Genomic DNA, 131,321 nt, shown 5'->3' on the forward strand with positions numbered 1-131,321 from the left:
GGGAGCAGCAGTCCTGGGGCCAGTCAGACCTTTGGGGTCACACTCTTGTCACTGGGGGCACCCTGCCCCTAACCCCCACCGTCCCAGGGTCCAGATGCCAAGCTGCCTGCTGGAGTATTGAAGGATCATTTATTTTGAAAAAGTACCATCATGACTCTCATACTGAAATAAAATAAACATGTGTCAAAGATTGTGTTTAACTCATTAATTAGTGACGGGCCCCATGAGATGATACAACCTGTTCAAAGGAGAATTCAAAGTACCTCACGTAAAGAGTCAAAGAAGGCATCCTGAAATGAATTTATAAATAGATGCAAAACCTGGCAAATCTAGTCTGTAGCCGCAGAACAACAAGCAATGGCATTTGGCTGAAAACAATTTGCATTTCTATGGGCAAGAATTATTTGCATTATTATCAGTTGGGATGTGAATGACAGCAGGGCAAAGGTCGAAGGAAAAAGCTCAGAACAGGGGCCCTCCATTTTCATGTTTGCAAGGACAGCCTCGGCTGGTCTGGCTGGTCCAGCAGGGCATCACCTGCAGGGGCTGTGTGCCGCACACCTGTGCCCAATCCGGAAGTGGGCTGAAGCAAGCTAAGGATCTGAGACCTGTGTTTACCTGCCGGTGAGCACTGTACGTGGACTTGTAAATGATCCATGCAAAGGCTGAGGAAGGTGCCCTCTGCGTCATGGACAAAGACCACTAGAGCTGGCAGGGCAGTGAATGGAAGCCCAGATGCAGGAGGAGATGGAGAGAGGGGGAGCCCAGGGTGACAGGAGGTTAGGAGCTTCCATAGCTGGTGGGGTGGGGCAGGGAGGGAGGGAAGGGGTTTGCAGGGACTGAGGGAGATGGGGAGGGAAAAGGAGAAAGGAGGGGAGAAACAGAGAGGTAGCTTGCTATGGGAGCAAAAGACCTAGCCCGGAAATCTGGGTCTGGGGTCCCACACTCAGCTCTGGCTGCCAGGCCTTCCGGGTGGGGCCCACTGGGGACTCAGCCTCTCACTGGCTGGAGGTGGGGGTGACTCAAGAGGACCTGCATGGCCCCATTAATTCTGATTGCTTTTGGGTCTGGTATACTCAAGAGCTTGGTGTTCCCCAGACCTGTCGACTCTTGAGAGTCCCTTGGACTGCAAGGAAATCTAACCAGTCCATCCTAAAGGAAATCAGTCCTGAATATTCACTGGAAGGACGGATGCTGAAGCTGAAACTCCCATACTGTGGCCACCTGATATGAAGAACTGACCCATTGGAAAAGACCCTGATGCTGGAAAAGATTGAAGGCAGGAGGAGAAGGGGGCGACAGAGGATGAGATGGTTGGATGGCATCACCGACTCAATGGACATGAGTTTGAGTAAGCTCCGGGAGTTGGTGATGGACAGGGAAGCCTGGTGTGCTGCAGTCCATGGGGTCACAAAGAGTTAGACACAACTGAGCAACTGAACTGAACTGAACTGAGACCTGTCTTGCACCTCTGTGCCTTTGTGCATGCTGTTCTCTTTGCTTGGAATGCCCTTCTTTCCTTGGCTGCCTGGCAAAGTCCTGTTCATCTACCAAGGCCAATCCTGTTGGAACATCGTCTCCTTTCAGCATTCAAGATGCTCCTAGGCATAAGGAATGGCTCCTCTTCATTCAGCTGCATTATAATGTAGTAGATGAAGAGCAAGGGACTTAAAGTCAGGCAGGCTGAGTCTAAACTGGTTCTGCCACCTCTTTGCAGAGCAAGGACAGTCTCTCTGAACCTCAGTATTCATATCTCTAAAATTGCAATAGGGGACTTTCCTGGCGGTCCAGTGGTTAGGACTCTGTGCTTCCAATGCAGGGCGTGCGGGTTCGATCCCAGGTCAGGGAACTAAGATCCCACATGCTGCACGGTGTGGCCAAAAAATTAAAAAAAAAAAATTTAATGGCAATGGGACTGTTTAATTTAAGTAACGATACCCACCTCACTTTCACTTCTTTCACTTTCACCCACCTCACAGTGCTGTGATGTTCCCAGGGGATAATGCTTGTAAATCCCTCAGCCCTTCCCTGGAACCTGGATGTGCTCAATAAATGTTAGCTATTACTATGACCTATGAGATTATAGGTTATAATATAATAACCAGCTGGCCTGAGCCCCAAGAGTAAAGCCCCTGTCCATCGCATCACGAGGCTCCATCTGAGCTCTCAAACTCAACTTTCCTGGTGGCTCAGATGATGAAGAATCCGCCTGCAATGCAGGCAACCTGGGTTCTGTCCCTGGGTTGGGAAGATCCCCTGGAGGAGGAAATGGCAACCCATTCCAGTATTCTTGCCTAGAGAATCCCATGGACAGAGGAGCCAGGAGGGCTACAGTCCATGGGGTTGCAAAGCATCAGACATGACTGAGTGACTCATACACACACACACACACACACACACACACACACAGGAGACAGCATATCAGCCTCCATCACTGGGCTCAGTTTTGTCCAGATGCCCCACTGAGCAGGGCTGGGTCTCACCTCCTTTTGTGACACCCCTGCCTGGGGCAGTGCCTGGACCTCAGCGGGCCGGCCTTGAATCCCCGTTGGACGTAATGACTTTGGAAAAAAGACGACAGAAGTGGAAGGACAGGGAAGGACTGATAGAAACAGAGAGACTTAGCCAGGCCAGGTGCGGAGGTCTGAGCTGCCAAGCAGAGCTGCCAGGGATGGCGGTAATTGGCTTGTGAGGGAGGGAAGGACCGACCCAGCTAAGGCTGGCTGCTGAGAGGAGGGGCAAGCATCTGCTTGGGAGCTTATCTCTCAGGACAAGGAGCCCCTGGATTTCCTCTAGGACACGGGAACTCGCCCTGGAGATCTCTGAGGATGGCTGGAGATGGTGGGGGTATGTGAGATTCAAGCCTCAGCTTCCTCTAAGGGCAAAAAAGGAAACTTAGCCTTCCATCCAGGCAGCTGCTGCTAAGAGATGCTCTTCCCCTTTTCTGGAAGATGGAGATGTGGAGGGGAGGAAGCCCTATACTCATCTTGTCCAAGCGCTACCTCATAGAATGGAGGCACAGAGCAGGACGGCAGCTTGGTTAAGATCACACAGCGGGTGGACCCACATGTGAACGCATCCTCTCGCGCGGCCCCATTTCACAATCACAGAGCTGTGGGAGGTAGGGCGGCCAGAACGTATTCTTCCCATTTTATAGATGAGAAAGTGGACACAGAGAAGGGATGCTCAAGCCCAGGTCAGAGAATGAATCAGTGATGGAGCAGTGAGTTCAGGATCTAGACTCCCATCCAGCCTTCTCCCTCTGGGATGAGGGCTGTCCCTGGACCTGGGCTGGGGCCAGTAGCCTACTTGACTACAGGCCATAGTCAAGTCTGAGAGCCCAGACGCAGCCTGGTAATGGGATGGACAGGGGCTTTGCCCTTGGGGCTCAGGCCGGGGCACCTCAGCTCATGGTGGCTGTCATGGCAAGGTCCTGGGCTCCCAGGTTGCTCTGGAAACCAAGGGACCAGAGGCTGCCAGGCTTGTTGGTGGCATGGCTGCCACACTCCGGGAATGGGGATGAGGTGGGACTTGGGAAGTGGCGATGGGCGGTGCTCCAGCAGTATGGGCCTGCTCCTGGCACTCACTGTCCCCCTGGATCCCAGCTGCTCTGGGCCAGTCCTGCCACCACACAGGGTCCACCCTGGCGGCTTGGATGCTGCCGAGAGAAGCTGCCTCTTCCCTACCCTTAGCTACACGGAGATGGGAATCGATCCACTGAGTTCCTGGGCTCAGGACTCCTGAGCCTCCAGCTCCTCTCTCTGCCCTTCACTCCCTGCTTTAGCTACCTGTCTTCTCTGTCCGGCTGGTTGCAGAGGCTACAAGGTCAGGTGAGAGGGGTCAACTCCAGTTTTACGAGGATCCTGGACCTCCAAGCAAAGGTGGGAGGCATGGGGGGGTGGGGGTGGGGGTGTGTAGGGAGTAACATTTACTCAATCTATCTGTGCCAAAATTAATCATCACAAAACTCTACAAAGTAACTATCATTGTTCCCATTGAATTGACCAGGAAACTGAGGCTCAGACACAATCATCCAGCCGGGGAATGTCTTAGAGCTTCCAGGTGGTGGCACCAGGTCTCAAACGAAGCCCTCAAGTACACCACTCTTTCTCCATCCCCCTAACCCCCAGTGGTGGGAAGTACAGAGGCAGAGACAAATGACCCCCCAAAACATGATACCTGCAATGACAGAAATTCAGGGAAGGTGCGCTGGGAACTCAAGGGAAGGGGCTGAAAATTCAGATGGGAGACACCAAGGAAGATTTCACAAAGGGGAGGCGTTCGGAGCTGAGATTTGGGGAATGAGTCCAGGCTTCTGTAGTTGGAAGAAAGAGCCAGAAGGGCTTCTCTGGGGGGAGGGGGTGGCAGGAACAAAGGATTGAGTGCCTGTCTAGAAAGTCTGGGCTGGATTCTATAGGTTTTATCCCTTACGGGTGTGATTATTTGATTATCTTCTATCAATTACCAATAAGCTCCATGAGGGCAGAGGGGACGTCTTTTATTCACATTTTCTCCATCATCCACCTGAACCTGAGCACATTGAGGGCATACACCAGATGCTCAAGACGGATTTGTCAGTCAGATGAGCAGGGCTGGTTTAGCTCGCCATCTTGGGACCCTCTGCTTTGCTCCTCCCTTCATGGGTCTCCTGCACATCTTGGACTTTTCACCTTTGCACTCGACTCCTGTGTAAGGGATTTCTCCACTGGCCCTCAGACAGCTGCAGCAGCCTCTCCAAGGAAGCCCCGGAGGCTGAGTCCCACCGGCCAGACCAGCCTCCTGAACTATGGAAGGTGAAGGCTCCACTCCCCAGCAGCTCTGGCCCCTGCGTTCCCTCCCTCCTCAGCCAGCCCATGCCTAGCATTGGCAGAGCCCAGGGCAAGTGCAAATAATGCCCACATGCCTCATCTAAATACCAAAACGTCATTGATTCAGCTATCAGACAGGCAAATAAAATGTGTTTCCTTCCCCTCCTTTGGCAAACATACCCTTATAATGACAAAACTGAAAAGAATATACAGAACTATAGTGGCAAATCTCGAAGAGTTTTTTATTACCATTCATGTATGTCCTGGTGTCCTTTGAAGGAATGGGGCTGATGTTGGGGTGAGGAATACAATAAAGACACATCAAAGAAGCCAGACACCAAAGTGATAATGCATGATTCTGATGATGTGACATTCAAGAACAGGCAAAATGAATCTATGATGATAGAAATCAGAAAAAATCAGTTTCCTCGGGGATTGAAAGGGGTATGAATGACCTGTGTGGGCTGATGAAGTCCTTTTATATCTAGATTAGAGGGTTGGGAGTATGGGTGTTTACATGGATTCAAACACATCTAACTATATTCTTAAATGAGGGCATTTCACTGTATGTAAATTGCACCTCAAATGCAACCATAAAAGACTTGATAAGATCAGAATCATGAGAAAGTTAGAACAGATTAGTGTCAAAATCATGTAAAAAACAAGATGTGAGTAATGCTTAAATGATCACATATTTACTCCGTAAAATTTATCTTTCCTGCCATTATGTCAGCAAAATCACTTATATTGTTGTTATAATCAGGATTTCATATAATTTGTGTTCTCTTGACAGTAATGATCTCAAGCAGTCTTATTGGATAGAAATATGTGAGCCACAAATGTGAGCCACATATAGAATTTTCTAGTCTACATTTTAAAATACAAAAAATTAGCAGGTGAAATTAATTTTAATAGCACATTTATTCAATCCAAGATGTCCAAACTGTTATTTAAACAGGTGATCACTACAAAATATTATTAATGATATATTTTATGTTTCTTTTTTTCATATAAGTTCTCCTAGTGGTAAAGAACCTGCCTGCCAATGCAAAAAGCATAAGAGACATGGGTTCAATACCTTGATAAGGAAGATGCCCTGAGAAGGAAATGGCAGCCCACTCCAGTATTCGTGCCTGGAAAACCCCATGGATAGAGGAACCTGGCGGGCTACAGTGCATGGGGTCACAAAGAGTCAGATACAACTGCAGTGACTTAGCACTAGTGCATCCCAGAATTTATTATGCATTTTACACATACAGCACATTTCAATTCAAACTGGCCACATTTCAAGTACTCAATTGTAATCTGTAGAGAATAGCTACTCTATTTGACAGCTCAACTAAAGAATGAAAAGATAAAATGTAATTTTATTCAAACTATACAAAATTTGAATACATTTTCATTAAACACGTAAGTTCAAATGATAACAAAAATTTAAAAGCTATATATGTTTCAAAAAAGTATTAAAAATGATCTATTAAAATTAAAAGGTGTAATCCAGGTTGTAATCAATGAATATAAAAATTAATCAAAATTATTTAAAGAAAGCTGAAATTAAAAAAATTTTTTTGCAAAGGTATTGGCGTGTATGCATCCTCAGTCACTTCAGTTGCATCCAACTATTTGCGACCCTATGAACTGTAGCCCACCAAGCTCCTCTGTCCATGGGATTCTCCAGGCAAGAATACTGGAGTGGGTTGCCATGTCCTCCTCCAGGGGATCTTCCTGTCCCAGGGATCAAACCCAAGTCTCTTGCATCTCTTGCATTGCAGATGGATTTTTTACCACTGAGCCACCTGGGAAGCCCTGAAAAGGTATTTTAAGTATCATTAAATATTTTTATTAAAAAAATGTTCACAACTCTAGTGTTAAAAGTCCAATTTTTTTTCTTAATGTAATGAATTAGTACCATGCCTTTTACATCTAGACCTACATTTACACCATATGATTAATAAGAATTGTTGAAGGTAGCAAAATGTTCCTTAGCTGCCCTGTCAACTAGAGCAAAGACTACAAATAATAACTTGATAATTGTGAGTACTTCCAGAACCATTAATTGGAACAGTCAGACAGCTAGAAAAGGACACTCGGCATTACTTAGAAATGATACTTTGTTTTTTAAGAATCTTTGGCATTCATGCTATCTGAGAGCAAGGATTTGAAAAGCTAATTAACTCATCTCGTGGAAGGGCTTCTGTAGCTCTCATGGACCCTGTGTTCTCCATTCCACCCAGAGGAGTGTGAGGGCGGCCACACAGCAGGCCCCAGAAACCTTCTCAGCATTCTGATTCTCTGATTCTGCAAACCCGGAGCAAAAGTTGTGGAGACCCCCATTTCCCTGGAGCCTGAACAGTGTTAATTGTGAGAGCAGGGGTTTAGGGTTAGGGGCTGTACCATGCCAGCACTGAGCATACCAATCCTGAGCGACAAGAGGGGCCCATGCGCTCTTTAAGATGTGTGTCCGTGTGCATGCGTGTATGTGATATGGAAGTTCCCACGGACAGCCGCCTGGTTTTGTAAATAAGGTTGTATAGCTGCACGGCCATGCCCACTCATTCAGGCATTGTCTGTGGCTATTCTTGGGCTAAAAGATCGGGGTTGTTTTAACAGAGATCAGACCGTATAGTCTGAAAGCCTGAAATATTCGCTATCTGCCACTTTAAGACATTTGCCGACCAGGGTCTTGACTGGGTCTGAGTGGTTCCCCTCCTTGGGGCCTGTTGAATTGAGACCTTGGGTGCCATGGGGATTTGGTCTAGACTTCTTCTGTAGTTGCAAGCCCCTTAAAAGAGGAGATTCCCCAAAGGAGGCCCCCAAGTTCAGTTCTTAGGGCTTCGGTTGTCCCTGCAGTGAGTCCCCATGTCATTTGGGATAATGTTCTCTCACCAGTGAGACCAAAGTAACCAAGTGGTTAAGCAGACTGGGAGAATGGTCCTCTCCCCTTCCTTCCTTCTGCCAGCCCCTCCCCAGCCTTGGTAAGAACAGCCATGAGGGAATTTCCCACAGTCCTCCACTCTCCTTTCCAGGAGCGCATCTGGCACTAAGCTCTCTCTTCTGGCCCCAGTGTCCGGGGCAGAGGTGGTGATGGCTAAGAGATCTTGCTGAGCTGGGCACCTTGTCTGCTTGGGGGGCCTGAGTGTGTGCCAGTGTGGTTGGAGATGTAGGGTAAGTAGATAAAGGGCATAGTGTGGGTGTTGCCCCATCTCTGTGGCCTCACTGGTCACAGTGGCATTTTGTTTAACTTTGCACTTGTCACTTCTGCTAGATACATCGCTCTTGGTCAGCCCCTTTGTGACTACACAGTGCTGGGCACCTAGTGGACCCACCATTAAGAGATGCCATCTGTCGTCTTGGCACGTGTTCTATTCCAGGCACTGGTTGGGGTTAAAAAGAAGAATGAAAAGGGTCCAGCTCCTCAAGTAACTCACCCCCCACCCCAGGGAGAGGCAGAGAGGCCAGCAACTGGAGCCCTCACTCTAAGGACAGACCCCTCAATCAAACGCTCCTTCTGATGGTTCCAAGCAGGGCACATAATTCAGCTTGGCGGGATGAGGAGGCTTCTGCAAAGGGGTGACAAATTGAGCTACTTGTTAAACGAAAGCGTGAACAGATGAGAACGAGAGCCTGATGCTGGGGCCGTGGACTTTAAAAATGTGGAAAGGGATTGCTTCTGAAGTTTTAAATGGAATTCATTTAAAATGTCCCTCGGCTGAAAGGAGGGCAGGAGGAGAGGGTTGGAGGGACAGGGCTGCTGGGAGCAGGAGGACCAAGGCAAAGGAGATGGAGCCTCTTGTCCAGGCTCTCAGCGGGCAATCCCTGCCTCGAGCTGCTGGCCCGGGAACCCCTTGCTGTTGAGCGAGAGAGGGATGAGCCATTGCAGCTTGAGGACAGATCTCTTTCAATTTTGTTCTTCGGAGGAGGGGGTGGGCCAGTGTTGAGCGAGAGAGAGATTGGCTTGGTGAGGAATGGCTCTGCTGGCTCTACAAACACCCTAGGTGAGAGAGAAGGGAGAAACGCCCCCTCCCCTCCCTTTCCTGGGACTGGAGGCCTGGGGGCAGGAAGGGACTGCTCCCCTGGGCACACAGAAGTAATGCGCTTCAGAGAGTGAAGCTGTGGTCCTTAGGAACCATCTTTCACAGGCTTCTGACATAGCCTGCCTGGAGTTTTAAGGGGGAGTCTGTGGGAGGGTCCTGAGGGGTCCTCCGCCCTCCCTGAAAATTTGCATAAGTAGAAAAGCGTGGGCAGTGGACCCACGTTAAGATTTCAGGGGTCCTGCGCTCTTGTTTAACAAATGGAGAGGAGAGGGGCTCGTCTAATACCACGTGGCAGGTCTGTGGATCCGGGTGCGTGTCTGGGTGGTTACCTCCCCACCGTCTCTACGGTCCAATGCCTGCCTGGCTAAAGAGGGGCACTGAAGGGGAGAACCTGGTCCTCCCCCCTTGCTCTTTTTCCTGGTGATCCAGGGGGCAGAAGGCCCGGGGCGGGGGGCAAGAGGTGGGGGTAAGACTAGGGGGTTTAAGCAAAGCCTTGGTAGGTGTAGCTGTGTGGATGTACTGCCCTCCCACTTCCCCAGGACTGTTAGGTGGTCCTAACAGTGAGGAGGGGGATGCTGATGATCAAGGACCAGAAGCACCTACAAGGACCTCTCACCTGGGGCGGAGCCTTATCTCCCCTCTCCCCACTGCAAACAATGCCTACCTAGGGCAAGGAGAGGGGCGGAGGGCAGGTCAGATACAGGTTCGAGGTGATTCTGAAACCCAAGCCTGCAGTGGGGAGAGCTGGGCGGAGAGGCCAGGGAGGAGGGTGCCGTGGTGGACCTGGGGTAAAGGAGGGGCTGGGAATGCAGATAGAAAGAGCACTGGCATCAGCCTGGTCCCTGCTGGTGACAAAGGAGCCAGCAGGGGCCTCACGCTGGGGCTGGGAGCTTTAAAAATGCAGAAAGGAATTGCTTCTGCAGGTTCAGAATCAATCTAGCCCCAGTCCCTGCTCTGACTTCGTGTCACTCTGGGCCAGGGTGTTGGTCTCAGTTTTCCCGTCTATTACACGAGACGGGACATTTGGACCCCATCTGTTACATGAGCTAATCATAGCTGCTGCCCTTCTTAGCAAGTGAGGTTTGGAGACAGAAGTGTGGACACGAAAGCACTTTGGTGCTGAGAAGAGACAGGGACTCAGCAAGAAGGCTGGTGTGGAAAGAAATGATGGGGTGGGGGTAGGGGGGAGGGGAGGCAGGGCCGGGGCGGGCCGGGAGAAGGCAGTGTCAACCCCAGTCAAAGTGTCCAGGTGTTTTCCCGGAAGCACAATGTACTTGACATTGAGCCTTTGACAGAACATGCCAGGGGGTGGCCTCTCATCTCGGAGGGAAATGGGGAACTTTGGTTTTCTGAGTATTCCAGCCGAGACCTTGATTGCCCTAGAACGCAGGTAGCTCACTACAGGGGGAGCTGGGAGGAACAAGGCTCAGAAAAGATACGCCTATGTGGGGTGGAGGTGGATACAAGTTATTCAGCTACCAACAAGCCTACTTTAGAGAACCCCTGAGTTCTGGAAGATAAAGCTGGGAGGATCTGGGAAGGCCCCTCGGAGGAGGTGACGTGTGTGCTGGCTTATGGGTAGGCTCCCCAGAGTGACGTGCATTGGGGAGCAAGGCTTGGGGGAAGGCAGGGCTTCAGGAACATGGGAGAGCCCAGCCGTTGCCCCCTTGGATCCATCACAAAAGTGAGAACAATTATGAAGCAGAATTTATGGTCCATCTCACTTGGTAACTTTTGGTTTTTGAAGGTGCCATGTGACTCCACAGAGGGTTCCACCCAGTAGGTCTGCACCCAGGAGTCCTCCCAGACTTGGGCACCCAAGGAAATGAATCCTAGTGCTTCCTCCCAGCCTCCCAGCCCCTGCAGGAAGCCTGCTGAGCTGGGCTCAGCTCCAGGTTGCTCTCTGAGAGCTCGCCTGTTTACCACTTCGCTGCAGAGCGATGCATGACGTGGAGGCCACATTTTTCTCCCCTCGCAGCAGGGAAATGAATCTCACCAAGTGTTGCCGACACCATCCTACCAGGTTCCACATCCATCGTGGGCCAGGGCTGCTGACAGGGCACAGGCCCATCCCTCAACCCGGCTCAGAGCCTGGGGGAGACCGTGGAGACGAGATGAACATTTCGCATCCCCCCTTCCTCAGTGCTACTCTGCCTCTCCTTTCCCTCCACTGCTGCAGATCATCCACCCACTCGAGCAGGTGGTGCACCCCCGGAGGCAGCACCCCCGGCCTCGGTTCTGACTGCACTTGGCAGCAGACGTTCCATGACACAGAAGATGGGTGGTGATCAGGAGAGAGGCGACGAGAAGGCATTGGGTTCAGACCTGATAATCCAACACAGTCTGAAAGCATGATATGGGGCAGTCATGTCACTGAAACGCCTGGAGGTCAAGTCTGCCCAGGAGGGAGACAGCTGAGAAGATGGGAGAGGGGTCAGGAGACCCGGATCCCAATCCCAGTTCCTTTAATCGATGAAACTCTAGGAATTTGGGTGAATCAACCCATGGTTCTAGGTCTAGTTTTCTTCCAAAACTGGAATGGATTCCTTCCCGTGCTGGTAGTGGGTCCTGTGCTGGGGATTTAAAGTCATGATACTAATACTCACCCATCTGTCGAGCACTTACTATGTGACTTGCATGGTACGGAAAAGAGCATCGAGCCTTACATGAACCTTGTTAAGAAGCTAACTTCAGCCCCATTTTACAGATTAGGTACCTGAGATACTGACTTGAAGTCCCTTGTAGGAAGTAAATGGCTGAACCAAGATTCAAACCCACCCTGTTAACTCCTAAGTCCTTTCTTCTTACTAGATGATGTGATGGTCCTGGGGCAGAGAGACTCTTGGGAGCATGGACCGTAGGGAATCTAGTGAAAGTGTAAGTTGCTCAGTCGTGTCTGACTCTTTGCGACCTCATGGACTATACAGTCTATGAAATTCTCCGGGCCAGAATACTGAGCCTTTCTATTCTCTAGGGGATCGTCCCAACCCAGGGATTGAACCCAGGGAATCTGGAGGAATAAATAATTGAAAGGAAGCATTTGAAACCTCAGGAGAGCCGTTTGAGAAAGTATTTCCATTCTTGGCTTCAGTTAACACTTAGCATATCTCCATCTCTCACTGGGCCCCGGTCCATCCTCATCTCTCTGCATCATAACCATCTTTCCGAACCCTCATCTTCTTTTCTTTAAAAAAAATTTATTTATTTATTTATTTTTATTTATTTGGCCGCACCAGGTCTTAGTTGCACTGTGAGGGAACTTTTAGGTGCTGCATGTGGAAACTTTGGTTACGGCAAGTGGGATCTAGTTCCCCGACCAGGGATCGAACCTGGGAGCCCTGCCCTGGGAGTGTGGAGTCTTAGCCACTGGACCTTCAGGGAAGTCCTGGAAAATCCAAAGCCCAATCTTCCCGGACCACTCTGTACAAGTCTCCACTGAGGCACATCATGCCTGCCTTGCCAGTTTGCTCACGAGCTCATGGGGAGAAGTCCTGTGAGTTTCCAAAAATCCCAGGGCCCCCTGTTGCTTCCGAGTCTCTGCTCGATTCTGGGTCTCCCCCATTGCCAGCACAAGTCCTCCTTGTGCTGCTTCCAGAAGGAAGTTCTGACCTTCCTGGTACCTCTTCTGTTTGGCCAGTTGGACTTTGTTCGTTCTCATCCTTCCATCCTCACCCCGGCTCCTCGCTCCCCGGGGGGAATCCTCCAGGTGAGACCGCAGAGCCTCTTTTCACAGGAGACTGAGTCACAGGTAGGGGCAAGTCTGAGCAGCCCAGGGTAGGGTCCTTCCAACCCAGTCTTTGAACACAACTCCTGTCATGCCTGCCTGGTGGCTGTGGATTCCATTTCCACAGTGCGAGGGAGACAGTCCTGATAGTGGACACCAGCCTGAGACAGAGTCTCATCAGACCACCTCATAGACAGGGCACTGGATCAGGGAAGAGTCAATTCCACTGCCTTCCAAGCTGGGTCAGATTGGCCTTCACCCGGGGTGCCCCTATCTCCCAGCCAGCCTCTGCAGGGCTCGCTCCATCCATAGGTGTTTTCATAGTCTCTCAGGATCTCCATCTGATGTTTTCCTCCCAGAAGTCTTCTTGGCTTCTACACCAAGAATGTCAACCCAGGCTCCAGGGCACACCCTTTGTGTGAAGGCTTCTGGTTCTACCTCACCAGGCACAATCCCCAAATAAATCATTTCGTTAGGGTTAATAACAAAGTCCCTTTAACTGCAAAGTATTTCCAAATAGAAGGCCCTTCAGTCTTCTTTAATGAACAGATAAGAATCTTTGTAATTAACTCAGTGATGGCTTGTATGTAAGTATTCTTCTGAATGCTGTGAGACTATTTGGTTATTGTTTCAAGCATAGGGTAAACACACCCCTGATCCCTCTCTCCAACAAGCTCTTATACAAACAGCCACCCCCATAGGTTATTTACAGGATGGGCAGCCGCCCCTGTCTTCAGACACCCAGTGGGTACACTGGAACCTACAGCGCTGTCGGTCTTTATTCCAGCCTCTCTTTGTTCGGGCCACCCATCCATCCGTGGCTCACAGCTCTGGATCTGGCCCCCACTCCTGTGATCTCTGCCTGCCCTCCTGGCAGGGTAGAGGGGCTCTGAGGGTTCTGCCTCTTTGTGTGATCAAGCTCGCCTCTGGTGATCACCGCACTGGCGCTATGGGCTCCAGCTGCCAGTGTGCGTGCGTGGTGTGCGTGCAAGTGGGTGTGTAAGGGGCACACTCCCATCTATGTGGTTGAAGGGCGTGTGAATGAGCAGGGATGCTCAGAGAGTTTGCATTTGTGATGCGTGCTCTGTGTGCCGGTCGGGCGGGTGTGCACGCCTGCTCTAGGTGCCCTGCCCACAAGAGCCTGGTTCCTCGTCTTCTAACAACGGCAGCACTTTAATTGATGGATGCATCTGGTGCTTTGTCGTGTCTGTTCCTGGAGCAGGTTTGCTGGGGTGGAGGGTTGCCCTGTGGCTCTGGCATCTCTGGAGATTTCCTCGAGACACTGCAGCTCCTGGAATGTCCTTTCCTCCCACTTCTTCCCTTCTCTTCCCTCACTGGGAGATGTGGTCCCTGCTTGGTGCGCTAACCGTGGTCCAGCTTCCCTCCCCTGGGCCCGCCCTTTCCCTAGATAGAGAGCCATCTCACAGGAGATCTGAAATCTGGAATGGAGCCCAGATGGGGTGGGGAACAGACTGCGGAAGGAGCACCCCGTGGGCTAGTGTGTGTGAGGGAGGAGACCCTGGAACAGCATCTCAGCTTCTGTCAGTGCTGATGAATTGCGTCTCATCAGGCGAGGGCTGGGCTCCACTGTCTCTGCCCCTTGGAGGGGTGGACTCTGTGTCGAGGTGGCAGTAAAGAATAAATCAGAAGGGGCAGAGAGGGGGAGGCATGCCAGATGCTTCCCTTGCTACCTCCCACCGTTGGTATCCCCCCAGCCTCCCCCTTCCCTGATCTGTCTGGGCTGGGGGTCTGCAGGTGGAGGTGGAGTCCATTTCAGGACCAGGGCTCAGCTGCTGGCTTCACTAAAGAACGGAAGCACGGGGTCCACTCTCAGGACACTGCTCATTTTACCTGCACTCCCAGGCAACTCTCCTAACTGGCTGGACCCCTCCTAATGGGAGAAGCTGTAGGAAGCAACCCCAGAGACCCTGCCCCAGGACAAATCGCAGGAGGTCTGTTGGGAGCTGTGGCAATGGAGGAGAAAGAAAGTCATTCTAGAACTGTAGCAGGTTGGGAGGGTACTTCTGTGAAGCCCAAACAGAGCTGGGCAGGGAGCTGCCTGAGTGTTCACAGGAAGACGGCAGCAGACCTGGGGCTCAAGTCCTTCTGGCCTCAATCTTCGGGGGTCCCTACAGCAGCCTGCCCCAGGGAGCCGAGAGCTCCCCCAGGGTCTGAGGACCCCTCTGTGCCCCAGTGTGTGGGGGGGAGCTGGCAGGCACCGTGAGTCCTGTGTTTGAACCCACTTGACAGATGGGCTCACAGCTGGGCTCCAGACAAGGGCACAGAGGGACAGACCTCAGTCAGAATCTAGTCCAGATCCTTCCTCTCGCAGCAGAGGGCCAGAGGCTCATGCAAAGCCACACTGCAAGTGGTCAGGGCACCCAGGGGACTGGGACCCACACAGCTCCCTTCTCAGCAGTACAGGGTCACCCATGGCAGCATCCCTTCCTCACCTCCCCTGCCCGCGCCTCTCAGCCAGGCCCCTGCAGACTCCATCCCCCAGCTACCAGGGTAAATCCATCCCACCTCCTCATCTTCAAATGTCTGTTTCTGACTTCCCAGCCATCTGGTAGACCCTTCCTAATGCCTTCCCTCAATGCCACCTACAGCCTTGTCCAGGCTGCGTTTTTGGATAAAATCTCCCAGCTTCCACGTGCATTTGACCTCTGCTCTGTGGGCTAAGTGTATGTGTAGGTTACTTTGAGCTTATTTGCACATGTTCCTGTATTTTGCTGAATGCTTGATGGCATTTCTTCAAGTGTGTCAGTCTCTCCTCTCAGACTGGGAGCTGTTACAGCACAGGGCCTGTTCCTCTTCCATCAGACGGGGATCTCCCATGGAACAGACTATGGGGCCCTTCCATCAGGCTGAGCGCTCCCTGTGGGCAGGAGATTGACAACTTGAATGCTTAAGCTCTGTCTTAGCCCCAGGAGTTGCTGCCTCTCTGGCATACACAGGGATAGTTATCATTCCCTTCCCCCCAAGCTCCATCCCTATGGACCCCTCACCCACAATCTGGCAAATCCCAAACCCACAGAAGCAACTGCCAGCAGCAGCATCAAGCAGAGGATGGCAGAGACGGCAAAGCTTGGAGAGCCGCTGAGGACCATCAAAGCTGTTACCCCACCTCCTGCCCACAGCATCTCTAAGAGCGGGGGAGGGTAGATGGGGTGAACTGGCAGGGCTGGTTGGTGCTCCAGGCTTCACACGTCCAGATCTGAGGGCCATCACAATGGAAGGCACTAGAGGGACCATCAGCCTCTGGATTCTAGCTGAGGTCCTGGCTTGTTCCAGACACGGGCAGTGCCAGACTCATGGCCACATGACCAGTCAATAGCAAAGAGAGACCGCCCACCAAACTGCTGGACTCCCAGCCTCATGCTCTTGACACTGCATTGGAATGATTCTCTGAGCTCCTAGTCCCCACAGAGGAGGGCAGTGTAGGGCAGAGGAAAGATGGGAAGCTTGAACCAATGTAATCTGGGTTTAAATCTTTCTTTTTTTTTTTTTTTTTTTAAATTTTTTATTTCCAATTGAAGTATAGCAAGTAAGTGCAAGTGAAGTTGCTCAGTCATGTCCAACTGTTTGCAACCCCATGGACTGTAACCTACCAGGGTCCTCCATCCATGGGATTTTCCAGGCAAGAATACTGGAGTGGAGCCATTTCCCTCTCCAGGTTTAAATCTTTCTGCAGCTATTTGTTTGCTGTGTGGCGTGAGACAAGCCATAGAACTTCTGGGCCTCAGTTCTGTCATCTGTAAAATGAATATAATAATAACACCTACCTTACTTGGTTATTGTGAAGAGTCAATGGAATGATGACTATAAAGTGGTTAGCATGGAGCTCCAATAATTTGGCCACCTGATGCCAAAAGCTGAGTCACTAGAAAAGACCCTGATGCTGGGAAAGGCAGGAGGAGAAAGGGATGACAAAGGACGAGATGTTTGGATGGCATCACAGACTCAATGGACATGAGTTTGAGCAAACTCCAGGCGACAGTGAAGGACAGGGAAGCCTGGAGTCCTGCAGTCCATGGGGCTGCCAAGAGTTGGATAAGAATGAGTGACTGAACAACAAAACAATGACAAAGAATGGAGTAAGCTCTCAGGAAACGTTAGTGATAGCTATTTAATCCTCCTGCTTCCTCTGTGCTTGGCACTCCAACCGATCCATGACAAGGATTTAATAAACATCCACTGTGCTACTGTGCCCGGGGTGGGAACATAGGGGTTGACCTCAACTTCCCAGTGTCTCTTGCTTACGCTCCTCAGGCTGAAGGGATCACCAGTTCCCCAAGGGAAAGGGCAGGTACAACTCACACCCACTTCCTTGTCTGTGCGACCTGCTCTGCTAACAAGCCCAGCTCAGTGTCTTGCTCGGGAAAGCCCCGCTGGCTGTCTGCTCCTAGGGTGACCGAGAGAGCTGGATGGCAGTCTGTTGTGATGGTCAGCTGGGGGTCGAGCTCCCAGTAGGGGAGGGAGTGAGTCCCCTCTAACAATGGGAGAGGAACCATAGTGCTCAGCGTGTTCCATCTGTCCCCCAACAGTATCCACAATCTATACCTTAAATGGGGGTCCCACAGCCTTGCTCCCATCACATGCTGGCGCTTCAGTCATGTCCGACTCTTCGTGACCCCATGGACTGTAGCCCACCAGGCTCCTCTGTCAGTGGGATTCTCCAGGCAAGAATACTGGAGTGGGTTGCCATTTCCTCTTCCAGGGGAATCTTCCCAACCCAGGGAACTGAACCCCCGTTTCTTAAGTCTCCTGCATTGACAGGCGGATTCTTTACCACTGGCGCCACCTGCTTCCATCACCAAGCACATCAAATCCTACAGGGCCCTCTACCCTCCACCTTTTGGAGGCCCTTTCCACCTCCCAAACTCTCCAGCATCATCTCCCCTTCAATTGTTAATATCATCAGTTGCTTCACGTTGCAGCAGAAAGACAGTAGGTTTGTAGCAGCCTGCCAACCTACTTCTAAGCTGGAGGCCTTGGGCAAGTTACTTGCCTTCTCTGTGTACCCCTCTCCTCCCCTAGAAAATAGGAGTTAGTAGTTCCTATCTCACTGGATTTTTGCTTAGTACAGGCGCTGAGCCCCTGCAGAAAGAGCAGTGGACATTGTCTGGTAGTGGCAGCTTCCATGTTTGCATAGCTGGAGAAACGAAGGCCCAGAGCTGGCCATGTACTGGCTGAAGGTCACACAGCAAATGCACTATCAGACCCCAGGAGTCCTTCTCACTGGTCTGTGGAAGTTTTATCCGTTTAAATGAGAATTTCCTTTTCTGGCCCCTGTATTGTATTTCCCATGCTCTCATTTTGGTTCCAAGTCTCTCCCCCTTCTCTTAAGGGGGGGACATAGTACCTGGCACAGAGTAGGTGCTTGTTAATATTTATTGAAGACAGACTTGGAGGTGCATCCCAGGAGGTGATTCCCCTGTGTGCAGGGGGATCAGGCCGTGTGGGGGGTGGGCGACGGGGGAGAGCTCAGGATGTTTTCTCTGCACCCTGGCTCTGCCCTCACCCGCCCCCGGCTGTTGGCTGTCTGAGAAATCTCATTTGGCCCCCAAGCTGATTCACAGGCTGGGTTCCCCCGTGCTCCCTGAGCCGCTCTCTTGTCAATAACTGCTCTTTACAAGCTCCCTTGACTCGTTTTTGGGGTTGAAGACAAATTTTTAAAGCAGAGTTCGGTGCCCGGGCCATTCCAGAGGGGCTGTTAACTTAATGTCCCGCCTCGTTCCCTCCAAGCTTCCTGCCTCTTGATCCCTATGTGGGTCAGGACTTGCTGTTTCTGGCAATTGCTTCTCTGGGTCCTCGCCTTAGAACAGGGGGGTGATGAATGGAGAGGAAGGGACCCAAATGACAAGCCAGGATGGCAGGCAGGGCTCGGGCTCTGCTGCTAGGGTGGCTGTGTGACTGTCGGCTGAGCGCGCCCACTCTCTGGGTCCTCGTTTCCCCGTTTGTGAAAGCATGGATGCGGACAAGCACCATGACGATCGCTTCCGCGGGCTCCCCTGGAGTGGCCAGTTCTCTGAGGCTCGTTTGGGAAGGCAATCTCGGTGTCAGTAGCATCTCATGTGTCATCCCTTCATCCTCACGTGGGGTGATGCAGCTGGCAAATTCTTCACATTCAGGTCTTCGTGTTCAGGTAACACGTGAGCCAAATGCCACGGCGTCCACCGGCTGTCTGCTGCCACTGCCTTTCTGCTGCAGCCTCCTCCTAACTGGTCCCCTTGCCCCTCCAACCCTTCCTTCCTTCATCCAGCAAGAGGGAAATGATCTGAACCTCACGTCTAAGCCTGACTCCCCAGTCCATTTTGAACCCGTTGGCCTCCATTCCTTGGCATATATGTTTTGTGTGTTTCTCCATCACCCGAGACCCATAGTCCAGACGCAGGGAAAGTACGTGCAGAGACAAGACCACAAAAGAAAGCCCCTGGGGTGTCACATATGCAGCCTCTGGGCCCCCACACCCACTGCTCTCCCTTTCAGGAAAGCCCTTCGCCTTCTTTCCAGCAAACTCAGTTTGAGTATGTCTCCCCCTCCCTTCTTTGCGTCCGGCCAACCCAGGGCAAAGCTCTATCATCAATCATCCCAGGTGACCGTGGTCAGCTGACATGTCCATCGTCCCCGTGGGGCTGAGGCTCCTTGCGAACCAGCCCACTGTTTTGCCTCCTCTCCCTGGCAGGGCCCAGCGCACAGTAGGAGCTTGATGTGTCAAATAAACGAATTGGACCCTCATTCCAGATTCCACACCAGCACCTCCCATGCAGACACACCCCAGCTGAGATGTTCATCCTTCCTTGATGCACACCTATGTCCCTCTTGTTTCTCCCTGAAACTCTGCATGGATATGTGGTGAGGTGGCAGAGTGGATGGGGATTAATGGAAATAAAAATGGAAAGCCATAGAAATGGAAAGCCATTCATAGCTTGTGTCTGGACTTTAGTTACCAAATATTTGTTGAGCACTTGCCAATTCTGGGCACCATGGGTGAAAGAAACTGACAGAGAGCCCCCCTCCCCGCCCCTCTAGGACCTTCTAGGAGGCCACCGTCAGGGCACATTGGAACAGCGGGTACCTGATGTCCTGGACACTCCAGGGGCACCTTCACGCCCAGCCCAGCTATGGTTCTGCCCTACATGGCTTTCCGACAGCTCCCTGCTTCCCTGCCGCTGAGCCACACCTGTTCTTTGCTGCCAGCACATCTGGGGCAGAGCTAGCCTTCTTTCAGGCTCATGTGTTACCTGAACACGAAGAACTGAATGTGGCGATCTCCGTTTACTGACCATCTCCGCTTGCCGGGATCTGTGCCCGCAGCTTTGTCTGCTGGTGGGCACCGTGCAGAACACTTCACAGACATGATCTCATCCAGTCCTCACCCTAACCCCAGGGCTGCCCCGTCGGTTGAGCAGAGGATCCTGGCCGGCAGTCTTCCTTTGGTCATGGGCAACAGCCATTTGGGGCAGTTGCCAACACAGCACTCGTCCTGCCCCTGATCCTTTCTGGGACAGATGCAACCAGCTGGAGCCACCTGTTCAGGGTGCTGAAGGCTGGCCAGGGCGTCTTGGCTGGGCTCTTGCTCCCCCCAGGCTTCCTGTGGTCCCCAGGGCTGCAGCCTGCACTGGAGAGAGGTCTCGTAGGGCCAAGGGAGGCCATGACTAGGTGTGGGCCAGCTCGTGGTCCCCTTGGTAGGGAGGGGCTCACCCAACAGCCATTGCTCTGTCCCGCCTGGTTTTCTGACTCAGAGACCCCCAGATTGTCCCCATCAATCCCTGGAGAAGAGAGGCTTCCCTGGGAGAGGCTGATGGTGACAGGAGGGTCACCCTCTGAAAACTGGACTGAAGGCAGAGGAGGAAACTGGAGCGAGCTCAGCTGTGCACACAGCCCTCTCACCTCTCTCCTTATTTTTCTGCCCCCCACCTCTCTCCTAGAGGAGGTATCTCTTTATGAGGGCACACTTCTGGGTCTACGAGTCCTCCATCCCCGTGTGAGCATCCCTCCAGCACCCGGGGGTCTAAAGGGACCCGGATGTTGGAGAAGGAGGCACAGAACCGCAGGCGGCTCAGCCGTGTTTCCACCTCACGTCGTTTAGTGTGACCTTCGTGTGTGTGTGTGTGTACACGTGCGTGTGTGCACGCACCTGCACCGCAAGGAAGGGACACACAGCCAGCCACCACGTACTGTCTGTTCTCCGGGAGCTGTTGCCCCACCCCTAGTCTTGTTGCCTCCGTTTATTTAAGAAAAATCTGACACAGTGGTGGGTAGAACCCGAGAGAAGGGCGGCCGTGGGACGGGGTCAGGGAGCCGCGGCTCCCTCTGCCTTGCTCATCCCACAGTCCTTCCCAGCAGTTGCCTGGTGCCCTCGCCCCCTCCCACGGGACGCCGCCCAGTGGGGGAGTGGGTGGCCACCCCCGCAGAGAGGAAGGAGGGGTGGGCGGAGCGGGAGGGGCGGCTAAGGCGTGGTGTTGATCTTGCTGAGGGGTGGGCGGGAGGCACCCAGGGCTCCTGGGCGCCCAGACCACAGTGCTCTGGGGTGGACCCACGACTCCTCCCCCTGAGGGCCTGCCCACAGCCCTTGGGGGCAGAGGATGGAGTCCTGAGATCTCAGAGAGGCGCCTGGCTTGACCCCAGCCTTCTCTATAGAGTCAGCTCCCGGATCTTAGGGAGGGACTGGGGAGGGGGACACCCGGAAGCCAGCAGATGCTACAAATATTCCCTGCTCCCCCCCCAAATGTTTTATCCACAGCAAGATCCTTGGCAGGGCAGGCAGCCGCTGCCTCCCCACCCTGCAGGACAGAAATCCCTGAATAGTGGTTTGAGAAAAGTCTTTGTGCAGCTTGTAACACAAGGCTCCCCCCAGTACCGCGCCCCCCGCCCCGCCCCCCTGCATGGGGGAAGCAGGAGACAAGGGGGGCGGGGCCCTCGGCCCAAGCTTGACTTCCATGCCCCCCACTTGGGGCAGAGGGGTTGTCTAAGATGGGAGGAGGATTGGAAAGGGGAGAAGGAGGGCTGGGATTGCTTTCCTCGTAGCCAGCTCCAGGAGGAAGGCGCCTCCACCTTTGGGGGCAGAGGAGGGTGAGGATAAGGCGGGGAGGAAGGACCACCGCGGTGCGGGGGGCGGCCCCTCCCACCCCGGAGGAGCAAAGCTGCAGGGGCCGGACTATAAAATCCACTCGCTCCGGCCCACATCACATGTGAGCAGCGGCTGAGAATCACACAGAGCCCACCCTGCCCTGATGGGGCGGGGGGAGTCGGGACCGCACCTCTACGCAATCTCTTTGATTCTGCGCATGTAATTGTGCAGGTCAGGAGGCGGGGCGGGCCGCGTGGTGCCCGTCACATCCGGGCAGCCCCAGCCCAGGTCCTCTTCGTCTTCCTCGTCCTCTTCGCCGGCGGGCACCGAGTCATAGGCCAGCTCCTCCGAGGGCAGAGTGGTGAAGGTGGTGAACTTGACCCGCTTGCGCTTGGAGGTGGGCGAGCTGGCGGGGTCCTCGGCCTGGTCCCGGGCCGAGCCGCCCGAGGAGCCGTCGCCCCGCCCGTGCACCTGACTCTGGACGCTGGTCTGCGAGCTGCCGCTGCTGTGGTGGTCACCGTGGCAGCAGGCGGGCACGGTCTCCATCGGGTTGCTGGCGGGCGGCGACAGCTCCCCCTGCACCCGCAGCGGCTGCCCGTTGCCCAGGAACACCCAGTGGTGAGAGTGGTCCATGCTGGTCTGGCCCTCGGGCGGGATGCGCTTGTGCCGGTAGCGCAGCACGAAGACGATGCAGTTGATGAGGAAGACGAGGATGGCCAGGCAGAAGACGCCCAGCAGTGCGTACATGCCGATCTCCAGGTCCGTCAGCCCCCGGGGCATCTGCAGGAAGCCGGTGGGCAGCGGCAGGAAGTCTTCCGTGGGTGGCACAGCCGAGCTGGCAGTGCCAGGGCCCGCGGCCTCAGGTCGGGGTCCCGCCGTGCCTGGCGGGCCAGCTCCCCGGGCCTCGTCCTCGCCCCCGCCAGGCCCTGGCTGGCTGGGGCCCGGGTAGTCGTAGGTGGGATCCTCCTCGTCCCGCCCAAAGTGCACCCGCAGGCCCACGGGGGTCGTGGCCAGCACACTCTTGCGCTTGGTCTTCTGGCAGCTCTCGGCGATGGTGAGCTCCGCGCGGAGCAGCTCCCCGGCCCCCTCGGCTTCCGCCACCACCAGTGGAAAGGCCCGGTCCTGGGTCACCGTGGCCACGCGCTCGTCCAGACTGCTCACCAGCAGCCCGTAGTCCCGGGGGCTGTAGAGGGAGAGTGGGGCCGTGGTGCCATCGCTGTAGGAGAGCCAAAGGCTCAGGAGGGCTTCCTGGAGGTGGAGGAGCAGGAGAGGACGGGAGTCAGAGAACTCTTAGGGCTGGCTTCCCTGCTAGACCCTGAGCTCTCTGAGGGTGGGGCCAAGGTGCTCTGGCTCCCTGCTGTACTCCCAGCACTGGAACAGAGCCTGGCGGGTGACCAGTGCTCGGAACCATTATCTGCGTGGGAGTTCTTCTTTGGAGGTGGTGGAGAGGGTACATAGAAGTTTATAGACTCGTACTTCCCCGAGAATATCCTCACCCACTTCACCCTTCTCCCCTTCCTGCTCTAGGAGCCACACCCCATCTCCATGCCTGACTTTGGGATCACCCCCAGCAGACACGTGGACATCGAGAACACAACATACTCAACCTCAGCTTTGTCCTCTGTGTCTTAAACCTCCTGAGAACTGACCTCCTTGTGGATGAAGAAGCAGGGCCCAGAGACAAGCCACTGGCCTGGGGTCACAAAGCAAGTTGAAGCAGAGAACTCCTGAGTCCTGACTTCTGGCTTGGTGCTCAACACCCACCTTTGCCCTCCCTGTGACCCCACATGTAACTTTTCACCTTAGTCCCACGGCCAGTGTCCTGGTGTATCTGTGGGGAGGGGAGCTGTAGTTGAGGCAGGGAGGGGCAGTCCAGAGATGGGTGAGGGTAATTCCTGGGGGTGGAGGAAAAGTTAATGGGCCCTCTGAGAATCCAGGAGGGAACCCTCCACTGGAACGTCTCGTGGCAGCAGGTGCAGGAAGCGAGACCTTGGCCAGACTCCTATGCAGATGGCAGAGGGTGGGGTGGGGGTGGGGCAGGCTTGCTGGGCATGAAGAGTAAACGGATCTTCCATTATCAGAGCCCTAATCTGGGGGACCCACAGCCAGAACCTGCAGGTTCTCCTTCCACACTCCAAGCCCCGAGGCTGGCCAGTTGGGCATCCGGTTACCTGCTTGAGGAAGCTGAGGGTCTGCTGGGCGGCGGCGGTGGCCAGGATGGTGTGGCTGCTCCCAGGGCTGGGTCGCAGGGAGAGGGCGAGGCTGGCCACCACCTGGGCCTGCAGCTGTGTGATGCTGACCTTCTCCTCCGTCACTGTCAGCAGTGTCTCCCCGAGCACGGACTCCGTCAGGGGGGACACCACCTGCAGCAGAGTGGGGTGAGAGTGGGTGAGAGCCAAGAAAGCAGGACCGCCCCCCCAGATTCCCCAACCAGGGAGGAATCTGCAACCAGGAGGAGGGTCCAGAGGCAAAGTGAGGGTCAAGGGCTCACAGGAGCACAGATGAGAGGGGTGGGTTGAGTTTTAAAGAAAGCAACAGCCCTCCCCCCCACCCCCACAGTGGTAAATAGCAACTGGTGGTCAGCCTCAATGTCAGGGAGACAAAAGGGACTGGTGGGGATTGGGGCAAATGGGAGAATTCGTGCCCATGTCAAAAAGGCATCAGTACTGACTCCGGCTGATGACTGCAGGTTGGAATGCAGACCCAGTGTTGCCAGATACATACTTTGTAAAATCAGAAATTTATGTTAAAAAAAAAAAAGGGAAACCTCTCAGTTTTTAAATGGTGGATCCATTGGTTTATAAACCAAATATGTCTACAAGCATATTTCAGCCCATGGGTCACTATTTATAATCCTTTAGGTGGATGATATCTGCCCAGGCACCCAGTTATCAATGAGGAAGGTCAAAATTGAGTTCCTAGATCTCCATGATTCCCTTTCCTGGCCTCTGGGTTGACTGAGCCCTCCCCCCTGCCCCCTGCTCCTCATCCCCATCTACTCAGGGACCACACTGAGCCATGCGAGGTTGATGAGCCTGGGAGAGAGAACCTTCACCAAGGTGAAGTTGACCTTGACCTTCGATGATGGAATTTCCAGCAAAAGGGCAGGTGGGGAAGCAAGTGTGTCTTGGGGGCCATCTGAGGTTACTCCCTGAGGCTGAGGTCCCAGAAATCCTGTCTTGGGGATGTCTGTATCATGGCACACTCCCTGCCCTATGCCTACCTTGAAGGGAGTGGTGCCCGGCTCCAGCCCAGCCAGCGTGCTGCTGTCTACCATGCGTGCCACTCGGGGGTCACCCACCCGCATGAAGTCGCTGACCAGGTCGGTGACTTCCACCAGCCAGTCCGGGCCCAGCATGGTGACCACCTGGTCGGTGCCCTCCGATGACGTCGTGTGGAACTGGGTGAAAACCTGCAGGGTGGCGTGCTGGTACTGCAAGGTGCAGCCGCGACTCGCACTCTGGGGCCTCTCCTCCTCCTCCTCCTCATCCTCACTCTCCCGGGCTGACCTGGGTGGGAGAGGCCAGAGGTCAGGGCTCCCCACCTCGGCTTGGACCTGCACACGTCCCACTCTCTCCGTTGCCCCGCCGGCCCCTCCCCGGCTCCCGTGGGTGGAAGCCTGGGCTTGTCCCTTCTGTCTCTGCCAAGCTTGAAGCCCAGAGTCCCAGGCTTTGCTCTCCTAGATGGGTATCTTCTTGACCTTCCCCATCCACTCCAGGTCCCTTTCCACCCCTGCTTGGCTGAATCCACACCTGTGACTAGCTGGCATCAAATATCAGCAAATACTGTCTCTTTCTCAGCACTGAGCATGTGCTGGGGCCTGGGCTCAGCTCTAAATTGGAGCAAAGGCGATCCTTGCTCAAGCGCCAGCAGGCTTAGCTGCCTCGTGTCCGACAGCTGTGTGGCAGGCAGAATTTGGATGATTAGCTGATGAGATTTCCAAGCGGCATGTGGGAGGTGTGTCCTGGCTTCCTCTGACTGCTCACAGCGAAATGCAAGAGGAGAGGGATAAAGGGAGGGAGGAACTGGCAAACAAAAGGGAACCCAGACTTGACAACTGGGGAAATTCTCAAACTCTCCAGATTGCCAAAAAATGTGAAAATCAGGAGGTTCAGCCAGGAAAGCGGGCTTTGGAGAGACAGAAGGGTGTGGCTAGTGCTTCAGAAGGATCAAACCACTGGAATATTCATTCACATAGAGGGTTCTTTAACTTATGTTAACTAATTTAATCCTCACAGCGGTCCTCTGAGTTAAGTGTTAATGTGCCCATTTCAGAGATGAGGAAACTGAGGCACAGTCGCCTCAGGTTGCCCAGTAAGCAAATGGCAGCATCAGGATTTCAATCCAGGCCATCTGGCTTCAGAATTCTGGTTAATTCTGATAACGAATGAGAGTCTGGCATGCTAACTAGTTATGAAACCCAGGTGGCCAGTGCTCAAACTTTATAGGGTTAGGGTCCTCACTACTCAAAGCAGTTTCAGCATCACCCAGGAGCTGGCCTGAAATGCAGACTTACAAGCCACGTCCCAGGTTCACAGAATCAGAATCTGCATTTTAACAGCGTCCTCAGGTAATGTGCAAGTTTGAGAGGCTCTGGTCGACACCGCCTTGCTTTTCCAAATCTCTGCAGAACTGAGCTGAGCCCAGCTCTCGCTGTGCCACCCGCATCCCTCCCCAGCCCCACCGCTCCCGCGCTAAGCTGCCTGCCGTCCTGCCTCTCTTCTCTTCCCTGCTGGCTTTTCTCTCCAGCAGTGATGAGTGGGTGAGTGAGCATGCTGAGTACCCATGGGCCTGCCCCACAGATGGGCACACATCCAGGTGTGTGAGCCTGGATCCCAGTGAGGGGGCCTAGTGTAAAGTCACTGTGTACCTGGCTGACGTACTCACAAGTGTGCCCCTAGTGTGCCCAGGCTGGGGCACGCATGTACAGTTGTGGGTGTGCCTGTGTTGGTGTTTCTACTCCATTCTGTCTGCTCCTTGACTGCTACCAGGCCAACTCCTTTTTCACTTATCCTTTAAAACTTAGCTCCAGAGTCACCTCCTCTAGGAAGCCTGCTTTGATTTCTCCTGGAGGAAGAGATGGATTTTTGCTTGGTGCCACTTGACTCTCTGCACTCGGGGCTTCCCCCATCCACTGCTCAGCAGCATATATATGACGGCTTCCCTGATGGGCCCAGAGCTCTGCTGGGTCAGGCTCTGGCCACGCTGACCCCCTCCCCCGACCAGGGCCTGGCACACAGTAGCTGCTCCATAAAAGTTTGTTGATTGCATAACCGGCCTGCAGACTGTGTACACCTAGGGTCTTAACACACACATGCAGATGAGTCTCCCCAACATCCGTGGTGTGTGGCGGGGCCGTACCTCCGGTCGGGAAGGATAGGAACCCTCCAGCCCTTCACTTGGCTGAGGCGGGCATCCGACAGCTCGATGTGCAGGGGCAGCTTGGGCACCCAGACCGTCATTTCCAGGGGGGCGTTGAGGACGTCGTAGCGGAAGGTGACCCTGGCGTTCATGGACCCGCGGGATTCCTTTCCGCTAACAAACACATAGTCACAGCTGCTGGATACCTGGGGGTGGGGGGTGGGGAGAGAACCTGGTTGACCTATTTTGCCCTACAGGTCATCCTGCGGGGCAAAGCAGGGGAGGGACTTCATTCTAATCAGGAAAGTCAGCCAGAAGCCCATTGGACAGAGAAAGTGCCAGTCACAGGAGGCTGAAGGGGCGGGGCCGGGTGGGAGAAGGCTCCTAATTTTAATCCTCTGGGAGGAGGTGTCAGCTTTCACTCTGTATCCAGAGATCATCTCTTAGTGGCTCCTGTGGGAGGCTTTTTGCTCCCTGGCAAGAAGTCAATGTGCCATTCCTTTGAAAGGGGCTGCTTCTGATGTGCCAGGCCACACCAAGGGCAAGCTTGCAGGCTGAGGGTCCCCTGCACTGGCTCCCCTCCAGCATGACCGCCTGGGCTCTGGAGCAGGTGTCTGCCGGGCAGAGTCCTCCACAAGACAGAGGAGTGACCTGTCCTGAGCAGGACACTGGGGTGTGACTGGGTGGGGAGGAAGTCATGGAGGAGAGGGTGGCGGAAGGGCAGGCCCACAGCTCCTCCAAGGTGCCTCTGGCCCCAAGGCTCCGGGCAGATGGGCCAGCTGGTTCATTTCAGGAAGGGGGTGGTTCCAGCCAGAGGTGGAGGTGAGGGAAAGAGAGCGGGAATTTCAGGACCAGAGAACCCTAAGCACAGACAGGTGGATGACTGCCACCAATGGGAGGGGATTTTTTGCAAACGCATGCCCACCGGGACACCACCTTGCATTCCTAGAGGTTCCCCGGGTGAGCATATGCTCGCTGAACACATCTTGGCGGACAGCTGTGCCCACTCACCGAGGTGTCCATGCCAGTACTTCAGGGTAGATGCAATTGGTGTATGTGGAAGTGCCCATGCACACACCTGGCACGCCTGGAGAGAGTCCTGCGTGCAATGCATTTAGGTGCCTCTACCAGTGCACACCCAGGGGTGCCCATCCCTGCATTTGGAGGAGGGTCTATCAGGCAGCCTGTAGGCTGATGCCACCCCGAAGGCTCCGGTGGGGGTGGGGAGGGGGCTGGGACGGCGGCTCATCTGTGGAGAGGAGCCCCTGAGGTCCCAAGCTCCTTCAAGCTTTCTTAATCATCTGGGGGCGGGGGTGGGTGGAGGGGCGTGGGATGGCGACCCTGCCAGAAATGCTCATTTCCCACTTTGGAAGGCAGAGAATTCCAGCTGAAGGCTGGCAGATCCAATTTAGACTGTTGGCAAACTCCAGAAAGAACCTGGGCATATTTCGCTGAGATTGGAAACTAATTCCATTTAGAATCTTTGCTAATTCCCTTTGGTGTCTAAGCCACGGTGACCCTTCTGGTCCACTCTGGGGTGGGGCTGGGGGAGTCTGGCTGGCAGAGGAAGGGGCTGGGTGGGGGGGCAGGCCCACTTCTCCCCATCCCAGCCTGCCAGCAGTGGAGAGCCCCATGGGCCTGGGCAAGGCTTCTAGTCCTCAGGAGGCTGTGGGGGTGTGGTACCCAGCCATCTGCTCTGGCTCACTCTGGGGATGTTATTCCTGAATGCGGGGGAAGGAGGAGGTGTTCCACGGGCACCCCCATTCCTGGAGGGATCTAGTACAGAGTGTGGAGGGAGAGAGCACACATTCTCAGGGAGGGAGAAGGAAACTCACATCCCCAGTGCCCCTGCTGAAGGATTTACAGGAACAGAGACAGATCCTGCTGTCTGATCATTTGATTTTGACACCAGCTGGAGGCTGCCATGGCAAGCAGCTCGCCCACACCAGGTACCAGAGCTGGATGCCTCTTGCATCACTGCCCACTCCACTGCCTTCTCCCCACATCTCACCCATGACCACTGTCTAAAGCCAGGGGAAATCTGAAGGCCTTCCTGGGGGAGGTGGCAAACTGGGAGGGATGGCCTTCACTCCATGGAGGGTGTTTGGCCCAGAGGGGGTCTCTGGGGAGGAGCTCAGGGAGAGGTCTTTGGGAGTTGGAGGGATTGCAGTGGGTGTTCCCAGAGTGGGTCCTCTCATACGACCTTCACTCCTGGCCTAACTCATGAGCTGCTTCTTCTTAATTTTTATAATATTTTTAATATGTATTTATTTTTAATACTATTAAATTTAATATTTAAATAATAGAAAATATAAAATAAATTTATAAATAAATTTATTTATAAAAATAAATTATTATATTATTTTATTATCATATTATTATGTTAAAAATAAATTTATTATAAAATAAATTATAAAATAAAATATTATAAAATTTATAAAATAAATAAAATAAACTAATTTAAATAAATGTTTAACAATGTTATTAAATATTTTTAGTATTTATTTATTTATTTGTCCACATCGAGTCTTAGTTGCTGTGTGCAGGCTTCTCTAGTTACTATTCATGGGCATAGTTGCCCCACGGCACATGGGATCCTAGTTCCCCAACCAGGGATCAAAGCCACATCCCCGGCATTGCAAAGTGGATTTGTAACCAATGGACCACCAGGGAAATCCCCTAACTCATGTTCTCCTGGAGGCTTCCACCCTGGGCTGGATCTCCATCTGTTCACCAGCCCCCAGGTTTAGGGCCTGTCTCTGAGTACCCCCAGGCTCTCCTCCCCTATTGCCTTACCCAGTGTTTGCCAGACAGCAGGGCTCCATAACGACTTGGAGACTGAATTCAAGTTGTCAGTGCTGCCTTCTCCCATCGGCCTGCCAGAAGGTCTCTTCTAGGACCTCCTCTTGCTCAGACTGAACATGGGATGCTCTTCCTCCCCCATCCCCTACAACTTCCCTCCTCTTTTCTACCAAGGGAACCTGTTTGAGATGTGAATTCCCTTCTGGGTTGGTGTCCTACTCCCCCTGAAGGTCTAAGGCCTTTTTCCCAGGGGCCCCCACCTCCAGGAAGCCCACCTTGATGATGTCCTCATTATCAGATTCGCATTCCACCAGGGCAGAGACATCTAGAACAAGGCCAGTCACCTCGATGGCGATGACCTTGACAGGGATGGCCACTGTCCGGCCCGTCAGGATGGCTGTGTTGATGATCTCTGTGTCCTGCAGGGAGGAGAGGAGGGCGAGCTCTGTGAGTTGCCTGAGGTCCCCTGCTCTCCCAGGACCACCAGCCAAGGCCCCCAGCTCCTGGTTGCCCCCATCCTGCAGATGCATGTCCTTATTGGAAGGACACCGGTACACAGGCAGATGCATCCACCCAGCCTCAAGTGTCTTCTCTGATGCTCTGCTGACGTGGACTCCCATGGGTGCTTTCGGGGTCTACCCCACTCTGCTGCGAGAAAACAATGTTTCCCCAATCCCGCACCATCTTTTCAACATCTTCGATGCTCGTCCAGACTCAGAATAACATCCAGCACATTTTCCTGGCTCTTCCACATGCCCTTGGGCTGGCTCCATGTCCTCCTGGCCATTCCAGATGCCCCTGGGCTGGTCCCAGACAATCATTCCAGTGCACTCTCCCTAAAACCCATTGCTTCTTGGAACAAACTATTCCCTTTCCCATTGCGGCACATTTGTGCACACAATCCCCTGCCTAGAGCACCCTCAACATCTTCTCTGACTGGGTGAGCTTTTCCTCCATGAGCCCTTCAAAGCTCCACTGTATGGTCACCTCCTCCAGGAAGCCCCCCATGGCGACGTCTCACCTCCGTACCCCTCAGCAGCCGCTGTCCCACTCAAGCACCGGGCACAGAGCTTGCCTGCCTTCTGCGAGGACAACTCACCATGGCCAGGGGCAGGATGGCCTGCACGTCCCGCTGGATGACCGTCAGCTCAGTCACGGCCCGCTCCAGGTCCGGCAGGGCTCCGTGGCCCCGGTAGTCAATGTGCCACATGATCCTGCGCTTGACTGACTGGCTGGTGAAATTCTCCATCTCAAAGTCCAGCTGCAGAATCTCCAGGGGCCCCTGGCCCTCCCTGCATGGTGGGGGAAGGGACGAGAGCCCAGAAGGAAAGGCTGGGAGCAGCTCAGGAGCTTCAAAACCCTTGCTGGGGACTCTATCCCTCATTGACGGCCTGCCCCGGGGCCCTCTGAGCCTTCCCCAGCCTGGGGAGTCCCCAGAAACTAAGCCCCAGCCCTTCTGCCAGCTTGGCCTCCTCCATCAAGACTTCCCCTCCCGCTCCCCCGTGGTGTCCTGCAAAGAGCTGGACAGAGGAGCCCCCTGGCTCACCAGGGGGGCAGCGGTGTGCCCTGGGCCCAGGACACATCCACGGTGGCTGTTGAATGCTTGGCCCCAGTCAGCAGCTCTGAGGTCACGTGCCATTGGCCACTCCGTGACTTGGTTCCTAGAAGGGTCACACCCTTCTTGGCCTTCACCCTGGGACAAAGCAGGAAGAAGAGGCAGAGGGTCAGCCTGGGGTCCCAAGGCTGCCCACCTGGCTGCCACGCTTAGGCTGGGGCTGGGAGAAGGGGGAGTGGGTGAGTAACTTATCCCGAGTTCTAGACTCAAAGCTTGAAACTAATCTGGGGACTCTGGTATCACATAGCTGCAGCCTCTGGCCCTCAGTGGAAGCTGTAGTCCCTTCTATTATATCTCTCCCAGGTCTTGCCATACCTCTATTTGCATACCTTAGTGACAGGGGACTCACTACTTTGGCACACATCACATTGCATTTTCAGAAAGTCCCTAAAAGGAGAAACCTCTTCCCTATATTTAGCTGAAATAGAACAATCATGGGCTCTTGTTGGGGCAAGAACAATTCTCCTCCACCCAAATAGACACCTGGTGAGGTGAGCAGGTATTCTCTGAGTCTTCTTTTCTTCAGGCCTAAAATCTTCAGGGCCTCCAACTCTCAATTTTGGCCATAGTTTCAAGTCACCCATTGCCTAGTCACCCTCCTCTGGACACTGAGATATATCTAAAGTGTAGTGTCTTCAGCGGTGCTCTAATTAACACTAACGAAAGCAGAATGATTATCACCTCCCTAATTCTACATGCTCTACTCCTATTAATGTAGCCTAAGATCTCTGAGGACTGATTTAACTCACATTCACATTCAGGTATTAATCACTGAATTAGGTATCACCCTGGGCATGGCAACCCAGTCCAGTACTCCTGCCTAGAGAATCCCAAGGACAACGAAGCCTGGCAGGCTGCAGTCCATAGGTTCTCACAGCGTCGGACACAGCTGCAGCTCTCCAGGAATATCTGGACTTCAGGGTATTACATTTAGGAGAGAAGGCTGGATTAAGGGTGCTGTTTCGGGCCCCATGTATTGTGCTTGGGTTGGAGGGGAGCATTTTGGTGGGGCTTTTCTTATATCCTCAGAATCACTCAGTAAGGCTCAAACCACGGATTCTGCTTGTGAGACGTCATTATATTTTGTGGGGATGTGATATGATTGAAGGCAATACTGAATCTGTGAACTGTATCATTCTGAGGGTGTAGAAAAAGCTGGGACTCCCCCCAAATTTTCTCCCAACCCTAAGATTAACCAAATGTCCTGACACATGGACACTCTCCTGTTCTTATTTTGGCTTGCAGTCAAGGGGCTGCTCTCTGATGTCCATTTCTCCTCTTTGGCCTCAGTCTCATTATTTGTAAAATGGGGGAGTTGCACCCACTAATGTCTAAGGGCCCTTCCAGCCCCAGTTCTATCATTTTGCATGTCCTTGCTTGTGAAAATATGTGTTTCCTCTCTACCATGACACTAAAGAAGGCTGAGTGCTGAAGAATTGATGCTTTTGAACTGTGGTGTTGGGGAGGACTCTTGAGAGTCCCTTGGACTGCAAGGAGATCAAACCAGTCAATCATTCTAAAGGAAATCAATCCTGAATATTCATTGGAAGGACTGATGCTAAAGCTGAAGCTCCAATACTTTGGCCACCTGATGCAAAGAACTGACTCATTGGAAAAGACCCTGATGCTGGGAAAGATTGAAGGCAGGAGGAGAAGGGGATGACAGAGGATGAGATGGTTGGATGGCATCATGGGCTCAATGGACATGAGTTTGAGCAAGCTCCGGGAGTTGGTGATGGGCAGGGAAGCCTGGGGTGCTGCAGTCCATGGGGTCGCAAAGAGTCAGACATGACTGAGTGATGGAACTGACCAACCATGACTCTATGTCTGTGAGACAGGGAGGTCAGAGCTGATATTTTGTGGCCATTAGGCAGATGAGAACATTGAGGCTCAGATCAGTGAGTTGTCTTTCTGAAGTTGCTCAAGTGATAACAGGAAGAACTGAGACTAGGATATTTGAGGATCAGGTCTGGGCGCGTCCCCTACAAGGTTTTCAGGTGCACATCAGACCTTGAGAGGAGGCCAGCCAGCTCCCCTCCCGCCCCCCTCTGCCCCACACCCCACCTCCCAGCCATAGCTCCCTACCTCAGAGTGAAGTGCTCCAGGCCGGGGCTGGAGGGAGAGGAGGAGTTGGGGGCCAGGTAGAGGACGATGCTGAGCACCTCGCCCGGCTTGAGGGGCCGGTCCGGCAGCCGGATCATCAGGTTGCTGTCCAGCCTGTGCTCCTGAAGGGTCCTCCTGGGGGGCGGGCGGAACAGGCTGATGCTTCCGATGCGCAGCAGCGGGTGCTGGGTGGGGCTCTCGGCCCGCGCCCCCGCTCCGGGTCCGGCGCCCCGGCGGGTCCCCCCACACCCCCCCGATGCATCGGGGGCATGAAGCGTGTAGTAGAGCTCGGCTTGCTGACTCTCCCCGGTCGCCTCGGGCTCCAGCCCATCCGGAGACTTGCGGCGGGCGCTGGGCGGCGCGGCCGGAGCTGGGGGCCCGAACCAGGCCAGGGGCAGCTCGGCCCGCACGAGACAGGTGGCCAGACCCCCGCTGAGGCGGCAGGAGCTCTTGACCTCCCGGGCGTCGCGGAAGGCGTGCAGACGGACGCAGGGCAGCCGCTCGGTGACGCCGAAGTCATCCCAGTCGCGGCCGGCCACGTAGAACAGCACCTGGGCCACGGGCTGCGAGGCGGGCACGCGCGGGTGGACGATGAAGGCGCGCACCTTCCAGCTGACCGTCAGGCGCTCGGGGATGTCCAGAGTGCTGGACGGCTGCAGGAGCTCCCGGGCCACCACCTGGCTGGTGCTGAAGGGCCCCAGGGAGACGTTGAGGACGGGCAGCTCCTTGGTCTGGAACACCACGAAGGGCTCGGAGCGCTGCAGGGAGCCGTTGGCCACCGTGGGCGGCGGGGGCCGCGCCTCGCGCAGGAAGAAGGCCAGTCGCGTGTGCGACAGGCGGTAGCTGATCGGCAGCACCGGGCTGGCCTGGGGCCCTGGCGGACTGGGGCTGGCCGGGTGGGAGCGGCCAGAGGCTGGGGACAGACAGAAGAAGAGCCCAGAGTGGTCAGGGGAGCGGGCTCTCGGACCCCAGGGCGCCCCAGCCTCTCACCTTGACAGAGGGCTGTCCACTCCCCGCCACACCCTGCTCTCCATCCTTGAGGCTCCAAGCCTGGCCCCACCTTTACTGGTGTGTTAATTGCCCTCTTTGCTGATTCCTTCCTCCGCGAGGTAAGGGTAAAGCTAATCCCTGTATCAAGCGTTGGGAAGCTTTAAAGAGGCTTTCTCCTCAGGCATCCTCATTTGTAAAATGACTATAAAAATTGTTTCTGCCTCCAAGTGCTATCGTGAGGACTTACCAAAGTCATGTGTGTGGAGGGCCCAGAGCAGAGTGTGGTACTGAGGCAGTAAGTTTTCATTCTCACTGTTATTAATGGTACAGTGCAGTACTGGCTTTCCCAGTAGCCCAGCGGTAAAGAATCCGCCTACCATGCAGGAGCCTCAGGAAATGTGGCTTCAATCCCTGGGTCAGGAAGAGCCCCTGGAGGAGGGCATGGCAACCCACTCCAGTATTCTTGCCTGGAGAATCCCACGGACAGAGAAGCCAGGTGGGCCACAGTCCACAGGGTCGCAAAAAGTCGGACATGACTGAAGTCACTTAGCACGCATGCCCAGTACATATTTAATGGTTTAAAATTGTTTATTAAAATCAAATGATTGTTTGTACATTGTGATGACAGGCAGTGACTTATTTGATCCTCCGATCGAGCCTTTGAACCAAGTATTATTATGATCTCCATTGATTCAACCAGTTTTCTATTAGCAAGTTCTCTTTTTTGAGAGCCTATACTTATCTCTTACAAATGAAGATGCTAGAAGCTTAAATAACTTATCCAAGTCCACATGAGTGAAAGGGGCCTGCAGTAGGATTCGAACCTGGGGCCACCTGGCTTTCAGACCCAAGGCTTTATGGCTCCAGCTGCCTCAGGTGGTGCAGGGTCCCCAGGGATTCCACATGGCCCCCCCGCCACCTACTCCCTGTATGCTTACATGCATGCTCAGTTGCTAAGTCATGTCTGACTCTTTTGTGACCCCATGTACTGTATTTTTCTAGGCAATAATACATGAGTGGATTACCATTTCCTTCTCCAGAGGATCTTCTGGACCCAGGGATCAAATCCACATCTCCTGCATTGCAGGTGGATTCTTCACCACTGAACCACCTGGGAAGCCCTACCACCTCGCAAATACACACAGGGAAGTTGATCGCCACCCCCCAAACCCAAACATGGGTCTTGGGGTCTTGGGCTTGACTTTTCCCTCCTCTTGGCCCCTCTCTCCATTCTCGCAGGATTGCGCCAGGTTCTAGCAACTCCACTTCTTGGTGCTCTGTCTCTGCGTTTGAAAGCCAGGTGGGCGCGTCTTCAAATCCTACTGCTGGCCCCCTCCCCAGGTTCCTGCTCCAGCCTTGGCTTCACTCTTGTTGTTATGACAACATAACAGCATCTAACTGGGTCTGTCCTCTCTGCGGCTCTTCTCTCATCCCTTCCCTGCATCGCAGCCAGAGGGATTTGTTTCCTCCAGACACCAATTCTTGGCTCCTCATTCCCAGCTCAGCACCTGGTGGACACGTCAGGGGACAAGAAGGACCAATATGGGGAGGTTTGAGGTTTGAGAATCAGGTCTGGATCTTCCGATGGACCTCTGAGCTGTGTTCTTCACTTTTGATGTTGTGTTGTTATTTGTTTTTGAGAATCAAGAAATTCCCCTGTAATTCATGCAACACAATGCAAACGTTTGTACTATTAAAGACTCTCTGCTTACAGAATAAAATTCAAACTCACCTTGCACCTGAGCATGGCATTCAGGGCCCTCTAACAGGGGGCTCTAGGCTTCCCATTCCCCAGCATTCCTCTTCCCAAGCCCCTGCTGCTAGCATAACTAAACAACTTCTGGCTTTAGTGCTTGCTGATGCTGCCTTCCCCGGAGAAGGGCATGGCAACCCACTCCAATAGTCTTGCCTGGAGAATCCCATGGACAGAGGAGTCTGGCAGGCTGTCCATAGGGTTGCACAGAGCTGAACATGACTGAAGTGACTTAGCATGATGCTGCCTTACCACACCCTCTGCATTGGATTGTCTCCTTTCCTATCTGCCCACATCCAAATCCAAACCTTCCTCCAAGGCCCTGCTCGAGTGGCGCCTCCTCCACGAAGCCCTCCAAGATATGAGCTCTACTCCTGGGAATTTCTTTAGAGTTCTGCCCTTCTCTGTGGGGACCTCTCATCCTGCCTGGCGGGACAGTTATCTATGAGGCCTTGCACTCAGCAAGCCTTTAACAAATCACAATTGATTTATACTGAGTGATTCACAGAGACCTCGAGCCCAAGGAGGAGACTCCTAATTGATTATGCACTGGTTATTGCCACTTATGCATATTATTATTTTACTACCATCAATGAAACCTTGACAGTTCCACAAACATTCACACCCAATTCCTCATAAACTCAATGAACTAAAACTTCCCTGCTCTTGAAGATCTGATGTCCGTGTCTGATTTTTTATTTAAATCTGTGGTTTAATTTTCTAATTTAACAAATGAGGCAATTAGCTAGGGGCATGACAGAGGCTCTGGGTCAAATGTCCTAAGAAGAGTGGGACCTGGTGTATGTGACTCTTTAGGGCCCCTCCCAAGCAGCCCTTCAGATTACCTGGGAAACCTCTGGTCCCTGATCCTCTGGACAGCCTATACTTTAATCATCAGACTGCTCCCTCCATTTCCAAGAGAACTCTATTCTCAGGCCACCCTTCCCCACTAGACACTCTGTAGTGCTGCAAAGTAAGCCAGTTGCCAGTGATGGGGTGGAGTTGGGGGCCAGGTCCCATATGAGGATGGGAAGGTGTCTGGAGAGACGACAGAGCCTTCCTGGGTGGTGCCTGTAATCCCTGCTCCATGGTTACCACTGGAGTCTCTGAGTAGGTGTGTGTGGAGGGGCTGGTCCCAGGCACACAGGTGGGATCTGGGATGGTGACCTGGGCCAGAGCACACAGCCGACCAACTGCTTTGGAAGTAGCAGGAAGCAGGCAAACAGAAGCTTCGAGACTCAAATTCAAGGGTTATCCTCACCACACTCAAACGGCAACTTGCTTCCCATTCTCAGCCTCAGTTTCCATCTCTAAAATCGAGGTGGTAACATCAGGCCCCTCATGGAGATGTTGAGGGGAGCTGAAAGACCAAGGGGGAGAGGCGGGGCAGTGCTACACGTGATGGGATGTCCAGGGCCTGTGGGTACTGAGTCGAGATGGGGAGAGGCCACCGTGCCTGTCCTGCTGGGGTGGAGCAGGGCAGTGGCTGTCACGACTCTCATGAACTCTGCGTGCTCAGGGCGGGGACATGGATGTCAGAACCACCGGCCCTGCCTCGCTTATCATCCCCAGGAGACCCCGAAGGCTGCTAAGTGGCACTTAATCCCCTTTGACCCACTCACGGTCCCAACCTGAGGGCGGGCCATCTGGACCCCTTGGAGGCACAGTTGGGGCGGGACTGTCAGACGGGCATCAGACTCAGAGGAGCATGGAGGAAGGGACTGGAAAAACATGCTTGCCTGCCCTCCTCCACCCTCAACAGATTTTAGTGGGACCAATGCAGTACTCTGAATGAACCTCGCCGCACCAACTGGGAAACCTCAGGCTAATGAGAGCACCCTCAGTGGGGCTTCCAGGGGAGACCTGATGGCCAGTGGGCGGAGGGTTGCTGGCCCTAGGCTTGGGACTCCTGGTCCTTCCCAGCAACCCTGCAGATAAGGAGACTATGCTTCTGAAACAGGAAGCAACTTATCTTAAGAAACCAACTTGCATTTAAAAAAGGGAGCCAGGAAAGGTAGTGTTAGGTACCACAGTTTTGGTACTGATGGCATCATGACACACAAACATGGCCCCCCTCCCATCACCACCATGAATCATTCTATCCTCTGGGGCCCTGAGGACTTTCTGTGGGCCGAGCAGAGATGGAGGTGTCCCTGAGACCCCTGCACTAATCTCTGCTCTCCGGCTCACTGACTCTGGAGCCTAAAGAAGGTGTCTTGATCTCTCTGGGCCCCAGTTTTCCCAGGGAGGTGGGGAAGGCCCTGGAAGCAGTCTGGTGGGGCTGCAGGAAGGCGAGATTGGTGGAGCTGCCAACAGATCAAATTTTCAGGGACACAGTGTGTGAATGTGCATGCACACGCGCATGTGCCGACGTGCATGCTGGCCTCCATCGCGAGCTAGGTCCTGAGGTGGGGAGGGGTCCTGCAGAGGTGGATGAGCCGGCCTGGATTCACCCTGCCTTGGAAACAACTCAACTCCCTCCAGACTAGTGGGAAGTACACACACGTGCACGCGCGCGCGCACACACACACACACACACACACACACACACACACTCGTGCTCATAGAGAGCCAGGCACACACCTGTCTGTCAAGCCCCACAGCAGGCATCCCTTGACAGGTGGTTACGAACCCCTGCTGCTCTGGCCTCTCATCAGTTCCGCTCGACTTGCCAGACCCCAAACTCCACCTGCTGACTTCTGATTCGGCTCGGCTCGCCCTGTGAACCAGACAGTATTGTCTTCCTGTTGGTGGCCTCCCCTCCCCGAGCAGCATCACTTGAATTCTCCCCTGCCCACCCCACCATCTACACAGCCTTGGGCCTAAGGAATGATATGGGTCTGCCCCCAACCCCGTTTCTGTCTCCCTAGGAAGGCGGTTCTCCCTGTCTCATCATATCTCACGATCAGCGTTACGGGCTGTGTTGTGCTCGCTCCCAGATTCATAGGTCAAAGTCCTAACCCCCGGCACCTCCAAATGTGACTGTGTTCAGAGATGACAATCTTTGAAAGAGGTGATTAAATTACAATGAGGTCATAGGGGTGGGCCCTAATCTAATAGAACCGGTGCCCTTAAAGGAGGAGATTAAGATATAGCCATGGCTGATTCATGTCAATGTATGGCAAAAACCACTACAATATTGTAAAGTAATTAGCCTCCAACTAATAAAAATAAATGAAAAAAAATTAATTAATTAAAAAAGAAAAAGACACATGAGACGAAGACACATGGAGAAGGTGGATATCTACAGGCCACAGGGCGAGGCCTCAGAAGGAACCCACCCTGCCATCACCGTGATCCCAGACTTCCAGCCTCCCGAACTGCAAGAACATAAATTCCTGTTGCTTTCCACCCAGTTTCTGGCACCGTGTTATGGCAGCCCAAGCAGGTTAACAATAGGTGGGATGGGCTGTTTCCGCCCCTCACAGTCTCAGTTTCCCCACTGAGATGTGGAGACACTGTAAGGGGGTGGAGGAGGAAGACAGGCTGGAACCATGCAACTTTTTTTCTTGGCTGCTCGGTGTGTGTTCCCCAACCAGGGATCGAACCTGCAGCCCTTGCGTTGGAAGTGTGGAGTCTTAACCACCAGACCACCAGGCAAGTCCCTAGAATCATGCAGCTTTTGTCCTCGGGGATAATGATGGTACATTCCCAGCCCCCTCCCCTGACTGTGCCTGGCCTGGGACCCTTCCCAGCTAGGCTGAGCTCACTCCTCCCTCCCGCAGCCCCGGGAGGGTGCATCTAGGTCTTTACCATTTGGGAACTGAGGATGGGGCTTCCTTGGTGGCTCAGAACTAAGGATGGGGAGTCGGTGAATGTAAGAGGTCTGAACTCCCATCCCCTGACCTCCATCAATCTCCCACCCGCTCCCCTGGGTTCTGAACCTGCCCAGGCTTGGGGACCCTTGGGAGCACCATCCTTGGGGCCACTTCAGGACAATGCCCAGCTGGGAGGCAGCCGGCTTCACCCTTCCCCTCTTGTTCCAGAAAGAGACTAAGGCATCACTGGAGCGAGAAAGACACTGGACCCACCAGCATGGAAGAGAAGATTTGCACAGGGGTGGGGGTGGGGTAGTGAGGACCCCCTCATTCTGCCATGCCTGACTCAGGCATCACCTCTTCCCTGAAGCCTTCCTGGATATCTCCACTGCCACCACCTGGGTGGTAAATTGTTCTGTGCAGCTCCAGCTCCGGCTGATCTGGAGCTTGGCCCTGGTATGAGTGTGAGATGCAAAATCGATGTTGTGTCTCATTGGTCACCTCTGTGAGTGCTCCCTGGGAGGCGGGGTGGGCAGGATGCTGGTCCACGTGCCTCTTCATCTCTCAAGTCACCTCCAGCACCAGAGGGCAGGTACTTATTTATGCTTTCGCCTTTCTAGCTGGCTTGGGATCTGGGCAGACACTGGACTTGACCAGCTTCACACCGTGCACGGCATGGTACACACGCAGGTGTGTGTATGTGCTTAACGAATGTCAATTCTATCCTCCTCTAAGGGTTGGGGCACCTGCTTAGGGCCATTGGCTGGCACATACGCCCTCCCTTTTCACCTCAGCCTGGCCCTAGGTGTCTAGGAGGGCAGCAGGGGCCTTTGCTACCCCCCGATACACGTCATATCTTCTCCCCAGACACAGAGGCCACTTCCTTCCAAATCTATAAATGAATCTGTGTGGAGGCTAGGGCCAAGGGAGGGGGCATCTCTGGCCATCTCCCTGTCTCTAATCAAGATCAGATGCCTCCTGCCTCTATCTCTAATTGCCCCCAAATTAAAACTAATCACTTGCAAATCAGAAAAAAAAAATATTGTCGTTAGCTTTATGAGTTTGAGGCTGTGGGGTCATAGCAGGGCATGTCAGCAAGGCCAGAGGGTGCAGGTTTGTGCTGGGAGATGGCCTGCTCACGTGTGTTGTGTGTGTGTGTGTGTGTGTCTGTGTGTAAGCACCACACCCAATATCTGGTGCTTAGGGATCCTTCAGCACTTCCTGTTGAACTTGCCTGAATGTAAGACTCAGCCACAGAAAATCAAACAGCCACAGCAAATAGATTCTAGAAGGGCTGGACCCAGGATGACACAGTCACAATGTTCAGGGGAGAGACCTGGTCCCTTGCATGCTTATTAAGCCTCCCAGGCATTGCCATTATCATTGGAGTTTGGACCACACAGCACTAAGCAGGAGGGATTGGGAGATGCTGAAGGGTTGTGACCTGCAGGCCATCATGTGATGATGCTGACGGTGGATGAAGCATCCAGAGCCTAGAACAGTGCTGGGCACACACTGGTGCCAAATCTACAAATGGACGAATGACAGAAGAGAGGAAGCAAAAGGCGGGGTTGACGTAGGTGGTGAGGATGCTAGTGAAACTGAGCAGGACCCTGCGGCACCCTTCTGGATACAAAAGCCTTTCCCTGTCCCCTTGCCTCTTGTCTGTAGGAAAAAGGCTTCAGTCTCCTAGTTGGAACTCGGGGAAGTCTTCCCTGAGTTCTAAAGAGCAGGCACAAGCAGTTAATGATTCGGAGAATAGAGTCACAGGGCTCCTGGGTCCTCCTGCAAGGATGAAGATAACAGTCTGATGCATGACTTTGAATTGTTCTGCAGAAACTAAGACTCCCCTCCTGGCCCAGGTGACTATATGCTGACCACAAGCATGCAAACCCCAGAGTGGCTGGGACTAGAAGGTTGAGATTCCCAAAACATCACCCTATTACCTTACCACCAACCAATCAGAAGAAGGTCCGTGAGCTGATCACCCATCCTCCAAACCTCTCCCTTAACATCATCTTTAAAAACCCTCACCTGAAAGCCATTCAGGAATGTGGGTCTATTGAGCACAAGCCACCCATTCTCCTTTCTTGACCCTTGCAGTAAACCTTTCTCTGCCCCAAATGTCAATATTTCAGTTTGTTTGGCCTTACTGGGTATTGGGCACATGAGCTAGGGTTTGACAACACCGGAGGCCACGCGGTCCAGAATGAAGAGCCCATGGATGGGCTATATCCAGTGACCCCTCAACCCAGACCTCCAGGCCCACAGGAGGGCTATGACTTGCAGAGTACACTCCCCTGGCCCAGGAGTTGGCAGTGGAGGAAACTCTCCACTGAGACCCTGAAGATCTAGAAGAGAGAGGAGGGATGCCTGGCTGATGGGTGGATCTGATCCAGTGCAAGCGCGTCATTTCTGCATTCTGAGGCCCTATTTCCCCATCAGCAAAATGAGGATTTAGCAACCAATGTACTAGTTACTGGGCTTCCCTGTTGGCTCAGACGGTAAAGAATCTGCCTGCAATGAAGGAGATGTAGGTTTGATCCCTGGGTCGGGAAGATACCCTGGTGAAGGGATAGGCTTCCCACTCCAGTGTTCTTGCCTGGAGAATTGCATGGACAGAGGAGCCTGGTGGGCTACAGTCCATGGGGCTGCCAAGAGCTGGATATGACCGAGTGACTAAGACACACACACAGGTACTAGTTGCTCCAAAGTGAGTGCTGGAGTAGGAGAAACCTACATCTTGAGAAAGATTTTGTTTTTTAAATTAGTGGTATGCAGTGTCAGTAAGGGTTTATAAGATATTAGATGTTCACATGACCTACTATTGAGGGGTTAACTGGGCAAACTTTCTAGAAAGCAATTTCAAAATATGGTTTAAAGGCTTTGAAATCATTCATGCTCCTTGCCCCAGTAACTCTGCCTTTGGGAATCTAATAAGCAGAAACTGGTTCAAAGATTTATGCTGAAAGATATTCACCACAATGCTATGCTTATTAGTAAAAAAAATTAGAGACAACCTAAATGTCTAAAAGCAGGGTATTGTTCAATAAAAGCAAATGTCTAAGCATGGAGGTTTTAAAAAAATATTTACTCAGGTGGGAAAATGCTCCCCAAATAGTTTGAACTAAACAAAGGAGGATGCAAAACTGGCAATATGGCAGCATATCAATTTTTTACAAAAATATGTAGACACTGGGAGGAAATACATCAAAATGCTAATGGTAGTTATCTCTGGGGGGTGAGGATTATGCATGATTGTTATTTTTTACTTTATGCTTTTATGTATTTCTAGTTGTCTGCAAAGAACATGTATTGCTTGTAAAATTAGAAAGAAAACAATAAATGTCATTAAAAATGAAGGAAAGTGTTTGAAGCTGTTCCAAGAATTAAAAAAAAAAAAGGAAATTAAAAAATAAAAGGAAGAAGAATCTATGTGGTTTGGGAGCACACAAATTCACATACAAATTCCAGATCTGACACTTGTGAGCTGTGTAAACTCGAGTCAGTTATATACCCTCTCTGAGCCTGTATTACCACATTTGTAAAATGAGGATGTTCTGTGCTGCGCTTAGTCACTCAGTTCGACCCCATGGACTATAGCCCTCCAGGCTTCTCTGTCCATGGGGATTGTCCAGGCAAGAATACTGGAGTGGGTTGCCATGCCCTCCTTCAGGGGATCTTCCCTACCCAGGGATCGAACCTAGGTCTCCCGCATTACAGGCGTATTCTTTACCGTCTGAGCCACCAGGGAAGCCCAAGAATACTGGAGTGGGTAGCCATTTCCTTCTCCACGGGATCTTCCCGACCGAGGAATCAAACCAAGATTTCCTGCATTGCAGGTGGATACTTTACCAGCTGAGCTATCAGGGAAGCCCAAAATGAGGGTAATAGAATCTATTTCATAGAGTTGTCATGACTAAATAAGCAAATTACTTGGCGGAGTTTCTGGAACAGAGTCAGTGATCAGTGCTCATTCATTCATTCATTCATCACTTACTGGCTATTTGGTTCTGAAAGGAGGGAAGTGCTGACCTGCTTTTCCCCACCACTTGGTGCATTGTTTAGCTCCTGGCAGGTTCCCTGTCAACATCTGTTAAGTTAAACAGGACAAGTGCTGAGGTGACAGGCACATGGAGCAGAATGTCCCGAGGACCTGGAAAGTGGCATCGAGGCCGGAACAAGGGCTCGCTGTTGGGGTCCCTGGAACCCAGCCCAGGAACCTGACGCTCAGCACTTTCCTCCTCCCTCCGGGCCTCGGTGTCCTCACCTGGGAGAAGAGGCTAGTCCCTGTCCTGCCTGCCACGTGGGTGACCTCGGGCTGGGCAGGGGCCATGTGTGCAGGGAAATCCTGGTGGGTTCTCATCCAGGCAGGGATGGCCAGATAAAGGGGAGGTGACAGCTGGGCCCAGCAGGCCCCAAACACGGCCCCCTCTCCGCTAGGACAGGGCTCCTGTGTACTCTAGAGCAGTCTGGGTTTTGCAAAAAGATGTTAAAACCCAGCCCCACCTCTGCTCATCAAACCCAGTGCCTAGGGCGGGGCTGTTTCCGTCTCTTTTCAAGCTGACAAAGATGCTTTATAGGCTGGTCCATATAGGCAAGACCCCACCCGAGGTGGGACGGTGGTCATCCACCCCGAGCAGGAGGAGTCCAGCAGAGGAGAGGGAGGCCCCATGAGGCCTGGGGCCCGAGACAGATGTCCACCCCCGCTCCAAGCACCCCTGCACCTCTCTCCTCCACTTAGCTCTACCCCTACCCAAAGCAGCGCCCTTGGGGCAGGGCTGTGTGGCCCCCATCAACCTGGAGGCTCCCTGTCCTCTAGCCCCTGTGTCCCCAGCACTGAGGACCCCTGTGTGCCGGCAGCCTGGGCTGGGCTGGGAGCAGCAGGAGCTGGTGGGAAGGACTTCCATTCAGTGAGTATGCTAATAACTCACTGCAGGGGTGGGGGCAGGGGCAGGGTGGGCCCCTGAAGTCTCCAGTGGCCCCCCCCCGTAGCCCCCAGGGGCTCCTGCTGCCTCCTTGGAGGGTGCAAATCCTGGGGCAGCAGCTTCTTAATACTGTGCCAGCCCCATGGGCTGGGGCAGGGGCGAGTAGGAGGGGCCCCCATCCCCCACGTTGCCCTAAATCCCCTTGGCCTGCTTGGCCCCAACAGCACTGGGCGATTGGCCAGGTCATTTCCAGCCCTCTGCCTGGGAACTCCCCGAGTCTTAGCTGAAGGACGGCAGGGCCCCTTCCCCCATATTTTACAGATAAAGCAACTGAGGGTCAGACAGGCTCTGTCATTTATTAGCTGTGTGACCTTAGGCAAGAGGTCTAATATCCTTCTATTATATTTCCTGGCTTCCCTGGAGGCTCAGATGGTAAAGAATCCACCTGCAATGCAGGAGACCTGGGTTTGATCCCTGGGTTGGGAAGATCCGCTGGAGAAGGGAAGGGAAAGGCTACCCACGCCACGATTCTGGCCTGGAGAACTGTATACTTCATGGGGTTGCAAAGAGGTGGGCAAGACTGAGTGACTTTTACTTTTACATTGAAAAACTGCAAAATGAGATGATAGCGGTCTCTCTTCTTTAACTATTAAAAAAATACTTATTACTTTTTAGCTGTGCTGAGTCTTTGTTGCTATGCCCGGGCTTCCTCTATTTGCAGTGAGTGGGGTTACTCTCTAGCTGCGGTACTTGGGCTTCTTGTTGAGCTGGCTTCTCTTGTCACAGAGTTTGGGCTCTAGGGTGCATGGGCTTGGTAGTTGTCACCCATGGGCCTAGTTACCCCGTGGCATGTGTAATCTTCCCGGATCAGGGATTGAACCTGGGTCCCCTGCATAGGCAGGTGGATTCTTAACCACTGGACTATCAGGAAAGTCAGAGATGCCTCTTAGAGAGGGTTACTTTGATAATTAAATGCTAGTGTTATAAGAAGCAAAGCATTTCAACAGTGCCTGACAGCCAGCTGCTGTTTAGTTGCTAAGTCGTGTCTGACTCTTTTGCGACCCCATGGACTGTAGCCTGTCAGCTCCTCTGTCCATGGGATTTCCCAGGCAAGAAATACTGGAGTGGGTTGCCATTTCCTTCTCCAGGGGATCTTCCCGACCCAGGGATTGAATCTGCATCTTCTGCATTGCAGGTGGATTCTTTCCCGCTGTACCACCTGGGAAGCCTAACACCCAGTTAGCCCTCTTGAAATGTTAGCCATTGTTTGGGTGTTACTACCTTCATCATTAAATGGATGCCCACACAGCCTCCTGAGCCCGGGCCCGGAAACCCTTGGAAACCCAGTGACTGGCTCCCTTTCCCCATGCATGAACCCCTACCCTGATCGTCTCATGCTTTGACAGGTGGCTGACTTGCGTGCCACTAAGGGTGGGTGCCCTGTTGCTGTCTTACTCCCTGGCACCCTGCACAGAGCTATGAATGAATGAAACAATGGCTGGGGTGGCCCTATCCTGGGCCATCTCTCCTGACCTGGCCATCTCTCATCTCCTGACCTTTTGCTTTCACAGCCTAAAATCCGTCCTTCCACTGGGCCACATATTGCAGGAAATCAGAAAGACACAGGTGGAAAAGAGGAGGGAAGGAATAGATGCTGGTGGATGGAAGAAGGAACCAAACTCAGCTAAGGTGGGAGGTAGGGATGCTTCTGGAAGGTCAAAAGAGGACCAGGGCACCGGAAGATTAGGCAGCCACGGGCCCCCAAGCAGGTGTTCCTGGGACAGCCCCTGTGTGCTGGAAATGACTGTCTAGTCCTGCTCCTGGGCACGGGGGAGGGCACCTGAGGCTCCAGGATGGAAGGAAGACCTGCTGGGTACACAGCAAAGTAGGCCACAGGCCCAAGGAAACAGGGTTCTTATTGCCCTGCTTCTCCCAGGAGTGTCTTCTTACCGGCCCCAGAGCCTTGATGCTAGACAGAAGCAATCCCAACGGGAGACTGAGGAAATGTCTCCTGGTCCCGAGAGACTGGTTGGGCTGAGATCACTCCTTCCCCTCCACCTTCTGCTCTCACGGAATCCTGTAAGCTGCTTCCCTGATAGCTCAGTTGGTAAAGAATCCGCCTGCAACGCAGGAGACCCCGGTTTGATCGATCCCTGGGCGGGAGGATCCCCTGGAGAAGGGAACGGTTACCCACTCCAGTATTCTGGAGGACTTCATGGACTGCAAAGTCCATGGGGTTGCCAAGAGTCGGACATGACTGAGTGACTTTCCCTTTCATACATGACCCTGAGGTGCGGAGCCTTGGGACCTACGACACAGAGGGAGGGTGAGAAAGGGTAGCCCGGGGGGGTGAGGATGTGGTCCTGCTGGGGGGCGAAGACCTTGAGAAATGGACCACTCAGATTGTGAACCTGGGCTGCGGGTGGCCCCCTCCTAGTGCCTGCTCCGTGAGCCTGCCCTTGGGAGTTGTGAGCACGTGTCTGTCTCTTAGTCTGTCTGCATCTGTGACCTCATGATCAGGACCAGAGGCTCAAAACAGGCTCCTGCAGACAAGGAGGCCTGTATTTTCAGGCATCGCTCCCCCGTCCCTGCCCCAGGAACAGCTCTTTTATTTACTTCTGAAAATCTGGAGGGGCCCCATCCTCACCCCTGGCCCCGGTGACCACCGGCAAGGCCAGGGCATGACCTCGGCCCCAGACCTCAGTCTGCCCCACCTAGTGGGCCGGATGTGACGTCTTTTCAGTGCCGCAAAAGGCTGTATGGGGATTCAGCCCTCGGGGAGCCCCCGTTTCACCCCCAAACACACCTGCCTCTCCTGCAGCCCGATTTCCCCCACTTCAGGAAGACCCTCCCTGAGTGAGTGAGGAGCAGAGCCTCACTGATGTGGGAAGGGCCTTTTCGAGACAAAAGGGCTGCCTTTGCCAGCCCAGTCCTTGAGCCAGCAAGTACTAGGGGCCTCAGGCAGGGAAGAGGGGTGGACAGCCACGGGGCGGGGGCGGGGTACCCTCTAAGGGAGCAAGCCCGAGGGAGGTCACCCCACCCAGGAGGACCGGCCCCACCCCAAGGGCATGGAAACCCGGCCTTGACCTACTTACTGGTCAGGCTGCCAGGGAGGGCTCGGGGAAGGAGAAAGAACAGAAATAAGGCAAGGATGGCAGGAGGTGGGGGTACTGAGAGGTACAGAGGGAAAGGAAACAGTGGTGGGGGGAGAGTGGTGGGGGAGAGAGGAGGTAACTCCATCTGAGCGGGTGGCCAGGGGGTGGAGGAGGTGAGCAGCGGGCAGGTGATGAGGGCTGGGGGGTAGGACGGAGGCTGGGGCTGGTGGCCCAGGCCCAGGACACTGCCTCCCCGCGCCCCCCACCCCCCTCGACCCAGGAACCTGGGCAAACCTGCACAGCCCAGCTCGGGGGCTGTGGCAGGAGCGGTGGGGGAGGGGAGCCTGGGGAGGGGGCTGCTCTCCGAGTTACACTAAATGACTAATGTGCATTATCCTAATTATAGCGGAGCAAGCTGAGCCTTCCCACTGGCGCAGCCGCCTGCATCTCCTAATAAACAATTAGCCGCAAACAACAGAAAAAGAAAGTGTGTGTGTGTATGTGAGAGAGAGAGAGCATGTTCCTGAGTGCGCCTGCGGTGAGTGGGGGTGGGTTTGGAGCTGGGCCTCCCCCCCACCACACACACACACTCTCCTCCTCCTGCCGCTCCCATGGCAGGAGAACCACATCACTGTTCTAGCTCATTCCATCAGGTCAGGGGTCAGGGCTGCAGCCAACAGCAGCCCCCCCACCCCCTTGGAGGTGGAGGGTGGGTCCAGGGTTTATATGTAGAGGCTGCTTATGGAGAGCAGGCACTTGGACTGGGTCCCAGATTCCTCACTGATAACCCTGGGGACTAGCATCCTTGCTTTTGCCTGTGAAGGAACCCAGAGCTCCAAGAGGCTAAGGGGCTTGCCCAGGGGCACACAGCTGGGGTGAGGCCCCAGTGGCCCCTATGAGTTCTCTGAGCTCATTGAGAAGGAGCATTGGAGCCTGGAAGTTGGAGACAGTGTTCCCAGACTGGGACTGCAGGTGGGCATGACTGTTATGTTGTTCAGTTGCTAAGTCGTGTCTGACTCTTCGAGACCTCATGAACCACAGCACGCCTGGCTTCCCTGTCCTTCACTCTCTCCCAGTTTGCTCAAACCCATGTCAACTGAGTCGGTGATGCCATCCAACCATCTCATCCTCTGTCACCCCCTTCTCCTCCTGCCCTCAGTCTTTCCCAGCATCAGGGTCTTTCCCAATGAGTTGGCTCTTTTCATCAGGTGGCCAAAGTATTGGAGCTTCAGGCACGATTATGAAGGCAAGATTTTGTTGCTGGTCCACAGAACCATCCCTAATGTCTTGACAGCAGTCTGGAGATGGGAGCCTTTTCCCTTGCACATTAGGCTGTTGGGAAGGAGGAAAGTGTGTGGGTGTGTTGGAGATGGAAGAAACTCAAGGACCAGGGAACTGCCACCTGCAAGGAGAGACCTGGGCTCCCATTCACCTTCTGCAGAATGCACAGGGGTACCAGTCTGTCTTGGTTTGCTCAAGATTGTCATGGTATAATGGGCTTCCCTGATGGCTCAGTGGTAAAGAATCCGCCTGCCTACATCATGATGTACCTTTTTTCCCCTCTGTACTGTTCGTTTACAGATTTTGCTTTCTCTTATTTTTTCCTAAATAATTTATTTAGGCTGCACTGGGTCTTGGTTGCTGTGTGTGGGCTTCCTCTGGTTGCGGTGAGCAGGGGCTACTCTCCAGCTGCGGTGCATAGGATTCTCACTGAGGTGGTTTCTCTTGTTGAGCAGCATGGGCTCTAGGCACGCAGGCTTCAGTAGTCATGGCGTGGGGCTCAGTTGCTCCGCAGTGCTAACCCCTACACCATCAGGCAAGCCCTCTGCTTTCTCTTAGACTGAAGCCTTGCTGAGGGCAGAGAGCAGGCCCTTCACTCTGCAGCCTGACTGCCTAGTACCGTATCATAACCAACACTCAATAAAGATATTCAACAAATAAATATTTATTCAGCCCTTTCTCTGCTCAAGATCCTGCTGGGAACTTCCAGGGAGACAGAGATAAAGAAGATGGTTTCTGCCCTTAAGGAATTTGCTGGCTACCAGGGAGACCAGACAAGTACATAAATAACCACGCTACAAGGTAGGAAGTGCTGTAAGGCTTCCCAGAAGAGCAGAGCTCCCTGGGTGTGGGAAGAAGGGTCAGATGCCTACACAAGCAATGCAGGAAGGAGGAGAAGGAGGAGGGATGGGAGCGCAGGGTCTTGAAGAATAAGTGGGAATTCACCAGCTGCCCAGATGTGTTGGGGACCTTTCAGGTAGAGAGAAGAGGGTGGCAAAGGGGTCAGGGGGGCTAAAGGCTGCTTTGGATTGAGCAGCATGTCCCAGGGAGAGCTGAGACTGGTGGGCATCAGGGAGCAGAGGGTTTCAAATGCCAGGCAGAGGCATCTGTGGATTTCATCCTAGGGATTTTCAAACTGTATTCTGTGGAGCCCTGAGGCTCTATGGAAGCATCCAGGCCCAGAGTGCGGAGGATTCACAGCCATCACCATCAGCTTTGGTAGTCATGAATTTCCACCTAGGAAATAATGGCTCCTGTGCCTTTGAAAGCCTGCCCACATGCCGTGGGTGATAGGGGGCTGCTAGGGTTCTGGAGCGGCGGGGAGTGACGCCAGGAGGTGGTGCCTGGCCCTGTCTCCCTGTCCCCTTCCCTGCCACATACCCTCAAGACGGCAGAGCAAAAGCAGGGGAGATGGATAAAGCTGCTGCTGTGAGGGGCTGAGACACAGCCTGAGAAGCAAGCACTGTGATTCATTTCCTGAGCTTCTGTTATCTCAACAACCTGGTAGGCTGGCCTGGGCTCCCTGCCCCGGGCTCAACTCCTGACATCCTGAGGTGAAGGGGCAGAGACCCCGGGCAGGCACTATCCCCAGCTCACTCCCCTCTCACCTGATGACCATTTCTGCTCACAGTTGCTTTCCCCTTCCTCCTTCTCCCATCCCCATTTCACCCCCTTTAACCCGCCCCTCCTCTGTCCTTGCCCAGGACCTGTTATGAGGGTGCTGAGAGAGCAGAGTAGCCAAGAGGCTGGTCCTCCAGCCCACGTGCAGAACTGAACACAGGATGCTCCCTAGATATCCCCCCAGACTCCACGCCTAGGTCACGCTTTCCCCACTTCTGCTCACTGTGATTCGCCTGCCATTTTTAACAGATGCTGAAATCCCACCTCTTCCAGGAAGCCTGTCTGGGCTGCTATAACAGAATCTGAGCTGAGAATGGTTCAGAATCTGAGCCCTTACCCAGGGAAAAAGAGCGATAATCAATGAATGATGTCTGCTCTGAGTGCCGGATGGGAACAGCGGTTTCAGTGTCACATAGTCACTGTCTTCACCCTCCTGACTCTTGGCATCAGATGGGTGTACCCAACCAGACATTTTTGATGTCCCTGCAGCCCTGAGATTCCAGAAGAGGCTGTACAAGGACAGAGGACATCCTCTTCAATGCTGAGTCCATTTGTTCCTCTGTCGACCCCCTCTCCTCCTGCCCTCAGTTTTTCCCAAGAGGCAGAACCAAACCAGAACCCTGGGTATCCAGCTCTGCCTGGTGTCTGCTGTGTGACATGAGCACGTCCCATCCCCTCCCATGGCCTCAGCCTCTGTGCCTGTGACCTCTCAGGCCCTTTCCCCTTCTGACTCTGGACCACTCTCTCTCTGCATGGTAGACAGAATTATCATCTCTATTCTTCTGGGTTTTGCAATAATATGACACAGCCATGCCCCTGCCTCAGCCTATGGGGAGTGGATCTACTTCCCCCACTTCTGATTCGGGGCTTTGCCGTGGGATTTGTCTGAGCCAATGAGATTTTAGCAAATGACACACACAAAGAGTCTTGAAATGTGCTTGCACAATCGGGCCTCTTCATCAGAATAATAAGCCTCAAGTCGCACACAGTCCAAAGATGCAAGAAACATGGACAAAAGGAGTAACCATCAACTTGGAGTCCTGCCAGCCAATCCCAGTCCTCAACAGCCAAACTCCAGACACCAGAAGTCTTGCAAGAAACAAATGTGTAGTATTTTATGCCACTGAATTTTGGGGGCAGTCTGTTATGTGGCGTTATCATGGTCATAGCTGACTAATACATCTTTCCTAGGTGCATAGAATCCTGGTGCTGAGGAGGGGCTTTGAGGGGTTGTCTCAGCCCTTCTTCTGTCTGTAGACAAGGCCACAGCCTGTTGGAGGCACAGGGTGGTTCCCTGCCGCCCAAGGGGGACAGCAGGACAGGGCCAGCCTGCTCTGAGGCTGGGGGTGTCTTTGGGGAGCCTGACCCAATGGAGCCTGTTCTGGATAATGAAGAAGGGGCCGCTGACCCCACCACTGAGGCTGCTCTCATTCCAAAAGGAGGCATCTTTGCTGGGCTGAGCTTTGAGGAGCCACGTGGTTCTGGAGCTGTGTTGTCTCATCATACAGTTCATGCTCCGAGGGCCTCAATTGCCCGTGTGACAGTCAGGGACGAGGGACCTGAGTCTGCTCACTTAGGGCTTCGCGGCTGATTACATAAGGAAATGCAAGCAGCTCTTTAGGCAGCGGGGGACAGGCACATCTCTCTCAGTGCTGCCTAAGCATTCACTGGCTCTCTGCCTTGGGATTCTGGGCAGCTGAGTTGAGGCAGTGGAAGTCTGCAGCTTAGCTTCCAGGCTCAGATAAACCTGGCTTTGAATACCAGTCCTGCTTCTGTCCAGCTGTGTGACCCTGGGCAAGCAGCTCACCCTCGCTAAGCCTCTGCCATCTCTCCTCTAAAGGGCTCATGACAGTAGTAGACACTCCATGGGGTTGCCTTGAGGATGAATGCAAGTCCTTTGCATGATGCCGGGCACAGAAGTGCTCGGTGATACATGTGAGCAAGGGCTATTAATAATAAGCCAGGAACTTCTCTGGTGGTCCAGTGGTTAAGAATCCACCTTGCAACGCAGGGGTCACGGGTTCGATCCCTGGTTGGGGAACTAAGATCCCACATGCCATGGAGCAACTAGCTCATGCCGCAATTATACAGTCCAAGCGCCACAATGAAAGAACTTGAATCACGCAATGACGATCCCCTGTGCTGCATTAAGTCCTCATGCTGCCAAATAAATAAATAAACATTAAAAACAATAAGTCATCATTATTAAATAATTTTATAATAATTCAGTTCAGTTCAGTCACTCAGTCATGTCCGACTCTTTGCGACCCCATGGACTGCAGCACACCAGGCTTCCCTGTCCTTCACCATCTCCCAGAGCTTGCCCAGACTCATGTCCTTTGAGTTGGTGATGCCATCCAACCATCTCATCCTCTGTCATCCCCTTCTCCTCCTGGAGGAAGGAGGTTTCCTAATGAGTCAGCTCTTCGCATCAGGTGGCCAAAGTATTGGAGCTTCAGCTTTAGCATCAGTCCTTCTAATGAACACCCAGGCCTGATCTCCTTTAGGATTGACTGGTTGGATCTCCTTGCAGTCCAAGGGACTCTTGAGAGTCTTCTCCAACACCACAGTTCTAAAGCATCACTTCTTTGGCGCTCAGCTTTCTTTATGGTCCAACTCTCATATCCATACATGACTACTGGAAAAACCTTGACTAGAAGAAGCCTTGACTAGACGGACCTTTGTTGGCAAAGTAATGTCTCTGCTTTTTAATATGCTGTCTATGTTGGTCTTCGGAGAAGGCAATGGCACCCCACTCCAGTACTCTTGCCTGGAAAATCCCATGGGTGGAGGAGCCTGGTAGGCTGCAGTCCATGGGTGGTGGACAGTCAGACATGACTGAGCGACTTCACTTTCACTTTTCACTTTTATGCATTGGAGAAGGAAATGGCAACCCACTCCAGTGTTCTTGGCTGGAGAATCCCAGCGATGGGGTCGCACAGAGTCGGACGCGACTGAAGCGACTTAGCAGTAGTAGTAGCAGCATGTTGGTCATAGCTTTTCTTCCAAGGAGCAAGTGTTCTTTAATTTCATGGCTGCAGTCACCATCTGCAGTGATTTTGGAGCCCCCCCAAATAAAGTCTCTCACTGTTTCCATTGTTTCCCCATCTATTTGCCATGAAGTGATGGGACCGTCTAGTCAAGGCTATGGTTTTTCCAGTGGTCGTGTATGGATGTAAGAGTTGGACTATGAAGAAAGCTGAGCGCTGAAAAACTGATGCTTTTGAACTGTGGTGTTGGAGAAGACTCTTGAGAGTCCCTTGGACTGCAAGGAGATCCAACCAGTCCATCCTAAAGGAGATCAGTCCTGGGTGTTCATTAGAAGGACTGATGCTGAAGCTGAAACTCAATGCTTTGGCCACCTCATGCAAAGAGTTGACTCATTGGAAAAGCCCCTGATGCTGGGAGGGATTGGGGGCAGGAGGAGAAGGGGATGACAGAGGATGAGATGGCTGGATGGCATCACCAACTCAATGGACATGAGTTTGAGTAAACTCCGGGAGTTTGTGATGGACAGGGAGGCCTGGCGTGCTGTGATTCATGGGGTTGCAAAGAGTCGGACACGACTGAGCAACTGAACTGAACTGAACTGAACTGATGGGACCAGATGCTCTGATCTTAGTTCTTTGAGTGTTGAATTTTAAGTCAGCTTTTTCACCCTCCTCTTTCACTTTTATTAAGAGGCCCTTTAGTTCCTCTTCACTTTCTGCCATAAGGGTTGTGTCATCTGAATGTCTGAGGTTATTGATATTTCTCCTGGCAATCTTGATTCCAGTTTGTGCTTCACCCAGCCCAGCATTTCGCATGATATACTTACTCTGAATATAAGTTAAATAACTAGGGTGACAATATACAGCCTTGACATACTCCTTTCTCAATTTGAAACCAGTCCGTTGTGGCACGGAGTGGAGGCTTATGAAATATGATCAAGAAAGCAACACATGACTCAACCTTGGGTCATCCGCTGGCCTCCAGGGAGCACCTCTGTATGGTGTGACCTCAGACAGGCTGTGTACCATCTGGGCCTCAGTCTCCCCACCAGTAATGATAAGAGGGGGTTCCCTGAAAACCCATCCAGCCCTGACGACCTCTGCCCTCAGGCTCTGAGTGGTCTGTCACCCTGCAGCCTCTTGCCCTGGTGGCCCCCGTACCCATCGGCTGGGGACTCTGAGTTCACACACATTGGAGATGCAGCACTGGCTTATCCTCAAAGGGAATAAGGCAGGAGAAGATAAACAGGAGGGAACAGTCTCCTCCATGCGTCACCATCCTGCACCCTGACCCTCCCCCATCCCACTCTCTATCAGCTAAGATGCAGCCACAGAGATGAATTAATCATCTAAGGACTTAAACCCTCAGAAACTACCTCCGGGCCCTGCACAGACCATCTGATCCATCTCGGTCCCATCCATGCAAGCCGGGCCTTGGCCAGGGGGACAGATCTTGCAGGAGGAACCCCCTCCCCAGGAGACAGTACTCCCACCCTGCCTCCTGCAGCTTCTGCTGGTGTTTTGCACCAGCACTTCCAGGAAGATGTCCTGGGAGGTGGCTCTTTTCTCTCTCTGGACAGTTCGATTACTTCCATCCCGCTTAGACCTGCTTCCCCACCTTCTGCCCTTGATGTACATGGTTCTGGTCGCAAGATGGGTTAAAGGCAGCCAGCTGGTAGGGTCTGAAAGGGCAGCTTTGCTAATTCCATGGTGGACGCTGCCCTGCTAGTACACGGTTCCCAGACTCTCTTCCCCCGATGACCTCCCCAGAAACCACTGCCTGGGTCATGCCCTCCCTCTGCAATGAGAGTTAGGTTCTAACTGGTTCCATGGGGCTGAAACTTGAACTCAGGCTCCTGAAGGGGACACAGGAAAGCTCTGGATCTTCTTCATCCCTGCCGGTCTCCCAAGGTGACACGTGTGCCCCCTGCTCACACGTGTTGGGAATGGACATAGAGAGGGAGCACTTCACTTCCCAGCCACTTCTCCCTGCTCCCCACCACCTGATGGGGTGGGGGAGTGGTTCCCAACGTGTGTTCCTGGGAACCCCCTCCGGGGCCAGGACTCCCCAGGGACCCCAGACGGAGCACCTGGAGGTGATCGTGGAGCCCAAACGATGCAGCGAGAGGAGGACAGAGTGCTGGGCTCAGATCCTTTCTCTTCCACTAACTGAGAGCCACTTCCTCCCCTGAGGACACTCAATTGCTCATCTGCCCGAGGAGGGTTAACCCTGCCTGACCTGCCTTAGGGGGCGGTTGCAGGGAGGAGAGCTGTGGAGTCTCCCGGGCAGTGTCACAGGAGGGGTCACAGGTTCAGGAATGTCCCTGAACCTGGGGCTCTGGGACAGGAGCGGGGAGAGAGGCCGCCCTGGAGCCAGGGCACTGCCCTTCCTTCCTTCCTTCCTCGGAGGCCCCAGAGGGGACAGGGCCATTACAGAGGAGGGACTTCAAGTCGACAAAGACAAATTGGCTTAATTGACCCAAATTAGCAGCAGGGAGGGCCCCGATGGCCCAGCTGCCGGTACATTTAATCACTGTCACCCTGTGTGGTCAGGGCCGGCCCCCTCCCCCAAGGCCATTAGGGTCATCTCCCCTAATGAAAGCCGCCTCTCTGGAGTGTCCTCTGTCAGCAGGAAGTAGGGCTGCGACTTTGGGGACAAAGACAGCCTTAGTGGCCAGGGGTCGGCGCGCTCTGCAGAGCAGAGCCTGGTTTCAGGAGAAACAGCTTGATCTGAGACGGGGCAGCCCCGGGAGCTGGGGGTTCTTCCCAAGCCCCTCATTCTGGGCTCCATGGCCACCCCTTAGAGCGAGAGGGCTCCCCCTGGGGCTGGCTGACCAGCACGCCTTCTCCGAGATGCTGCCCAACACGTGCTCTTTACAGAGGCTCACGGAAGGGCAGGGGGCCTGGGCCTCCAGACCAGCTTCACTTCTCTTTCCACTTTCCACCATGATGGCTGGGGTGATGCTGGGGTGATGATCAAACCGGAGTCTCCTGCAAACCCTTAGAAGGTTTCAAGCCGCAGCCCTCCTTGGCCTCTGGTGACACCATCACCAGGATCACTGTTGGCTGTTACTGCCGAAGTCCTATACCACGAGATGGCTGGCAGGACACTCTTCCCCCCTAGCCCCCTCCTGGTGTCTATCTGCTGCTTGGTGGGGACTGTCCCTCCTCCCTTCCCCTCCCACAGCACCCACTGGGGGCTGGGCCTGGGCTCAGCTGGTCCCGTGACCGGGTCACTGGTCTTGAGACCTCAGGGCCTCCAGCTCATAGCTACCCTTCTCCAGCTGCACCTGTCTTTCTCTTGTTGGGAATCTTGATCTGCCAGGACCGTCCTTGCATCGCCGACAGAGGCTGTGTGGAAAGTGCCCCAACACTGTGCATCTCCCTCTGGCCGTGTTCCTCTCTTCCTTTCCATAAACACCCAATGTCGGGTGCCGGTATTACAAAGCACAGACCCCCAAGGGTGGAGTCCATGCTAGGTTCAATAAGGCCAGAACATTCTCTCTCCCACCCTCTCTCCAACTTGTCCATGGGCCACTTGAAAACTGGATATTAGAACTTGGAAACACATTTCCACCCCTTTCTCTATAGAGACAGTATTATCAATAGCAGTTACATCCCAGGGCAGTCCACCAAAGAGCTGTTACTTATCATACATCCCATAAATATTTATGGAGCCCCTACTATGGGTTACCATGAGACGGAACAGTGGTTCTAAGCTGGTCTGGGTCCTGGGACAGAGGACTAAGTGAGGGAGAGAAAGGGAAGGAGAGAGAAAGAAGTTTCCCTGCAAATCATTTAAAAATAGGACAAGTCCAATCATCAACACCTTTTTCACATGCCTCCTCCTTCCCAGGGCCCCTCTCCTCTGGGACTTCCGAGTCTCCCCTCCCCAGTGGAACCCCCAGCATTGGGATGGCTCCTCTAGGATCATCCCCGTTTCAGGGAGCTTTATAAAATGCAGGTTCCCAAGCTCCTCCCCAGCCAAACTAATTCAGAATTTCTGGGTGGGTCCTGAGAGGGGACTCCTACTCTATTTCCACTGCCTCTACCACGTTTAGAGAGTCTTGCTCTAGTTGCCGTTGCTGTCGCCAAGTCATGCCTGACTATTCGTGACCCCGTGAACTGCAGCACGCCAGGCTTCCCTGTCCTTCACCATCTCCCGGAGTTTGCCCAAGTTCCTGTCCTTTGGAACATTTCTAAAACTCTCATATTTAGGGAGAAAAAAAAAACACTGAATAACTTGCTAATACAGAGATTTTCCTTTGAAACACACTTTAGGATTTTTTTTTAAGATTAACTAATTTGGCTATAATGGCTCTCAGTTTTGTCACTCGGGTTCTTTGATCTTCGCTGTGGCATGGGACCTTTAGTTGAGGCGTGTGGGATCTAGTTCCCTGACTAGGGATCAAACCCGGGCCCCTTGCATTGGGAGTGCAGAGTCTTAGCCACTGGACCAGCAGGGAAGTCCCTAGGCCTTAGTTTTTAGACCAGCTTTAAGTTCACAGCAAAACCAAGTGGAAGGGAAGTCCATATACCCTCTGCCCCTACACTTGTTCAGCTCTAGTAGCGAGCCTCAATCATGGCTTCCCTTTAGAATCACCCGGGAGACCAGACCACAGCCCAGACTAGTGAATCCAGAATCTCTGGGGCTGGGATCCAAGACACACGCATTTATTAGAAAGAGAAAACCGAATGTTGCATATTGACACATGTGTGTGGAATCTAGAACAACAGTATGGATGAACCTAGTTCCAGGGCAGGAGCAGTGTGGACACATCGGGGGAAGGAGAGCGGGGGAAAAATTGGGAGATTAGGCTTGACATATACACACGACCACGTGTAAAGCAGCTTGTGGGAAGCCGCTGTGTAGCACGTGGAGCTCAGCCCAGTGCTCTGTGATGACCCAGAGCGGGGATGGGGGTGTGGGAGGGAGGCCAGGGGGAGCGGAATATGTATCACGTAGCTGATTCACTTCTTTGTACAGTTGTGCTAAAACAACTATGAAAAGTGAAGGTGTTAGTTGCTCAGTTGTGTCTGACTCTTTGCGACCCTACGGACTGTAGCCTGCCAGGCTCCTTGGCTCCTCCATCCATGGGATTCTCCAGGCAAGAATACAGGAGTGGGTTGCCATTCCCTTCTTCAGGGGATCTTCCTGACCCAGGGATCAAACCTGGGTCTCCTGCATTGCTGGAGGGTTCTTTGCCATCTGAGCCACCAGGGTAAGCCCAAAGCAACTATACTCCAATAAAAAGCAAAGCCTGACTGTGTAGGCAGCCCTGAGAATCACTGCTTGAGTTGTTCTATTTTTCACAGAAGCTTTCCCTTCCCTACCCCTGCATCCACAGATGACCAAAACTCATCCCTGCCCTCTCTCCCTACTGCCCTCCACCTCCCTGTTTCTCCTTGGGACTCAGGTCCGTGCCTCCACGATGACACTATTTCCATCTGCTGGGACCTGGGATGGCAGGTGCATATCTTGGGTCAATACTGTGTGGCTCAATGTGGTTAGCAGAGCCTGGGGGCCCGAGGCTGTGCTCCGGCTGCAGGGGCTGGACTGGATTGCTCTGAAGCTCTTCCCACGGGGTGGGGTGGTCAGGAGTTCTGTAGGTCATCCCGTGGAAACCCTCAACTGCTGGGCCAGGGCCGGGACCCAGCCTGGGTCACCCAGGCTCGCCCTGAGCATGGGCTTCCATCCTCAGGTGGCTGGCAGGTGATTTCACATTTGTAACAATTACTCACTTAATTGGGTTCCAATTACATCAGAGAGGGAGTGGAGGGCTGTGTCTGTGTTTGTTCCCCCCCTTCCTCCTTCTGCACATCAAAGAGAGCAGGAAGGATGACAAACTGGGTTTCGGTTTCGTGAATCTGGAATAGACCTGCCTTCTTTTGGGGTGAGCATGGCTGTCCTGGGCTGGGGGCCCTGCCCCTTGTTGAGCGACTCTCATGCCTGCATTTTTAACTGGTTGTTGGACTCATGCAACGGTTCTAGTGGGTGCTGGGGGCCCAGGCAAGAGCCGATTCTTCTTATGGGCTCCCCTGCCCCCCAAACTGAGTAGGGTCCTAAAGAATCAGTGGCCAAAGTGAAGGGACCTCCCTCTCCCCCCATCAAGCAGCACCATGCAGATTCCTTCAATGGCAGAGCATCAGGGCCCCAGGGACAGGTTACCGCTGGGCTCACCGTGGGTCTCCAGGGCGGCCACGGGGTGACAGCGGGGGACAGATAATAGGGAGACACTGCTGCTCTCCACCCAACCGGCGGTTCTGCTTTGATCTACATTATATGCCACCTGTACTCCACACAATAGGTGTGTCTGTACTAAGTCGCTTCAGTCGTGTCCAACGACCCTTTGCAACCCTGTGGACTGTAGACCTCCAGGCTTCTCGGCCCACGGGATTTTCCAGGCAAGAATACTGGAGTGGGTTGCTATGCCCTCCTTCAGGGGATCTTCCCGACCCAGGGATTGAACCCAAGTCTCCTGAGTCTCCTGCATTGCAGGTGGATTCTTTACTGCTGGGCCACCTGGCAAGACCAATATGTTGTATAGTATAATGTGTTATATGTTATATGTACTATGTATTTTTCTGTTTAAAAAAAAAGAAAATCAATGATTGAGTGCAATCCTATCATATCTCAGAAAGGGAAACAGACCCAGAGAGTGGAAGGGACTTGCTCATGGCCACACACCACCACCATTTTAGAGGTTAGGCTGCTTGGATCAAGGTCTGCTGGCCCTGATCTCACTCTCTGGTGGCCAGGAGATGGTGGAGCTCCAGGAGCAGGAAGTGAGGTGGGGATCAGATGGAAGGGTGAGCCAGGCTGGGGTCTTGTAGGAAGCACCTACCTCCCACCTCTGGCCTCTGCCCTCCAAGAGGGACCCCTCTCTGGTCCATCCTGAAAAGAGGTCAGGATGTCAAGGGTGGTGACCAGGGGCTGGGGCTGGGCTCATGTTCACGGGGCCCTTTGGCTGGATGCCCTACTCCATGGGGAACCAGGTCATGTCTGGGGGCTCTGGTGACAGGAGCACCTCAAAGGGGCCACATCTACAGAAGGACATATGTCTGATCAGTGTTTGGAACACAGCAAGTATTAAGGAAAGCTTTGTAGAATGAAGGAAGGAAGGAATAAACAAAGCCGATCTCAGTCTAGGAAGCAAGACCTAGATTTCTAGTCCAGGATGAAAGAAATGAGGCCCTGTTAGGGAGCAGGTTGCAGAACCAGGAAAGTTAGAATCAGAGGGGCTGCTGAATGCCCCCCGCAGCCCTGCCCAGAGAGAATCCCCTGGCAAGCAGTCTCTCCTGGGGAAGCCCCTAGTCTGATGAGAGAGGCACAGCATTCTCTGGAGGTGCCCCAGAGTGATGATGGAACCCAGCTGTCTCCTGGGAGAGTCTGCAGTTTGGTGGGGGCGAGGGAAAGGAAGGGAAAGATGCTGCTGCCTGGGGGGAGCTCCCCGACTAATGAGAGACGCACGTGGGCAGCCTCCTGCCTGAAGGAAGAGGCGAGGCTGGGGCTCGGAGGCCATGCGCCCCTTCCTGGGTTTGGAGCTGAGGAGCATGCATCTGGGTGCCTGGCAGCAAGGCGCTGGGAGCTGCGGCCAGGCAGGAGGGGAGCCATCAACATTCCGGTCAGGCAGCCAGTGGCTGAGTTATTATTATTTCTTTTTTTTTTTTGGAGCTACTTAGAGCAATTTACAGAAATCATTTAGGGGCCGTTTAGGGAGAAGAGAAAAGATGAAGACTTTTAAAGGCAGGGCCTGGGGATGGCTTTATGCAGATGGGCTTTGCAGGGATATGGAGAAGGAAGGAGAGTCTGGATTCTTAAAGGTGTGGGGAGGAGGGGAGGACTCCGGTCTGATAAATCTGGGTGGGAGCACCCCCACCCCCCTGCCCCAGGCAGCAGCCAGGGACCGAGGAAAAGGGATGGGTGGGGAAGGTGCCTTGAGCAGAAATGGCTGAGATGCAGGAGGAGGCGGGAAGCGGGGTCACGGGCTGGTGAGCCAGCCGCTCTGCCTCAGTTTCCTCTTCTGTAATCAGGACCCCTGCAGGGGTGAGCGAACCACACGGGGACCAAGCTGAACGGGAGTGTCACTTCTAGGATACTGGGGCCCGGAGGAGGGGCCCTGGGACCTAGAGCTGCAGACTCAGGAGATTAGGGCCCAGGGGGAGTCGGAGACACAGTCTCTCCACCTCCTCTCTTCTGAGACCCGAACCCGTCACTTCACCTCTTGAAGCCTCAGTTTCCTCATCCATCCATATGATGGGCATGTCAGCCTCACAGGTGAGGCTTTACCTGTGATGAGGTCATAAAGTGTAGCCATTTTTTTCAACTGCCAGTGGCTCCAGGAGCCTTGGTCATGGTGGAGATCAGGGGGAAACTTCAGGGCTGAGGACCTGACTTTCGAATACCCGCTCCTTGAGCCCACCCCCAAGATGGGGAACTCACACTTCTAGGGCTGGACTAGGACAAAACTGACCTTCCCTGAGCGGGGATCAGAGGCCTGATGGGATGCCTGGGGAATGCAGGTGCGTGCGTGCGTGCGTGTGTGTGTGTACATACGCATGAGATGTGGAAGAGGAGTGGGGATCCTAGGGAGGGAAATGGAGGGAAAAAGAGAAAACCTGCCATACATTTATCAAAATCATCCCCACAGTTTATATTTCAGGCTGTTTGTGATGTGATTATTGGGGATGGAATCTGGTTACGCCATGGAAACAGCATGCTGGCTGGCCCATCCCTCGGAAATGCCCCTAGGGAAGCTGAAGGTGGGGTGTGGGGTGCTCTGATCTGTGACCAATCAGCTTCCTCTCGTGGTGATTGGCCATGCTGACTCCCCCTCAACCTCAAACACCCTCGTGTGAAACCTCTGAAGACACAACAGCAAGCCCACTGGCCTGGGCGAAGAGACCTGGGTCTTGGGTCTGGCTCTGCCATTCCTGACTGCTGTGTGTGCTGGACTGAGATCGGTCCCCTCTCTGGACCTTAGTCTCCACCTTCCAGATAGGTGTGTTTCCAGGATGAGAGATGCCGGAAGCTCCCATCTATCTTCCCTGACTTTAAGTATCTCCCCCGCTACTGAGTGGCCCCTCTGTGCCACAGTCTAGAGAGGATTTCAGGGTGCAAACCAGCTTCCAGTGCATCCAAGAGGCGCTGATGGAGGGCCAGCTGCATGGAGGCACTGCCGTGGAGGTTCACACACTCTCCTCCCTTTGGCCAGTACTTCAGCAGGGAGGGGACAGATAGCATCTCTTGTCTATCCAGCCTCAAGGCAGTGCTGGGCACTCTATACACATTGGCTCATTGAATCCCCGTGATCTGAGATGCAGGTGGTACTTGCTCTTTTCCCACTTTACAGATAAGAAGCCTGAGGCTTAGGGGACAGAAGTAACTCCCTCCGGGTTGGTGGCAGAGTGGGGGTTCCTTGCTGCCATGCTGTGGACTTCTCACTTGTAGCAGGTGGGCAAAGGTCACCCCATGTGGCTGCTGGAACTCATCGCACCAGATCGCAGAGATTTGGGCACTGGTAGCATCTCTCTGAAGTCCAGGTTAGCCAGTCTCTGGTTGCCTTCACCTCTTCCCCCCTGCACTGAAATTTGCATCCTCTACCTACATCAGCCGGTAACCATATCTTCCTGCCACGTGACTGATATTTGTCACAGTGCTTGGCATGGAGCAGATATTCAAAAACCCACACTGAATCAACCTGTAGCTACTTTTTATTGAGCACTTACTACAAGCCAGGCTCTGCTCCAAGCACACTGCATGCATTAATTATTTATTCATTACTACAACCCTATGAGGAAGGTACTCTTATTATCCCACTTTATAGATGTGGCACCTAAGCCATGGCGTTGTAAAGTCATTTTTCCCGGGATTTCAAAGCCAGGACATGGCAGCTGAATGTTTGAACGAAGGCAGGCAGGCGGGGGACTTCCCAGGTGGTGCTAGTGATAAAGAATTTGTCTGCAATGCAGGAGACACAAGAGACGTGGGTTTGATCCCTGGGTCAGGAAGATCCCCTGTAATAGGGAATGGCAACCCACCCCAGTATTTTTGCCTGGAAAATTCCATGGACAGAAGAGCCTGGAGGGCTTCAGTTCATGGGATCCCAAAGTGCTGGACTGAGCACAAGTAGGCGGGAAGAAATAAACATCACCCCTCTGGTCCCTGTCATCCACTCAGCGCCCAGACGTTTCTTCCTGGTGGTGCCCTGGGAAGAAGCAGTGAGAGGAAGGAAAGGAGCAACCTTTGTGTTCATTCATTCCACACAGTACATGCTGAGCATCTCCTCTGGGTGAGGCGCCAGTCCAGGTGTTGGGAGTACAGCTGTGAACAGACATTGCCCTGTTCTTGGGGGCTTCCATTCCAAGGGGAGTGGGTGAGACATGACAAGCAGAGACATGACTATATAGTATGTCAGAAGGAGGAAAATGGAGCAGGGTCGGGGCAGAGGGAGGGGTGGCCAGGGAGAGCCATTCTGGTAAGATGCACTCGAGCACACACCTGAAAGAGGGAGGGGGTGGTGAGCCATGCTTCTGTGGGGCAAAAGGCCAGGCGGAGGGGTAGCGAGGACCTGAGGCTTGGTGCCAGGCATGGGTATGGACTGCAAAAAGGACAGTGCAGCTGGAGCTGAGTGGGGGAGAGGAAGATACGGTCAGAGAAGCATTGCCGGGAAAAGGGACAATCGAGTGGCCTCGTCCGCCCGGAAGGACTCAAACTTTCACTTTCGTGAGCTCAAGGGTTCCGAGCAGGAGGGTGACTTGATCAGACCTACAGTCTACAGGTCTACAGAATCTCCCAGTAGAAGGGGAAGGAGCTGCTGCCTGCCTGAATGGGAGCCCCCAGGGCCAGCAGGCACCATGCCAGGGCTGGGGAGGAGCTGAGTGAGCTCCAGGCTGGGCAGGGAACCTCCAAGAAGGACCGCAGAGAGTCCCCAGGGCTCACAGGTCCCCAGAGCACTGAATCCTCACCTTCAAAAATACTTCTCAAGGGAGAGAAGGTGGTAGGGCCCTTGGGGATCACCCAGGCCTGCACTTCCAGGAAGGCGGCCACTTGCCACATGTGGCTACTGAGCAGCTGAAACGGGGCCAGTTTGGAATTGCGATGAGCTGCTGACAGTGTAAAAGGCATGGGGGATTTCAAAGATGTAACACAAAGGGGAAAAAAAAAGAATGTAAAAATCTTTGCATATTGAAATGATCACCTTTTGAATATTTTGGTTGAAATACACTGTTAAAATTCATTTCACCTGTTTCTTTTTACTTTTTTATGTGATAACTAGAAAAATTGAAATTATATATGAGGCTCATGGTACATTTCTGTTGAACAGCACTGGCCCAGCATGGCAACCCTGGTCTCATGGGCAGGGAAGCTAAACTCCAAAAGGAGGAAAAGATTTGTTCAAAGGCAAGTAATTGGCTGAGAGAACACCCGAGGCAGAGGAAGAACCTGGTAGGACACTGGGGAGATGAGGGCCCACTGAGTGGATCGGGACATTTGAGGACTCCTAAGGGTTCATGGTGAATTATAAATGGTTATAGAGACCCCGCACTGAATTCTGACTATTTTCTGTTGTTGTTATTCAATAACTAAGTTGTGTCCAACTCTTTGCGACCCCATGGACTGCAGCAGGTCAGGCTCCTCTGTCCTTCACTATCTCCCAGAGTTTGCTCAAATTTATGTCCATTGAGTCAGTGTTGCCATCTAACCATCTCATCCTCTGTCGCCCCCTTCTCCTTTTGCCTTCAATCTTCTCCAGCATCAGCATCTTTTCCAATGAGTTGCCTCTTCGTATCAGCTGTCTAAAGTACTGGAGCTTCAGCTTCAGCATTAGTCCTTCTAATGAATATTCAGGGTTGATTTCTTTTGAGATTGATTGGTTGGCTCTCCTTGCAGTCGAAGGGACTCTCAAGAATCTTTAGCACCACAGTTCAAAAGCATCAATTCTTTGGCGCTCAGCCTTTTTTATGTTCCAACACTCACATCTGTACATGACTACTGGAAAACCATAGCTTTGACTAGATGGACCTTTGTTGGCAGATGACGTCTCTGCTTCCAGGTCCCAATAACCATCCAGGATGGTTTTGCTTTTCTTTCTGTTTGCAGATGAGGAATCTGAGACTGAAAAGCAGGAGGAGTCAGCTCTGGGATCGGGGTCTCCCACAAGCTTTCAGGCTGCAGGAGGAGACAGAGGAAGAATTTCAGGGACCCCTGGGCTCTGTCAGAAACTTCTTACACCCCTAGATCTTATTTCTGGTGATGGCACCAGCTGCCTGCCCTGATGGTATCCAGGCAGCTTTTATGCCCAGCTTGGGGGATGCCGCAGAGGAGATGCAAATATTGAGATGCCGTGGCCTTGAGGACTGGGTACCATCTTGGCATTGTGTGGGCTGGGGCTAGCTGCGTTCCCAGGAAGGCCTCCTCCACTCAGGGGTGCAGAGATCCTGAGAAGGCAGGGCGAGGCTTGAGACTGTTTTCCTAGGAAGGGAAGGAGGCGGGCAGGCAGGGAGAGGGCCGGGCACCTGGCCACTGCTGTTTCTAAAACATTTAAAACAAGCAGCATGTTGCTAGGAGGTATCAAGGGTTAAAAAAAAGACCCCCTAAAAAACCAAACCAAAAACCCAACCGCCAGAAAACAGCTCTCCGGGAACTCTTTGGCACTGTCTGAAACATGCTTTCTGGCAGCGGGGCCTGGCTCCATGCAAGAAAGGAAGGAGACAAACCCACGGACTGTTTCCTGAGCCCTTGGGGAAGGCACATGGCTTCTGTTCTGGGCACGTCCACGCACACTGGTGTCTTAGCCTTGTGGCAGCCCAGTGGAGAGAGGTGATGGTATTATTCCCATTTTGCAGATGGGAAAGCTGAGGCTCAGGGAGACAAAGCGGACAAGGGTTCCTGGGTAACCTGGCCACACAGTAGCAGGGCTGTGATTCCAATCTATGCTTGGTTTGGGGCAATGCGAAAACCCACCCCAGTCTGATGTGACTGACTTCTTCTGAGGCTTTCTTGGATCCAAACACTGAGAATGACCCTTGATGGGTTTGACCCCTCAGCTTCAGGCTGTCAGGGTGAGGGATGAGGAGGGGGGCTGGGCCTCTATTAAAAATCGTGAAGAAGATCCCATCTGTCTCAGTTCTCCCAGTGGGCCACCTTCCCCAAGACTCCGGAACCGACAGTAAACATTCCAGTCATCACCCAAGGGGGTCAGAACGGGCTGTGAACCACAGGGAAGTCCCTTCTGCTCTCTGGACTTTAACTGCTAAAATAATAATAATAAACAAAAAAGCTCCAACTACTGAGCCACATGCTACAGACTACCCATTTGCCATCCAGTGTTGTGCTAAGTCACTTCAGTCATGTCTGACTCTTTGTGATCCCAGGGATTGTGGCCCAGCAGGCTCCTCTGTCTGTGGGATTCTCCAGGCAAGAATACTGAAGCAGATTGCCATTTCCTTCTCCAGGGGATTGTCCCAATCCAGGGATCAACATCTCTCACTTTTCCTGCATTGGCAGGTGGATTCTTTACCACTTACAGTACCTGGGAAGCCCGCCATCCAGTCTTACAGAGGCAGAAACCAAGGAGTAGAAAAGAGAGGCCAGGCTGAAGCTAAGAGGCAGAGCCAGCTCTCAGATCCACCTCCCTGCTTCTCAGAGTGTGCCTTCTGCCATGTGCTGGCTCCTCTGATGATTTCCAGTGGTCATCCCCCATCCCAAGAGCCCTTACTCTCAGCCCCCGGGATCAGCTCCTGGAATACCTTCCTTAGCATTGCTACCATCTGCAAACTGCCCCTAAAAGTCACTGTTGTTTGATTCCTGCTTTGATCAAGCCACTCCCTCACTTCACAATGCTCCACAGCTCCCTAGTGCTCCACGGAACACAGGGTCAAAGTTCTGAGAAATCTTACGAGATCATCCAGGTAACCCTGCACTTGGCCCGCTAGCCTGCTGTTCCCTCACAGGCAGCTGTGGCTCTTCCCGTGCTGGTCAGAGCTGGTAAGCCAGGGACCACTTTTGTCCGATGTTTCTGTCTCCCTCAGGGTCTTGAACACACAGTGGATGCTGACCGATTAGCCTTGAGAGGCAGGATTCCTGAGCTTGTTAAAGCCATCTGCAGTGGCATCTCCTCCATGAAGCCTCCCCTGATTTCTCCAGCAGATTCACGATTTCTCCCTTCACAGGATTCTGTATCCCTTCCAGCACATCCATGGCTGAATTTCATCACGGTTCTGTGCAGAAATGGCTCATCTCCCCGGGACACCACCTTAGAAGTTCCTCGTGGGACAGGCCTTGTATTGTCTTCATTTTCACATTTAACACAGTGCCTGGCATGCGCTGATAATATCGATAACAATAATACTGAGAACTATCATTTTCAGACACTCTGTGCCAAGCACTATTCTAAATATTTGACTTGGACTAATGGCTCAATCATCACAACAGTCCTCTAAGCTGGATGTTTTGATAATCATTTTCAGATGAGGAAACAGGCATAGTGGTTAAGCAACTGGCCCAGAAACCACAAGGGGATGGACAAAGCCAGGCAGTTTGGTGTTAGAACTCAGTACAGGAGAGGGTGGGGGTGGAAAAAGAGAATTTTGAGCGTTGGGAGAAACCAGACAGTTGACTGCTGGCTCCAAGGGTGTCCAGCACAGGCCATGGCACGTGTTAGGTGCTCTGTTAGTAGTAATGACTGTTAAGATAACTAGATAGTCCAATAGCTGCTCAGACCCATGTGCGTGGTCAGCGGGGCTGGGTGGGGAAGGGCTTCCCAGACAGGAGGGCTGCAGCCAAGTGGTGAGCCCAGTCCTTTGTGGCAAGCCAGCCCGGCCCCCACCCCTGCTTCTCATCGGACCACCCCCTCTAGTTCCAGCCCCCTTTCCCCAGCATCAGGCCTCATGCAAGGGGCTCGCGGCTAGCAGTTTTTCTCCCGCAGAGAACAGTCACAGAAAATTGAGATCATTTCTCTGCTGTGTTGGCAGCTGAGAAAATGGCAAATTTTCCTATTTCCTATCCAAGAATCCTTCCTATTGGACAAAGGCCCCACATGCTTCTCTCTTCCCAGGGCAGGCAGGTCAGGGGAGAGTGTGGGTTAGCCCGGGGGCAGTTCGCCATGTTGGCTAAGAGGTGTGGGCTACTGCAGTCTTGCGGCGGCAGGGGGCTGGACGTGGGAGTAGGAGGTGACTGACTGAACCCCGGCAGACATGCAACAGGGTCAGGCGGGGCGGGGGAGGGGGGAGGTCAAAGCAACAGGTAATCTGGAGCCACCCGTGGGACTTCTCAGAGATCCAGGCTGACTGGGTTTGGCTGTAGCCCCATTTTACAGACAGGAGGCCTGAGCCCACGGAATAGGCTGCTAATTTGGCCGGACGCGTCTGGAAGCCAGCCTTGCCAATCGTTGGGCGGTCTCTGCAGCAGCCTGCCCCCTGCACACCGTGGTCCTGCTGACGGGATGGCCACAGGAAGGCAGGAAAGACAGTCACAGCCAGGATGGTGAGGGGCAAGGGGCTATAAAGAGAGCTGAGGAAGGTACCCCTCTGTGGCGCCTGGGGTGGGGTCTCTACCCCCACAGGTCTGGGGCTCTGCAAGCTTGCAGCTCCCAGCAGCTCAGGTCACTCCTGCTCCAAAGCCTGCTATGGCTCCCCATTTCACTCAGCTTACCAGTTCATCTTCTCCCAAGGGCCTCCCCGCTCCCTTAGCCTCCCTGCACCCTCCCCAGCCCACAACGCCTCCCCTGTGCTCAGCCCCTCTGGCCTCCTTGCTGTCTGGAATGGTACTCAGCCCTGCCCTAGGACTGGTCCCAGTGTGATATTCAGGCGTTCGCTTAGTTTGTTCTCTTGCCTCATTCATGTCTGCTTAATGACACTTAATCAAGTGATCATTTGTTTAAATACTGCACAACCTCTTCCCACAGACTCACACACATGCGCACACACACATTGGAATCCCCAATTCCCATACCCTACCTTTTTCTTATTTTCCTTGGTTCTCATTGTCTTCTAACACATCATATAATTTATTTATCGTATGTATTTATTACTTGGGTTTCCCTAGTGGCTCAGCTGGTAAAGAATCTGCCTGCAATGCGGGAGACCTGGGTTCAGTCTCTGGGTTGGCAAGATCCCCTGGAGGAGGGAAAGGCTACCCACTCCAGTATTCTGGCCTGGAGAATTCCATGGACTGTACAGTCGATGGGGTCACAAAGATTCAGACATGACTGAGAGACTTGCACTTTCACATTTATTACTTACTATCTGCCTCTCTTCCACCTGCCTAGGAATAAAGGCTCCAGGAGTACGGGACTCTTTGCCATATTCATGGATTAAGTCCAAGTACCTAGAACAGTAGTCACTAGCTGAATACTTGCTGAGAGACAAGGAAGAGGTCTCTGCCACATGTATTTGAGTGACTGTATGATCACTGACTCATCTGACCAAACGTTAAATGCCTACTTTATTCCTAACAGCTTGATAGCCCCCAGGGGACACAGCAGCAGGCAAGTGGTCCATACCTTCCAGGTCCATTCAAGTTTGCAGCCATCAGGGAGGCCAGGCAATGCAGTTTACAAAGAAGGCAAAATGAAAGGGTGGCAGGGTTGGTGGGTCTGTGTTCAACTCAGAATCTGGTGGGCTTCCAGGAGGAAGTGTGGATACACTTGAGCCTGAAGGCTGAGTAGGAGATGGGGTGGGAGAGTGTTCTGGTCAGAGGGAACAGGATGTACAAAGGCTGTGACGTGAAAAAGAATGTGACTCATTTAAAGGACTGGAGAGCTGAGTTGGGTCAAGTACATGGGCATGTGGCCGTCAGTCCGTCTGGGCTGATTCCCGTATGCATGAAACAGGGGGGTAGGGCAAGAAGACCTCCATATTCAGGGTCAGAAAACCTGATGGCAAGAGTTGGTGTGGCCAGGACTCCGTTGAGCATCAGCTTTGCCCTCTGTAAAATGGGATCATGGTTGTTGTCTTTACCTGGCGGCTGCTAGGAGAATCAAATGAGATCGCGAAGCTAAACTTCAAAGAACTGTTGGGACCCTCAAGCGTCCGGGTGAGTGCCCATGACCGTGTGGGCGTGCGTTTGAGTGCACTGCACTGCCAGCTCCCACCAACACCGTTCTCCTGCCGTGACAAGTCTGCAGCATCATCTGTCCCAAGATGCCAAAAATACACTTGCTTCTGGCCCTGAGCCAGGCTCCTCAACAGCCTTGGAGGCTGGGGGGAAGAAGGGAGGCCTGAAAAGTGGTGTCCTACAACTGCTGGGCCAACGAGGTCATCTTGTTTCTCACCATTGGACCCTCAACGTGCAGGAGGACAAAGGTCATCCTTGAGGGCTGGGGCAGTGCCTCTCCCATCAGACAGGGGCCTCCCTCATCAGATTGGTGCCTTCCTCATCAGACTGGGACCTCTCTGAAGATGAGACTGTCTCCCTTGCCATAGGAGGCACTGCCTGTGAGCAGGAATCATCTCCCCTCTTTCCCCCGAATAGCAGTGAGGTTGTCACTCTGGCTGATTCTGTTTAAGAGCTGACCACCTCCGGGGCAGTGTCCGTGGGAAGGGGGTCAGGCTTAAGGGTGCCCTGGCTGCCTGTTCTCTCCCAGAGTGAGAGGCCCGTCCTATAGGGTCTGATGATGTTCAGACCTGGATCCTTGGATGAGATGCCTCTGAGAACCTGGACCATTTTGAGCATCATCCTCTATCCAGGTGACTCTCCTAGCCCCAAGGATCGTAAATGGCGGGCTCAGGAAACAGACACAAGCTGAGAAATTCCTCCAGCAAGCCACAGCCTGCCCACTTCCCTACAGCTTGTACGGACCAGGATGTCACACAAGAGAAGAGAGTAACCAGTTGTTCACCCTCATGGGCCAAAAAAAGTGTGGGCAAGAATGAAGCAGAAAGGACTCAAGTTTGATAAAAAGCAGAACTTTGCAAAGGCAGATAATTATCTAGATAATTTGGACAAAAAATTTTTTTTCTTCAATTACCTTTTTTTTTTTTTTTTGCACTGAATTATTCATTCTTGCATTCATTCATTTGGGCAACAAGCATTGAATATCCAGGTAATTGCTTCCATTTTCCACTTCATCCTGCTGGGTTGTCTGCCAGCCAGCAGGGCCTGGGGCGGAGGTGTGGGAAGGCGGAGCTGGGGAGGTGGTGGTGGATCAGAAAGGGGTGAACACAGCAGAGGAAAGGAGATAATGACTTCTGGACCCTCAGCCTGCCTCCCACGAGGCCACACCTGTCTTAGGGCATCCTTCCCTACCCTGGCAGCCTCTTGGTCCTCTGGAGATGGATGCAGTAGCTGGCTGAGTGTTGACGCTCCCTGATACACTGCCCCATCCTTGGGGACCTCTGGAGTATGGCATCGCCAGCTGAATTGATGATAAGAAGGCCCACTTTTCATTTAAAAAAACAGAGCAGGAAAGTAGAAAAAAATTTTTTTTCAAAAAAAAAAAAAAAACAACAAACCCACAACTGGTTCATTAATCTCTTATTAAAATTCTGTGCTGAGCACTGGCAAGGAAGAAGTAAAGAAGACCTGGGGAGGGGACAGAGAGGAAGAATCATATCCAGTTGTTAGCATCTGTGGCTGGTCTCCAAGGACGGGAAGACCAGGGAGGTGACCAGAGGCTTTTCTGTGGCACAGCCAGTGAACTGGAAGGGGGCAGGGTGGGCATCACCTGCTCTCACTCGGCAGAGAAAAAAACCAGACTTGGAGTGGGAGTGACTGTCCTGTGGCTACACAGCAGGTGGATGACCAAGTCCGGATTTGAAGCCTTATCTGTTGGATCCTGGGGACTCTGATTCCAGACTGCCTCGAATGTCAGAATCAGAGTCTTTTTTCTCCTCTCCCCAACTGGACTTCAAGTTCATGAAAAGGAGTTGACGACTAGGTTTTGAGACCATCCATGTGCCCTCTGGAGTACTTGGCAAGGTTTATTAACACTACTGGTGATTGATTATCTTGACTGTGTGGGACCCGAGGCTAGCTTGAGGCTGGAAGTGTATCTTTGCATGAAGCCAAAGCCACAGACAGAGGGTATGACAGAGGAGATGGAACTTCTGCCGAGGGGTCAGGAGCAGACTGCCAGTCTCGAAAGCTGGACTCCGGTGCTGGTTCTGCTTCCAGAATGAACTGGCAGGATGACCTTGGCTGGTCCTTCCCCGAGTGTCCATTTCCACCTCCACACGAGGGCTGGACTGCAGTTTCTGTGATCTCTTTTAGTTTCAGGGCTGTGAATGGACATCATTGTGGGCAGGGCAACAGAGAGAGACCCCCTCCCCTGGCCACTCCATCCCTCTGCCCTGGTGCCTCTCTAGGTCTCAGAGTCTGCAGCATCACAAGTACTTACAACTGATCTCAGGCTTGGGGGTCTATCGGTTTCAGACAGGCCCCCACTGAGGACCTAGGAGGTGCCGAGGTCCCGCCCTGGTATTCCAAAGTGGCCTTACCTCCTGCAGCCAAGCACTGAGCTATCTTCAGAATGGATTCCAATAAAGCTCATTTTCTGCCACCAAGTTTATAACACATCCCCACCTACTGGTCTTAAACATTAACTAAGGCTGTGTTGTGTAGGGCTCCATGTGGCCTGGAAGATGGGTGTGTGTGCTGGGGGGTGCAGGGGAGCACCATGTCTCACTTCCAGCAGCGAGGGAGCCTCCCAAGGCCAGCAGTGACCCTGTCCTCCTGCCATGTCCTTCCTGCATCTCCAAAGGGGCCCAGAGCTTGGGTGATCAGTGGGGTGGGGAGAGCACAGGCACAGACCGAGGAGAAGCTGGGCTGGTGACCACAAAGGTGATTGAGATCACGTATTCAGAGCATCATGAGACATTACCTTCACATCTGTGTTATATAATGTCACCCCAGACATGTGTATCCTGTATGTGCCACTTAAGGGGTGTGGCACAGTCCTGCCCCACCCCCTGACTCTCTTCTTGGAGTCTCTGTCTCTTCCCTCTGCCCTCTTATGCTCCACACCCCAGAGCTCCAGGTGCAATTAATACTGTGAGGGCCCCACAATAGAGTTGTCTTCCCACCACTGGAGAGTGGGGCCAAAACAAGACATGGCTCCTGCCCTAAATGCAAGTATGTGGGGATGCGGAGGGGTACACATATAAATATGACCATAAATATGTCCACACATACCCTTCACACACACACTGCTGTCCCTGAGGAGTGCTGGGAAGGTGGCATGAGGGGCCAAAGCAGCACCAGAAAGAGACCAGTTATTTCTGTTGGGGGTTTGATGCTGCTGATGAGAAGCCAAGGAGTAACCTAGGCAGACTCCCTGGAGGAGGTGACATTTCAGTTGGGCTTTGAAGGCAAGGTAAGGCTTTCTGAAGGCAAGGTATTCCAGATAGAGAGGGGCTGGTGGGTGCAAAAGCAGAAAGGCAGTAAGGTGAGAAGAATGATACCTCATAAGATGCATGGAGGATGAAGAGAGGACAGTACCACAGAAGTGAAGATGTAAATTGAGACATGAACAGAAAACGCTTTGTATGTTAAGAAAGCAAAGAGTGTATCCTTGATCATACAGGCAGTGGGGAACCAGTGAGGGCTACTGAGAGGGAAGCTGACATAATCAGTCCTTGAATAGGTTAAACCACCACCATGCCTCACTAAACTCCTATCCAAACTAAAAACGGAGCAGAAGGCCTCCCCAGGGACCAGATGCAGGGAAGTGGCCTTCTCAGATGGCTTCTGGCAGAAGGCTTGACGGTGACAGCAGTGTAGGGACTGCCACCCCTGGGGCTGAGCTGGGCCCTGAAAGGTGGCAGGACGCTGTTCACAGACGTCACTGGCCCGGGAGTCTTGACAGACAGTGAGGAGGGGAGGGATGGGTCAGAGGCCACACTGCTTGGGAAAGATGGGGGACATGAGGGAGGCAGCCCAAGGTCACCCCACCCGATGGTGCCAGAGTCAGAAACCCAGGCTGTTTGGCTCCCAGTCTGGCTGTGTGGTCAGAGCCCTGTGGCCTCAGGAGCCTGCCAGGCATGAAATCTGCCATTGCACCCCCACCTCCACCCCAGCATCTTCAAAGAGCCCCGAACTCAACCAAGAGTGAGTTTGAAATGAGACTAAATCCATGTACCCGTTTCCTGATAGAGGCATGCTTCTGGTGGGCAGGTGTTAGGTATTCCTGAAGGAGGAAGGCCCAGGGGAGATGATATTACGGGGGGAGGAACTTCTTTGGCCTTATCCATCTGGGGGTGGTTCCCAAACTTTGAGTATCTGCTGGTACCCTCCCCTAAGGAAGCGAAGACTGAGGCATGGGATGGGGATTCAGGGAAGAAACTTGGAAAGGGAGACAGAAAACCAGGAGGGGGAAATGCCTGCTCCATGTGGGGACCCTGCTCCATCTCCTCAAATTGCTTCCTTCTAACCACCTGTCTAGGGTTTCCCTGGTGGCAGTGGGAAAGAACCCTCCTGCCAAGGCAGGATGCTAGGGTTTGATCCCTGGGTTAGGAAGATGCCCTGGAGAAGGAATTGGCAACCCACTGCAGTATTCTTTTCTTAGCAAAATGTGTCCACATTGTTTTTCTCTTTTTTAAAATCTATTTTTAGTTGAAGGATAATTACAATATTGTGATAGTTTATGCCATACATCAACACGGATCAACCTCAGGTATACACATGTCCCCTCCCTCTGGAGCCTCGCGCCCCACCTCCCACTCCATCCCACCCCTCTAGGTAGTCACAAAGCCCCAGTTTGAGTTCCCTGAGTGGTATAGCAAGTTTCCACTGGCTACCTATTTTACATATGTTAGTGTATATGTTTCCACTCCAGTATTCTTGCCTGGAGAATCCCAAGGGCAAAGGAGCCTGGCAGGCTACAGTCCATGGGGTTGCGAAGAGTCGGACACGACTTAGTGACTGGTCAACAACAAATCACCTGTCCACCCAGGGCCCTGAGTGTCCCGGGCACTGTGCTAAACCCTGGCAGTGTGGGGGACAAGGCAGAAAAAGCCCACCACCTGCCTCCACTACTCCATAACGAGCTGAGCACAGAGAAGACACCGATATCTAAGGAGAAGCTAAGGTAGATAGATTTACTCCAAGAGAAGCAAAGCCAGGACACCGAGGCCCTACTGGAGCTGGGTTTTAGGAAGCAGGTGAGATTCTGGCAGGTGAGGGAGGCCAAAGAATCTTTAATAGGAGGCTCAGGGGTGAGGAGGGTGCACATGGGAACCTACTGAGAGTGTCTGAGCTGCCTGGAGGTAAGACCCTCGCTGGGCTTTTGGAGGAGAATTCTGGTAGTAAGACACAGAGGGTGGGGGCAGAACCATGCCTAGACCCAGCCTTGAGCTGTGTTTCCTTTCTACTGCAACCCCAAATTCCCTGGGATCAGGTCACAAGCACAACCCCCGTGGTTCCAGTGCTCAGACATCCAGAGGTCTCCTCCCCATCTGCACCCCCCCCCCCAATCTTGCACGCAAAGCCCGAGAGATTTCTGGTTCTCAGCTGCGTTCCCCCAGCCCATTCTTCTGTTAAAGCACCGAGGTTGGCTGTTCTTGGTGAAATGAACGCAAAATAGCCCCCCACCCCGAGCCACCCCCGTCCCCTGAAGCCGGGGAGGATCAATCTACTAGTAGAGGGAAGTCAGACCGTTCCCCACCCACTCCTAGCCTCAGGACCCTAGATTCCCAGAGCCTATTCCTCTTATTCTTTCAGGGTAAGAGAGGCCGCTGGTTAGAGACCTTGACCGCGCTCACGGCCAGTCTGGTCAGGTTCCTAAGAACCGCGTCGACGTCGGCAAAAGCTGAGCGCTGCACACGAATGGTCCTCCGCCCTTGCGGATGGTCCTCCGCCCCCTCTATCCTAGCCCCTCTCCAGGCTGGCCAGGCTCACCCCTCCGCGAGGCGAGGGGCAATCAGGTCCCCCACCCCCTCGCCGGTTGGCTAAGTGTGTCCCAGCTCCGCTCGTCTCCCGTTGGGAGGGGTCGGAGCCTCTCTTTCTTCATTCTTCCTCCCCACCTCCAGCTCTCTCCCTCCCCGCTTGGTCAGCGCCCCTGACCTCCTGGAGCGCCTCCAGCTTGCGTAAGGCCCGCTGCAGCCTCCTTCCGTCGGATCTGAGCTCCCACTCCGGGGGTAGGGGTACTCTTCCGCGACCCTCGGGCCCCCATCCGTATCCCTGCTGTCCCACTGCCAAAGCGCGCCAACCCCGGCTCCTCCCTCTCCCACCCCCTTTACCGCGGAGCCCGAGGCGAGCCTGGGGAGCAGACGCAACAGATTGCAGAACCCGAGCGAGAGCGAGCGAGCACGGAGCCGGCTTCCTCCGCCCGCCGGCCCGGCCTGCGCCCGCGGCCCAGACCCCCGCCCTCCGGCTGGGCTCAGCCGGCCATTTAGATGCAGCTCACAGGACGGCGGGCGGGCGAGTCCCCGCGGCTCCCCGGGCCCCTGTCAGTCCACTCCCCTTCTCCAACACCGCCGCAGGGAGCGAGGCAGTGGGCGGCGCGGCCCCGCACCCGGCTGCGCGCCAGTGGAGGGGTAGACACGATCCCCGTGGACCCCAGCAGCCCCCCGGGGCCCCGCCGGCTGCCAGGTTGGGAGCGACAGGAGGGGTGGCCCGGACGCGATCCGGCGGATCCCTCGGGTCCCTTTAGATTTCCGTGGGTGGACACGCCCCCAAGACTCCCGGGTTTGGACCTTTCTTTCTAATCCGGAGAGGGTTGGAGGGATACACCCCCCACCCTCCCGCCCTTTTCCGGGGCCGGATTCGGCCCCCAGGGCGGGGCTCGCAGCCTCCGCTCCCGCCAAAGGGTTTGCGGGGGCTAGAGGTAACTCGAGCTGCAGCCCGAGATGCTAAGCTGGGAGCCGCGGCTGCGAGTCCAGGGGGTGGGGGTTCGTCTTCTCCAGGCTCCTGTCTGCCGGCTCCAGCGGTCCCCGCCGCATCTTCACTCCCGAGTCCGCGCCGCGACACTTACCGTGGGCGAGCAGCGCCGAGAGGCAGAGCAGGGCGGCGCCGCCGCGGCCCGGCATCCCTGGGGCCATGGCCGGCCGAGGAGGGGGCGGCAGGGGGCAGCGGTCGACGACGACTTGGTCCCAGGCTGGGCTTGGTCACATCCAACTTCAGGTGGCCGTGGGCGTCCGGCTGTTTCTGCTGAGGCTCCCGGGGCCAGGGAGTGCAATTCGGGGGCACTTTGAGGGGAGGGGGCGTCCCAGGCGCCGCCGGCTACACCCTCGGAACTGGTGGGGGCGCCGCTCGGGGCGGGAGGAGCCTCTAACTCCCCCCGTCTGGTGCCCCCTGCAGGATCAGTGCGGCTAGTAGGGGGGGAGTCGCACGTGCGGTCCCCGGGCCGGGTGGCCACTAGCGTCTCGCAGGCTTGCCGAGAGCCCAGTGTCCGTTTCCCCAGCCCCGCGGCCCAGCTCGAATCCGAACTAGCTGGAGGGTGTAGATTTCCAAAGCAAGTCCCAGTTTCCTCGGCTTCGGTAGTAACCCCACATGGATAGCGCGGCTTTCTTCCTCCCGAACAGCCTGCAACAGCAGCAGCAGCTCCAGCATAAAAATCCCAGGTTAGGCGCAAATGAATAATTTCTTTCGCAATGAAAGAGAAAATCCAAGCAACTTTAATCCATCTAGAGAAGGAAAAGTTTCCGTGCAGTGCTGAGACCGGCAGCGCGGGTCGCCACGACCCTAGACAACGCCCGCACCGAGGACCCCGGGGTGGGCGGCCAGCGGCTGGTCCCCTCGCCGAGCTCCCTTGCTTGGCGCTCCCTCCAGTCTCGACCAGGGCCCGGGCTCCACACAGGCAGGCTCAGCGCCGCCTGCCCGGGCAGCGGCACCGCGGCTGGGGCGAGGGTGGGGCAGCCGGAACGAGCTGCCCCATGGAGATGGGGTTTGGAGAAGCTACGGAGCAGGAAGGCGGGCTACAGTGCCCGAGCCCAGCCTTTCCTGCCTCGGGCGCCGACTCCAGCCTCTTGGCCGCGAGCGTAGTGGGATGGAGAGGGGCTCGGCCAACCCGCGGCAACCCCGGGTCGCCTCCCTCTCCTCCCGGGTCTCGCTGTCTCAGCCGAGGGGCGCGCTGCTCCGCCGCGCTCCTCGCCTTCCCCGGGGGAGCCTGCACAAACCTTGAACTTTTCCGGGGTTCAGAGTCTCCGACGCCTCCTTCTCCCCGCCGCCCCCGCCCTGCCCCCGGACGCGCGAGGTCTCGGTGCAGCCGGGCATCCGCTCGCGCTCTCTCTCCCTCTCGCCGAGTCAGTTTGGGTGAGCTGAGCGCCGCGCCAGGCTGGGCTGCGGGCGGCGAGACTCGGGCGCCACGCCAGGGGCCAGGGCATCGGGCGCCGGCGCAGCCCGCGGCCGGGGAGGCGGCAGCTGGTGCCTACCGGGCCAAGCGGAGAGGAGGTGCCGGCAGGAGGGCCGGCTCCCCATGGACGAATGTTGGGGGGGCGGGGGGAGAAGAAAAATCAAGGAGCAAAAAGGAAGAGGAGGTGGGGCGGAGTGGGGGAGCCACAGTTGCACGAAGCAGCCGCCGCCGCCTCCTCGGCGATCGCGCCGGCTGCTCCGCCGTAAATGACTCGAGAGAGACACACACACTAGCGCTCGCCCGCCCTCCTCCCCCGTCCGGGATCGAGCGCCCACCCGGGCGGCGGCAGCGGGCGCCGAGCCGGGCGCGCTCGCTCCGCTCCCCTCCCCTCCCAGATTCCCCGTGGTCACGTGGCCTCGGAGCGCGCGGCCCACGACTCGCGCGCCACGGAGACCCCCCCACCTCCGCCCGAACTCCCCCTCCCTGGTCCACGTGTCCATTCCGCATTCCCAGCCTGGGGGCGCGCGCGGCTCCTTAATGAGACTTGGGCGAGGGCCGACCTCGCGATTCCGCGATCCCCTGTTTTAGGTTTTATTTTTTTCCTCCCCAGTGTAGGCTAGCGCTGGGACCCGAGTGGGGCCCCCCGGCCGGCTGCGGCGGCCGCATTTCGCCCCCGGTAGACGCCAACCGCAGCCGCCCGCTGTCCCTTTTCAAAGGATGCTCGCTCTTCGCCGGGCGCCAGAGCTGTTTTGCAGCCTCTCGGCCAGAGGCGCGGGGCGAGGGTACCCTATCTGCACCCGCAGAGTCTGGGCGTGGGGTCTCTCCGGAGCCCCGGGTGGGAATCAGCCGGGCCGCGGCGCCCAGCTTCGTTTGGGGATGGTGTCCGGGGCACCGGTCCCGGAAAACCTCTACGGTGCTGGGGTTGGAGGGGGCGCGGAGAGGAGGGAACGTGCCTTCCCACAACTTGTTTTGCAAACCTTTAAAGGGACGTGGGGTGGGGGTGGGAAACTGCCCTTCTGCACACTCGCCCAGGCACCTGCTGATGGGGGTGGGGAGGGGGGCTGGGATGGCGTTCTCTCTCACCATCAAGCTGGTTCCATTAGAGCGCAACCCAGATCAGACCAGACAAGTCAACCGTCAGCTGTCAGCCAGGCATCCGATCAATAGAAATGATTTTATAGTCTCGCTGGGAATCAAACCCCAACCCTCCAAGGGCTGGGTCTCAGTCCCACTCTACTCTGGAGGAAGAGGGTCTTCAGTCCTATGGACATAGCTCTTTCCGGGAGGGAGCGGTGGTGTATGGACCTTTAGGGTCACCCCCCCCCCCCAAACTTCTTCACCCATCCTGACTGAGGGTGTGGGTAGAGGCAGGCAGAGCAAGTCCCCCTGGGGTGCTTCCCCTCTGTCCCTCAATCTGCTCGACTGGTCCTAGACCTCGGACACGGTGAGTGTCCTTTTCATCTAGAAAAGTGACATCTCCTGTCTGGAAAATGGGCTCGAACAGTTCTTAGAAGCCTCCCTCCTCCCCGCCTGCTGGCTGTGGCTCCTCAGCTCAGTACTGGGGCCTGCGGGGGGCCCCCACAGCCGCCCCCCCATCTGTCTGGAGCTCCGGGGGTGCAGCGTGGGGCGGGCTGGACTGGCCCTCGGAGGCCCTGGGGATGGAAGGTGCTGGAGTCGTCAAGGCAGGCGATTCTCATTAGGCCCCTAATGCCTGCTAGCAATTAATGTCACCCAAGGGCTTATTAACCATCCCACTGAGAGGCGAGCCAGCAATCAAGATTTGTGCGGGAGAAAGGGGGAAACAAACTACCTCCTGAGACCCTGCTGGGGTAGAGGAATGGGGGGTGGGGGCAGGGAGGTCTCCCACCTCTGCCCACCTCCCCCCCAAGGAAAGGCCCCAGAGCTTGGAAAGAGGAGTCCAGAGGACAAACACAAGTTTGCTTTTCTGAGCTGAGGACCCACTGTCCCCAAGATGTGGATCAGCAATCTCAACCCACTCTCCTGGCCTCCTCTGGAGACTGGGCATGGTATTCTGGTTCTTCTCTCCACCCCCTGCCACCTACAGCCCTTCGGTAATAAGAATCTAGTCTCCCTTGGCCCACTCAGTTTCCCCTCCTCCCTCCTTCCCTCCCTCTGTCCCTACAAGAGATGGTGCATATTTCTGATGTCAAGCCACTGCTCAAAACAGTGAGCAAGACAGACCTAGCCTGTCCTCATGGAACTTCCGTTCTGGGGGTGGGGGGAAGGCAGACACTAAGCTTGTAATTGATTACAGCTGTGATAAGATATGCTGCATAAAAACGTAGGCATTTTTTGCTCATCTTATGGAGAAGACAGACCCAGAGTCAGGAAGGGTCGTGGGGAGGCAACTTGCTGTCATCAGAGAATGTAACTTCAGCCTCAGATTGTTCCAGTTACCATCTATGGGCCTTCCAGTTACCCTTCATGGGCCCTGGAACAGTCCCAGCCTCCTGCCAAGTAGCTGGGCAGAGGTTGGGCCCAGTTCCCTGCACAGATGCCCACCAGGAGCCCACACAGAATCTGGCCCCCTCTTCCTCTTCTGCCAGACCTGCCACCAAGGTGGACCTAGTGACATCCGCCCATGTTTTTCAGGACCCCTGCCCATAGAAGAGGACTTCCCAGGTGGCACTAGTGGGAAAGCACCTGCCTACCAATGCAGGTAGACAGACGTGGGTCCCATCCCTGGGTTGGTAAGATCCCCTGGAGGAGGGCACAACAACCCACTCCAGTATTCTTGCCTGGAGAATCCCCATGGACAGAGGAGCCTGGTGGGCTAAAGTCCATAGGGTCACAAAGAGTCGGAAGGCGTGCATGCACGCCCATAGAGGAAGATAGGATGGCCCAGTGTGGGCCTGGGAGAGCTCACCATTTGCGTGGGGCTCCTGGGATCCCCCTGGAATCCTAGTCTGGCTCAGCTGGGGAGGAGCTCGGGGATTTTCTAAGCTAGCTGTTTCATTTTACAGCTGCAAATACTTTCATTTTCTTAAATACCTTGACTTTTTTTTATTGAGCTCTAAATTGTGTGTGCAGCACTGTGCTAGGTAGCAGAATACATAGGTTGAATAGACAGACAAGACCCCGGTGGGGAAGTTCAAGGGCTTAGTTCCACAAACCGATATTGAGCTCCGATTCCTATTAATAGCTAACATTTACTGAGTGCTTTTTACGTGTCTGGTGGCTCAGATAGTAAAGAATCTGCTTGCAGTGCAGGAGACCTGGGTTCAATCCCTGGGTGGGGAAGATTCCCTGGAGAAGTGAATGGCTACCCACTCCAGTATTCTTGCCTGGAGAATTCTATGGACAGAGGAGCCTGGTGGGCTACAGTCCATAGGGTCCCAAAGAGCTGGACATGACTGAAGGGCTAACGCTTTCACTTTCACTTTTTACTTGCCAGGCACTGTGCTGGGCATTTTGCATGCATTATCTGGACCCTGTTAGGTAGATACTACTACTATTACTATTCTTACTGCTGTTTTTCAGATGAGAAAGCTGAGGTTCGGAACAGGTAGGTTTCTTGCCTAAGGTCACACAGCTGGAAAGTAGCTGAGCCACAGCTCAGGTATGTAACCCACTGAATCACTTTACTATGAAGTATAAGATCCCAGGATTACATAGATGACAAAGCTACCATTCCTGGCTGAAGGGGCTACAGTGAGTAGCCCTCCTTTGTGACTCAAGTTGTTCAGTGTAGGGAGGGGGCAGTGCTGTGGAGGCCAGCACAGGGGTCTGGGGGCACAGGAGCCTGCAGTGAAAGGATTGCGCTCTCTCTGCAGCCTCTCCTTCCTCAGCACCCAGACTCAAACCTACATGCTGTTAGATATGCACCCAGTTGGGACTTCCCTGGAGGTCCAATGGTTAAAACTCCACACTTTGAATGCAGGAGGTTTGGGTTTGATCCCTGGTCGGGAAGCTAAGATCCCACATGCCACACAGTGTGGCTAACAATTAATTTTAAAAAAGATATACACCGGTTAATGCAGTCTTGCATGTGTGTAGCTATTACAATAATCCCTTGCCTCAACCCTGCAGGCTGATCTCCCAGCTCAGATTCCAGGACCAGTACCAATCCTCAAGGGCTTCCCAGGTGGCACTAGGGGTAAAGAACTGCCTGCTAGTGCAAGAGATATAAGAGACATGGGTTCAATCCTTGCATCGGGAAGATCCCCTGGAGGAGGGCATGGCAACCCACTCCAGTATTCTTGCCTGGAGAATCCCATGGACAGAGGAGCCCAGTGGGCTACAGTCCATAGGGTTGCAGAGAGTTGGACATGACTAAAGCAACTTTGCACACACACATGCATGCACTGATCCTCAAGCCGGGAGACTGGAAAACTGTCAGCAACTAAGAGCAAATGCTCAGGGCCTCACATCTCCAAGCCTTAGTTTGTTTCTTCATTGGTTAAATGTGGATAATCATAGCAAGCCCTAGTCACTTAGCAGCTAATGCATACTGATTGCCCAGTAGTACTGGGCAAAACGCGTGCTCTGCAACGTTGACTGTTACTGTTATTGAAATCACACAACTCACTATGGTCTACGAAGCCCTAGATAATTTGACCCCTAGCTGCTTTCCCAAACTCATTTTACGATTCTCCTTCTATTTTATTACACTGGAGCCACAAAGGCCTCCCTGCAGTAATATGAAACATATCCCAGCCTCAGGGTCTTCCGGCTTCCCGTTAGCTGCACCTGGCATGCCTTACCCCTGGAACTTGTGCCTTGCTCTTTTGCTTCATTCAGGTACTGCTCAACTATCACCTCCTCTGAGACACCTCCCCTGGCCACTTGATTTAAAATAACACAACTCTCACTCTGCCTCATTGCGCTATCTTCATGCCCTGCTCTAGTTTTGTTTTGGCCATACCTCGTGGCATGTGGGACTCCAAGAACCGAACCCACATCACCTGCATTGGAATCGCAGAGTCTTAACCACTGGACCACCCGGGAAGTCCCACCCTGTTATAGTTTGATCCAACAGCAGTTGACATTTAATTTAATTTTATTATTTTTTTGGCATTTAATTTTATAATTTGTTTAATCTGTCTCCTGTGATAGAATGTAAGCTCTTATGAACTGTTCACCAGTGTACCCGGGTGCCTAGAATGCCTGGCATATTCATTCAAAAAAATAGATGGGATTATTTATCCGTATTCATTGATTTCTGTACTCGGATCATTGATCATACCCAGTCTTTATAATCAGGTTTGGGGCTGAGTTCACTTAAGGGCTCTGCCTGGAACCTCACTCCCCAGACTTTCCAGAGCCTAGGAGACCACTGCCCTGGTCGCCTTTGTCTCTGACGCTCCTTGTGGCTGTCCCAGATCCTGCTGTGTCCCAGTCCCTGCTGAGGCTGGAGTTCCTTCAGCTGTCATGCCAACCTCACCCTGACCAGTGGGGGCCTGGGCTATGACACAAGAACCATCTTCGTCTCCTACTATTCCCCAGCCTGAATCCTCTGCCCCAGCCAGGCCAGGCCGGCCACCAGCACCACTAGGCATGTCCCTCTTCCTGCCAGACTCATTCCCTCCCCACACTACTCCTTGTGCTTACTCTCTGCTTCACTGATGCTCTTCTCCACCAATTGAAATCCTGCCCATCTTAACTTTCCAGCTCAAGAGTCTTCCCAGACTCAGTGTGATAGCGTTACATGACCTCATGGGGAAAAGGGATGAACAGAGTCTAGGGAATCAGTCAGGGTCCAAGTCTAGATCTCGTTGCCCTCTGCTCCAGCTTTCTCTGCATCTTGAGCACCCAGTCATCGGTTCAGTTCAGTCACTCTGTTGTGTTCCACTGTTTTCGACCCCATGGACTGCAGCATGCCAGGCCTCCCTGTCCATCACCAACTCCTCGAGCTTGCTGAAATGCATGTCCATCAAGTCAGTGATGCCATCCAACCATCTCATCCTCTGTCGTCCCCTTCTCCTTTTGCCTTCAGTCTTTCCCAGGGTCAGGGTCTTTTCAAATGAGTCAGTTCTTTGCATCAGGTGGCCAAAGTATTGAAGCTTCGGCTTCAGCATCAGTCCTTTGAATGAATATTCAGGACTGATTTCCTTTAGGATTGACCCAGTCATCACTACACAGAAAATCCCCTCTGGGATGAGGTCATGTTCTCGATTAGGACTGTAGGTCAGAATTTACCCTCCTCCTATTTGATACATTGAAAAAACACAGGGCCCAGAGAAAGCTAGTGACTGGCCCAAGGACACGGACAGGAGTATACCCCCAGGTAAGGCCGGGCCTGGCTCCCTCCCCACAGTGTTCCCATCCCCAAAGTTTCGATACCTGGCTCAGTTCCACCATGGACTTGGGAACCAGTCTTCCATTTGATGGGAGGGGGTGAGGCTCCCCAGGTCATTATTTTGGGAGTTCAATCCTGATTCAGTGTGGCTGCTGCGTTAGCTCAAATCCTGGACTCCAGTTTTAGTCATTGCCTTACATCCTCATTCACTCATTCCATTTCACTTTGGACATTTCTTCTCTGAAGCCTTGCTCGACACTGCCCACATCCCATCCCTATTCTGTGCGCCTCTAAGGCCCCGATTCCTGCATCTGAGCACATGTCAGAGTGTGTTGCTTTGTCTGTCTCTTTTAAAGAGCGTCCCTATGGTGTGCCCTCACCTAACATCAGTTTGTTGTTCTTGTTCAGTCGCTAAGTCATATCTGACTCTTTGCAACCCCATGGATTGCAGCACGCCAGGGTCCTCTGTCCTTCACTATTTCCCAGAGTTTGCTCAAATTCATGTCCATTGAGTCAGTGATGCTATCTAACCATCTCATCCTCTTTTGCCTTCACTCTTTCCCAGTATCAGTCTTTTCCAATGAGTCGGCTCTTTGCATCAGCTGTCCAAAGTACTGGAGCTTCAGCTTTAGCATCAGTCCTTCCAATGAATGTTCAGGGTTGATTTCCTTTAGGATGGACTAGTTTGATCTCCAAAGGACTCTCAAGACATCAGTTAATGGTTATTGAATAAATAAATTATTAACCAGCTACTATGTATCTGGAGCTATGCTAGCTAAATAAAATGGTCTCTGTCTTCAAGGAGCTCACCCTGTGTGAAAGAGGTAAGTGGGCAGACACATGAGAGTATGACACAAAGGTGGCTCTGAGGGATGCCGTAGAGGGAAGCCTAGGCACTACGGGGGCTGAAAAGAGGGGCATCTAGCCTAGGTCGTGGGTGTTGCAGGAAAAGGAAGGACTTCCTGGAGGAGGTGAGCTTTGAGCTGCATTAAAGGAAAGACAAGTTGGTGTGGGCCAGGGAGATGGGGAGGAGAGAGAAGAGAAGAGGCTGTTGTAGGAAGAGGGAGCAGATTATTTATAAAGTGCTAAAGTGGAGGGGGGAATACAGCGTGATCAGGAAACAGAATCTGGACTGTGGAGAGCTGGGGGTCAGGCGCTGGGGAGGGAGGCTGGGAGATGAGCAGGCGCACAGCTTCTGCACACAAAGGTATGCGCCTGTGATGACACGTGCCCCTGGGTTATTATGTTCAGTTGCACCAAACTTCACATGTTCACTGGTCAAAGACTCAGAGATGCTTGTAAGGCATCTTAGCGCCTACGTGCGCGCACACACACACACTCACACACACATCCCAACTCTTTACAAAATGAGTTGCCCCCTGAACTGTTTACAGTTTTTCTACTCTCGTTTCCCTGGAGCACCCCACCTTGAGTTCTTCGGCAGGCAGTGCATCTGTCCCACCCCCACCCCCTACCAAACCCTGATCTAGCCGTCCATCCTCCTTCCCTCCTCCCTCTGGCACACGAGGACTGTAAGCTAGCACCACCCCCCAGGCGCCCAGCCAAGGGAGGATTTGGACTCAGGCCATGCGGGCTGGGCTGTGTTCTCCCGTCTTTTCCTCCCCACCCCCACACAGCTCCGCTTAATTCCAGGGCAGAGCTCTGATCAAATGTGAAGCGGAGACGTACAGAGCCAGAGCCACAGGGAGAGAGAGAGAAAGATACAGATTGAGCAAGCACGCTCTCTCTGCCACAGCCCAGCAGCTAAATGGCAGTCAACTTGTGATGTTCCTACAACTTACTCAGCTTCTCTTTCATTCACCAACTGGGCTGCCAGATGCAGGGGGAAGAGGAAGGACCCAGGGACCCAACTTCTCCCCAGAGCCTCCCCAGCCATTGTCTGCACCCCCACAGAATTGTCGAACCAGCTCTGCCCGGCTCCTGGGGTCGGCAGTGCCCAGGATTCTTGCTTTGGGTAGAGATCGCCGGGCTGGGCTGCTGGGGAAGATGAGAGGGGAGCCACGACTGGGTAGGAAGTCCTTGCACCGCGGATGTGTGTGATTGTTAGAGGCCATCCGGGAAACCCAAGAGTGTTTCAGGCGGGAAGGAGAGCAGTGATCCCTCTGCTGGACAGAGGGAACTCATTTCAGGGTTTGGATCAAAATCCAGGTTCTGCTTCCTGTTCCCTTAAGATGGGAATCTTCGCTTTAACTTCCCACCCCACCTCTCAAATCTGATTCTCAATTTCCTCCTGTCTCATTCTTGTTACCAAAACATTTATGGGGACCTCCCCGGTGGTCCAGTGGTTAAGCATCTGTCTGCCATTGCAGGGGGTCACTGCTTTGATCCCTGGTCTGGGAAGACCCCACATGCCTTGGAGCAACTTAGCTCATCTGTTGAGTCTGAGGAATGAGAGCCTATGTTCTACAACAAGAGAAGGCACTGTGACGAGAAGCCCTCGCAGTGCAATGAAGAGTAGCCCCTGCTCGCCACAACCAGAGAAAGCCTGTGCCCAACACTGAAGACCCAGTGCAGTCAAATAAAAAGAAAAATTAAATTACAAAATATCTATGGCACCCCACTGCCTGGAGGATTGATTTCCAGTTCTTCAGATGTGCATTTAGTGCTTGATTCACACCTTCTCCCTCTTTGACCATACTCATGCTATATTGCTTGGTCGTGTCCAACTCTTTGTGACCCCGTGGACTGTAGCCCACCAGGCTCCTCTGTCCATGGAGTTCTGCAGGCAAGAATACTGGAGTGGGTTGCCGTGGCCTTCTGCAGCGGATCTTCCCGACCCAGGGACTGAACCCTTGTCTCCCGCGTCTACTGTATTGCAGACAGATTCTTTATAGCTCAGCCATTGGAGAAGCTCCCGACTCCCCGCCCGCCTTTGACCATTTTACCCTAAATAGGCTGTATGCTTCTCTGCCTTGGTGCCGTTTGCCTGCCATAATCTCTGCTCGGAATACCTGTTCCTCCTTTCCAAGCTCCTTGTGGAGCCTTTTCTGCAAAGCCTTATTCATCACTCCAGACGGAATCAATCACTGTCTACCTTGTAGTTGGAATTCACCTGCTCGCTTAGCTTCTGCTTATAAAATCCTTAAGGACAAAGCTTATATCTTATTCATCCTTCAATCTCCCATGACACTGAATGCAGTCCCATACATTAAACAAGTGTTTAATAAATCTCTACTGAATGAACGAATGAATGAATGAAGGGCAACAGAGGCAATAGTCTGGACACCAGTGTCCTGCAATGTCTCAGGTACTTCCTATCTGTTACCTTTTTGAATGTTCAGTATAATTCTGACCAGTATGTAAATATTATCCCCCTTGAGGGATGAGGAAGCTGAGGATCAGAGAGACAAAGCAACTTGTTCAGAGACACACAGCTTGAAAGTGAGAGAGCTGGGATTCAGTTCTTTCAGCCCCAAAGCCTGTGTTCTTTTCACCTGTTCAGAGCACATAGGATTATAAATACCCTCCCAAGATGGTCTCCCCAGGACTCCTCAAGCCCACCTTGGAAACCAGCAGCAGGGGAATCCCAGAGAGAGTCTGAAGTGACTACAACGTTTTCCTTGGAGATTGCCCCCATCCTCAGGCTAACTGGAAGGCATCTTGGTTTCCACCTCACCACCTGTCTCTCAGAAACTCGTGGGCAGTTACCAGGGGCTGTCTGGTGGGGAAAGTGAAAGTGTTAGTCGTTCAGTCGTGTCCGTCTCTTTGTAGTCCCATGGACTATAGCCCACGGGGCTCCTCTGTCCCTGCAGTTCTCCAGGGAAGGGCACTGCAGTGGGCTTCCATCCCCTCCTCCGGGGGATCTTCCCGGCCCAGGGATCGAACCCGGGTCTCCTGCATTGCAAGCGGATCCTTCACTGTCTGAGCAGGTCTAGAGGTGGTTTGGGTCTGGTTCCTGGAGTCAGACGGCCCAGGCTCCGACGTCTACTATCTATGTGACCTTGGGCAACTGCCTTACCGTCTCTGTGTCCAGTTCCCCGCCTGTAAAATGAGGACGGCGGTAGTGCCCGCCGGGGAGTGTGGCCGCGCAGCTGGGAGCAGTAACTGGCAAACACTCTGCGTGTTTTATGTCATTGTTAGCAGTTTCATGCTCCTCCCTGAGAGGCAAACCCCAGAGGCTTTGCCTTCTCCTTTCTCTTTCTGTAAAGAGTGGTGTTCGTTTTTTTTTTTTTTTTTTCTGTGTGTTCTTGACAGACCCCCAAACTCCCTAGGTGTCCTGTGTAAAATAAGCAAGCAAAATTGGGCAGGGAGGGCAGCTCCAAAGAAAACCAAGTCAAAGTGACTTTTGTGGTGACAAATGCTTAATAATAACTTTACAAATCCAGTTGAATTACTATGAATAAAAAACCCCCTCTCTCTCTCTTTTTTTTTTGTATGGATACTGCTCTCCCAGAAAGCATGCAGCCACAACCCTGAAATCCACCCAAAAGGATCATTACTGGGAAAACAAGCTAAAAATAACCCCAAGGGAAGCGGTGCCAGCCCCGAAGCTGTTCCTTGGAGGAGGGGGCGTCCAAGAAGCCTCTGCTATTGCTCCTAGGGTGATAGACTCTAATTTAAAATCTGGAGTTGCTTTGGGTGGTGGGTCCTGGCTCCCTGCCCCCAGACTCTAAGCCGCTGGGTCATCTTCAGTATACTCGTGGGCATCTGGCCTTGTGACATCTTCTGATGCCCCAGGAGGGCTGTTGGGGCCCCATTGCTGGTCCCACTGCTGGCTCAGTTACTACCTCGTGGGACGTGGGCTCCTTTCCCCTCTCTCGAGGTCCGGGGTTCCTGAGCTGGCCAGGCTGCCTCTCTGCCTGGTCCTCTGAGTTGACCTGTCGTGGAGGCCATCGCCCTCCACTGAGGGTCCCTGTGTGCCGGACACTCTGTTGGGTGCCTCACATACACAGCCTTCCCACCTCCTCCTCAAGGCAGGTCCCCTGTTCCAGGTTCGAGATCGGAGGCTCAGAGAGGCTGAGTCACTGGTTCAAGGACACACAGGAAGGAAAGCAGAGAGTTGGCATTTTAATTCTGGTCAAGCCTGCCTGATGCCAAGGGTCTTTTGGGAAGCCCTGCATTAGGAGCTCTCCATCCCCAGGGCCCACGAGGTGGGCGTGCAGGACACGTGTTCATGAGCAGAGACCAGGTTTAGCCATTAGATGATGTTTCCCCAGGTGGGTGTTTTGTCTGCCTTTTTACGCCTGGGGTGGGGTGGTAGGTCCCCTGGGCAGGGACTGTCTCTCAGACTGGGCTTTCCACAAGGCAGGGTTATGACTCCCCCTTCAGAAAGGGGGATCCCCAGGGCAGACCTTCCTCCTAATCTGGGACTCCCCTAAAACAAGGCTGTCATCAGTCTGGAAGAGGCTCTGGGGTAGAACCACATCTGCCCCTCTCAGATTGGGGGCTGCCTTATGGAGAGACTGAAGCTGCCTCATTAGAGAAGGGCACCCTGCCCTCCCCCAAAGAGGTCCCATCAGACCCTGTCCTAGGTCTCCCTTCCCGCTGCTTGCCCCTTCCCTGGGATTTCAGAGTTCAAGCCTGGCCCAGCTGGCTGGTGACAGCCCGACTAATGGGAAGGGCAGAGGCATAAACACGGGGCTCCCCTTGGCAGGGACCAAGGCTGTTTTTCTCCCCCTGCAGAGATGAATGCCTGTCCCTGGGAAGGCTGACGGCTTTTCTTCCTGAAAGTGCTGCTGTTCCCCCTGATTGAAATGTGTCCCTGTCGTGCTGAGGCCAGCTCTGGTGGGGAGAGGGTGGGAAACTTCTGGTCCCCCGTGCCTGGCCTGTAGGCTCCGTCCGTCTGGGGAAGATAGATGACGTTATTCCAAGCCGAGATGATGCAACCAAGGTCAGAGTGAAGTGTTTAATTGGAATGTCAGGGGCCTGGGCCTGGCTCTGCTGGGGTGATTGATTTCCCAGTGGTTCTTGTCAAAGGTGCAGCCACAGCAGGGTTACGGGGTGGGGAGTCTGTGAGTGACCCTGGGGAGGCCAGGGTGGTGGGAGGCTGCCAGGCCCTGACTGCTTCTTCAGGGAGGGTACCCGATGGTCTTCTGCCTCCTGCAGAGGGGAAACTGAGGCACAAGAAGAGAGGGTGACATGACGGAAAATGTTATTGGTATTGGGATGTAGATGCCAGAGCTTCAAAGCTCTGCCTTCTTTGCTTTTTTGGAAAAAGTTTTATTTATTTATTTGTGGTTGTGCCGGGTCTTCACTGCTGTCCAGGGTTCTCTCTAGTTGGGGCGATCGGGGGCTCCTCATGGGTTTCTCACTGCAATGGCTTCTCTTGCTGATGAGCACGGGCTCTAGGGTGCATGGGCTTCGGTAGTTGTGGCTCCTGGGCTCTATAGCACAGGCTCGGTAGCTGTGGTACACAGGCTTGGTTGCTCCAAGGCGTGTGGGATCTTCCCAGATCAGGGATCGAACCTGTGTCTCCTGCATTGTCAGCTGGAGTCTTTACCACTGAGCCACCAGAGAAACCCTCTGCCTTCGTTTCTGGCCAATAGCTCTGTTTCCCCCCTTCTCTCCATCCCTTTTGGTCCCCGGCCAGTCCCAACTCTTCCCGGTGCTGAGAGCAGGGCTGTAGAAGAGGGCATGGCTACCCCAGGACACAGACAAGACCCAACCCATCCTTCAGCCTCCCGTCACTCTGCTGGCTCCCGTCTGCTGAGGACTGGCCAGGGCGACGACGGAGTTGGGAAGCCCCTGACCCTCACCTGTGCCGGGCTCTTCTCACTGTCTCCGGAGACTAACAGGTCACTTCTCTGTGGGGAAACTGAGGCAGGGGGCTGGACCTGGTGGTGTCACCATGTGAGCATCCAGCAGTGGTCCCAGGGGGTGAAGGGAGAGCAGGGTGGTGGGGGGCTGGTGAGGGGTAGCGGACAGGGCCCTGCGCACCTTACCTCCCATCTTAGAAAGCTGCCTGCAGGCCGCTGGGGAATGGAAGGAGGCCAAGGCAGGAGAAATGTGAGGTGTTCCTGGGTATAAATAGCTACGGTGAGCGTGCGCCTTTTCCTTGCCTGGGCGTAGGAGTGAGTCGAGGGAAAGAACAGGCTGGGAAGGTGGCTGGGGAAGGGGAGCTGAGGCTGCAGAGAGAGACGTGACACGCGGGCTCCGGCTAGTGTGGCATCTGCCGGGGAGGAGCTGGCGGAGACAGGAAGGCTGGAGGCCTGGATCTACAGTTTGGGGTGACTTAAAGGGGAAGGCGGAATTGGAGGGGGTGCTCTTGCACCAGAGAATACTTGCTGTTTTATATCTCAGCCTCAGAAGGCTGAATCCAAGACATTACAAGATGATCACCATCAACACCTCTGTGACCACCAGGGTCACTCTCATCACAGCCCTCATCATCGTCACCACCGTCACCGTCATTACTACCATCAGCGTCATCTCCATCATCATTCCCACGACCATCACCCCTCTCACCATCACCAACATCACGGCTGTCGTCAGCGCCATCCCCACCATCCCAATACGCAGCACCATCTCCATCACCACCACTACCATCGCGCTCACGACCATCATCACTGTCACCACTCTCCCTGCCACTAATACCGTCACCACCATCATCGTCACCACCACCGTCAAGGCCATTGCCACCACTTTCATCGTCACCACCATCACCGTCACCACCACCGTCAAGGCCATTGCCACCACTTTCACCGTCACCATCATCACCGTCACCATCATCACCGTCACCATCCACATCAAGGGTTGTCCTTATCACTGTCATCAGTACTTGTCCTTGTCCCACCCTCCATTCCTGCCTGATGCTTTACAGTTTCAAAGCACTTCTGTATCCTCCGTCTAATTAAAAATTAATCACAGGCTGGTGAAACAGGCAGCCTTCTTCTGATCATCTCCATTTCACAGCAGAGAAAACTGAGGCTTAGTGATGGTAAGTGACATGCCCAAGGTTCAACAGCAAGCTCACCGACCAGCTATTACCAGAACTGGGCTCTGGCCACTGGCTCAAAGCTCTTCCTGCCCCCACCTCGCTGCTGTAGAATCACCATTGTCCTCTCTCCCGTGCTTCCTCCTCCTACTTGGCATCAGCATGAACTGGTGAGGAAGGTTCTAGCTTTGATACAACAAGAGAGCTTTGGCCATAATAGTACAAGCCCAGGTGTCTGCCCAGGGGCACTTGCCTTCCCCTTGTTGGGCTCCAGTTTTCTCATTTCCACAAGTACATTTGGGACCTGACGAAGTCTGAGGGCTCTTTCTACCCTGCTAGGCTGTGATGGTGCTGCAGAAAAAAAGCCGTCAGAAGAGAGGAAGCGATAGAAAAAGACAGTGAAATGGAGACATAGACACATATAGACCAAGACAGAGATCCAGAGAGACCAAAGAAGACATAGCTGAAAGCCTCATTAAGATCCAGGAAGATACAGAAATAGAGACAGAGACAGAAAGCCAGAAAGCAACCAAGAACATGTCAGAGGAGATTTCAGAGGCCAAAGCCCAGGAGGAAAAGCAGGACGGATCGGCTGCCGCTGTGTGCGGTGGTCTCTTCACTCGGCTCCTGTCCGGTCTCAGAGTGAGGATTGCCTAAGGAAGGGACAGGTGGCTTCCCAGGTGACTCAGCGATAAAGAATCTGCCTGCCAAGAGGGAGATGCAGGTTCAACCCCTCGGTCAGAAAGATCCCCTGGAGAAGGAAATGGCAACCCACTCCAGTATTCTTGCCTGAGGAATCCCATGGACAGAAGAGCCTGACTTGAGTTACAGTCCATGGACTTGCATAAGTGTCAGACATGACCTAGCAACTAAATAACAAACAACAAAGACGGGACAGCCTGTGCTGCCTTGAGGTGCTTCTGAAGGGCTGTGACTGTGAGCCCAACTCCAGGGTGTTCGTGTGCTCATGCATGCATCCCCATGTGTTGAGTCGCAGCTTGTGGGAATCTTCTGTTTGGACAAGAGGAAGGATGCTGGGATGCCCATCCTGGCTTTCTACCTCTCTCTAGCCCTGCCCTCTTGGCAGCCAGCGAGTGGTGTTGATCTGGCACCCCTCGCCTTTGTCATGTTAAATCCAGAAAAATGGGGACGTGGAAGCAATCAGGTGGCAGGTTCAGGCTGCGTTCATAAGGGAGCTGGGGTGGGGCCTGTGGGGGCTCCCTGCGCCCTTGCAGGGGGTCGTGAACGGCTTCTTCTCTCCCACGAGGCCCCCTGTTGGTTCTCGGCCACAGAGGCTCTGCTATCTTGGACTGGAGACTGGGCGCCAGCTTAGTTCACGTACCAGCTCACACAGTGACCTTGAGCTTCTGATGGACATGAAGAGGTGGGAATGGGCGAGCCCTGCCGCCCGCAGAGAAGGAAACTGACTTCTTTCAAGTCTGGCTCTCATCAGTGCCCTCTGTGCTGTGAAACCCTGGCTTTATGGGCAGACGGGCCGGGGATGCCCCCCTGCTGAGCGGCCCAGCAGGCTCTTCTCAGCCACTCAGTGGGGCCATCACTTACATCTTCCCATCATCTGTTTAATTCACAGATCCAGCACGGTCATGTCCCTCTTTAGAACCTCTCTATGGCTTCCCATCACCCTCAAATTAGAGTCCAAGTTCTTCCTTGGATTTTCCCCAGCATGAGACCTGGAGGTGGCTGGGCTGCTCACTCCCACCCCCACCCACATGAGGCAGCCACAGGACCCCTCCCTAGATCTCACCCAGCTGGACCTGGGGAGGACCTAACTCAGGGGCAGGGAACCCAAGGCAGGAGGGGACTAGAAAAAGGTAGAGGCAACACGCATGCTCAGTCGTTTCTGACTCTTTGGGACCCCATAGACTGTGGTTTGCCAGGCTCCTCTGTCCATGGGATTCTCCAGGCAAAAACACTTGCTGCTGCTGCTGCTGCTAAGTCACTTCAGTCGTGTCTGACTCTGCGCGACCCCATAGACAGCAGCCCAGCAGGCTCCCCCGTCCCTGGGATTCTCCAGGCAAGAACACTGGAGTGGGCTATTTCCTTCTCCAATGCGTGAAAGTGAAGTCACTCAGTCGTGTCCGACTCTTGGCGACCCTGCGGACTGCAGCCTACCAGGCTCCTCTGTCCACGGGATTTTCCAGGCAAGAGTACTGGAGTGGGTCGCCATTCCCTCCTCCAGGGGATCTTCCAAACCCAGGGATCAAACTTACATCTCTTGGGTCTCCTGCATTCCTAGGTGGATTATTTACCACCGTATCACCTGGGAAGCCAGGGGACTAGAGAGTGTGAAAGAGGCCAGAAAAATGAGGCAGAATCAGAGTCTGAAGGGGTCACGTGAGCACAGGTGAGGAGGAAGCAGAGTGTAGGTCGGAGGCTAGGGTGGCCCAGGGCTCTGCTAGGGGATCCCCAGAGAGCTCCAGCTCCCCAGCGAGACCACCTGTCTCTCGTGTTTCCTACCAACAAAGCCCCTATCGGTGGAGGGAGAGACCCAACAAGGCAACACTGAAATATGTGACCCCACTTGTTTGCACCCTTCTTTCCCCCACTCACTCCTTTTGTGCAGGCCTGCATCTGAAGTCACTTCAGTTGTGTCTGACTCTCTATGACCCTATGGACTTTAGCCCGCCAGGTTCCTGTGTTCATGGGATTTTCTAGGCAAGAATACGGGAGTGGGTTGCCATGCCCTCCTCCAGGGGATCTTCCTGACCCAGGGATGGAACCGCATCTCTTTAGTCTCCCTCATTGGCTGGCAGGTTCTATACCACTAGTGCCACCTGGGAAGCCGTCCTTTCATCCAGTTTTGCCCTAATGCTTTTGCCATGGAGGACTGTGTTCTTTGAACACACCATGCTGTTTAGCGTTGTTCCCTTTGCCTGGAACGCTCCCTCCCAGCTGTTCCCAGGACACTCATCCCTCAGATGACCTCTGCTGGAAGTTTCCTGACCACCCCCTGCCTCATCTGCAAAGTCAGTCCCTGCTTTGCCTGCCCCACGAGCCCCTGCAATTGCCCTTGGGGTTCTGGTCCCGGTTTGTCTTCCCCTTTAGACAGAGAACTTGCTGGGGGCCGAGACTATGTCTTTCATCTCAGCATCCCCAGCTCCTGGCAGGCAGACAGCATTACAACCACGTTGAACAAATGAATAGCTTCAAAAGTTCCTGCACAGACATAGGGATTATGAGGGGAAGACCAGGCTTGGGGTGGGCTGGAGACAGACAATGAGTGGGGTTGGCAGGTTGAATTGGGGTTGTCTGTGGACTCGGACACAGGGGTGCCCAGGGCAAAAAGGGCATCTGGGCCTGGAGCTTGGGAGAAGGAATTAGAGAGAGAAGATAAGGAAGCTGGGCAGGGATAGACTTGTAGAGGACAGACTCCCCCTTCACTGGGTACCTGAGCTAGGAGTTTCCCACTGGCCCTTCTGTGGAGGTTAGGATGCTCAAGACCAGGGTATCAGGGCTGTTTGGAACGTCTTTCTCACTCTTCAGTCCCTAGTTTCAGTGATGACTGTTTTCCTCATTAATGAGCATGCACACCAGCCACTGAGGTTTTCTTTGGATCACCCTCTGCCAGGTGGCCAGCATCCCTGTGTCTCCTTCCACAGGGGTGGGTACCACCAGCGGGAGATGGGTCAGCCTCATTGCAAAGCATGATGGAGCTGTGGAAACCCACGCCAGCAGGGGGCTCATCGGGTAGCGGAGACCCAGGGGGCAAGGCTGGAGCCAGGTTAGAGGATGGGTCTCTTTGGTACCTGAGCCCTTGGGAGAAGAAGCCACCATTTATTCAGTGCCTTCTATGTACCAGGTGTGGTGGCAGGCACGATACAGGTGCAATCTTCATGACATAGTTTCTGGCAAGGAGTTTACTCTGTTTTACAGAAGAGGAAACATGCTCAGAGAGGACAGAACTTCCCGTGATTGCATAGCATTGAGTCCCAGAGCCAGCGTTCAAATCAAGGCCTCTGGGTCTCCATAGCCCGTGGCCTTCTGGAAAGTTCTGGAAAGTCATGGGGAGGGGATGATCCACAGGACTGGGCAGGCTTGCCACAGAGGTTGGGTCTCCCCGGGAGCTGTGGCTGCAGGGTGCCGTACACCCAGTGTTGTCACAGCTGCTCCGCCTTCCTTCTGTGGTCATCCTCAGGACTGCTATCCAGTTATTTCCAGCCATCTCCACCCACATGGTAGGCTTGCACTGCCTGGTCTCCTCGCATGGGGCTCGACATTCATTCTGACTCCCAACTTGTGAGCAGAATTGACATCTGGCACTTCCAGGCCAAGCACTTCATTGCCAAAGTGAGACCCAGAGCTCTCTTGTCCTTCAAGTAGTGAGTGGCGGCTGGAGAGATGGTAGCTACTCCTTAGTCTGGATCCAGTGATGACCAGAGCTCCCTGCTGCCTGCTAGTAGATATTAGTGTGAGCAAGAAATACTCTGGTTTCAACCACTGAGATTTTGGGCTATTTGTTACTACAGTGTAACGTGACCCTTCCTGCCTGAGACATATCTTTCCCTCATTGCTATAAAAAAGCATGTAGGCTAGTTTGCTTCTAAGGCACTTGTTGGTCCCAGGACATTGCTCCATAAACACTTCTTAAGAAAGACCCCAGTGTATGTGGACATTCCCACCAGAGTTAAATTGAGGTCCTGATTCTGAGAGCCAAGGTTTTTGGGAGCTAGCTAGCTCCCTGATGCTTCCATCAATATCTATAGATGGTTCTATAGTTTACAAAGGCCATTAGTGCTCATGAATGTGCTCATTCTATCCGAGGGAAACACAGTCGTTCCCATTTCACAGATGGCAAACTGGGTGCCAGAGAGGTGTAGGAACTTGGCCAGGCCTTGGGTTCTTTGAGTCACAGGCCTGGGAGTGGAATCTAGGCTCTTGGTTCCAGTCCCGTTGGGCTTCTCATGCCTTGGACCAAGGGTAAGGCTGAGACTCTGAGAAAAGAATGCAAACCAGAAAAGAGGTCTTAACAGCCAGTGAGAAAGGCCTCTACAGATGGAGAGAATAGGAGTCACAGAGAGAAACCACAGGACCACTTAAGGGGCCTGCAGTTCATGTGGAGGGTGGCTGGGGAGTAGGTGGACCAAGATGGCAGGCAGGGTCTACTCAGCTCTGCACTGACTCTGAAACAGCCTCCTGCTTAAGCCTTACTGTGTAGCTTGGGGCAAGTTACTCAACAATTTTCTGCCTCAGTTTCCACAACTGTAAAGTGGAGCTAATAACAGGGCCCCTCTCCTATGCTTGTTATGAGGATTGAATGAGATAGTATACAATGAAAGTACTTAGAATAATACCTGGCTTTCATAAACACAGAATAAGTATCTACTGTTTTATTACAGTCATCATCAGCATCTCTACCACCGTCTTTGTCATTATTCTTATGGCTTGAGGCAAGTCATTTCCACTCTCTGGGCCTTAACTTCCTTATTTATGAAATAGGGGCAGTAATTATATATGCAGAGTCTGTGATAATTATAGATAGAGCTTTCTGAGTGTTCACTATGTGTTGGGTACCATGCTAGGTTCATGAATTTGTTGAATTATCACACACGCCCCCCTGCCCCCCCCAGCCCGCCAAGACCAGCTTATAAATGGCACAGGTGGGATTCTAACCCATGCTGACTGATTCCAGAGTGAGTCTTTTAACCATTATCCTATAAACATTATGGGATTTCCCTGGTGGCTCAACTGGTAAAGAATCCACCTCCAATGCAGGAGACACAGGTTCAATCCCTGGCTCAGGAATATCCTCTGGAGAAGGGAATGACTACCCAGTCCAGTATTCTTGCCTGGGGAATTTCTTGTTCAGAGGAGCCTGGCAGGCTATAGTCCATGGGATCACAAAGAGTCAGATATGACTAACACTTTCACTCTCACTAAATAAACATACTTACAGTATAAAGCCTCCCAGAGGGTGGTGAGTCAACTGGGCAAGACAGCAAGTGATGCTGCAGGACATGTCTAGGGCCTTTGACAAATAAACTGTGCTTGTGGTCATGTCAAAGATGTGTGCGCCCTTAAGTGTTCAATGCCTCTCTGTGTGTACCTGTACTTATGTGTATAAGTGACATGCTATGTAAAGTCTTTTGACCCCTGGGAGGGATCGTGTATATGTTCTGTGTACATGGCTGGTCCACCTGTGATATTGTTTCATTTATGATGACTGAGGGGCTTCCCAGCTGGCACTAGTGGTAAGGAACCTGCCTGCCAATGCAAGAGATGTAAGAGACCCGGGTTCAATTGCTGGGTTGGGAAGATCCACTGTAGAAGGGAATGGTAACCCACTCCAGTATTATTGCCTGGAGAATCTTATGGACAGAGGGGCCTGGAGGGCTACAGTCCATGGGGTTGCAAAGAGTTGGACATGATTGAAGTGACTTATCATGCAGACATGATGACTGATCTATGCGTGTTTAAGTCACAGGTACATTTGTGGGCACGATGCCTCATGAACCGAGTGTGTGTATGTATTATTGTATGAATTGTATGGGCCACCATGGATGTGTTTGTAATGATATGTGAGCTATGTGGTTTGGTTGTGTGTGATATAGCAGGGCTGGTATGTATGTATGTATGTGTGTGTGTGTGATCAGGTCCCCATGTGCAGGGTGCTGGTGAGTGCAGGTTTGTGCACCAGTGGGCTGAGTGCCCTGTGTGTGTCTCTGAGAGCCAGAAGGCCAGTGCAGCGTGGGCTGGGGGAGCTGTGTGTTCGAGGGTTTAAACAGGCTTCCCGGCTGGCCTAGATCCAGCTCTCCCCTCCCAGCCTCTGCAAACACAGCCTAGCAGACGGGCTGAGTTTTTATACTCATGGAAACAGCCCTCTAAATATTTACCCACCAGCCTGGTGGAATGGCCTACTTCCCTTCCCTGCCTCCCCTCCCGTGAGCGGAACCCAGTGAGTGAGCTCAGTTCTCCCGCCTCTCACCCCCGCCCTGGGGCTGAGCCCTGTGAGGGGCCCCTACTGCCCACCCCCAGGAGGTAAGGAGGAGGGAATCGAAAGACTGACAGCAACCTAGTTCTAGGTCTGGGTTGACTCTAACCCATCTCTGCATCCCTCATATCTGCCTTCACATCCCCTCAAATAAATAGACATGCTATTGCACACACTCACGGGTGTACACAGCTCTGCTCACCTCACTCTTGCTCCAGGACCCCTAACTCATACCCTCTATACTCACTGTATAGAGTGAGACCCTCCACCCTCACTCTACTTTTATCCTCACTATGTCCCCAACCCAGCCCATTCCCATCGCTTCAGGCCCCTCCTGTTCTGCCTTCATCAGTTCCAGGAGCTTCTTCGCATCATCTTGCCCAGCCTCTCTACACCCCACCCACCCTGACCCAGAACCTCCTGCTCTGGGCCTGGAAGTCCTGTGTGGACTGCACAAAACTCTGTCCATGGTCCTGATCCATCACCCCCGCGCCACCCACCCCCCCACCCCGCCCCCGCGCCCAGAAGGCAATTCTCCTTTATTAGTCTTGGGTCATTGGTGGGAACTCTTATTCAGAAGTTTCCAGAAATTCTGAACTGAGTAAAGAGTCAGTAGTAGGAGAAGTAAGACTGAGTATACATTCGTGTGTACACACATTCTCAGAAATAAAAGAGAGACAAAGTAGAGACACATAGGGAAAGACAGACAGAAAAGAACACAGAGAAGACAGACTCACAGAGAAAGAGAGAAAGAAAGAGAGAGAGAGAGAGAGGTAGATGGGAGAAGCCACTGGAAATTCAGAAAGGCTGAGAGATTTCCAGAGAGGGGGAAAAATGGCTTTTGTTTTGACATCACTTTCAAATAATCCTACTTACTAAGAAGGCATATTATTTTCCTCTGGGAAGTTGGGGGAGTACATGCCCCCTGATTCTATCTGCTGAAACAACAACTAATTAAGGGTAACCCTCAGATGTTGCCACATCCTGCCGGGGCTGATTCATTTCAAAGGAGAGGTTGGTGGAATCTCCCGCCTGCATTTAGATCGGCGATGGGACCCCAGTGCCCTCCTTAATCCAGGGCTGGCATTCTGACAGGTCGCTGTCTTTCCATGCCATCCAGTTTGGCTAATACCCCACCTGCCCTGGCCGAGCTGGGTCTTTAAGGTCAGGCATCATCTGGAAGAAACAGCTGGGGAAACAGGCAGACCCCCTGCTGGCTGCCTGACTGGGTTGACTTCAAGGTATGTCACTTGGCTCCTGTTTCCTTCCCCCTTCCAACTGTGCTGGCTTCCCCAGCCTTGCAGGAGGTTTCCGGGGTCACTTTCCTCCTTCTTTAATTATCAGGCATCTGTTTTGTTCTGGGCACTCTGCCAGACATAGGGATCACACTCAAGTCTCCCAGTCACCTTGGGAGATCATGATTAGTCCCATTTTACAGATAAGGCAACTGAGGTACAGAGAAGTGATTTGTCCACAGTCTTACAGCTCATAAATGGCTCAGCCAGGAGCCAGACAGCCTCTTTGAAAATGCGCCTCCTTGAGGTCTGGGTGTGTAACATCTTCCCCTGGCAACTCCCAAGGGTGGCACTGATGGCTGTGAGTTCCAAAGTCAGCAGTCCTGGAGGTGGCCCTCAGGGTTCCCACGTGCTCTGGCAGCACCCAGCTGGGGCCTCCTCAGCCTGGCAGCTCCTTCTTGGGTCCTGAGCAGGGGTCCCCAGGGGGATTCAAGTCAACAGAGGGAGAGGGCAGCAGCAACACCGTCTGGGCAGGCTGAGTGGGTTCAACCAACCTCGAAATGCCATGGCTGCTGGCTGCAGGCGCGGGTGCCCCTGCCCACCGCCGCAGAGCCCGCTTGGCAGGGCGGGAGCCCGGCTAATGGCCATGTTTATAGCTCAAAGCATTATTAGCTCTTAGGAGCACGCAGCCCTCGCTTGTTGTCAACAGCTGAGCTTATTGATTGAGTGACTTGATGTTTTTGCTTATTAAGTGCCCAGAGTGTCGGCAGATTGGGGCCAGCCTTGGCTGGGGGGAGGAGTATGTGAGTGGAGGGAGGCTATTTGTGCACACACTTCTGCCCTGCTCATTTGTGCAGACACATGTCTTGGGGTGATGGGTGCATTTGTGTGTGCCTGCAAGCTCATGTTTCTGAGGATGGTTTTAGGAGAAGGTGCCTTGGTTTCTGCACCCAGCAGTCACAATGCTGCCCTGGGTGTACTGGCATTTGGATTTGAGAGGCCTGAAACTTTGAATCCAGGCTTTATCTTTCCAATAGCTGTGAGCCTGGGCAAATCCCTTACCGGCTCTGAGCCTTGGCTTCCTTATCTGGAAAATGGGGATTAAAATAATACCAGCTCTGCCTACCTTTGAGACGGAGAGTTAATGAGATAGAACTGTTTGTAAACTGTAAAGTGCTGCACGCAGGCCTGGTGGTTGGGAGTGTAGCTATTATAACTATTGGGAGCTGAGCTATGATGCCATAATCAGATTTAGGTTTGGGAGACAGGATGGTGCAGTGGAAAATGAACTAGAAGGGGGACCCTAGGGAACTGTTGCGAAGCCCAGTTCTGAGGGAGCTGGACCAGTCTTTGTAGCTGATATTTTAGGAGGCCTGAGCAACTGGACACTGGAAGACCTGGCTTCCAGGTCTGGTTCTGGCATCAAGGTGCTGTGCAGCCTCAAGAAAATTATTTTCCTTCTCTGGGCTTTTCCCTTTATTTATCACAAGAGGGGCTCTAAGCTCAGTGGTCCCTAAGGCCCTTTTCAGCTCTGCCTTTTTATATAAATAGGAGTCACTAAGTCTTTTCCATGCATGTGTGCAGACATTTGTGAAATTCACAACTCTTTGTGTTCAACACACCCTGTGTAAGTTTCACTGTGCACATCCTCAGGGTGCAAATGCGCCTGAGCTAGTGTGTGTATTGGCAAGTTCACAGCTCCCCCTGCCCCCTGGTGCCTGGACACACAGGTGCCAGCCCATTTGCTCCTTGTTAAGGCAGAGGGGCTGGAAAACCAGCTGCCTCCCTGGACTCCAATTGCTAATGGGGAAAGCCCATTTTAATAGCTGATAACAAGATGGGTCCATTAAAAGAACAAATTAACTGCAAATCCAAAGATTGCTTTTGTTCTGCTGGTGAAGGGCTGTGGAATGCCAGCTCCATTTGTTAAATGAGCACTCTAGACCCTGGTTTCCCCAGGCGTGGCTGCTGTCAGGACAAGCCTGCCTGGCTGTCCTCAACCCCCCTTTCTCTTCCATGGAAAGGCTTCCTGTCCCCATCCAAAGCCCTGTGCATAGCTTCTCCTCCATGAACGCCTTCCTCATCCTCCGGCCCTGGCCGGAGGAAGCCCAGAAACCCTCCCTCCTTGCTCGGAGCGTTCCAGGGCTTGGCTGAACAGAGGAGGGTGAGGCTGGCCTTCTCTGACACATATTTCAGCTCTGCCCAGTTTTCCCTTTTGATTCTGGTCTCCATTAGGGCAGCACCTTTTGTGGATCACTCAGTTGTCACAAGTGGCCAGTGTGTTTTGAAGAACCTACTGATTGCCAAGGGCTTTCCAGGTGGTTCAGTGGGTAAACAATCCACCTGCAATGCAGGAGATGAAGGAGACATGGGTTAGATATCTGGGCTGGGAAGATCCCCTGGAGGAGGACATGGCAACCCACTCCAGTATTCTTGCTTGGAGAATCATGGACAGAGGAGCCTGGCGGGCTATAGTCCATGGGGTTGCAAAGAGTCGGACACGACTAAAGCAACTGAGCATGCATGCACGCATGCCAGATGGTGTGTGGGGCCCAGTCTCTGCCCTAAAAGAAGGGGAAGCAGAAGTGAATCCCCCGTGCTGTGCAGAGAGCCCCGTGAAGCAGTAGGAAAGCTGAGTGGGAGTGACAGGTCCTGCACGGGGAGGCTACAGACAAAACGGTATCTGAGCAGCATCTTGAAGTATTGAGGGAGTTTTTTAGGTGGTAAAGGCCTCTATGCAGAGGGACCAGAATGAGCATGAGAGATATAGACTTTATTTAGAAGTAGAAGCTGCCAGAGCGCCTGTACACAATAGATGCTCAGTTAATGTTTATGGGAAAATAAAGTGTTTATTAAGTGTCTATGATGGACTAGGCACTTGGGGCTTCCCCAGTGGCTCAGCAGCAAAGAATCAGCCTGCAATGCAGGAGACCCAAGAAACACGAATTCGATCCCTGGGTGGGGAAGATCCCCTGGAGGAGGAAATGGCAACCCATTCCACTGTTCTCACTAGGGAAAATCCTATGGACAGAGGAGCGGGGTGGGGTCACAAAGAGTTGGACACGACTGAATGATACACACTTATGCACACGGACCAAGCATGTGCAGGTGCTGATACAGTAGCCTCAGTTTTCTCATCTGTGAAATGGGAACCATGATGTTATTCACCTCACAAGAAGAGAAGATAACACCTGTGCCTTTGTGTGTGCTGTTTCTCCTGACTGGAATGCCCTTTCTATGACCGCATTACAGAAAATGCTCACTCATCCCATGATGCTCTGCTAAATGTGCTCTGTCTGGGGAAGTTTCCACCAAGTCTCCTTGGGGAGGAGGAGTCCCTGCCTCTCTGGGTTCTTGTGCATTTCCTCAACTGGAAGAGGCCATTGATTGTGAGATGCACCATCGATTTCATAATAGCTTGTGGGGGCGGGGGGAAGAAACCCTGCTTTAAGTACTCATATCTACATTTCAGAATTGGGCAGATGTTTTTAAGACTTGCCTTTTAGAAACAGGGACACACAGGAGGTGATTCTATCATGGCCCGAGGGCCACAAGGATTGACTTCATTCATTTACTCGTTCAATCCGTCCATCAAGATTTATGGAAATCTGTTCTAGGCACTGAGATGAAGCAATGAACAAAAACAAAATCTCCTGCGGCTTGTATTCCATTGGGAGAAACAAAATGTAAACAAACAACCTAATAAAAACCTAATCTAAGTCACTGAAGATGAAGGTCATGGTCAGAGTTTTGATGACATGTCAGGCAGGGTGGGGCTTCCTCAATTAAAAAAAAAAAAATTGTGAAGTCGCTCAGTCGTGTCCAACTCTTTGCAACCCCATGGACTATAGCCTGCCAGGTTCCTCTGTCCATGGGATTTTCTAGACAAGAATCCTCAATAGCTCAGTGGTAAAGATTCTGCCTGAGATTCAGGAGAAGCATGAGACGTGGGTTCGATTCCTGAGTTGGCAAGATCCCCTGGAAGAGAAAATGGCAATCTGCTCCAGTACTCTTGCCTGGGAAATCCCACGGACAGAGGAGTCTGGCCGGCTACAGTCCAAAGTGTCTCAAAGAGTCGGACACAGCTGAGCACACGCATGTATACATGTATACAGAAGGCAGGATGGAGGAGGGGAAGGGATTGGTGGCTTTTAGCTAGGGTGATCAGGGAAGCCCTGTCAAGGAAGGGACATTTATGTAAGGACTTGAATGGAGGGAGGGAGGGAACCGTGTGGGTATTTGTGGGGGGAGCATTTCAGACAGAGGGTACAGCGAATGCTAAGGCCTTGTGGTTTTACTGTTCTTGGCCTGTTTGAAGGAAAGTGTGTGGGGGGGGCAGGGGGACAGGGTACATGTGGCAGGAGTGACCTGAAGGAGAGACAGTCCTGGCCTGCGAGGTCAGTGTGGTAGACCACCCCCACCCAACCCCCAAGACCCCCAGGAAAGCTTTGGCTTTTGATCCAAGTGTGATGGGAAATGGGATGTCTTTGCAAATAGGACGGCTCTGTACCTCAGGGTAATCAGACTGTCGGTTCTCTGGGTGCAGAGAGCTCAGCATACAATAAAGCATTGTTGAATGAATACTGGATGGCTTACCAGCCGTCCCCTCCCTGGGCTGATGGGTCTGGGTGGGGTCTCGGGGGCTGGAGGGAGTCTGGTTGAGGCCAGAGGCAGTGAGGGGGACCCGGGCAGGAAGGACCCACCTGCTGAAATGCGTCGGTCTCCAGGGTGCAGAGCCAGTGGAGGACGAGCCGTTCCCACTGGCGGCCCCAGAGCCAGTCACCTCTGCACCCTCCATGGCATTTAGAGGCACCTCTGGACTGGACCAGGAATAGGCCAAGTCTTTGTTTCAAAAATAACAACGGAAGCAGAAAGCTGATACCTAACTGTGGTGCTTTCGATCCCCAAAGGCCTTTCAGGTGCATCTTCTTATGCAACGCTCATCTCCAGCCCATCTGGTTCTCTTTTCACAGCTGAGGAAACTGAGGCTCAGAGAGCGCCAGCCAGATGCTCAGCACCGGAGCAATCTCTGTAGACAGTCTCTGCCTGGAGTCAGGACGCCTGGACTCTGTTCCCAGCCCTGCCACCAACTCCCTGGTTGACCTCGGGCAAATCCCTGTCCTCCTAGGCTTGGTTTCCGAGGCTGTCAAACCAAAGGGTTGATGGAGATGTTTCCCAGAGGCCCGCTCCAGCTGCGACACTGTAGGATTCACAACTTGACCTTCCAGGGGAGGACCTGGGCCTGTCACTGCAGCAAACTGGATTGAAGGCCGACCTATGGAAGGACAGACATCTCCTTTAGAAATGGCAGGTTTGGTGGCAAGCAGCCCCTCAGGTTCTGGACTTGGCCTCTGTTTCATTCACGAAGGTCTGTGTGAGTCTTTCCCGCCCGGGGTGGTAGCCTTGGGTGGTGGGCTTTCTTGGTCTGGGAGGCTCTGGTGCATTCTGCCTATCTTCCCTGTAGAGTTGTGGACACTGCTGGGATGACTGGCTATTTTCTCCCCAGAAGGTGTTTGCAACAGACCCAGTGCCTCTGCTAGGCATGTCCTGCTTCCATCCTCAGCAGTTTGTCCATCCGCCCAGCCACCCAAGACGCCTGCCTGTCCCCCTGCCTCCCCGCCTTCCTCCCACATTCAGTTGCCGTGGCTCTTTGGCCCCTGTCTTTGACCCTCCCCAGTGGATACATACTGGTCCCTCCATTTCCTCACAGTTTCCTGGTCCAGGCCATCGTGCTCCCTGCCAGGATCAGTGCGGCAGCCTCCTAACCGCTCTGCCTGTCCCCAGGCTCCCTCACCTCGAATCCATTTTCCACGCTGCAACCAGAGTGAGCTTTCCAAATTGCAATTCTGGTCATGTCCTTGCCGGGCTTAAAACCCTTCAATAACTTCCCTTTGGCCTCAGGATAAAGTCCGAACTCTTTAGCATGCTCACGTAACGCCTTGCTATCTGGCCCCTGCCCACGTCCACCCACCACCCTCCCTCCCGGCCTCCCTCCCTGCTCGTCTTCCAGCCCTGATTTTGTTCTCCAGCTCACAGACCTTTCCTCAGTTCTCTACACTTGCCACATCCTCCCTCGCTCCCTTGCCCCTGCACAACTGGTTTCTCTTGTCTGGAACCCCAGGCTCAGGTCAGCGTCACCTTCCAACGCTGTCCTCTCCCCCTCAGACTTAACACTGAGTTGCTCTCAGGATTCAGCTTCAAGACACTTTCTCCTGGTGCATGGCGCGCACACGCTCCATCACTAAGTTGTGTCCGACTCTTTGTGACCATATGGACTGTAGCCCACCAGGCTCCTCTGTCAGTGGGATTTTTCAGGCAGGAGTACTGGAGAAGGTTGCCATTTCCTCCTCCAGCGGATCTTCCAGACCCTGAGATCAAACCCACGTCTCTTGTGATTCCTGCATCAGCAGACAGATTCTTTACCACCAGTGCCACCTGGGAAGCCCCTTCCTCCGGGAAGCCCTTGTTGATCCCGCCCTTTATCCTTTAGGGCGCTCTCTCTAGTGCACATAAAACAGACCAAAATCATCTATCGGTTTTCCATTCCCCTTGGCAGTGAGCTCCTAGACAGCAGAGATCTTGCTTCTCTGCATCCCAATGGTGCCGTAGACACAATAGGTATTTGCAGGGGGAAAATCCCAAGGCAATTAATAAAAGGATGGGAAGCTTTCACTTGCCTTCATTCATCCATTTGTTTATTCTGCAAATATTTGCTGATTGCCTGTTAGATGCCAGGGGCCTGGGGAAGCAGAACTGTGTATGACAAGCAAGGTCCTGCCATAGGGAGCTGGTGTGCCTGCAGGCAGGGAGATGAATATTGTCTCTTTTACAGCTCTGAGGTTTGGGAACTTAGCTATTATCTCTGCCTGGACCATTGAAGAAATGCTTTCAGGTAAGAAAGCCACACACAGGCTAGATGCTGCAGCCAGACCTGGACCTGCTCGTTTCTTTGCTGTGCCTTCCTTTCCCTGCTGAGGGCATCCTGTCCTTGAGGGGAGGTTGCACCCCTTCTCCTGGCTCCTCTTCTTTTTCCAACCCCTCTTCTCCCTCCTTCTTCCAACCAGGCAGCTTAACTTAGGCCTCCCGGTTGGGCTTTTAATTTGGATTTATTGCTGTCTGTGATTGTATGTTAAACAAACTCCAGGCAATTATTAAAAGCATGATTATCATGGGTTATTGTCTCTCTAGGTCCGAGGTGGGTGTTCGGGGCTGAGAGCCGGCCAAGACTCTCTGATACGGGTGAAGACCCCCAGAGAGGGTCTGCTCTGATTTCTGGCCTTGTCACACCTCCTAGGGGAGGAGGGGGCAGTGGGGACAGAGGAATACTTGTGAAGGAGGATAGAGATCTGGGAAGGGACAGTGATGTGGTGGAAAGAGCACTAACCTGGCACCTAGGAGGCCTTGGGCCAGTTTGACCCATGGCTTCTTTGGCCTTCAGCATCTTCTGTAAACTGGAGAATTGAACCAGATGACCCAGTGCTCTGAGGGCTGAAGTCCAAGTATCCACTGAGGCTGGAGGAACTTTGCTTTGTTCCACAGAAAGACTCAAACCAGGGCACTGACAAGGCACACACAATCCAGAATATTCCATCATGGGAAATGGATGAAAATCCACCCAACCTAGTTATGCTGACCCGGGGAATGTCCTCCCATGTCAGGCAGGGTCTGCTCGCTGCAAGGTCACCTCTGGTTTGGGAGGGGCACGGCCTTGTGAAGGCATCATCAAGGTGAGGCTGGTGGAGAAGGAGAAGGCTCCCGGTCTGTGAGCCAGGATCCTGGGCTCTATCTAGTCTTAACTCTGCCCTTGACTGGTCAGTGGCCTCAGACTTAGCCTCAGTGTCCACTTAGCCTCAGTTTCCTCATCTGCAAAATGAAGGGGCAAATTGTTTAAGGATTTGCAACATTTGCATGATCTGCAAGCTTTAAAACATTAAAGGTGCTCTTTTTTTTCTAAAGAGAATCTCCTGTAGAAACTAAAGATGAAGATAGAGGAAAGAGGGAGCTTGGAAACCGGTGGCAGAGAGTCTGACCCATGGCTTCTCGCTTACCCAGACATCTGCTCTGACTGGGACACTTTGCCAACGACTCTCAAATGCCTTCCTTTACAGTCAACTAGGAGGGCTTCCCTGGTCACTCAGACAGTGAAGAATCTGCCTGCCAATGCAGGAGACTGGGGTTCAATCCCTGTGCTGGAAAGATCCCCTGGAGAGGCAAAATGGCAACCCACTCCAGTATTCTTGCCTGGAGAATCCTGTGGACAGAGGAGCCTGGTGGGCTACAGTCCCTGGGGTCACAAGCAGCTGAACACAGCTGAGTGACTAACACATACACACAGGGTCAGCTGGGACGCTACCCACTTGTCCTCCGCAGAGAGTTGGGTCCTAGCCCTGCCCTAGGGATCTTCATCGCCTGCTGTAAACTGCAGGGCAGACAGAGGTGCTTCCACTCTAAGGACAGGACCATCCACATGCTGGAGGGAAGGCGCCCAGAGCCCGGGTGGAATATCCTCGGGGGACTAGGGCGCCTGCTTGGTCTCAGCCCTGCTCCACTGAGTCAGCGAGCCAGGGCCGGCCGAGCCCCAAAGCAGCTCCGGGGACCCAGGCGCCCGCCCAGCCTGCCGGCCCCTGGCCTCCTCTCACATTTCACCTCTACTTGGCTCCGCAGGCAAATGTTTGGGCCAATCCCAAGCCTGATGAATCTTTGATGAATTCTGAGTAAAGGCATTTTTAAAAATTTAGAAAGGTAGGGAGGTGTTGGGACGCAGGAAGGCGAGATGAATCTGCTCCCCTCCCATCCTTCTCCCCTTGTCGACTGGCTAATGAGCCCCGAGCCTGGGAGTGTGTGGCTTGGGAGAGGGCGGGACACAGCCAAGCCACCCAGACTGAGAGAGCCAGCAAAACAAGGCCAGCACCCTGGAGAAGGCTTCCCTCAGCCTTTCTGGTTGAAGCAGAGGTACATTTTGGAACCAAAGGATGTTAGAGACGGGAAAAAGCTCAGAAATAACCCACTGATAATAATCCAAGTGCCTGCACAGAATGGAGGTAGGAAATGGGGTCTCAGAGAAGAGTGATACGTGCCCACGTCAAGCCTAAAGTGGTCAAGGCAGGCCTGGACCTCAGACCCCTGTCTCCCAGTGTTCGGCTCACAGCATACCTCTGGACCCAAGTGCTGAAGACAGGTTTCTTGATCCCCATTCAGAGTTTTACGTTTCAGTCCTTCCTTGTCCCAGCAGAGCCATCTTCAGGATGTGCAGGATCCAGGAGACAGCTTGGTCATTCATCAGTGAGAGCTGGAAGGGCAGAGACTTAGGGGAGAGGGAATAGACCGAGACAGCTTCACCCCTGCTGCTGATAACTGATCAACCCCAGCTCTTGTCCCTTCCATCCTCAAGGCTTGGAGGAACTGAGTCTCTGTCCCCCTGATCTGTTTATCCCTGAACCCTCCAGGTCAACTTTTATGTGGCATAATTTCCTCTTTACATCTCCTGGTGGCTCAGTGGCCCGTTCTTGCCTAGATGAAGCCACATCCAGACTGGTTCAGAGTCTTCCCAGTTAGCGGCTGGATAGAGAGGTGCTGGCATGGAGTCACTGCTTTGGGTCCCAGTTCTGGCTCTACCACTCCCTAGCAGTGTGACTGTACATAGGTTACTGAAACTCTCTGAGCAATTCTCCCTGAGGATTAAATGAGACAAAATGGTTGAAAGCCTAGCATGGTAGAGGCACCCCCTGGGTTCTACACATATTGGTGATATCTTCCTTTCACCTTCTAAAATCTGATCTCCAAGCCCTAAGGAAGTCAGGACATTTCCTACATCTTTTTTCCCCATCCTCCTTGGATGCCCACCCTGCCTGATGTCCTTAGAAATCTCCTAACCTGAAGGCAGAGAGGGTTGCCATGATGCACAGCTTTGGGGAGAGCGAGGTGCCGTTTGTATTATTGAACATGCAAATGGAACCCCCTGGAGGTGTGTACAATCTCTGTCTCTGTGTGACGGTGCCCTTGGCAGTGAGGCGAAGATGGAAAATCTACTTCTTTGAGTTCTCAGATGGAGAACTCTATGGGGTTTATTTTTTTCCAGCTGAAGTTCCATTCCCTTCTCTTGGCAGTGATACCTGTTATCTTGTCTGGCTCGCTGTGAATTTTGAACTTTACTCCCAGAACTGAGATTTCAACTTGATTCCCATAATTTAGACTTCAGCTTTCAGAACAGCTTCTCCCTTCACTGATGTGTCCTGCTTTGATTTCCAAGCACGTAAGATTCGAGAGACACTTTTTTTGGGGGGGGGTCTATTTCAATTGCACATTCGTAGGACTTGTAAATATAAAGGAGGCCCGTAATCTGAGAGATGCTGGGTATTGGCTTCAAAAACAACACATTTGTTATCAGAACCTGAAGATTAAACCCCTAAATTGAGCACCTGGGTTTGCACCCTGCAAGTCTTCAAACCCAAAGCAAGATTCTGCATGTGCTTCAAGGGGGCAGCAGGGGGATCACAGTGTATGAAACACAGATGCATGCATGCATGCTAAGTTGCCTCAGTCGTGTCCAACTCTTTGCAACCCTAGGGACCATAGCCCACCAGGCTCCTCTGTCCATGGGATTCTCCAGGCAAGAATAATGGAGTGGGTTGCCATTTCCTCCTCCAGGGGATCATCCCGACGCAGGGATTGAACCTGTATCTCTTGTGTCTCCTGCACTGGCAGGCAGGTTATTTACCTTTAGCGCCACCTGGGAAGCCCTGTGAAGCACAGAGCCTCGTTTTATACTCATATTTATGTTTGGACACCTACATCTTCTATCCCAGCTGTGTGACCTTGGACGTGTCACAAACCTCTCTTGAGTCTCAACTTCCTCTTCAGCAAAGCGAGGTTAATGATACCCACCCATCTCACAGTGCTGGGAACAGTGACTTGAGATGATGTTTGTGAAATGACTGCCATTGTCAGCATCCTGAGATGTTAATTCCTGTCCTGGCCCCCATTCCTGCCTGTATCACAGAAGAGAAAGTAGAAGCTCTGAGATCAAGACGTATTTGCCCCAAATCACTCAGACAGTTGGGCTTCATGCTCACACTTCCCTGACTCTGAAGTTCATGGTTCATCTCCCGGCCTAGCTTTATCGTAAGCACTTTGTGTGTGCAAAACTATACATAACATAAAATTTGCCATTTTAACTATTTTAAGTGGTGTCAAGTATTGCTGTGCAACCGTCACCATCAGACTGAAAATTCATACCCATCAAACAATAAGTTTCTGCTCCCATCTCCATTCAGCTCCTGGCAACCACCATTCTTACCTTCTGTCTCTATGAATTTGACTACTCTCAGAATCTCAAGGAAATGGAAACACACAGTATGTATTCTTTTGGGGCTGGCTTATTTCACTTAGTATAATATCCTCAGGGTTTATCCATGTTGTATCCAGCTATTGAGGCTGAGTACTATTCCATCGTCTGCATATACCATATTTTGTTTATATAAGGATGCATTTTAACCGCGTGTAATGAACCTAGTACATGTGAGGTGCAAGACCTGTGATATTTTCATTGTCATTATTCTGCATGCATGCATGTGTGCTAAGTTGCTTTAATCATGTCTGAGTCTTTGTGACCCTAGGGAATGTTGCCCCCAAGCTCTCTTGTCCATGGGATTCTCCAGGCAAGAATACTGGAGTGGGTTGCCATGCCTTCCTCCAGGGGATCTTCCCAACCCAGGGATCAAATTTGTGTCTTTTATGTCTCCTGCATTGGCAAGTGAGTTCTTTACCACTAAAGTCACCTGGGAAGCCTTTGTCATTATTCTACTTGACTGTGATAAACACTTGCTATAAAATTCAATTCTTCAGTGATTTAGCAATAGTCATGACAATAAGAAATACTCACCAAATAGAGAAGACTTTTTAAAAAATTCCATTCCAGGATTTCTCTGGTCCATCGGGCTCAAACTCTGGTGTGTCTCAGAGCCGCCAGGGCAGCTTGGTAACCATCTCAGTGTCTGTGTTCTCAACAAGCTAACAAGCTCCCCATGTCCTGATGTGCACTAAATCCTGAGTGCTATTATTCTGATCTTTGTATCTTTCCCTAGTGATATCTGGAAAGATGCCACAAAACCAAGGTCAAGAGGATGCAAGGGCAGGGGAGTGGGAGCACCGGAGATTCTGAGCAGCTTCCCTGAAACCACAGGCTCTGGCCTTGTGACTGACCCTGTCCTGACCTTCCTGTGTTGGACAAGCATTCCAGTCCTTTCTGGGGAAATGCCTGAAATGACCTGTTTGGACCTGTGATTGGAACTCAGGCAGACAGCTGTATCCCTCTCACCTCTGCTTTCCCGATAGGTCAGGATGGGGTTTTTGGCTCAAGGCTGGAATAATTAAGAGCTCTGGTGAGCAGGCTGGATGGGGCTCTTTGTTTATAACCTGCTGCTATAGACTGTTTGTGTCCCCATCAACCCCACGTTCACACATTGAAGCCCTAATCCCCATTGTAATGGTATTAGGAGGTGGGGCCTTTGAGAGGTAATCAGGTCATGTGAGTGGGGCCCTAAAGATGGGGTTAGTGCTCTTAGAAAAGAGACACCTGGCAGATGACCTCTCTCTTTCTCTCCCTTTTTCTCTCTCTCGTGGCCATACTAGGATACCACATAAGTTCAGGCAGAAGGTCAAGCCTAGCCAACATGGGTAATGCATTGGCATCTTCAGCATCCCCTTGGCTAAACTCAGTCCAGCCAGGGGACCCAGAGCAGAGCAAAAAGAGTGTTTTTGGGGGGCAAATGGAAGGCATCTGGTGCACTGGTGCCTTTCCATCTGCTTGGAAGTCCTACTCTCTCTCCCTTGGTGGCTTCCAACCTCCTATTGATCCTTCAGGACTCAGTCCAAAGTCACCTCCTCTGGAAAGGCTTCCCTGATCTCTGCAGGTAGAGCTGGATACTCCTGCCCTGGGAAACTTGCTGTTTTATTATTGTATCAACCACAAGGCTGTGATTGAGACCTTTGCTTTTCATTCCATCACCCAGGGTCTTTTTTGAGGGGGGGGAGAGGCTGGAAACCGCAGATAGATTTATTCATATTATAAAAATATAGCTAAACAGTACACTGCAGCATTTTTATAAAATGATTGCATTTTTCAATCTAAGAATCATGTTCTGATTAAGAATCTTGTGATTTATTGCAAGGCACATCCCAGATTTATGCTGTAGTTTGCCGAACTGGTCTAGAGATCTCCTAGAAATTTCGAATGGAATAAGATCTTGAGTGACTAAAATAAGGCAGGTGTCACAAAATGCAGAATTCAGCATAATGCCTTCCATAATTTCCTTCCCACTGTCTTGTTTTCCTTGTAGCCTTAAGGTCAGATGTCCTGAATAATGTTCTGGCCATGAGCAGCTATATTCTTACTGAAAAAAATTTATTGTGTCACTTTCAAGTTAATAGTTGTGAAAAAGAAAAAAAGAAGGCAACGTCCACTTGCTTATTCAAAATGGTGATTCTCCTAAATCTTGTGATGTTCTGTAAATCCCACTCTGAATTCTCTTCTATGACTTTGTCACTGCCCAGGGACATGACATTGGCAGAAACTAGTAAATGGAGACCAAAAAAAAAAAAAAAAAAAAAAAACCCAAAAGATTGATTCCTGTTGATGTTGCTGAAAATGCCCCTAAAGAATGTAAACTGATGCAGCCACAAAGGAAAACAGGATGGAGCAGCCTCAAAACCCTAGAAAATAGAGCTTCCCTATGATCCAACAATCCCACTCCTGGGCATATATCAGAACAAAACAATAATTTAAAAAGTTATACATGCTCCTATGCTCATAACAGCACTCTTTGCAATAGCCAAGACATGGAAGTAATCTAAATGTCCACTGATGGATGATTGGGTAAAGAAGATGTGGAACATGTATACAGTGGGATATTATCCAGTCATAAAAAGAATGAAATAATGCCATTTTCAGCAACGTGGATGAACCTAGAGATTATCACATTAAGTGAAGTAAGTCAGAAAGAGAAAGACAAATGTCATATGATATCATTTATATGTAGGATCTAAAATAGGACTCAGATGAACTTATTCGCAAACCGCAAAGAGACTCACAGACATAGAGAACAGGCCTGTGGTTGCCAAGGGGGAGGGGAGGGGAGGGAGAGATGGATTGGGAGTTTTGAATTGGAAGATGCAAACTATTATATATAGAATGGATACACCACAAGGTCCTACTGTATAGGACAGGAAGCTATGTTCAATACCCCGTGATAAACCATAATGGAAAAGAATATGAAAAAGAATATACATATGTAAATTAACTATACTTCAATATGATACATTAACAACCCCCCAGCTTCTCACCAAAACACCCCTAAAGCCCTTGGGGTTTCAGAGTCCGTATCCTTTCTATATTATGTACAGTCACTTCTAAATGTCCCTTGAATGTCCATTTTGACCACTCAAGAAATATTTCAGCAGATATTTATAAAAAACCTGTTCAGTAGGATCATGTTGGTTATCCCTTTTAAATGCAGCAGACAGGGAACTCTTCAATGTTATCTGGTAAAGTGTGGGTGGGAAGTTTGGGGGACAGTGGATACTGTATATGCATGGCTGAGTCCCTTTGTTGCCCACCTGAAACCATCATAATATTGTTAATCAAGTTTAAAAACAAGCAAAAACACAAAACTCCTGTTAGGTGTCAGAGACTATGTAGATGTGAGTGGCGCCCCGTGAAGTTACAAGTAGGGATAGTGCCAACTTGTGTCTCACATGCAATGTGGAGGCAATTCTTGGAGCAAGGCTGGGGCTCTATCTGTGGATGACTTTTTTTTTTTGGTAAATAAATCTTTGATTATAAACCTTTGATTTTGGAATACTTTTAGATTTATAGGGAGCTTTCAAATATAGCCCAGGAGTTCCCATGTGTTCCTTACCTAGTTTTAGGGTCTCTTCTTGAGAACCACTAGGAGAGGAATTTCTCTCAGATCCTGGCACTGGGATTGCGTATGCATCTCTGGAGTTATTCCCCTGCTTTATTCTAAGGAACACTGTGAACTGTACGAATTTGGGGGTTTCTGCTCTTGCATTGACTACTAGGAAGCTCACGGGCAAATTCATGCCTCGATTCTAGCCAGAGTGTAGACCTCTTGGCGGATATTTTGGATGTTAACTTTACCCTTGTTTTCACCTCCATCTTCCTACATGATTTTTCTTTCCTTGTTTACTTAATTTCCACTTTTTCTGCAATGAGCTTTGCTGGCCTCTTCAAATCATTTTTGGAATGAGGTGGAGGCATATATATCTCGATAAACAGAGAGACCATTTTCCTCTGTATTCCCAAGGTGCTTGATGCAGGCTTCTATTCTCCCATTTATCACTTTTTATTATATTGCTTGTTTATGTGTTTGACTCCCCTCCTGGGCTGCGACTGCCACCTGGCTTCCCTGCAGCTGGAGTCCTGTGCATGACGGAGCACCCCAGGATGGGCTGTAGCCTGAATTCCATTTTTCAGACCCTGAGCTGACCACTGCCAGCCCATCTCTTGCATACACACAGACATCCCACTCTTGCACATGCTCAGAAGCGGTGTTAGCATTTCTGGGTGTCTGTCCTGCCCTGGCGGATATCCTGTATGTGCCAATGAGAGGTGCGGGTAGACACAGCTGGTCAATATCCAGAGAAGAAGAGAATCAAGGACCAGCATGAACCCACGGTTAGAAGACGGTGGCCTGAAAAGATGGAAGGGAAAGTGGGGGTGCAGACTGTTTCCTCCTCCACCCCTGGGAGGCACCTCTCTGCTCCTGCCAACCATCCCCGGAGATGGGATGGAGAGACCATGCCTGACCAATAAATTCACAGGATCACAGGTTGTTGGCTCAGAATTACTCAGGTCTCACCCAGAAACCCAACTTAGATTGTTCTCTAACCTAACTTTGCTCCCACAAACCCCCTCATTGTGTGGAAGGTGCGAATGCAGTTCAGAAAAGAATGATTCCTTCAAGGGCACACAGTGAATTCAAGGCAGACTTGTTCTCTACTTGGGAGAGGGGCTGGTGGGAGCTCTGTTCTTTTCGAGCATCAGGCAGAAGCTGAGCCGGCTGGGAGCATTTTAAGGGTCAGGGGAGCTTTCCCAGTGCCCTGGAAGCAGCCACCCAAGAAGCCAGAGGGCTGGTCAGTCTTTCTGGGTAAACCCCTCCTCTCTGCCCCACCCCCAATTCCAGGAGGAATCCTGTAGACTCTGATGGAGGAAAAATAATGATAAAGGGGCAGTTTGGGGTTGAGTGGAGGGAAAAGTGGGCCGGAGATTGGCCGCAGTGACTTCCTGTGTGCAATGAGAGAAAAACAGAAAATGTAGAGTAGGCATGGAAAACTCTAATGCCCGCAGGTACCCTGGGGGGTGTGGGGTGGGGGTGGGCAGGGAATGAAAGTCCTCACCCCCTGTGTGCTGCCTGCTCAGTGCTGCTGCCCTCACAAGGATGAAGCTGCCAAGTTGCAAATATTTCAACTTTTCTTCTCCCAGGAAAAGTTGAAAATTTGATGTTTATGTGAAATCCACATCTTCACATGTTGACAACCAATTCAAAAATTTAAAAGCTCTGTGTGAATACAATGAGTAGAACTTATTTGGATCCGAACAAAACACCTGTAAAAAGACATTTTCAAGATAATTAGGGAAATTGAAATATGTAAGAGGTACTGGATGCTAATAAGGAAATTGTTCTTCGTTTTGTTAAGATGGCAACGGTTGTGTTTTTTTTTAAAGAACTTATCTTGCTAAAAAGATGTACTGAAGTATTTATGGTGAAATAATGTGATGTCTGGATTTGCTTTAAAATATCTCCCCCCAAAAAACATATCAGGGGAGGGGGGCGGAAATAGATGACATGGGATTGGTAAAGGGTGATAGCTGCTGAAAGTGGATGATGGGTTCCTGTGAGTTCATTGTACTAGTCGCTGCTTCTGGCTGTGCTTGAAATGTTCTTAAAATAGAAACACTCTGTGGGGGTGGGCTGGATGTGCCTTAGACCACCATGTTCAGCTTCTCATCTAGGACTTTCTCTTCTATGTAAGCCACAGAATACTAGGGTGTGAAGAAACCCTAGAGATGGCACAGGTTAGGAGTTGGCAAACTATATCCTGGGGCCAATTCTGGCTTGCCACCTGAGTTTTTTTTTAATCAGTAAAGTTTTATCGGAACATAGTCACATCCATTTTTTTTCATATTGTCTGTGACCGCCTTGGTGCCGTGATAGCAGAGTTGAGGAAGTGCGAAGGAAACTATATCTCAAAGAGCCTAAGCTTTTGAAAATCTTTTCCTTTTATGGAAGAAATCTGCTGACCATCAATCCAGGTCAATAGCCATCCATCGTTAGCACTGAGGCCCTTGTGTGGTATGTGGTACCTTCCAAACCTGAGGCTAACCTGGGGTTGGAGGGAAAGTGGGCCTGTTGATGGAGGGAAGCAGGACACTTGGGCAAACAAGGTCTCAGAGATTGAATGAAGGCAGTTGGCTAGAACGAAAATGTTGAGTTGAAAGCCTGTGCTATATTTGGCTGACATTCCAGGGTGATCCAAGGACTACACTGACCAAGAGGCAGGTTGGAGCAGGCAAAGAACTTGAGTTTTGGAGCCAGGCAGTTCTCATGTCTAAACCTAAACCCATCCCTTCATGCCATGGCCCAACCTATCCTTCATTTCTTCCTCTGAAAGTTGGGAATAAGCTTATGTGGCCAATTAGAGGTGCTGATATAAAGCCTATTTATCACAAAGAGTTGGTGTTTAATTTAATGGCAGAGATATTGTTATTATACTCCTGTGCTGCAGTCATTGAGCTTTTGGACCAAAAAGACTCAATGTTACTAAGTTTTATTGTTAATCTTAGATGTATCCTTTTAATGGAGGAAATAATGCAGATTATAGAGAATTCACTCAAGTTTGTTGAAGGCAAAACAAAATGTGCATTGATCTTTCAAGTGAAAACCAAGGAGGAAATTGAATTTTTTGCATGTATAAAAATGTAGTGCCTCTTGTTGGTGGGAATGTAAATTGATATAGCCACTATGGAAGATGGTATGGAGATTCCTTAAAAAACTAGGAATAAAACTGCCATATAACCCAGCAATCCCACTTCTAGGCATATACCCTGAGGAAACCAAAATTGAAAAAGACACATGTACCCTAATGTTCATTGCAGCACTATTTACAATAGCTAGAACTTGGAAGCAATCTAGATGTCCATCGACATATGAATGGATAAAGAAGTGGTACATATACACAATGGAATATTACTCAGCCATAAAAAGAAACACATTTGAGTCAGTTCTAATGAGGTGGATGAACCTAGAGCCTATTATACAGAGTGAAGTAAGTCAGAAAGAGAAAGATAAATATCGTCTACTAACGCATATATATGGAATCTAGAAAGATGGGACTGAAGAATTTATTTGCAGGGCAGGAATGGAGAAACAGACATAGAGAACAGACTTATGGACATGGGGAGAGGGGAGGAGAGGGTGAGATATATGGAAAGAGTAACATGGAAACTAACATAACCATATGTAAAATAGATAACCAATGGGAACTGTCGTATTGGAGAAGACTCTTGAGAGTTCCTTGAACTGCAAGGAGATCAAACCAGTCAATCCTAAAGGAAATCAGTCCTGAATATCCATTGGAAGGACTGATGCTGAAGCTGAAACTCCAATACTTTGGCCACCTGATGTGACGGATTGACTCTTTGGAAAATACTGTAATGCTTGGAAAGACTGAAGGCAGGAGGAGAAGGGGATGCCAGAGGATGAGACGGTTGGATGGCATCACTGACTTGATGGACATGAGTTTGAGCAAGCTCCAGGAGTTGGTGATGGACAGGGAGGCCTGGTGTGCTGCAGTCCATGGGGTCGCAAAGAGTCAGAGACAACTGAATGACTGAACTGAATGGGAAAGTGCTGTGTGTCTCAGGGAACTCAAACAGGGGTTCTGTATCAATCTAGAAAGGTGGGATGGAGACGGAGATGGGAGAGAGGTTCAAGAGAGAGGACATATGTATACCTATGGCTAATTCAAGTTGAGGTTTGACAGAAAACAACAAAATTCTGTAAAGCAATTATCCTTCAGTTAAAAAGTAAATAAATTTTAAAAAATGGCACGCCTCTATTTGAGTAAGAAACTAGAAATTAACATTTAGATGTTGACTGTAAATAAGATTTTATATGCAAGTGATGTATGAAACCATGTTCTTTATATAATCCACTTTTGATGGGAGTAGGCAGATGTTGAAAAACTTCAAGATATGTGATAGGGGAGGCCATGGTGTGGTGTGGTCTCTCCAGACTTTGCCCATAGAGGCATCGGTAACCTACCACATTGTTTGGGAGATAAATGAGGTAACCCATGTAAAGTATCTAGCATGAAGCCTGGAGAATGTTAAGTGTTCAGCAAATCTTAATTCTACCAATCCATCCATCCTTCCATCAACCAATGTTAGTCTGTCTTCTGTTTTCCCCAACCCCAAATGCCCTAAATTTGGTCTATATGGTTAGTAGTTTGGTTTTGTTGTTCAATTGCTCAGTCATGTCTGACTCTTTGTGACCCCAGGGACTGCAGCACGCCAGGCCTCCCTGTCCTTCACCATCTCCTGGAGCTTGCTCAAACTCATGTCCATTGACATGGAAACTCGTGTCTAGTTTCTTACTCAAGGAGTTTGATTTGCTGGCTCTATATTCTCTCTGCATATTTTTTTTTTTTTCAGACCATGTACTCCAAACTTTAATATGTAGACGGATTCTTATTCACTAGGCCTGAGAAATAAGCTCCCAGGTGATCTTAGTCACACTTTTAATTATCAAGGGTGTAGATATTGAGCAGAGTTGCAACCTTGGTACTACTGACATTTTGAGCCAGCTCATTCTGTTATGGCCTGTCCTGCGTGTTGTAAGATGTTTAACAGCATCCCTCACCTTTTACTCACTCCTTGTGACAAGTCAAGGTATCTCTAGACCTTGTCAACTGGTTCTGGGTAGGGGGAGCCACTCCAGTTGAGAACCACTGAGGTAGAGAATAATTGATCCACAGGCAACTCTAGAGTTCACATAATAATCTACAAATAGTTCCATCCATTGCCATATGCAATCAGGCATCTAGTATCAATGTTCTGATGATGGTGATGATGGTGACAGTAATGGTGATGATGATGGTGGTGATGGTGATGAGAGTGCCTACAGATCCCTATGGCCAGAGCCTGGTTTATTGTTTTTCTACCTCCTTAGCGGCCCAAAGCTCCTGCTTACCTTCCTCATGCTCCTACTCTCCTGATATTCCTACCAAGGCATCTTTGTGAAGGCTGACCATCACTCAGGGTACACATGATGCTGTCACCGCTAGAACCCACAGAGAAGGTCAGGTGTTGCTAACTTTGCTCTGCAGATAAGAAAGCTGAAGCTCCGTGCAGTGAAGAGAACTGTCCAGGGTCATAGGACATCTTGGACCCAGAACTGGGAGGCTAGCTGAGATGTCATAGCTGCCCCTGGGAGGGGACAGATCTAGTCATTCTCCCCTGGAGGGTGAGATTGCCATCTCTTCCCTTTCCTCCTGTTCCCTGGGTCAGGAGTCAATAGAATAGTAGTGTCTGGTATTGACAGAGAAACATTCAAAGCCTTTTACAAATATTATTCTACTATTTCCTCATGATGACACCTTGAGGATAATATAGATGAAGAAACTGAGGCACAGGAGTTAAATAGCATCATCTAGAGCTCATAAATGGTAGAGTTAGTGTTCAAACTGGGGCTTCCCTCGTGGCTAAGCTGGTAAAGCATCTGCCTGCAATGCAGGAGACCTGGGTTCAATCCCTGGGTCGGGAAGATCCCCTGGAGAAGGCAATGGCGACCCACTCCAGTATTCTTGCCTGGAGAATTCCATGGACAGAGGAGCCTGGTGGGCCACAGTCCATGGGGTCGGAAAGAGTTGGATACGACTGAGCGACTAACACTGTGGGGTTCAAACCAGGCAGTCTGGCTCCATACCCCATATGCTACATTGCCTGTTATGACTTGGAAATAGAACCTGAGGTCCCTGCCTCGCAGGTTGTCACGGGTCCGCATGGAATCTGAGGGGACCATCACCAGTCGCCAGAGACGCCCATGATGAGGCCCCTTTGCTGATGTGGCTGCGGCTATGCCCAGCAAGGCTTAGCCCCGTTGGCACACCTCCCGCCACGCCGGCAGGGTGGAGACAGCCCCTCTGTGCCAGTCTGCAAGGTTCACCCAGGCACTGTGACCGCACAACAGGCGCACAAGCTTGTTAGCCTTGTAATGAATGTCCCGGCCTCCTCTGGGGGAGCCCGCCCGCCCAAGGGTGATGGGGAATGGAGAGAGGCAAGGGAGCCTCCATCAAGAGCCTTCAGTCGTTGTCAGAAAGCAAACAGGGCACACCCGTGCCAGCCGCGAGAGCGCGGATGCCAGCTGGCTGCGGGGCTTCTGCTAGGGAGAGGGAACAGGCGAACAAGGGCTTGATTTTCACTCAGGGCTTGAATCCCAGCTCAGCCACTGTCTAGATGTGTGCCTTTGGGCAACTGACTTAACCTCTCCGAGCCCTGGGTTCTTTGTCTGTAAAATCCTCACCCCCAACTGAAACATTGTTGTGATGATTAGAGAAAACCCCTGGGAAGTGCTGGGGAGGTCCTGGGCATTGAATAAGAGGAACCTGTTATTACAAGGGGACAGGGCACTGGGAGGTTTGTGGTCTTCTTGAGAAGGTTGAAAAGTCATGTCATGGAGCCCTGTTGTGTCTGTCCATTTGAGATCCCTTCTTGGGGAAAGAGCGCGCCAGCTTTCCTTCAGGGGAATCTCCCTTCTCCCATTCCATGTAATGTTGGTAGGACTGCCAATTCCAGTGCATGCTTGGCTGCAGGGAATGGCCAAGAGGTGGGCATTGGCCCAAGCCAGGCCTATCAGTGTCCACCCCTGGGATTTTACATACAGACCTCAGGGGAGGAGACTCTTTCCCCGACCTCTGAGATTATTATTATTTTTAAAAGCTTTATCCCTTATTTTATTTTTTTAAAAGACACTTCATTTATTTGACTGTGTGGGATCTTAATTGTGGCACGTGGGATCTTCTATCGTGGCGAGAGGGCTTCTCTGGATGCGGCACAGGGGCTCCAGAGATCACAGGCTCAGTAGTTGGTGGCACACAAGCTTAGTTGCTCCTTAGAGCAGGTGGGATCTTAGTTCACAGACCAGGAATTGAACTCATGTCCCCTGCGTTGCAAGGCAGATTCTTAACCACTGGGCCACCAGGGAAGTCCTTCTGAGATTATTCAACTGGATTTACTGAAGCCTAGGAATATTTGAAGCATGGCACCTCCTTCTCTGTCCCACCAACCCAGCCCCAGGAAGAAACCCGTCTCAGTAGGAAAACGTCACACAGAGGTGCACAGATTTATGTAAGAGAGAGAATGCTGACCAGATGGTCTCATTTTCGATGCTTCTCATTGCCTGGTCTAGACTTCTTTCAATGAGCCTGTAGAAGTGTCCTTTTGGCTTCAGGTCTCAAGAGTTGGATCTTTATAACTTTTAGCCCTAAGAAGCCTGGCTACTATAAATGAGGTACTCTCAGAGACTTGGGATGACCTGAAATAGACGTCCAGTGAAAGCTGTGGGAGTCCAAAGTCAGAAAATGTGGGGGATAAATTTCGCATTCTATGGTTCCTTTGCTTGCATTGATTTCTTGCATCCTGCATGTCTCTATCTTACAGCATGTTGCAGCCTCCTACCATGTTGAGATAGCTGTAGGTAAGGCAGGGCTGGCAGACTACACTGAGATGGGCCTTGTTTAGTGGCCTCATCTACGGATACTGAGTGTCCAGCCGGATACACACGGTCTGAGTTGTAACCACAGTGCTGAGAAATCAGAGGAGTTGTGATTTGGATGTGGGTTTACAAGCGCTCCTGGGCAGTGTGTCTGCACTAGATGATGGAGTATAAGCCAAAAATGGCCTCAAAGTGCAGTAAAGCCAGGAGCTGGCCCCCAATCACGGCCCGAGGATGAGCAAGCAAAGTGCTATGTGGGGCTCCTAGAAAACCCCGTGAGGGCCTGGGGTGAACTTGGGTGGAGAAATCACGGTGATGTAAATGAGGTATAAATTGAAGCAGGGAACCTGGCTTTGGATTCAGGTTGAGATCCACAGTGGGGATTTAGGCGAAGTGTTAGAAGTTGGAGGTGTTCAGGACCCTGACATATTACTAAAAGGGAGAAGAGAACTACTGTTTTTTTTTTCCACTACTTGCCAGACACCACACTACTTTATAAACATCATCTCAATTCAACCTACAAGGACAACCCTGGGCCTCATACAGTGCTGGTGGGATTGTAAAAGCTTGCCCTGCTTTGGAGAGCTGTCTCTGACCCCACAAATGGTTAAAAAGAGAGTTACCATATGACCCAGCAATCCTACTCCTAAGTATACACCCAAGGGAAATGAAAACATATGTCCATGCAAAGACGTGTATACCAGTGTTCACGCTGCATTATTCACGATCGCCCAGGAGGAGAAACAACCCAAATGTTCGCCAGCCCCGATGAATGGATAAAGAAGATGCATCGTGTACAATAGTGTACATACATATGTGTGTGTGTTCTCAGTCACTTAGTTGTGTCCAACTCTGCAACCCCATGGACTATAACCCACTAGGCTCCCCTGTCCATGAAAATTTCCAGGCAAGAATTCTAGAGCGGATTGCCATTTCCTTCTCCAGGGGATCTTCCAGACCCAGGGATCGAGCCCATGTCTCCTGCGTCTCCTGCCTTGGCAGGTGAATTCTTTACCAGCTGTACCACCTTGGAAGCCCCATAAATACATACAGTGAACATTATTAGATGAAAAAAGAAACTAAATATTGATAGATGCTACGACATGGGTGAACCTTGAAAACATATGCTGCATGAAAGAGGACAGTCACAAAAGACCATCTATTGTATGATTACATTTATATGAAAGGTCTAGAATAGGCAAATCAGTAGAGACAGAAAGTAGATTAGCGGTTGCCTGGGATTGGGGGTGGATTCCTCAGTAGCTTAGCAGTAAAGAATCTGCCTGCGGTGCAGGAGACTTGTGTTCAATCCCTGGGTCGGGAACATACCCTGGAGAAGGAAATGGCAACCCACTCCAGTATTCTTCCCTGGGAAATCCCATGGACAAAGGAGCCTGCCAATCCACAGTCCATGGGGTCGCAAAAGAGCTAGACATGACTTAATGACAAAAACAGCAATGAAAACTGGGGACAGGAAGACACAGTTGATGGCTAAGGGATGTGGAGTTTGGGGCAGGAGGTGGTAATGAGAATGTTCTAAAACCTATGATAGATGAGCACTTCCCTAGTGGTCCAGGTGTTAAGAATCTGCCTTCCAATGCAGGGAACGTGGGTTCAACCCTTGGTCAGGGAACTAAGATCTCACAGGCCAGGGGGCAACTAAGCCTGTGTGCCTCAATTAGAAAGAAGCCGGCATGCTGAAATGAAAGATCTTGCATGTCGCAATTAAGACTTGATGCAGCCAAAAGTAAATGAAAATAAAATCAAATCAGTGGCGGGGACAGCTGCACAACTCTGTGAATGTACTAAAAGCTATTGAATTGTACACTTTAAAAGGGTAAAATTTATGGGATGTGGATTACTTCTCAATATAACTGTTAAAAAATTGAAAGTGTTTTTCTTAGAAAAATAGGTAGAAACGGGCAAGTTGCTGTTTCTCATAACAGTCACGTAATGGTTTGATGCTTAGCCTATGAGCACATATAACTTAGAATAAAGGAAAAATTAAACTAAAAATCACGCACTAATCCTAAAAAAGGAAAAACCCTGTAGTGTATTCCTGCTTCTGTTTTACAGAGGGAGAAGCTGCGATGCAGAGAGGGATAAATTTTTTACTCATGATCCAATTGCTAGTGAGTGGAGGGCAAGATTGGAATGCGTTGTCAGTTTGATTCCTACTGTGAAACCGCTGGGCTTCCCTGGTGTCTCAGACGGTAAAGAATATGCCTGCAATGCGGGAGCCCAGGGGCTGTAGCAAAGATCAGCTCGCTGCTGTTGGAAAGCATCCTCTTTGGGGGATTCTGCGTGGACCTCGCCCCAACTCACCAATCCATGTGATAGAAGAATTGGCGCCTGTATGGATGAAAGGCTCATGCTTTGCTTCCAAGGTTGATGTCGGAAAGAGGGGCCAACAGGGAAGCAGGCTGGTAGCGACCTTCGTTTCAAAGGTTTCCTTTCTGATTCCTGTCACTGCCACTCTCCTGGCCTCAGGGGGATGTGCTGAGACTTTGCTGACACTCTGGCCCCACCCAGAACACGTGGCCCTTCCTTTTGCACCTCATAGCAGAACCACGGAGAGACAGATGATTTTTAAAAATTATTTAATTATTTACTTATTTTTGGTTGCACTGGGCCCTTGTTGCTGCATGCGGGCTTTCTCTAGTTGTGAGTGGGGGCTGCTCTCTGGTTGCGGTCCATGGGCTTCTCATTGCAGTGACTTCTCTTGTTGCAGAGCACAGGCTCTAGGGCCTGCAGGTTCAGTAGTTGTGGTGTGTAGGCTTCAGGGTTCTAAAGGGTGTGGAATCTTCCTGGACCAGAGATCGAACCACTGGACCACCAGGGAAGTCCTGGGTGGTCTTTAGTCAAGGCTGTGGAAGGCCTGGACTCTAAAGGGTGGAAAGCAGTAGTGAAGAGGAGGCAGACTCAGCTTTGAACTTGAACTTATCACTTCACTGTTCTGAGCCTCGGTTTTCTCATCTGTATGAGGGGAGTAAGAAGGCTCAGATTACAGGATCATGCGGACTTAATAAATAACTCAGGCAAAGTATGGTTGTGGGCACCTGATGTCCTTGTGTCCTTAAGCCTGCAGGGCTGGACCCAGGGGGATAAGAGATGGAAGTCAAGGCATTTCCACATTTTGGCTCCTAAGTTTCTCCTTGGCACATGCTTAGCCTCACTTTTGGAAGAGTCGTTCCAGTGTATCATCTCCCAGGTTTGGATACCATCTTGCCTGGGTCATGCGAGGGCCATCAGGACTGCTGCTTTTCAGGGGGCTGCCATGCAGACTGCATTTTCCTGCCCTGAGACTGGAGTCCTCGGGTACAAGGCGGGCTTGCTCACCTGTCCATCCTTACTGGCCAGCACTGCGCCTGCCTTTCAGGAGAACCTTAAGAAACAGATCAAGGATGGGAAGTAGAACATCAAAACTGAAAGGAACCTCAGAGGATGTCCATTCCAGTAGTTCTCAGTTTATTTTTAACCTCAAAACCCTTTCTTCAAAGGGAAGGCTTATGCAGAGGTCTAGTCTATCTATAGATGAAAACTGAGCTGTTCTGACCACAGTGAGGGTGGAGCCGGCCTTCTCCCTGCTCCAGTCTCTCTGGAGGAACCCTTACAACTGCAGGAAGCAGAGTTTGAAACTCACTGAGCATGTCTCAGCTGCCCATTTCACAGATGGGAAAACTAAGGCTCAGTAAGGAAGAGTGGGTTGTGACTTGCTCAGAGTCATGGAGGGCACAATGCTGAGTTTGCAACTGGGTTTCCAGAGCCCAGGGCCGGCCCCCTTGCTTTAAAAATCTCCCAGCACCCCAAGCTCTGAGCACAGTTTGAGATCGGCAGGTGTTTCTAAGCGTCTTTTTGTCTCTCACAGTCCTGGCTGCCCTGGACTCTCGCACACAGCTTTGGTATCATGGTCATGTTAATCATTAACTGGGGGAGGCACTAGGGTGGAGGAGAAAGGCAGAGGTTTGGGAACTTGCCAGAGTAAGTCAGGCTTTATTATCATCATAAGAAACTGACACGACTCCCACCTCTTCCAAGGAGCAGTTCCTTCCAGGTGGAAGGGATCTAGTCCTCTTGCATTCTCTTTAACCCCTTCTCCTCGCCTGCCCACTTTCTTAACCTGTCTCCCTTAAGTCAGTCATTTACATTACAAGATGCAAGGCGCCTTTGGTTATTTAATCGTTTCTCAATTTAAAAAGCAACCACTGTATCTCAGTCCCTAAAAAACTCAGGCTCCGCCTTCCAGGAGCCAAGACCAGGAAGAGACTGGTAAGCAGTTGAGTGTACGACACAGCGCTAAGTGCTCCAGACCAAGGTGGCTGGGGAGCTTGACTATGCATTGCATGTATGCATGCTAAGTCGTTTCAGTCATATCTGACTCGTGACCCTACGGATTGTAGCCCCCGCCCCTTCCCTCCCCAGGCTCCTCTCCCTGGGATTCTCCAGGCAAGAATATCGGAGTGGGTTACCGTGCCCTTCTCCATGGGATCTTCCTGACCCAAGGATCAAACCCGTGTCTCATGTCTTCTGCACTGGCAGGTAAGTTCTTTGCCACTAGCACCAGCTGGGAAACCCTTGACTATGCATTATTGTTACACAAACCACATTTTCCCAGCTCCAAATCAGGATACCTGGCAAGAAGTCATGTATCTAAAAGAGACAACAGAATATGGAATGTTTGAAATTACGATGGTCACCAAAAATCTGGGTGATTTGGGTGACTTGACTACAGCATCCATCTCAATTTGACCTGACATCTAAATTATTCATACACATGTGATGAGTAAATGTGCAGGTATCTTTAAATGCTCTTTTAATCAGACACCACTGGAATCTTTGCTTTTGCTTTCTTCCTTAATAAAAATGGGAGAAAACGTAACTCTTTCCTAAAGCAAATAGAATTGAATTTTAGGCTTCACAAAACCCACAGCTGATTCTTTGCACTCGTGACAGTTGTGTGTGTGTTTCTGATGGCTGGCGCCGTCCCCCCGGGAGCAGGGCTCTGTGTGGGTGTCTGGTGTCCTCACTGCCAAGACAGGAAGTTCCTTGAGAGCAGGAACAGAGTCTTACTTATATTTATTTTTCTATCCCCTCCGGTGTCCAGTACAGCCCTTGGAATGAGGGAAGGCTTAACCAGGGCTTGTTGAATTGAATTATTGAGCAGACAAGCTTGCGATGGGAAATAAACAAACAAAAGAACCAACCCCTTATGATTCAATGCTGTTCAACCTGTCACTTGCAGACTAAATCCCCAGCCCCCTCAGACGCATGGGGTTGGGGATGCGCAGACATGGGGGGACAAGGACATCCTGCCCTGGGCACCGCTGGTCTCTCTCCCCCTCCCCCACTTCCCCAGGAGGGAGGGAAGTACTCTTGCGATCAGGTCACAGATGAGGAAATGGGCTCCGGGAGGTCCAGGCTCACCGAGGCGGGGAGCTGGGTTGGAGCCCTCGGCCTGCCTGTCCCCAGTGTGTGCTTTGCCCCAGACAGCACTGTCTGGGTCAGTGTCATCATGACTCTTCTCTTCCCCGGCCCCTCACAGATACTGGATGCAGGCTGCAACCCCCTGACCTGCTGATCAGGTGAACACAGTGGCTATGGAAACAACAATCGCTATGACCTCGGCAGTGGTTTTTAATCTCTTTATTGGTCCCAAGTTTCTGAAAGATGGCAACGTAAAGATATGACCCAGAGCCTTTCAGCCATTGAGACCCCTTTCAATGGCAAAATGCTCTGGGTTAGAGGAGAGGTTTTTGTTTCTTTGGCCTTCTTTCTGTGTACAGCATCTGGCACAGGGTATGTCCTCAGTTCTTGTTTGTCGAAGATGAAGGAAGGAGGCCTGGACAGAGTGACCGATTGCCCTGGCTCGGGCATTTCTCATGTCTTGGGTCTTTGAACAATAGAGGCCCAGCCTGTGAAGCCCTGGTCTCAAAGCAACCCTAATGGCCAAAAAGAAAGCGAAAGAGAGAGAGTAGGCAGGAAGGAAGAAAGAAGAGGAAAAATACCAGCTACCTCTCATTCCTCTGTTCTCTTCTCCATGTAAATTTTCTGCAAATTTACAGGTTATGCTGTGGACTGTCCTTTGCTATTTAAAGCATGGTCCATGGGCCAGCAGCATCAGCATTGCCTGGGAGCCTGTTAGAAAAGCAGAATCTCAGGCCCTAGCCCATATCTACTGAAATGAGAATTTGCACTTAGCAAGATCTTCAGGAGACTGGTGTGCATATTAACTGTTGAGAAGCACTGGGCCAGAGGATGGAGCTGTAGGAGGCTTGTCTATTCCTTTAAGAAGAGAGATTCCTTTCGTATCATGGTGTCAGGTGAGTGTATACTCCTCGGTTCTGTCTCGTCACAACAAAGATTTCGAGTGAAGGACATTAAAGCCCTCGGCATGTCACAGCTCTCGGGTCTTAGACCATGTTATAGCTCTCAGGTCTCGAACGGACCATGTTATAGCTCTTAGACAAATCAGTGTTACAGCTCCATGTTACAGCTCTATTTTATTTAGATAATAGCAGGAAAATCCATTCTCGAGGCGGGAGGGCATGTTGATCCAAAGACGCAAAGAGAAGAGCGCCCTAGTGCGCGGGGTGGGGGGGGGAGGTGGGGGGAGAGAGAGAGAGAGAGAGGGATCCCCAGCCCTTTGACTCCTCTTTTTATGTTTTCCCCCCACCCCGGGGCTGCCCTATGTAAATTGGGTTAGCGAGTAGTATTGTTTGTTCTACCTTAGGTCTTCACTCCAGTCCTGGGACCTTCCTTTGTTCTATTTTTGAGGGCTTTTCTCTTCCTTATCTGTTAGCTACAGATAAGGAAGCCATTCTGTTAGCCATTCTAGACTCCTTTTCCCTATTCTAACTACCTAACAATGGGAGGAGCCTGGTGGGCTACAGTCCATGGGGTCGCAAAGAGTCGGACATGACTGAGCGACTTCACTATCACTAACAATGGGAAAGGCCTTGGAGGGGTTTTAATGCAAGAACTTCTGGAATGGAGACAGGACACCTTGGGAGGAGACTAATAG

The 131,321-nt window shown here is 52.3% G+C and overlaps 1 protein-coding gene across 1 annotated transcript; it reads right to left on the reverse strand.

The window, feature by feature from the left end:
* Positions 1–20,750: 20,750 nt before the first annotated feature.
* Positions 20,751–79,542, reverse strand: TMEM132E (transmembrane protein 132E). Its single transcript, XM_043903057.1, has 9 exons — positions 77,851–79,542; positions 33,506–34,436; positions 31,352–31,498; positions 30,905–31,097; positions 30,081–30,224; positions 27,004–27,209; positions 24,866–25,151; positions 23,814–24,005; positions 20,751–22,890 (listed from the first exon to the last, which is right to left on the reverse strand). Exons 1-9 carry the CDS (start codon positions 77,915–77,917, stop codon positions 21,835–21,837), a joined length of 3,222 nt encoding a protein of 1,073 aa, XP_043758992.1. The 5' UTR covers positions 77,918–79,542; the 3' UTR covers positions 20,751–21,834.
* Between the last annotated feature and the right edge of the window lie 51,779 nt (positions 79,543–131,321).

The sequence above is a fragment of the Cervus elaphus genome, chromosome 5 (assembly GCF_910594005.1).
Source record: "Cervus elaphus chromosome 5, mCerEla1.1, whole genome shotgun sequence".
Lineage (NCBI taxonomy): Eukaryota > Metazoa > Chordata > Mammalia > Artiodactyla > Cervidae > Cervus > Cervus elaphus.

Excerpts from the sequence above, each read along its gene's own strand:
- TMEM132E (XM_043903057.1), bottom strand. The coding sequence starts at position 77,917 with ATGGCCCCAGGGATGCCGGGCCGCGGCGGCGCCGCCCTGCTCTGCCTC. Across the intron at positions 24,006-24,865 it reads CGGGCACCACTCCCTTCAAG|GTGGTGTCCCCCCTGACGGA; the intron begins GTAGGCATAGGG and ends ACTCTGCTGCAG. Across the intron at positions 22,891-23,813 it reads CCCTCAGCTTCCTCAAGCAG|GAAGCCCTCCTGAGCCTTTG; the intron begins GTAACCGGATGC and ends CTCCACCTCCAG.